General features: G+C 45.4%; 2 protein-coding genes across 3 annotated transcripts; one reads left to right on the top strand and one right to left on the bottom strand.

Moving 5' to 3' along the window:
* Positions 1 to 37,103: 37,103 nt before the first annotated feature.
* On the top strand, positions 37,104 to 40,466 carry LOC140468523 (uncharacterized). Its single transcript, XM_072564609.1, has 2 exons — positions 37,104 to 37,216; positions 39,623 to 40,466. Exons 1-2 carry the CDS (start codon positions 37,131 to 37,133, stop codon positions 40,152 to 40,154), a joined length of 618 nt encoding a protein of 205 aa, XP_072420710.1. The 5' UTR covers positions 37,104 to 37,130; the 3' UTR covers positions 40,155 to 40,466.
* Positions 40,467 to 49,854: 9,388 nt separating this feature from the next.
* Positions 49,855 to 126,217, bottom strand: LOC140468522 (uncharacterized). 2 transcript variants are annotated; one of them, XM_072564607.1, is made up of 13 exons: positions 125,695 to 126,217; positions 117,072 to 117,436; positions 101,679 to 101,710; positions 97,326 to 97,883; positions 90,897 to 91,229; positions 85,667 to 85,724; positions 84,876 to 84,968; positions 83,589 to 83,675; positions 80,532 to 80,582; positions 80,222 to 80,300; positions 60,999 to 61,113; positions 57,531 to 57,630; positions 49,855 to 51,622 (listed from the first exon to the last, which is right to left on the bottom strand). In XM_072564607.1, the coding sequence occupies exons 1-13, from the start codon at positions 126,178 to 126,180 to the stop codon at positions 51,391 to 51,393; spliced, it is 2,589 nt and encodes an 862-aa protein (XP_072420708.1). In that variant the 5' UTR covers positions 126,181 to 126,217; the 3' UTR covers positions 49,855 to 51,390. The 2 variants fall into 2 exon arrangements, with proteins under 2 accessions (XP_072420708.1, XP_072420709.1); XM_072564608.1 differs by lacking the exon at positions 97,326 to 97,883 and having other exon boundaries at positions 125,695 to 126,216.
* Positions 126,218 to 144,179: the final 17,962 nt, after the last annotated feature.

Here is a 144,179-nt window from a genome sequence, read left to right as displayed (position 1 = left end):
GGATTGATGAGGGCAGAGCGGTTGATGTGATCTATATGAACTTCAGTAAGGCATTTGACAAGGTTCCCCATGGGAAACTGAAAGGAAAGTTAGATCTCACGGAATAATGGGAGAACTAGCCATTTGGTTATACAACTGGCTCAAAGGTAGAAGACAGAGAGAGGTGGTGGAGGGTTGTTTTTCAGACTGGAAGCCTGTGACCAGTGGAGTGCCACAAGGATTGGTGCTCGGTCCTCTACGTTTTGTCAGTTACATAAATGATTTGGATGTGAGCATGAGAGGCACAGTTAGTATGTTTGCAGATGACACCAAAATTGGAGATGTAGTGGACAGCAAAGTGGGTTACCTCAGATTACAACATGATATTGATCAGATGGGCCAATGGGCAGAGAAGTGGCAGATGGAGTTTAATTTAGATAAATGCGAGGTGCTGCCGTTTTGGAAAGCAAATCTTAGCAGGACTGATACACTTAATGATAAGGTCCTAGGGAGAGTTGCTAAACAAAATATACCTTGGAGTCCAGGTTCACAGCTACTTTAAAGTGGAGTCGCAGGTCAATAGGATAGTGAAGAATACGTTTGGTATGCTTTCCTTTATTGGTCAGAGTATTGAGTACAGGAGTTGGAAGGTCATGTTGCATCTGTACAGCTCATTGGTTAACCCACTGTTGGAATATTGCGTGCAATTCTGGTCTCCTTCCTATTGGAAAGATGTTGTGAAACTTGAAAGGGTTCAGAAAAGATTTACAAGGATGTTCCCAGGGTACGAAGATCTGAGCTATCAGGAGATGATGAACAGGCTGGAGCTGTTTTACCTGGAGCGTCGGAGGCTGAGGGGTGACCTTATAGATGTTTAATAATTATGAGGGGCATGGTAAGGCAAACAGACAAAGTCTTTTCCCTGAGCTGGGGGAGTCCAGAACTAGAGGGCATAGCTTTAGGGTGAGAGGGGAAAGATACAAAAGCCACCTAAGGGGCAACTGTTTCACACAGAGGTTGCTACTTCTATGGAATGAGCTGCCAGAGAAGTGGTGGAGATTGTTAAAATTGCAACATTTAAGAGGCATTTGCATGGGTATACGAATGGGAAGGGTTTGGAAGAATATGATCCGCGTGCTGGCAGTTTGAGACATCTGTCCGGTATGGACAGGTTGGACTGAAGGGTCTGTTTCCATGCTGTACATCTCTCTGACTCTTTGCCTCTATGAGAGCTGTTCCAAAAAGGTGCGATTCAAAAATGGTCGCCAAAGCTTCACCAATTCCAAAACTTAAAATCCAGATTGACAGATTTCACTGATCGAAGTGACTGAGGGAAATGGGGCAAAGCCAGGTACATTGAGTTCAATCAGAGATCAGCCGTAGATGCTCTGGGATTGGAAGTACACACGTGACGATAATACACTAACCACATTTAATGGCTCTCCCTAGGTGGTCAGGATTGGGAACTAAATCTACCATGTATTAGATTTACAGGATAGACCCGGGAAGAGGAAGTGGAAGAGCATCGTTGATTGAAATCAAAATTGATTGAATGGTGAGGGAGAATAGAATAAGGTGAAAGCATTTGGTGGGGACCGTGTATATGGGACTGAGGAACAGAAAGTGATCAAAAGTTATAATAAGTGTTGTGTTGAGATCCTCTAGTAGTAGCTCGGAAGTGCTAGGTTGCATAAATGCAAAAATTAGGTAAATTCGTTGCATAGCCATGTTTTATTAACAGTGCATGTTAACTTTAACATCATTTGAGAGAGGCAGAGAAGCACCTGCCGAAAAGCTAGTGAATTTCAGGAGTGTGTCCAGGATATGTACTGAGTACAAACATCCATCTTCATATTTCTCCTGCCCTTCATTCTTAAAACCTTCAAACTATCATTTCAGGTTGCACTCTGCCTCCTTGCTACCTGTCTTCTCCTTACCCATGTACGTAAATGTTATTGTCCTCTGGTCCAAGGAAATTCTGTGAGGTTTGAGCAGGATGCAGAAGTCAGTTCTGTCGCCGATCTGCTGATGTTACAAGCAGCTTTTATCCTTTCACGATTCCGAAAGAATGTCATTCTGATTCCAAATTAATCGCGAATGAGTGCAGGCAGCTCTGATTGATCAGAGAACCAAAGGCTCCATTATGATCTTTGTTGAAGATTTTAGTGAATGCGGGTAGGATATTGTGTTTGTATTCGGCTCCAATAGCCAAGAGGGAGACTGCTTGAATATCTAAATCAGAGGTCACATAGCACCAGGTTATAACTCAACTGAGTGAGAAAATGCTTGAAAATCTCAGCATGTCTGGCAGCATCTGTAAGAAGAGAAAAGAGCTGACTTTTCGTGTCTAACTGATCCTTTGCCAAAGCTTTGACAAAGGGTCAGTTAGACTCGAAACGTCAGTTCTTTTCTGTCCTTACAGACGCTGCCAGACCTGCTGAGATTTTCCTGCATTTTCTCTTTTGGTTTCAGATGCCAGCATCTGCAGTAATTTGCTTTTATGATTCAACTGGTTTATTTGGAAGTACTAGCTTTTGGACTGCTTCTCCTTCGTCAGGTAGTTTGTACTGTTAAATAAACCTGTTGAATGATACAGCATAGAATATTATAGCGCAATACAGGCCCTTCAGTCCTCGATGGTGCACCGACCTGTTAAACCAATCTGAAGGCTATCGAAGGTACAAAATTCCATTTTCGGCCATATGCCTATCCAATTAATATTTAAACGCCCTTTAAGTTGGCGAGTCGACTAATTTTACAAGCAGTGCGTACCATGCCCCTACTACTCTCCGAGTAAAGAAACTACCTGACATCTGTCCTGTATATATCACCCCTCAATTTAAAGTTATGACCCCTCGAGTTAGCCATCGCCATCCGAGGAAATAGCATCTCACTGTCCACCCTATTTAACTCTCTGATTATCGTTTCTGTCTCAATTAAATCACTTCTCATCTTTATTCTCTCAAACAAAAACATTCTCAAGTCCCTCAGCCCCATAGCTTTAACGTAGTCCACCTTATTCCAACACCAGCACATCCGCACCATAACCCAGAGGTGACTGGGTATGAGTGTGATACATTCCCAATCGACCTGGCCCAGAAAATAGACTCCCAAAGCAGCCACCACCTCTCTGAGGTTTTTAATGCAAGGTTCAACTTCCAGATTCCCAAAGTATTGTAGCAAAATCAGCAGCATTAAAAGTTGGAGAGCATTTTAACTTCATTGCCACTTTAGAACATAGAACATAGAACAATACAGCACAGAACAGGCCCTTTGGCCCACGATGTTGTGCCGAACTTCTAACCTAGATTAAGCACCCATCCATGTACCTATCCAAATGCCGCTTAAAGGTCGCCAATGATTCTGACTCTACCACCCCCACGGGCAGCGTATTCCATGCCCCCACCACTCTCTGGGTAAAGAACCCACCCCTGACATCTCCCCTATACCTTCCACCCTTCACCTTAAATTTATGTCCCCTTGTAACACTCTATTGTACCCGGGGAAAAGGTTTCTGACTGTCTACTCTATCTATTCCTCTGATCATCTTATAAACCTCTATCAAGTCACCCCTCATCCTTCGCCGTTCCAACGAGAAAAGGCCGAGAACTCTCAACCTATCCTCGTACGACCTACTCTCCATTCCAGGCAACATCCTGGTAAATCTTCTCTGCACCCTCTCCAAAGCTTCCACATCTTTCCTAAAGTGAGGCGACCAGAACTGCACACAGTACTCCAACTGTGGCCTAACCAAAGTCCTGTACAGCTGCAACATCACTTCACGACTCTTGAATTCAATCCCTCTGCTAATGAACGATAATACTCCATAGGCCTTCTTACAAACTCTATCCACCTGAGTGGCAACCTTCAAAGATCTATGTACATAGACCCCAAGATCCCTCTGTTCCTCTACCTGACTAAGAACCCTACCATTAACCCTGTATTCTGCATTCTTATTTGTTCTTCCAAAATGGACAACCTCCCACTTGACAGGGTTGAACTCCATCTGCCACTCCTCAGCCCAGCTCTGCATCATATCTAAGTCCCTCTGCAGCCGACAAATGCCCTCCTCACTGTCCACAACTCCACCAATCTTCGTATCATCTGCAAATTTACTGACCCACCCTTCGACTCCCTCATCTAAGTCATTAATAAAAATTACAAACAGCAGAGGACCCAGAACTGAACCCTGCGGAACTCTACTTGTAACTGGGCTCCAGGCTGAATATTTACCATCTACCACCACTCTCTGCCTTCGACCGGTTAGCCAGTTTTCTATCCAATTGGCCAAATTTCCCTCTATCCCATGCCTCCTGACTTTCCGCATAAGCCGACCATGGGGAACCTTATCAAATGCCTTACTAAAATCCATGTACACTACATCCACTGCTCTACCCTCAGCCACATGCTTGGTCACCTCCTCGAAGAATTCAATAAGACTTGTAAGGCAAGACCTACCCTTCACAAATCCGTGCTGGCTGTCCCTAATCAAGCAGTGTCTTTCCAGATACTCGTAAATCCTATCCCTCAGTACCCTTTCCATTACTTTGCCTACCACAGAAGTAAGACTAACTGGCCTGTAATTCCCGGGGTTATCCCTATTCCCTTTTTTGAACAAATGCACAACATTCGCTACTCTCCAGTCCCCTGGTACCACACCCGTTGCCAGTGAAGACGAGAAGATCATTGCCAACGGTACTGCAATTTCCTCTCTTGCTTCCCACATAATCCTAGGATATATCCCGTCAGGCCCGGGGGACTTGTCTATCCTCAAGTTGTTCAAAATGTCCAACACATCTTCCTTCCTAACAAGTATCTCTTCTAGCTTAACAGTCCGTTTCACACTCTCCTCTTCAACAATACGGTCCCTCTCGTTCGTAAATACTGAAGAGAAGTACTTGTTCAAGACCTCTCCTATCTCTTCCGACTCAATACACAGTCTCCCACTACTGTCCTTGATCGGACCTACCCTCGTTCTCTTCATTCTCAGGTTTCTCACATACGCATAAAATGCCTTGGGGTTATCCTCGATCCTATCCGCCAAGGATTTTTCATGCCCTCTCTTAGCTCTCCTAATCCCTTTCTTCAGGTCCCTTCTGGCTATGCTGTATCCCTCCACTGCTCTGTCTGAACCTTGTTTCCTCAACCTTATGTAAGCCTCCTTCTTCCTCTTTACTAGACATTCAACCTCCCTCCTCAACCAAGGCTCCCTCACATGACCATTTCTTTCCTGCCTGATCGGTACATACATATCAAGGACACGTCGTATCTGCTCCTTGAAATAGTTCCACATTTCCACCACATCCTTCCCTGACAGCCTATGCTCCCAACGTATGCTCCTCAAATCCTGTCTTACAGCATTGTAATTTCCCTTCCCCCAATTGTAAAATCTACCTTGTTGTGTGCACCTATCTCTCTCCATAACCAAGGTGAAAGTCACAGAATTGTGGTCACCATCACCAAAATGTTCACCCACTAACAAGCCCACCACTTGTCCCGGTTCATTACCGAGTACCAAATCCAATATGGCCTCCCCTCTGGTTGGACACTCTACATACTGCGTTAGAAAAGCTTCCTGGACACACTGCACAAACACCGCCCCATCCAATCTACTTGATCTAAAGAGCTTCCAATCAATATTTGGGAAGTTGAAGTCGCCCATGACTACGACCCTGTGGCTTCTGCACCTTTCCAAAATCTGTTTCCCAATCTGTTTCTCCACATCTCTGCTGCTATTGGGGGGCCTATAATAAACACCCAAAAGGTGACTGCACCTTTCCTATTTCTGACTTCAGCCCATACTACCTCCAGAGGCAGATTCCCCTCAAACTTCCTTTCTGCAGCCGTTATACCATTTCTAATTAGCAATGCCACCCCCCCTCCTTTTTTACTACCCTCCCTAATCTTACTGAAACATCTGTAACCAGGAACCTCCAACAGCCATTCCTGTCCCTCATCTATCCATGTTTCCGTGATGGCCACAACATCGTAGTCCCAGGTACCGATCCACGCCTTAAGTTCACCCACCTTATTTCTGATACTCCTTGCGTTGAAGTATACGCACTTGAGCCCATCTCTGTGTCCGCAAGTAGTCCCTGTCAGTGGTACCTTCTCCACAGCCTCCCTACAGTCTTGGGCATCCTGACACACAGCTAGCTTACTTGCTGGACTACAAGTCCGGATCCCATCCCCCTGCCGAATTAGTTTAAACCCCCCCGAAGAGTGCTAGCAAACCTACCCCCCAGGATATTGGTGCCCTTCTGGTTCAGGTGCAACCCGTCCACTCCTGTGTGTAGTGTTTTATTCCAGAAAACACTTAAAACAGACAACTCGTTTCCTATTCCCTTAACCTTCTTCAAAAAAATCTGGAGGTCTGTAACTAAGGGAGACGTGCATTAGGAATAGTTCTTCATGAATATGACTTTTCTTTTGATTCTGGATATATTGAGATTTTACGAAAACACTTTACAGACCAGGACACTGAGAATGCTTCATTTGTAACTTGCAATTTTTCTGCATTGCCTTTCTTTTACAGTTAATTTAGTGGCAATTATGATACTTTCCAGGGAAAAATGTGGACTCTCTACTTGCACCACCCATTACCTGGTGGCTATGGCAGTGGCAGATCTACTGGTTATTATCACTGATGTAATACTCTGGCGGGTCAGTTATTACTATTTCCCGGATTCGTTTCTGAATATCACTCCTGTGTGTAGTGCTATCGATGTCCTGAGTGGTGCATCTACAGACTGTTCTGTTTGGTTCACAGTTGCTTTCTCCTTTGATCGATTTGTTGCCATTTGTTGCCAGAAATTGAAAATGAAATACTGCACTGAGAGAGTGGCGACTGGAATTCTTGTGACAACCTGTATTCTGCTCTGTTTGAAAAACATTCCTTTCTTTCTTACTTTTGAACCCGGAGAGATAATCAACAACATATCATGGTTCTGTAACGTAAAGCCAAAATTTTATAGTGATCCAGCATGGGTGGCTTTTGACTGGATTGATATGATTGTAACGCCATGGCTTCCCTTTGCTTTGATTTTGTTGCTCAACGCTCTAACAGTCAGACATATTTTAGTAACAAGCCAAGTCCGAAAGAGACTGAAAGATCAGAAAAAGGCAGAGATACACAGTGACCCAGAATTGGAGAGTAGGAGAAAGTCTATAATTCTACTCTTCACCATATCCAGCAGTTTCATTCTATTATGGTTGACACATGTTGTAGAATTCCTGTATTACAATATTGCAGGAATGGAGCCCACTGATTACAACTATTCTCTATACACATTTGCTGAAGTTGGATTTATGCTTCGAAGTTTAAATTGCTGCACAAACACATTCATTTATGCGGTGACTCAGTCCAAATTCAGAGAGCAGCTCAAAAACGCAGTAGCTATCATATTACGATAATTAGACCTTAAGACCATAAAACATAGGAGCAGCAATTAGGCCATTCAGCCCATCGAGTCTGCACCAGCATTAAACCATGGCTGATACGTTTCTTAACTGGATTTACCGACTTTCTTGATCTCCTTGATACTCAATAACTTATCTATTTCAGTTTTAACTGCACTTAATAACTTCTTTAAGTTATTGTGGAGGCCAGGTCATTATTCAATCCATCGATAATTTAAAAAATTCTAATTTCGAGGTGTTTCCAATCCTAAGCCCCACACGATCATCTAATAAATTTTGCAAAGAGCTAGCAATCATCTGAAAGTAAAACTCGCAGATAGACAAATATATTGTTCTGAGCCATGATAAATGTACAAAGATATATCTGCTTCACCATCGATTTGGCATAAGGATACTTGAGAGCACAAGTGATAGATAGTTCAAAGGAAGCTTTAAAATCATTGGTAACAGCAGTGATTGTGCAAATTGTACAAATACGTGCCAGTAATCATGCGAGTGCAGTGGACAGACTGTTCAAAGAAGATATGGAAGCAATGACTTAGAAACAGCCAGAATGAATCAGTCTATGGTACACGGTTTCACTATTTACACCTTAATTAGGAAACCAGCGTGCTCCAGAACATGATTGAAACAAAACCTGTAGAGGAAAAATGACGAGCAACAGAAAAGCAATGCCTGACATCCCAATATGGAAAATAAGGAAAAGACTTTGACTTGACCCAATACTGCATCATCATAAGTTGGTCGCTTCCTTGAAATGAACCTCTCCCTTGATTTAGCTGAAATTAAAACAGGCAGAAATCTATGATATTCCAAATGTCATCTCATAAAAATGGGGGCGAGAAAATGTAGTGAGTTTGCAATGAGTTTGAACTGATATCCAGTACATGGCAAGAATGGAGAGAATAAATGTCACTCCAAAACACTTTGGAATAGGGTCACAAATCTGAACAAATTCCTGTTCACCAGTGAATAAGTCCCCTGTGAAAAATGGGTTCTATTCACACAGTGACTGAACTATGAGAAAAATGATTACATTTGTGCCACACAGTACTGAGACCAAGCAGGTAGGAGAAAGTTGAGAAACAACAAAGATCAAAAATTAATTAGATGGAAGGATTTCCAAAGTGAGTTTTTTAAATAAATACTATGAGTCTGTGAATAAATTTGAATTTGCTAAGTGCTGTAAAAAAATCTTGTTGTGAAAGAGATGTCTGAAATGTTCCATGTTGAAGAAAACGTTAACAATTGAAATTTATCCAATTTATACTATTTTCTAGGGCAAAAATAAATTGTGATCACACTTTTACAATGGACCTCTTCAATCTTAGCATTTAATGCTCTCTTTGCACCTTGTCAGCAACATTATATTACGCAATCTGTTCTGCTACTCTGATGCAACTGCTTGTAAAGCACATAAGGCAACACTTTTCACTGTCCCTTGGTAACCTGACAGTAATAAATCAAATCAAATGAAAACAAAATTGTACACGACATATATGAGGGAGATATATCTAAAATAACAGTATATTTTGTCCCTACTCAAAACAAGACAAAGTTAAACGGTTCTGCTCACAGCTTTTGAAATAATTTCTCAGTGACTAGATGTGCGATTTTGGCCAGGACCCTGCTTGGAATTCTGACTTCCCAGATTTGGTTGGACATCAACCCACTGAGTTACAACCAGTGTTGTGAAGCTTTCTTTTTGCAGATATTGCCCTGGCCAGCCTGGCCATTTTAAGAGTCATGGAGATGGACAGCACAGAAAGAGACCCTTCGGTCCAAAAGGTCCATGCCACCCGGATATCCGAAATTAGACTATTCACATTTGCCAGCACTTTGTCCATATCCCTCTGAACACTTCCTGTTCATATACCGGTCCAGATACCTTTTAAATATTGTAATTGTACCAAGCTCCACCATTTCCTCCGGCAGCTCATTCTATACACCGACCGTCTTCTGCGTGAAAATTTTGTAAGGTCCTTTTCATATCTTTCACCTCTCACCCTAAACCTATGCCGTCTTGTTCTGGACTCTCCCACTACAGGGAAGACTTTGTCTATTTAACCTATCCATGCCCCTCACGAAATTATTAACCTCTATAAAGTCACCCTTCAGCGCCTCCAACCCTCCAGCCTATTCAGCCTCTCCGTGTAGCTCTCTCTTAAGGTACAGCACATGCCTACACCGTCATAAAATATGATGTTATGAAACAGCCGCACCCTATTCAGCATCTCCCTCTAGCTCAAATCCTCTAACCCGGGCAACATCCTTCTAAATGGTTTCAGAACTCTTTCAAGTTTCACATCATTCTGTATGAAGGAGTAGGTGTGTACTGTACTTTTAAGAGAGAGAGGGGAATCTGGCTAGGATTGACAGAAAGCACAGAGTGTGCTGAACAACTTGAAAATGTAACATCTGTTTGAAATAAGTAACTGGAATTGAGTCGAACTAAAACGATTTCAGATTTGTCGAATCATTTGAAATTATGAGCCAGATATCAAAATCCAGTCGAAATTGAATTTTACCGTTTGGGATGACATCAAACCAATGAAATAACCTTACATTTTGGTGCATAAAACCGGACATTTTGAATAGTTCGGAGAGAACTGCAAAAGAGCACCACCAAGTACAGACTGCAAGCCGAATAGGTCTCTGAAAGGTACCTATCTGAAGAAACGTTGTGCAGTGAAAGACTGAAGAAAAGACAGCCCAGGAAAATATAGAGGAAAATCTACAAAGTAGAAATGACAAAGATGGTTGATTTCTGAAATGTGATTTTTTAATTGTAAATCTTATTTTTTTTTAAATCGGATCAGTATTGTTGAGTGGGATGTAAAAAATAGCTTTAAGCAAAAGGAGTTGTAAATAATTGTTTAATGTTCTCTTTCAGACTTAAAGAATAAAATTGTCAATGTTTTTCTTTGCATAGAACATAGAACAACACAGCACAGAACAGGCCCTTCGGCCCACGATGTTGTGTCGAACATTTGTCCTAGCTTAAGCACCCATCCATATACCTATCCAATTGCAGCTTAAAGGTCACCAATGATTCTGACTCTGCCACACCCACAGGCAGCGCATTCCATGCCCCCACCACTCTCTGGGTAAAGAACCTACCCCTGACATCCCACCTATACCTTCCACCCTTCACCTTAAACTTATGTCCCCTTGTAACACTCTGTTGTACCCGGGCAAAAAAGTTTCTGACTGTCTACTCTATCTATTCCTCTGATCATCTTATAAACCTCTATCAAGTCACCCCTCATCCATCGCCGTTCCAATGAGAAAAGGCCTCGCACTCTCAACCTATCCTCGTACGACCTATTCTCCATTCCAGGCAACATCCTGGTAAATCTTCTTCTCTGCACCCTCTCCAAAGCTTCTACATCTTTCCTAAAGTGAGGCGACCAGAACTGTACACAGTACTCCAAATGTGGCCTAACCAAGGTCCTGTACAGCTGCAACATCACTTCACGACTCTTGAATTCAATCCCTCTGCTAATGAACGCTAATACACCATAGGCCTTCTTACAAGCTCTATCCACCTGAGTGGCAACTTTCAAAGATCTATGAACGTAGACCCCAAGATCCCTCTGCTTCTCCACCTTACTAAGAAGCCTACCGTTAACCCTGTATTCCACAGTCTTACTTTCCTTCCAAAAGGGACAACCTCACACTTGACAGGGTTGAACTCCATCTGCCACTCCTCAGCCCAGCTCTGCATCATATCTATGTCCCTTTGCAGCCAACAACAGCCCTCCTCACTATCCACAACTCCACCAATCTTCGTATCATCTGCAAACTTACTGACCTACCGTTCGACTCCCTCTTTTTCTACCAATCTTCGTATCATCTGCAAACACCTGCTTGGAAAGTTCCGGATCATAGAAGCTGAATGAAACTGTGAACCTAACAGCCACTGGCAACACTGTCCTCCCCCTTGTATGAAGCTGTAGGTCATGTTGAATGAGGTGACACAATTCTGTTACCAGATACATGTTCAATGAGAATCTCCTCACATTCTGCTCCTGGGTTAAGTGGAGCTTGGGAAGGTATTCCTGGAAAACCCGGGATGGATATAACAGATCCCTTTCCCAACACACACAGTGTTGTTTCAGAGCTTCCCCTCTCTGCAGCCTCTGCTCCATTTGTTGTTCATGTTGCAGACCCACATGTTGTAACTACAGTCCCATGCTCCATCCAGAGTTGGGTCACCAAATCCTCAGGTCTCCCTGAATGTCTGAGGGAGCTCACAGTATAACCTCCAGCAAACCATCCCCAGCCCCTTCACTAACTTTTCAATAACAGGAGTCAGTCAGAAACCCATCGGCTACAAGTGTTGTGGACCAGACCAGATCCCCGCAAAATATATTAAGAAGGCTGCTTAGACCCAAACCTTTCCTTATTTTAAATATAGATATGAAGTGTGCGTTTCAGATATGTTGTGACTGATTAAACCACTCGGCATTAAGCAAAATATAATCTATTCAAATGCTTTATTTAAAATACAATCAAAGAAAAGAATATTTTTGGGTGAGCTTATATATTGGAACACTTATGGAAACAATAGATACCATACCTCTTGGTATAACTGCTTTGGACAAAGATAAATACAAATACAGATGCTTACAGCAGTTTTCCAATCCAGGAGGAAACAACATCAACAGAGATCTCAGAGAAAAGCAGCTAGGGATCATGTATTGAAACTTCTAACCCTTCTGGGATCCCCAGCTGCTTCTGAATGCTGCAGCTAAAAACAAAACGAGAAAACCTGGTCTGGGAGTGCTGGCCACTGCCCCTCCTTTGTTACCACTCTTTTAATAAAATCTAAAGGCTTTCTCAGTTATTTACTTAAACTGTTTTCAGACAGCAGTTCTGCATCTCTGCCTTGAAAACCTCTCTTCAAATAAAAACAAGAGAAAATAACCTTTTTACAGTGATAGTATCTTCACGACTCCACCTTCAATAAAATGATCCATCAATATACAAAGATGGATTCACTTTAGACCTGATAATCTTCCACTATTAGTAGACTGAAATGCATATATATTACATTGACTCTGAGCGTACAAATGCTCACAACTAGATTCGATTTCAGTCATTTGACTCCTGCCACAGAATGCCTTTGTCTTTCTTCATCCAAGTCTCCACAACGTGTCAAAACTTAGGTTTTCTCGCCCCGTCACCTGTATAATTTCAAATTGATTGTGTGATGGTTCTTCGCCTCATGAAATCTAACAGATTATGGCACAAGGTGAGCTTCTCGGTGTGTCGGGTTTAAATTAACAGAGGGGGTTTACCCCGTGTCATAACAGTTTGGGGGCTGTCGTCCGTGATTTAAACAATTTTAGACAGATCCAGTCTAAGATTTGGACAGATTTGAAAGGATTTGGCACACTAAAAATGGAGAGAGAAAAAAAATGAGAGAAAGAGAAGGAAGGTTCTTAGCTGAGCAAAAACAGAGAATTTGAACTTGATAAGTTGTGAATTAGTCAGCAAAGTCAATTTTACAGGATGGAGATTAAAAAAGAAGGCAGTGATATATACCAAAATGTCAAAACTCTGCCACGTTTTGATGACAAATATATTGAAGCTTTCTTGATTTCATTTGAAAAATTAACTAGGCAGAGGCTGTGGCCCAAGGATTTGTGGGTAATGGTAGTTCAGACTAAGCTGGTAGGCAGAGCTAGTGAGGTACTTTCTGCACTGTCAGATGATGTGTCGAGAGATAATGAAGGGGTCAAACAGGCCATTCTAAGTACCAGTAACGTATAGACAGTCGTTTAGAAACATAAAGTAGGAACCAGGTCAGACTTCCGTTAAGTTTGAAAGCATTAAACATAGTCGTTTTGATAGATGAGTGTTAGCCTTAAAGAGAAGTAAGATCTATGAGGGTCTTGTTATGCACCATGCCGGACCACTCAAAACATTCTTAAGCAGCAGCCCAGACCATAACTTTGCAATTTGTTTCGGTAAGTGTACAATGAAAAGTTAGTGAGGTTGACTACCAGGTTAAAAACAGACAAAATATATTCACAAGATTACACCATGAAACACAAAGAACAGAATATCGAACACCTACAGAACCCAAACCATCCAAACTAGATTTAATCATGCTGTTCCGAATATACACTACAGTCCCAATAAGCAAACTCCTTTTAAAAGCCAGTACAAATGGAGCACATGCTTATAGGTTGAAGTTAGGAGAGAGAGAGAGAGTTTCCACACATCTTACTGTTGAAGTCCCAAACAGTTCTACGCTGAATTGAACTGCTCAGCTCAGTTAGAGAGCTGACCACTCCCCTTTCTTTATACAGGTCACTTCTAAAACATGACCACTTTGGCCTGAAGTCTTATCTGTTTACATATGAACAAAAAAGCCACTCAATCCCTTTTAATCTCTGAACCAAACCAGACTAATCAGAGTCTGATCTGTTTTATTAATCCTCTGGAAAAAAAATCAAGGACAGAGGTATCCTCGAGCTTTTGGTGATGGAGGTGGGAAAGACCAGCTTTGTGACACTCTAAGAGGGGTTATTCTGCTGTAGAAGTTTAAAAGCCCATTTCCAGAGATGATAAGAATTCACTTGGAGGAACAACAAGTTAATGAAGTAAGAAGGGTAGCAGCGTTAGCAGATGAATTCATGCTGGTGAATAAGACAAGCTTCCGGCTGCAATTTCATCCTGTTTGGGACGCAAGTTGGGAGAACCGGAGATTCTAGGCTATGTAACAAAGTGTAGAACACACTGGTAAGAGTTTACCAGAGGTTAAAACAAAAACAAGCCCAAGAGGGTGGAAAGGAGGTGAAAGGCCTCAGGTATTTCCACTGTGGTAAAGTGGGACACGTAAAATCACAGTGCCAGTTGTTAAAGGAAGGCACTGTGGGAAAAGACGTGGTAAATGAAGCTAAGCCAGTAGCATTAGTGAGAGGAGTAAAGGAAACCCCAAGAAGAGCCGAGTTGCTGCCAGAGAGTGCACAGCTTCGGCAGGGGCTGTGAGTGAAGTTAGTACTTGAACTCCATAAAGAATTCGCCTCTGTGGATAAAGTTTACTCAGAAAGAGCAGGGGAGAAAGGAAAGTAGTTATAATTTTGAGAAGTACGGGATCTAACCAGTGCCTAATAGTGAGAGAGGAGCGAATTTGCACTTTTTCTGATCTGATACCCTAGATGGTGGTAATTTCTGGGATTTTGGGGACAGATATTTAGTGTTCCCCTGTGTAAGATTAAATTGGAGTGTCAACTCAAAAGTGTGGAAGTAACAATGGGAGTGCTTAGCAGAGTGTCAGTTCCAGGAATCCAGTTTGTTCTTGTGAATGACTTTGTAGTGTGCAAGATGGGAGAGACACTCTTTGTTGTGGAGAAGCACAAGGAAGACCAAGAAACTGAGGAGTTAAAAGAAAAAAACATCCTGGTATTTTCCCAGACTGTGCACTAACAAGATCTCACTATCATAAGCCACAGCATGAAGCAAAAACTAAAGAGAAAATTGAAGGAGTTGAGGTTCAGTTAGTGGTCACCCTGCTTGATGTAATTGTGCAGGAAAACCCTGAATAGGCAGAGAATCAGAGAGAAGTGCTTAGTCCTGAAAGGTTGGGGGACTTACAACAGGAGGACGAGACAATAAAAAAAATGTGGATGTGCACTCCGAAAAGGAGGCAAAGAATATTCCTGAGGGTTATTATCTGAAAGATAGAATCCTAAGACAAAAATGGTTAGTGCACAGGTGAAATGGGCCGGAGTCCACCAGATGTGTTGTCAGTAGCACACAGAGAGTATTGTGGGTAGCACATGAACTACCTGCAGGAGGTCACCCAGGTGTATGAAGGACTTCAGGTTAAGGTAGAAAGACCTGGAATGCATAAGGATGTGTTTAACTTTTCCCTTAAATGTCATATGTGCAATTGGTCAGAAAGCTGCAGGCTGTAATAAAACCAGCACCTTTGTTATGAATTCATGCATTCAAACAACCATTCACGGGGGTTGTAATTGATTGTGTCGGTCACCTCCCGAGATCTAAAAGTGGGAACCACAACTTGTAAACCAAATGGATGTGTCTACCAGATTTCTGAAGGCAATTCCATTATGGAGTATTAAGCAAAAATAGGTAGAGGAGTCAGCACCTTTGTTCATGCAGTATGGGCTACCCAGAGAGTTTCAATTGGAACAAGGGTCTGACTTTACTTCTAGGCTGTTGATACAAGTCGTGGATAACTTAAGTATGCAGCACTTTAAATCAAGTACATACTGTCCTGAATCCCAGCGAGCTTTAGAAAGGTGGCATCAGACCTTGAAGACAATGTTGAGTGCATACTGTCAGGATTACCCAAATGATTGGGATAAAGGTATCCTATTCATATTATTTGCCATTAGAGATACCTCAAATTAATCTATTCAGTGTACTCCCTTCGAGTTAATATTCCGGCATGAAGTCAGAGGCCCTTTGAAATTAACTAAAGAGAAATTGCCAGGACCAAAGTGGAAGATTCTATACTTAGATTAAAAGTATTGGTGGTGCGGGAGAGATTAAGTCGAGTAGGTGAGTTAGCTGAACAGCACCTAAAGAGGGCACAGCATTAAATGAAGTAGGTGGAAATGAAACCACTGAGACTCAGGTTTTCCAGAAGGGATGATGCGTTCGTACTGTTACTGGTGATAGGAGATACATTGAAAGCCAGGTTTCGTGGTCCCTATGAAATTGAGAAGAAGTTGAGTCAGGTGAACTATCTCCTAAAGATGCCAGATAGAAAGAAAAAACCTGTATCCGGTATGTCATGTGAACGTGCTGCAGCCATATTATACTAGAGAGGAAGAACTGGAGAAATGGGTTAGTTATGACCCAGCAAAGTGAGGAACAAATCCAGATGTTGTAGATTTTGATGTGCCTCAAAATTTGTTTAACAATGAAGAAGTCGTTGAGGAGTGGGATAGGTTACTAAACTATCTGTCTCAAGTTGAAAGGTTTGTTGCTGCAGTTTGAGGACATATGTAGGAATCAAATGGGGAGGCCTAATGCCATTTTACATGAAATAGATGTAGGGAATACCGTTCTGATAAAACAACACCCCTATCAGCTTAATCGTTTCAAAGCCAGAGAAGTCCAAAGGTGATAGACGCCATGCTCAATGAGGGTACCAAAGTTCTGAGTCATAGCAAGTGGAGTTCGCTGATTGCCTTAGTTCCCAAATCTGATGGGATTCAACATTTTTGCATGGATTATCAGAAGGTCAACACTGTTAAAAATGGGACTCATATCCAAGACTGGAGGACTGTATCGAGAAAGCTGAACAAGCCAGTTACATCACCAAGTTGGACTTACTGCATGGTTATTAGCAGGTACTTTAATCAGAGTCGGTGAAAGAGGTTTCTGTGTCTGTACCCCCAAATGGGCTATATCGATTCAAAGTGATGCTGCCCTTTGGAATGAAGAATGCACCCGACACTTTCCAAAGACTTCTGAGCAGAGTTATGGCTGGGTAAACAAACTGTACAACATATTTGGATGATACAGTGATCTTTAGTCATTCCTGGAAAGATCACATGGTACAGTTGTCAGAGCTCTTTGAATGACGACAAGCAAAATTGTTAATAAACTCAAACAAATTTGCATTTGCAAAAGCAGTGGTGACATTCTTAGGACATAATATCAGTAATGGAAGGTTGACCCCATGGAATGCAAAGGCGAAGGCCCTCAAGCAATTTCCATGACCAACCTCAAAGAAGGAAGTGCTTCGACTTTTTGGACTAAGCAGAATCTATCAGAAGTTTGCCCCAAACTTCAGCAGTGTAGTGGCACCGTTAACTGATTTGATGAATAACACTACAAAGTTTTGGTTGGACAGAACAATGCCAGGAGGCATTCGACCATTTAAAAGCAATATTAACCACCGTACCAGTTTTACCTGCACCAAACCTTTTGAAACTCCTTAAAGTTGCCATTGATGCTAGTGACATGGGAATTGGAGCTATACTGCTACAGGAAAATTATGATGGGATTGAACTGCCAGTTGGTTACTTTTCAAAGAAACTCAACATCCACCACTGGAAATACTCCATGAACGAAAAAGAACTGTTGACGTTGGTACTGCCCTTACAACAGTTTAATGTGTGCGACATGAACAATGCACTGGAGATGGTTATGTACACAGATTACAATCCTCTGACGTTCCTACATGCTTTGAAGACAAGACTATGAGATTATTTCATTGGAGTCTAGTGTTGCAGACTTTTAATTTACAAATCGTACATGTTGTGTTTCGTAAGAATGTAATTGCAGAGGTGTTATTGTGGATTTAACTGAAAAAAACAGTCACTGCATCCAAAGTCTGATCAGAATTCCTTTGTGTGAAAGCGATGGGACCAGATGGAATAGCAGGCCGTACACTCAAGGCATGTGCAGATCAACTGGCAGAGGTCTTCCCGACATCTTCAATGTCTGCCTGCAACAGGCCCTGTCCCTACCTGTTTCAAGAGGGCCAACATCATCCCTGTGCCCTAAGAAGGTTCATGCAGCATGACTCAATAACTACCACCCAGTGGCCCTAACTTTGATGATCATGAAGTGCTTTGAAAGGCTGGATGTGCCATTTATTCCTTCTCATTACTGTTGACCCATGCCAATTTGCCCATCTGACCAACCGATCCATGTCAGATACCATATCACTTGCCCTTCACTTCTCCCTAGAACATCTTGACACTAAGAATAGCTATGTAAGAATCCTACTCATTGACGACATTTCAGCCTTCAACAGTATTAGCCCCTCGAGACTGATTACTAAACTTTGCAATCTCAGACTAAGCCCTGCTCTCAGCAACTGGATCTTCAGTTTCCTGACCCACAGGCCACAATCAGTGAGGATTGGGGACAATATTTCATCGTCACTAACATGCAACAATGGAGCCCTCTAGGGATGCGTACTCAGCCCCCTACTGTACTCATTTTTATACCCATGACTGCGTCACCAAATACCAGACTAATACCAGACTAAGTTTATTAATGACACCACCATAGTCGGTTGAACCTCAAATGGCTATGAAACACACTACAGATGGGAGGTGGAAGACCTGGTAAAATGGTGCACTGCAAAAAACCTAGTTCTCAATGCCAGCAAAACCAAAGAACTGCTCATTGACTTTCGGTGTTATACATGCCCCTGTACACATGAACAACACAGATGTGGAACCAGTGGAGAGTGTCAAATTCCTGGGTTTGGTTAAAACTTTCTTGGACTCTATGTGGATGCACTGGTTACAAAGGCCCAAAAACATCTCTTCTTCCTCAAAAAGCTGAGAAAATTTGGCATGATGACGAATTACCTTGCCACCTTTTATTGGCCCGCCATCGAGAGCATTCTGTCTAGATGTATTACTACCTGGTATAACAACTGTACCATTCAAGATCAGAGACGGTTAGAGAGAGTGGTAAATTCGGACTGGACAATCACAAAGGCCAAACTCAAATCTGTAGATTCCATCTACCAGGTCCGCTGTCAGAAAAAGGCCACCAGTATTCTCAAAGATCCATCTCACCCTGGCAATGCTTTCTAACAATGTCTAGCATTGGGGAGAAGGTACACAAGTCTGAACACAGTTTCAAAACAGTTTCTCCCCTACTGTTGTTAGAATACTGAATGGACATACAGGCTCTTAGCATTGACCTGTACCTATGTTTTGGTTTTAACTGCTGTTTACCTATTAGTTACTTATCTATGCTATTTAACTATGCGATCTGCTTGTATTGCTCACAAGGCAAAGCGTTTCACTGTGTCTTAGTACATGTGACAATAAATTCAGTTCAATTCAATACAATTCACTTAAATAAAATATAGATAATATTTCTACACTTCTATATATACGTATATATAGGAAGAAGTTAAGGAGTAGTGGAAAAAAAAGAGTCCATCTTTTCATTATGATGGATCTTTTTTTTCTGAAGGGTGTTAGGAACTTGTAAGTGTGCACTGCATGTTTAAGATAGAGAGGAAGCTGGCTAGGACTGAAGGAAAGAACAGAGTATGTTGAACAGTTTAAAAATGTAATTGCTGGAGTCGTGTTGCAATGGAACTAACACAAATTAAAATTCGGCCAATTCAATTTAAATTATCCCCCAGATATAAAAATTGAATCAAATTTGAATTTTACTGTTGGGATGACATCAAACTATTGAAATGGGATGTTTTGGTCGATTATGGGGAGAACTGCAAAGGACACCATCAATTATAGGCTGGTGCCTATAACAAACAGATTTCTGAAATGTACCCACCCATAAGGAAGTGTGCACAGCGGAAGACGGGAGAAAATACAACACAAAATTACAGCAGAAAATCTACAATTGGAAATCTACAAAGAATCAACAAAGCTGGCTGGTTTTGAAACGTGATTTAGTATAAATGTTAACTGCTTATTTTGTTTATTCAGACCAGTATTGTAGAGTGGGAGGTAAAAGATAGGTTTAAGGGAAATGAGTTGTAAATAGTTGTTTAATATTAGATTTTGGGTTTAAAAAATAAAATTGTCATTTTTGTATTTTAATTAGGGAGCTCTTGGATGGTTCTTTACCTCTCGAAATTTAACAGATTACAACATGAAGTGAGGTTCTCTATGTGTCGGGTTTATCCCTGAGACAGAACTTTTGAGAATGAACGAAAGTTGAACTGACTCTCTCTACTTGCCTCGCCTACGTTCTGACATACCTTTCATTAAGCCTGACCAAACTGCTCAGGAATGTACCACATACTGCTGGCGTAGCTGGGAATTGAACCCAGATCTCCCAGCGCAGAGAAAGTGGCTTTACCTCTTTGCCACCAGAGAACCTAGTGGCGCTTGAGTAAAATCTTGGTTTAACTTTATTGAATGCGGTCATAATTGTTCCTGAAATTTGATTCAATATAACAATTTTGTTTAATTTCTATAAAAAGTGGGGAAGTCTGTGAACAAAGCAACCAACCATTCAAAAATGTTATTGACCGATTTGAATTTGGGATAATTTTAAAAGAAAATAAAGTCAAACATGATATATCAAGTTACTTTTTGGAAAAGCCTTATGAACATTTTGTGTTAAAAAGAACAGACGAGCAGAACACAGTAATGCTTGGCACTGCATTGTAATGTTTCATTTTGCTATTATAAATATTATGAAAATATTTTGTTTTTAAATTGGACATTGAGATTTCTCTAGAGCTCCTTAGTCAGAATGATAACAAGAAGGATAGCCCACTTTTTTTAAAAAAAGGTTGGACAGGACATTGGTGAGGCCTTTTCTGGAGTACAGTGTGCTGTTCACTTCTCCCTGGCCGAGGAAGGATACTATTAAGATGGAGAGCGTTCAGAAAAGAAAATTACTAGCATGTTGCTGGCAATCAATGATTTGAGTAATAAACATGGATTGGAAAGAGGGAACTTTTTTTCACTGGAGATTTGGGTGTTGAGGAGTGACTGCGTTGACATTTACAAAATATTGAGGGGTACAGATAAGGTGAATGAGAAGCGAATGAGAAGGGAGGGGAGCTCAAAGCCCGGGGGCATATTTTGTCAGGTGAGAGGAAGACGATTTGAAAGCATTAGCTTTCAGACCACTTTGGAGGCTGTTGGAGTATAACCTGCTACGTGATTTTTAACTTTGTGCACTACAGTCCAACACCGGCACCTCGAAATCAAGATTTAAAAGGTCATGTGGAGCAATCTTTTTAAACATTGGGTGATTTGTGTGTAAACTGGACTTCCAGAGCAAATGGTGGTTGCAGGTAAGGTTACAACATCTAAAAATCATTGGTATAAGTTCATTAACGGGAAAGAATTGGAGGTATCTGGGCCAAGAGCAAGCAGGTGGGACTAGTTTAGTTTGGCAACAGAGTTGGCAAGAATGGTTGGACTGAAGCATCTATTTCCATTCTGTATGATTATAAGATAATGATAGGAAAATATTGTAATACCGCATAAGAATAACTCAAGTTTATGTAAATGAAATTGAAAGTTAAGTGTGAATAAAATGCAATAAACTTTAAGAGTAAAAGAATCAATTAAGTACAGCAACTTAAACAGTCAAAGTGCTTTCCAGCATGTCTTCTGAATTGTCTGCCCCTCAATCTCAGGCGATCTCCCCAATTCTAGAATTGCAAACCAGTGGAAACAGTTTATCTTTATCTACCCTGTCTTTTCCTGTTAATATCTAGAATACTTTAATCAGACTCCAGCCCTTAACCTTCTAAATTCTAAAGAAAACCTTCTGCTGAGTTCATAGGCACCATGAGAACCTTTTTCCACTTATGGAGTCAGCTATTACGAGGGGGCATAGCTTTAAATTAAGGGGTGGTAGGTATAGGACAGATGTTAGGGGTAGATTCTTTACTCAGCGAGTCGTGAGTTCATGGCATGCCTTGCCAGTAGCAGTGGTGGACTCTCCCTCTTTATGGGCATTAAAACGGGCATTGGATAGGCATATGGAGGATAGTGAGCTAGTGTAGGTTAGGTGGGCTTGGATCGGCGCAACATCGAGGGCCAAAGGGCCTGTACTGCGCTGTATTGTTCTATGTTCAACGTAATGCAGCATTGAATTTGATTTTACAGATCCTGATCATGGAAAGTTACAGCAAAGTTCAGATTTGGTTGTTCAATTGATTAATTTCAGGAAGTGAGGACAGCACCGCCTGCACGTTCCCCCTTTGAGTGAGTTACCATCTTGACTTAGAATTTTATCGCCTTTCCTTCACTGTGTCTGGGTCAAAATCTTGGAATTCCCTCCCTAGTGGAGTGGGTGTACCTTTCTGACAGATATAAATAGGAGAGTCCAGGATTCAGTTCACTCTGAGAGAGCTGGATCAGTGTGTGTGCAAGGATTCTGCTCCTTGACTGTGTCTGAGAGGAAGGGCACTGTCCCTGGACCAGCTGCTCCACATCCAGAGAGCTCTGAGAAGAAGGAAGGAAGAAGAAGAAGAAAGAAGAGGAGGGAGAAGAGGAAGGAGGAGGAGGCAGAAGGAGGTGAGAGCAGAGTGCTGGGCCTGCTTTTGGAGCTGCAGCCTGGGCCTCACCCAGGTCAAGGGAGTGTTGCTGCTGACCTGGGGCCTACTCCCACTGCTGGTCTCTGGGACCCCACCGGGAGCTGCCTCAGCTGCTACTGCTTGGGGCCTGCCTCACTGCTGCTGCATGGGTCTCGCCTTGGCCCCTCCCAGGACCTCCACCGCTGCTGCCCGGGACTAACTTTTGGGGCTGCCTGGGACTCCCTTGGGGACGCCCTCCCAACAGGTCTGTCCCCACCGCTGTGACTAGGGGGGCCTGTCTGGGACTCGCCTTGGGACCCTCCCAGGACCTCCACCACTGCTACTGCTGGAGGCACACCTCCACTGCTGCTACCTGGGATTTACCTTGGGGACCCTCCCCCCCCCAACAGGCCTGCCCCCACTGCCGTGACCAGGGACCTACCTAGGACTCACTCTGGTGCTGCCTGGGACTTGCCTGAGGCCTGCTTCCACCGCTGCTGTTGCCTGAGGCCTGCCTCTATCACTGCTGCCTGGAACTCGATTTGGTGCTGCCTGTGACTCACCTTGGGCCCCTCCCCAGGACCTCCACCACCGCTGCAATTTGAGGCCTGCCTCCAACTGCTGCTGCCACTGCCTGAGACCTCACCTGGACTCAACAACACAGCTGGTTTCTGGGGCCTACTACCATTCAGCAGCACGGAGATGGAAGCGAGGAAGCTTCCCCTCTCTGAGGCTATGGTGGGACATGGGCAAGGCTCACGTTCACATTTTCTGTCAAGTGTACGCGAGGGGGTCGACAAAGAGATGGATATCCAGGATCGGGGAGTTGGAGAGGGAGATGCTCGACCTGGAGTCATCTCGGTCAGCCCGACACGGACCTGGCCCTGTCCGGGGTGTACGAAGAGAAGAAGGCCATGCTCCGGGACCTGCAGCTCGTCAGGGCTCGGGGCACATACGTGAGGTCATGGATCCAGCTCCTCCAGGACCTGGACCGCGGCTCCCCCTTCTATTCGCTTAGAAAAAAGGCGTAGCACCCGTCTCGGATCTAGAGGGTATCAGGGCCCACATCTGAAACTATTACACGGCTCTGTTCTCTCCGGATCCATCCAGCGAGGATGCTCGCAGAGTTCTGTTGGAGGACCTGCTGCAGCTCAGCCCGGAGGACATAGGAAGAGTCGACACTCCCGTCACCTTAGAGGAGCTGACCGGCACCCTCGACTGGCTCTCGAGGGCCAAGTCCCCGGGGCTGGATGAGCTGACTATGGAGTTCTTCAGGGCGTTCTGGGACGTCCTGGGGAGTGACTACGCACAGGTCCTGGGGGAGTGTCTTAATGCCGGAGAGATGTCCGGTCTCCCTCCTCAGCACGGACTACAAAATCTTCCCCATTGTGTTGTCTTCCCGCCTGGCTTCCGTGCTGGCCCACGTGATTCACCCAGACCAGTCCTACACGGTCCCAGGCTGGAGGATACATGACAACATCCACCTGGTCCCGGATCTGATTCATTTCTGTTGACGGGCTGGTCTGCCAAGCGCCTTCCCGTCTCTCGACCAGGAGAAGGCATTCAACAGGGCTGATCATGAGTACCGGCTCGAGACTCTGCGGGCATTCTGGTTCGGGACGCAGTTCGTCACCTGGATCCAACTTTCATCCGCCGCCGCAGAGTGTCTGATTAAAGTTAATGGGTCCCTGACGGTGCCGCTTCGGGAGAGGAGTGCATCAAGGCTGCCCCCGTCCGGCCAGCTGTATTCCCTGTGTGTGAAGGTTTCCTGTGCCTCTTGTGGAGGAGGTTGTCGGGGCTGGTTCAGCGTGGTGTGGGCATGGGGTGGTCCTCTCGGCCTACACTGATGACGTGCTCCTCACTTTTTAGCGACCTGGGGAGGATGCGCGAGTGCTAGGCCGTGTACTCGGCAGCATCTTCCGCCAGGATCAACTGGGCCAAATGTTCCAGACTACTGGTCGGTCAGTGGTGGGTGGACCCTCTGCCGGAAGAGTTATAGGGGTTCAGCTGGAGTACCACCCATCTCCTCTACCTGGGGGTCTACCTCAGCCCCGTGAACTTGCAGGAGCTGGATGCCAAAGTCTCGGCTCGCCTTGGCTGCTGGACAGGACTGCTCCGAGTGCTGTCTTTCAGGAGTTGAGTGCTGGTCATAAACCAGCTGGTGGCTGCCATGCTGTGGTACTGGCTGGCTACTTTGGTCCCTCCTCCTGGTCAACTTCTTCTGGGACAAAACGATGCACTGGGTCGCTGTGCAGGTTCTGAATCTCTCTACTTAAGAGGGCGGTCAGTCGCCGGTGTGCATCCACACCCAGGTCACGATGTTCCAGCTCTAGATCTTGCAGTGATACCTTTATGTCGAGCCTCCTCCTAGGTGGTGCGCCCTGGTGATTGTATTTTTTCTGCCAGATGCATAATCTCAATTACGACACGCAGCTCCTGTTCGGCGACCGTGATGGTTTGGAGGTCGCCCTTGACGCTGCCTGTCTTTTACCAGGACCGGATCCATGTCTGGAATATGGTCGAATTGCGTCACGCCTACCCTCTGGCAGGAATAGCGGCTGTCGTCAGGGAGTCATTGCTCAGGAATCTGCACCTCCGTACTTGCGGGTTCGAGTGGCTGTTGGAGGGGACGGCTGTGGCAGCGAGGGTGACCAGGGTCGGGGACGGGCTGTGTGCCGGGGGCCTGGGCTGGATGTTGCCGTAGGACATAGTCCGGTCCGTGGCCACCACCATCCAATGCCTTAAAACGGCAGTGCTCGGACCCGACGTAGTGCACCAGTTGGAGGACGCTCACGTGTGTGGTGGGATCCTGTCCACACTCACCCCAGCCCGGACGGAATTTCACATTGGCCCTAAGGTCCTGTACTTCCCACGGGAGCCTGTTCCCCACAACCTGAGCCACCTCCGGAATTTTAATTTTGTCCGTTTTTTAAAGAAGTAAAAAGGCGGGCCCTGTATCGGCTGCTGCACACCATCCACCTCTTCTCCCTCATACACCACCTAAACATGCCTTGGCGTGCCCATTTGCTACCGGGCTGTGGGGATCCCCAGTGGAGGGCTCTCTACGTGGGAGACCTCCCCCTTTCTCTCAGGCATCTGTGATGGAGAGTGCTGCACGCAGATTGTGGTGGTTCACTGACTCCCATCTCAATTGTTTGTTCTGTGTCGCTGTGGAGTCGATGGACCACGTGTATGTTGGGTGTGGATGCTTGCACTCCTTTTTGATTTTCTTTAACACCTCCTCCTCTACTTTTCGTTGCACTTCAGTCCCACACTCCTGATCTTCAGGCACCCCAGCACGCAGGAGGGGAGGCATGTCTGAAGACCTCCTCGTGGGTCTGCTCCTGGGCCTGGCCAAACTGGCCATAAACAGGTCCAGGCAGCGGGTCGTGGAGAGGGTCGTTAGGGCCGAGGGCATGCCCCTCTTCCCCGGTTTCGTTAAAGCCCGAGTGTCCTTGGAGAAGGAGCACGTGGTCTCCACTGACACCCTGGAGTTGTTCAGTGAGAGGTGGGAGCTGCAGGAAGTGGAGTGCATTATTTCCCCCTCCACCTCTATTTTGATTTAATCCCTGCCCTCCCCTTCACTGTTTGATCACACAACATTGCCCTTTGATGTGAAGGGCACTGCTTGTCACTGGCCACTCGGGTGTTTCCTTTCTTCCTGGTGGTGGAAATTGAACAAAGATTCGTACACCTGTGTCTCTGACTGTGTCTCACACCTGCACACACACACACCATGGGTGCTGCGGAAAAAATAAGCACTACCGCAGTTAGGCGGTAGAGTGGGGGTTAAAAGAAGAAGAAAAAGCAGGAGTGTCAGAGGTTCTAAAGATTAAAAAAAAAGGAGGGTCAGGATACAGTTCACTCCGAGAGCTGGCTCTGAGGGAGCTACATCAGTGTGAAGTACTACGTATATGCAAATAAATGGTGACTTGGTGATGCGATACCAACATCTCAGGAGTTAGTTCAGTGATAACAAAAAATGGGATCAATGATATAACCATGCAAAAACGCTTACTAGCTGAAGCCCAGGCTTACTAGACTTCAACCAACACTGCGTCATTGGAAAATGTGATAAATGGGGCATATCATTTATAGTGTATGCCAATTGAAGCGGACAATCATGCCAGGCCAACTGAGCCGGTGTGTGTGTGTGTGGGGGGGGGGGGGGGTGGAACACCATTTGACTGAAGGAGCAAATGATCTACAAGTCAGCCCACACCAAAATCCAAAACAAAGCCAAACCTCGGCCAAGCCATTAACATTTTCTTTAGGATTGGAGCTGGCAAGCCATTGTCGTTGCTGCCGGTATGTGAGCTCAAGACATTGAAAGAGTCCTACTAAGCCTGAAGTGAATAAGAAAACTCATAGCCTGGTTTTCAGGTGAGTGCAAAGCCCACCTACAGATGGCTTGGAACATTTACATTGCTTAGCAAATCCATAACAGAATCAAGCTCAGTAAATGTCTGATTAAATGGTCACTTGCTTCTAATGGAGGTGGATATTAGCAACAGCTGTATCAGTGACTGCAGAACCAATCTTTCACAAGATTCGCTGGGGACTCCAACTCTTAAATTGGTGGAAGAACTCGGCTGGACTGAGAACCTCTCCTGGTGAACCTTTACACATTAAGGGGACGACTTCTGTTTTGGGCTTGTATGAGAAACAGCTGGTTCAGTTTCCACTGATTGTAGCAAAAGACTCAGCCCAAGGCTAATGGGGGCATATTTTTTTTTCTCTTTTATTATTTAACCCCTACACTACCGCAATGATGGGGGCATATTGCCTGAGGAAAGTTCAACTTGATTGGCTGATCATTTTTTGCATATGAAATTGTTGCCCGAGTGAAGTCCGATTGAAATACCCAGCGTTTTTCAGGAAGGTCCAGGGATTCCTAAAGGAGCAAAGGGCACCTTGAATGTTGACCAGGATGCAATTTCCCGATTCTGCAAATCCTGCGCAGTGCCTTTTGCCTTGTGTGAAAAAGCAGAGGCAGAAATCAGGACGCAGGAAAGGGAAGGAATCATCAACCCATTACAGTTTGCAGTCTGGGCAACACTGGTGAAACCTGACGGGTGGGTTTGCCACTGGGGGGCTTTTAAACAAACAGGAAACAAATTCTCACAGCTGGGCAAATACCCAATCCTTCACATACAGGACTCCTACACTAACCTGGCAGGAGACTGCCTTTCAGGAAGTTGGACAGCAGCCATGCGTACCTGCAATTGTGGTTAGATGATGATTCCCAGAGATATACCACATTGAAAACCCGTAAGGGTTTGTACCTTGTGGGCTGTCGTCAGCCTGTACCATTTTCCTCTGGACCATGGAGAACATTTTACAAAATGTATCCCAGTCACTATTTATCTGCATGATTTGCTTATAACCTGGAAGAGCAACAAAGAGCTCTTGGAGAATTTCAACACAGTGCTTAGACAGTTCTCCAAGGTGAATGCATGCCATAGAGGGAACGATAAGTGGTCCAGGCACCCCAAATGAACTACTTGGATTAGAGAGTTTACAAGACTGGGTTACAACTGTTGGAAGCTAAGGGTGTCCCTGCTCCTATGTATGCTCTGGAGCTTGGTACTTTTCTTGGGCTGCTGAGTTACTCGGGAAAGTTCACACATGCTGAAAATGTGTTGCTGAAAAAGCGCAGCAGGTCAGGCAGCATCCAAGGAACAGGAGAATCGACATTTCGGGCGGCTTATGCCCGAAACGTCAATTCTCCTGTTCCTTGGATGCTACCTGACCTGCGGCACTTTTCCGGCAACACATTTTCAGCTCTGGTCTCCAACATCTGCAGTCCTCACTTTCTCCTCAAAGTTCACACATGACCAGGCCACCAGTCTGGCAACCTTCCATCTTCTGTTGAGAAATGGATAGCGTTAGAAATGGTCTCATAAGAAAAATGTAGTCTTTAGGGAAGTGAAGAAACTACTATCATTGACTAAGGTGTTAAGCGAGATCTGGTGTTGACATGCAATGCCTGCGGGGTATAGTGTCAAGAAAAGTATAGTTTCACAGAGAGAGCTCAATGGAGATGAACGCCCAATAGCATACACTTCCTGTACTTTGGCTGTTGAGAGTGCAAATACGTGCAGACAGGGAAGGATGGTTTGGTGGTCTTCCTTGTGAGAAAATTCCACCAAAACCTTTACGGATGTAAAGTTGTAAGAGCAACAGAACACGACCCCTCATGAGGGCTACTTAAAGGGAACAGAGCTGTGCCATCCATAGCTTCAGGTCGAATTCAGCAGTGGACTCTCATTCTGAGTGTGTCCAATCACAAGTTGGAACACCGTCCGTGAGGTCAAGTAGCAAATCTGGATGTCTCGAGCCAAATCCAGCTCGTAGATAAACTACCGGTTGCACCTTCTCTGGAAGAGTCCTTTTTAGGTTTAAACTTTCTGGACACCATTCCACTCACCACTGACAATATCCAATTGTGGGCACAAAATGACCCCGTCCTGGCAAAAGTATAAGAGCTGGTGGTGTTGGGGGAAACAGAATGGTCATTACACTGAGGATTGAAACCTTTCTGCACCCGGTGAGACCAGATCACTGTAGAGAACAGCATATTATTGTGGGGAGCAAGAGGAATTGGCCCGAGTAAATATAGTGGCTGAGCTCAGTCAGGTGCTTCCAAAATGAACATGTTGGTGAGATGCTATGTCCGGTGGCCAGGATTGGATGCCAACATAGCTGTGTTGGTGGGGCAGTGCCCAGAATGCCAACAAGGACAAAAGTTACCATCAGCAGCTACCCAGCTTGGTAGGAATGGCCGGATAAATCTGCTTCATGTTGACTATATCGGCCCTTTTGTGGGTTAATATGTCTCGTCACGCAGACACCCAAACAAAGTGGTGGGATGTACATGGGATTCATTCATCAAAAATTTTGAACAATGACAGGAAAGCAGCGAGCATCTTTTGCACTACCAGGCTAGAAGAAGTGTTGATCACAGACAACAGGCCATCTTTTCCAAGCCAGAAGTTGGAGCATTTCCTAAAGTCAGGTGGCATTCGGCATATAAAGACAGAACCATTCCAGCCATCGTCCAATGGTCTGGCGAAAAGAACAGTTTAACTTTGAAAGCAGGTTTAAAGAAACAGCCAGCAGCTTCACTCAATACCAATTGTCCCGGTTCCTGTTTGATTATAAGACCAACCTTGACACAACAACAGGGACAGTTGATGGGGAGAAGACTCAGAACCAGTTTAATACTGATCTTCCTGGACTTGGATGTGGAGAGGTGAGGATAAATCGACAATGGGAACGCTAAGGCCGGACACAAGACTCATCTAAGCAAGCGAGGTTTACTTCAGGGGTCGGGGTTTGATGTTGTAACCACAGGAATGGCCCTGCATGGGGGAACGAAGCCTGGTCAGTGCAAGGTCAGGTCCTGTGATGTTGAAGGCTCTGGTATATGCTGAAGAAGTAAGTGGACCACATGAAGGTAAAAATGGGGAAGGAGCAAAACACGCCTGTCTGCTCCATCTAGCCTCGAAAGAGACTCTGAGTCTGAGATGGCACGGGGCATGTCGCATTCTCGATGAGGGGGATGAACTTCTTCCAAGATATTCTAGATACAAGTGGCAGGTTACACTCTAGAACATGCTGCCCGCATGCGAGATGGTGTCAGAGGTACAGGACCCAACGTGAAAATGCCTCAGGAGAGGCTGCAATAGGCTAATGTCCCTGGACTGGGTAGGAGGAGGAATGAAGTGAATGCAATGAGGTCAGGCAAGTAGACTCACAGAATTTGAGTTCCCTGATTGTGGCTGTTTACCAGGTCCCACTCAGGGAGCCCTGGCTGACAGATATAAACAGTAGGGTCAGGTGTTTTGTTCACTCTGACAGCTGGCTCTGAAGGAGCTGAACGACTCTCAAGTACTATCCATGTGTAGATAAAGGGTGACTTGATAGTGGGATGCAGGCCATTGGGGAGGTATGTCAATACCAATCAGAGGAAAGTAACTAACTAAGCCAGACCGAACTCCTTCAGAGTAGATTTTCTGTAGAAATTGCAGTTTCAGCTGTTGAAAGTATCAGTAAGTATAATTGAAGATGTTTGACTGTTACAGTCATCAAATGTTGTGGAAGTGGAAGCAAAGCATAATATCCTTTTTTAAGCAGCAAAGTACAAGTTCAAACTCATCTGAACCTTAGTTCTCATCATCTTTACAGAATCTCTGCAGTGTGGAAACAGGCCATTCGGCCCAACAAGTCCACACCGACCCATCAAAGAGCTTCCGATACAAACCTGTCTCCCTACTTGTAACCCAACAACTCCCATGGCTAACACATCTAATGTACACATCCCTGAACACATTGGGCAATTTAGTATGGCCAATTCACTTAACCTGTACAACTTTGGACTGTCTTATCTTACATTATCGCAAAGAAGACTCTGATCTTTTCCTTCCAAGCATGCGGGAAGGCTGAGATCTGAAGTGAGAATTGGATGCCGCATCACACATGAAGGTCAAAGCATGCTCATTTTTCAACCTTACGGCCTCTCTCAACATTTGCAGTCCAATTAATTTCAGGAGTGGCATGAATTCGGGAAAGAAAGGAAGGAAACACCACAACCAAGGAAGGTGCTGGGAATATGGTTCAGAGGAGGCTGGGCAGCCGCAAAGACTTGAGAGGAAAATATGGCCAAAGGGGAGGCAGGAAGTTGTCTTTTGGGAGTACTGCTCCCTTTCCATTCACCAGGTCATCAGGTGTGAGGCACTCTCTCTGTTGTTGTACATGGCCTATTCCCAGAAACTGTGTTGTTGCAGTCACCCAAGCTAACTTCTGCTTCATTTGGAGCTCAAAGGTGTACCTTGTCTGCAGGAATACTGTGTGCAAAGCTCTGACCTGGGATGTGGGGGTGGGGAAGAAACATATGCAATGGCACTCTCATCCTGACAGCCACCTTTATGTGCGGCTGCGTCAAGCTGTGCACAGACCCCATCTCCACAAACACCAAGGCTCACCATGTACTGAAGTTCTACCGGCCCCAGTGTTGCGAAGGATGGGTCTGGCCTGTTGCAATAGAACACGCAAAGTAGTTGGAATGTTACATATATAGTGTCCTTTGTGGAGAAGTTTGCAAAGAAAAATATCTTTGACCACCAGTCCATCAGGAATTGCTCAGCACAGAGCATCCCTGAGACCCTGCGGGAAAGGAATGGATGGATCCTGTCACGTGTTCCCTGAGCACATGGCTTTGTGGCAAGAATTACCAGAATGTTCCAACAAGCACCAAGACAAGTAAGCCTGGTCTCTGCACGGCATCAATTTGGAGTGGCTGTCGGCGAATCGGTAGAGTAGTTGGAGACAAGGAGTGGTGTGGACCAACTGAGGGTTGGAGAGTAGCGAGGTGGAGGCCTGGAGTGACTGACAACTGGGGGGGGGGGGGGGGGGGGAGTGGTCTGGAAGTATGGAGGGAGAGGGTACGGTTTGTGGTGTGTTATGGGTAATCAGTGTTTTCTGAAGTCGGTCACTCTGCATGTGGAAGCCCCTGCACTCATATACTGCAATATAATGTTTATTGGTAATCTCTTTATCTGACTGCGAAGGCTCATCCTTTTAGCTGTGTCTTATTTCTAACCTATACAATGTATCACTGTAAGGTAACCCCACTTCTTTCTTCTTTCTATCTCTTTTTGCATTTAATATTTGTACATAGATTCTTTGTACCTAAGATGGCACCAAGAGAGGCGACATTGTGAGCTTTGCACTGTACTTCTGCACTTGAGTACACATGATGATTTGACCTAATTCTCATTGAAACATCTCCAGTTGGGATGTGCCTTTGGAAAGGAAGTCTGAAGAAGGGTGGACTGGAATTTGTCAAAGTTCGTCCTGAACAGGTCCAATATGCAGAACTCTGTGCTTTGCGGTCTTTTCCCCTGAATATGCTCCAAGACGAGCCTCAACTATGCCTGCAGGACCATCAACTCAGTGAAAGGTGCTCTTTGGTCTGCCCAAAACTTGTTGGTCTCCCAGAGCAAGGGGCTGACCCCGACCTAGTGTTGCTGCTTGACACATTCCAAGGTGCAGGACTACGTACTGAGGGTTCCACTAATGCTTGGGGCAGCTGCCGCCAAGGTAGAGTGGGGAAAGGCCAATGTCACAGGTCTTTCCGCTGAAGTTAAATGGCGGGTCTGGTCAGTTATCAGACAGCACCAACCCGCCCTCATCCTACTTCAGGGTCGCAAATCCAATGTATAAGAAAGACTTCCTTGTTGGATAGATGCCAATGTTTGCTTCTCCATATGCTACTGTATGGAACAGAGCTGCTTTAGTGAGTGCGTATGTATAAAAATTTTTTTAATGAATAAAGTATTTTTAAAAACTCTCTGCGGGATTCCTGGCATCGAACTTACTTTTGTAGCCATTTGGTGTATGTGGATGGTCCAGTCCAGTTCCTGATGACTCCACCTCAACAACAGTGGACTATTTGGTGACTGTAATGGCACTGAGTGTCAAGGGACAATGGTTGGAGATGGAAATTGACGGACACGTTGTCGGCACCACCTGTCCGCAAACCTGCGTGTGGTCCCGATCCTGCCGCATTTGCACACAGGCTGCGTCAGTCACTGGGGAGTAACAAATGGTGTTGAACGTTGTGAAATCATCAACAAGCATTCCCACCCCTGACGTCGTGGTGGAGTTGAGTTAGTTGGTGAAGCAGTTGAAGATTTCTTCGCGGAGGGACACACACCCCTGCCGACCTCTCACGGGGCTTTTATGGCGAAGTGGTCATGTCCTCACCTCAAGGTCCAGCAACTACAACAATTGTTATTTGTGCCAGGTATGAGACTTGCCAGTGGAGTGGTTTCCCCATTCACTCCACTTCTGTGCAGGATTCCTTGACGCCAAGACTGGTCTAACGTAGTCAAGGACAGTAACTGCCACCTTCCATGGTGGATGCACAACTTCATGTGTCCATTGTGGCACAGGCTAACTTGCTGACAACAACAAATGCATTACATTGGATTTTGCTCCATCAGTAAGCATACAGAATATCAGATTTATGAGTCCTGAAAACGTTCTGCAGTGAGGAAACATTGCCATACCATAATTGGGGACAAATTGTTGTCCTGAACTCTGTTTTTTAAAGAGTTTGCGACTCACATTCACCAATTATTCAAGTTTCACATTTTCATTGACACTTATTCTTTCCTGATGCAAGATTGTCAGGGTTCCCTGTGTTGTCAGGTCATGCAACTGCAAATTGAAATTGCGGCAGAAAAATGGTTTTAATTCTGATTTTCTTTTACACTCAATTTGACGATTACATGAAAGTATTCAACATCAATTCATAGTCATGGAGTCGTGGAGCTGTCCAGTGTGGAAACGGACCCATCAGTCCAACTCGTCCATGCTGACCAGATATCCTAAATTAATCCATTTGCCAGCACTTGATGCATATCCCTCTAAACCTTTCCTCTTCATCTACCCATTCAGATGCCTTTCACATGTTGTAGTTGTACCAGCCTCTACCACTTCCTCTGGGAGCTCATTCTATAAATGCACCACCCTCTGCATGAAAAGATTGCCCATTAATTCCCTTTTAAATCTTTCCCTTCTCACCCTAATCTTATAGTCTGTATTTTTGGACTCCACAATTTTCTAAAAATTTCGCACATGGAACCATAGTCATTCTTTTTTACGAGGTTCTGCACCACCAGTGATGCATTTCATATGTAATTTCCAATTCCAAAATATAGCATTGGGAAAGTCAATGCCTGCAGCCAAAGTAGCGGCACATCAAAGGCTGGTACGTCCAAATAAATCTGTTGGACTATAACCTGTTGTTGTGTGATTTTTAACTCAATCATTTAAATCAGCAGTGAGTACTTCATTTCATTATCCAGCTCACCTTTAAATTTTCTCTGGATCACACTATGAATACATGAGTTGGTGCAAGTGTTCATCAGTGTAAGCGTAATCCCAGCAGTTTTCAGATCACTGTTTACTTTTCACTGAGTGTTTGCAGCATGTAGAAATAGAAAAGATGCAGCTTGTTTTCCATCATAAGTAATCCTTTCTTGGCCTATTCCCTTACTCTCTCTCTTTTTTTTCTCTCTCTCTCTCTCTCTCTCCCTCCTAGCACTGTTTCCATGTATTCTATCCAATCCCACACCCACTTCCACACCAACCGTTATCAGCAAATGTATTACATTATCTAGCTACTTTGAGTTCTGATGAATGGCAACAAAAGTCCAGATTACGAGGAAAGCAGCGGAGTTGGATTCACACACAAGACAATCACAAAATGTCAGTTTTCAGATCAAGCAAGGAATTAAGAAAGGTAATAGACTGTTAGCATTTATCAGGAATGAGATTAACAGCAAAAGTATCTTCCAATCATCAAGGCCACTGCTGAGACAACATTAGCAATTCTATATGGTATTGATCACATTATTTTCAGGAAGGATGGAACTGTGCTGGGTGCACTTCAGGGAGGTTTTACTGGACCAATACCAAGAAGGTGAGGAATATCTTAAGGGGGAAGACACGATCATTAAAGATTGTATCCACTGTAGTATGGAAGGGTGAGAGAGGTGAGTTGATTGAAACATATGAGAACCAGAATTGTTTTAAATGTATGAGAATGAATTAATAAAGAAGCAAAGCTTTGGAAAAATCATAATCTAATAAAGCAAAGTCAGCTTGGCTTCATGAAAGAGACATCAGGTCTAATTAAGTTATTTGAGCATATCAAGGAAGTCTCAAGCAGAATGAATAGAGACGAACCAGTGGTTTTGTTGTATTTGAAGATCCAGAAAGTGTTTGGCAAGGTACTTTCCAAAAGAAGGTTTTGGAGGCCAGGTCAATGAGTATGTTTAAAACAGAGACCACTGAGTTCTTGATTGCCAAAGGGATCAAAAGATACCGGGCAAAATCAGGAAAATGGCTTTGAAAAACCTATCAGTCATGACTGAATGGCAGAGCAGACTCGATAGGCTGAATGACCTAATTTCTGCTCCTGTGCCTTACGGTCTTATAGCTCAGTGGTTAGCACTGCTGCCTCACCACCAGGTACCTGGGTTTGACACCAGCCTCAGGCAACTGTCTGTTTGGAGTTTGCATTTTCTCCCATGGCTGTCTGTGGATTTCCTACAGGTGTTCCAGTTTCATCCAACAGTCCAATGATGTGTAGATTAGGAGATTGGCCATACTAAGTTTTTACAGTGTCCAGGGACATACAGGCTATTTAGGTTAACTATGGGAAATGTGGGGTTACAGGCATTGCTTCATGGGTGCATTGGGATGGGTTTTGTTGGGGTGCTCATTAGGGGATCGGTGTGGACACGATGGGCTGAATAGACTTCTTTCACGTTGTAGGGATTTCATGAAAAGGTTAAGTCATAAGATAAGAGCTCATGGAGCTAAAGGTATGGTTAGAGAATTAGCTAATGCGCAGGAACCACCAAGTGGCGCTAAGGCTGATTTTATCACGTTGCTGAGTGTGGTTCCACAGGGGTCAGTTTACAAACGTGTATGAATGACTTGGAGGAAGGATTCTAAAGTACTGTTGCCAAATTTGAGGTGACATGAAAATGAGTGGAAAGGCAGGCTGCATGGGAGGTGCAAACAATTTACAGAGAGATATTAATGGATACTTAATTGGGAAAAAAGAAGTTGTTGAATGGAGTCTGAGTGAAAATAATTTGCTCACTTTGGAAGAAAGAAAGTCACACAGTACAGGTAGCCCCTACTTTTGGAACGTTTGCTTTCTGCCACTTAGCTTTTATGAAAGACTTACATTAGTACCTGTTATCGCTAACTGGAAAAATATCTGAATATGCTTTTTGCTCTTACAAAAAAAGGCAAAGTTTTTCCTATATGCATTAATGCTTCTTAGCTTTACACCATTTTGGCTGATGAAAGGTTTCATAGGAATGCTCTACTTCTGAAAAGTGGGGGATACATGTACTATTTAATTAACGAAAAACTGCAAAGTTGTTGGAATAGAATAGTAGGCACATCTTAACTGGAGTTTAGAAAAATGAGATTAGATTTTTCTTTCCAAATCTTTGCGCCCTTAATGCTGGAAAACAAGTTGCATATTTTTTATTTCTAAATGATGCAAACGTTAAGCAATATGGAATGGGTGACGTTGAAGCTGCAGGGATAATGTTTAAATTGGTGAACACTCACACTGGCTTGTGTACTTATACTGTGACACAGTCAAAATTAATTGAATAATAACAGCATAGGGTCAGTGCAAAAGGGTCATGACCCACATTGGACAGGCCTGGAGATCAGGGCAGGGGGCGGAGTCACAACCAGGGGCGGGGTCAAACCGCAAGGGGGCGGGGTCACAGTCAGGTGGCGGGCCGACACAATAAGGGGCGGGATCAAAGCAAGTGGGCGGGGTCAGACAATCAGGAGGCGGCACTACACGGTTAGGGGCGGGGTCAGCGCCAGGAGGCGGGGTCACAGTCGGGTGGCGGAGCGGGATCACAGCAAGTGGGCGGGGTCAATGGGAAAGGGGTGGGGATTTTGCCTTGAATGGGCGGGGTCAGTGAGGGGGGGCTGGGTCAGCGGGCGCTGGGCGTGTCGGCGAGTGAAGGGGCGGGGTCCGCGCCGAAGGGGGCGGGACCAGCCAAGGGGCGGGGTCTGTGAGGTGGAGGGGCGTGCTCAGCGGAGCCTTGTTGACTTGGGAGGTGGGCAGAATGGTCAGTGTTGAAAGGGGGGGGGCGGGGCGACGTGAGCCGGAAGCGGAAGCTCGGCTCCCTGCGGAAAGATGGCGGCGCTAGTGGCGGATTACAGCTCGTCCGAGAGCGAGGGGGAGACTGAGCGCGGCAGCGGGAGCGGAGAGAGGGCGGCCAGGTACCGGAGGGGGCACGAAGAGGGAGGAGTGGGGGTCGGTGTGTGGGGGGAACAGAGAGGAAAGGGGAGGAGGGTGTGAGGGGGGGGGGGAGGAGGGTGTGAGGGGGGGGGGGAGGAGGGTGTGAGGGGGGGGGGGAGGAGGGTGTGGGGTCAGAGGGGCCAGTGCTCGGGAACTGAGGGGAGGTTGACGACGCGGGGGTTGGGGAGGGGGTGGTGTCTGGTGCAGAGGAGATGGGTGGGGGGGCGTGCAGCGAGCCGGAGACGGTTTGGGGGAAGTGTAGGAGTTTAGGGTGAGCAGGGAGAGGAGGAGGAGAAAGAGGAGGAGGAAAGGGGAGATGCATTGTTGAAGGACAGGAGGTTTGGGTGAAAATAGGACTGGGACGATTGGGATGTTTGAATGGGAGAAAGCAGTGAGGTGTGCGAAGTTTAGGGCGGTGAGACGCAAGGCAAGAGACAAGTGGGAGTGAAAAGGGTAACTGGATTGAGCTGTGGGGTGGGGAGGGGTGGGGAGAGAGGGTGCGCTGTGGGACACAAGGGGAGAGCGAGTGGTCGGGGGAAGAAGTGTGAGTGCAGGGATGGAGAGAGAAGCCGATGGAGTGGGACGGAAGTGGGATTGCGTTGCTGGGGAAAGAGGTGGGTTGATGGGGGCGGACTTGCAGGGATAGGAGTGTGGAAGAGTGGCAGTCACAGGGAGACAGCAGCTTGCTGGGATAGGAGCTTGTTAAACAGACAATCTTGAGTAGAGAGTGAGGAGTATGAGGCTGGATAAACGCAGGAGGTGTTGAACATAACTATTGCATTTTCAATCGTCTTGATTATTAAGTTAGAATGTATGTGAAAATTGAATGTTGTTTTCCAAATTTAATTTTAATTTTGGTGTTGGCAGAGAGCTTCAGCAGTGAAATAGTCAATGTAATTTATCTGCATTTTCAAATGGCTTTGATATTGTGTTCATAATCGACTAATAAGTTTAGTGAATATAGTACTGGGGCAAGTAACAATGGATACCTCATTGATTTCGGACAGAAAGCTAAGAACACAATTCGATGCTAGTTATTCGGAATGGCAGAGGCAGGAAATGGTGTTCACAGAAATCAGAATGACTTACACTGGAATCAAAAACACAACTTTCTAAATTGTGATGATGCCAAATTGGGATGGAACGTCAGCACTGATAGCTGTAATGCAGTAGTGAACATTAATGAATGTACAGAAAGGGCAGATAATTGTCTGATGAATTTCAGTGCAGATAAAGATTAAATTACTTACACAGTGTGCAAACAGACCCTTCGGCCCAACATGTCCACACAGACCCACCGAAGCACAACCCACCCATACATTTACCCCTTACCTAACACTACGGGCAATTTACCATAGCCAATTCATCTGACCTGCACATCTTTGGACTGTGGGAGGAAACCAGAGCACCCGGAGGAAACCCACGCAGACACGGGGAGAATGTGCAAACTCCACACAGTCAGTCGCCTGAGGCGGGAATTGAACCTGGGTCTCTGGCATTGTGAGGCAGCAGTACTAACCACTGTGTCACCGTGCTGCACACGGTTTCAGCAGTTTCCTCATTTCCCCTCCCCTACCTTTTCCCAGATCCGAACCTCCAACTTGCAACCACCCTCTTGATATGTCCTACTTATCCATCTTCTGTTCTATGTATCCACTCCAACATCAGCTCCAATCTATCACCATCACACCGACCCGCCGAAGCGTAACCCACCCAGATCCATTCCCCTACATTTACCCCTTCACCTAACAGTACGGGCAATTTAGCATGGCCAATTTGCCTAACCTGCACATTTTTTGGATTGTGGGAGGAAACCCACGCAGACACTGGGATAATATGCAAACTCCACACAGTCAGTCGCCTGAGGTGGGAATTGAACCCAGGTCTCAGGCGCTGTGAAGCAACAGTGCTAATCACTGTGCCACCGTGCCGCCCACATAAATATGCAGGAGTACATTCTGTTGTCGGCATGGATGCATTGTACCGAAGGGTCTGTTTCCGCGTTTTACATCTCTCTATTTCACTCTTGACAGGAATGTCATTTATTACCTGCATATGTCACATTTAATCCTGAGATTAAATTCCAGTGTGGGAATGGACACCAGTCTGGGTATCTTTTCCCTGCTTAAAACAACATGTATCACATGAAGATATGGGAAGAGAGTGCTGAGTTGGCAGTTCACCTCTATTAGAACATTGATGTATTTGCAGCATTTCCTTTATAGTGTTTTTATTGTTATCATTCAGAAGGAATGTTAGTTGGTAGTAATGTTGAGAATTCGTCTGTACCTGAGTTGAAGCTGGATCTGGCCACTAAAGGGCTGTGCATGCTGGAAAGGTTGGAGTACGTTCTGTGACTGACCCCTTTGCTCTGTGTTTATCTTCAGTCTCAGGACTGGGAGCACCGAGTCCGGACTTGAGGCTCCACCGGCTGAAGAATCTGGGACAGAGGAGCGATGCAGTGATGGTGGTGGGTCCCAGGAGCGAGCAGAGGAGGGGACCTCGAATACCATGAAGCTCCCACCACCGGAGCTGGAGGGAGGCCTGAGCCAGACGCCTGGAGTCTTTGCTAATCCCTTCGCCCAGGAGCGGCGCCAGCGCCTGAGTCTGCTGGAGAAGCACGTGAGGCTGACAGCTGGCGTGCGCACGGAGGAAGCGGGTGGGGGCAGCAAGATCTGCCTGGCCTACCGCAAGGATGGCCGCTGCCGCTACGGCAGCAACTGCAAGTTCGCCCACGACAGTGACCTGCCAGACTACCGGCCTGGCCCCGCAGGCTCCCCACCCCAGGAGAACGGTGAGGTGCCTTTGGGCAAGAGTGGCAGAAAGAGGCCAGGTCTGAGTGCAACTCCCACCCCTCCCAAGAGGATCGTGAAGAATTACTGGATCCAACACGCCAAGGAGGGGCCTGGCTTACTGTAGTCAGCTCAGCAGCAGAGAAAGTCTGAGCTCGTGGAACAGGCCCAATGTCAAGAGGGGCCTGGTCAACTGTAACAGGCTGAGCAGCAGAGAAAGCCTGAGTTCATGGAACAGGCTGAGGCCTTCCGTAACAGATCCAAAACCAGTAGGGACGTTTCCGACTGGAATGAGGCTCAGAGAAAGTGTTGTGACCCAGTCTCTGGTAAAAGGGCTGGTTGTCAGGAAATGTTAGCATGCTACAGGATGGCTCGAAGGACAGGACAGCCCACTGTTACCAAAACCATCCCTACCAGCCAGTACATTGGGGGGGGGGGGGGGGGGGGCTGCACTTGAGGTTGATCGCAGGAGCTAGCGATTGCCAAGGAGAGTATGGAACACTTCCAACTTCCAACCACGACTGGTTTGGTCTTGTGGTATCCAAGCTTTGATAGTCTTTCCACTCACTATTAAGGCTGGCCGTGAGGTTACATCCCTGCTCTCTGTTTTGTGTGAATCTAGAATTCAGTCATGTGGGTAGGTAGGAACTCCTGTCAGGCCTCATAGTGCATGCCGGGCCCTGCTTCCTGTCCTCCGAGCCTTGGGGGAAACTGGGGGTCAGGATCCGAGAGACCAGTGATTACTCCATCACTTCTGCCAACTTCTCCCTGCTCTGGCCACAAGGCTGTTCAGGGTGGAACAAACTTCATATCTAGGCTGGTGTGAAGATTGGCCATCAAGTTATAATGTTTCTGAACTTGTCCCAGCCCCACGAAAGCAGCGTGACTTCTCAGTTCACCTGTTTGATTGAGACTTCTCCTCACACGTAAGGGCCTTTACCCCTGTACAATTTACGTAGTTCTCATTTTGTGACTGAATAAAATGATTGATTCCATTGGCCTTAAACTTTGTCTGCCTCTTCCTTTCTATCATTCCGCTCTTTCTTTGTGTCCTTTTCTCTGTCCCTCTCTCTCTCTCCCCTGCTCCCCAGCTCTTTACTAGTGTCCTATATTTTCCCTCCCTCAGTCTCTTCCCTGCCTCCCAGCTCTTTCCTAGTGTCCTTTTCTCCCTTCCCCCTCTTCTCCCTCCCTCAACTTCCTTTTTCTCCCTCCCTGTCTTCCTCCCACTTCCCTTCTCTCTCTCACTCTCTCCCTCCCTCTGTCACATCCCCCCTGCCCCCAGCCACTTCATCAGACATGCCTCATTCCATTTGACTGTATATTCCTGTCTCTTCCCACTGCCTTATGTGTCAGAATGAGAGAGTAGAAACACAACAACATCAGTGCAGATTAGCAAGAGCATAGAACATGGAACAATACAGCGTAGAACAGGCCCTTCAGCCCTTGATGTTGTGCTGATCTGTGTGCTAATCTAAGCCCATCTCCCTACACTATCCCATCATCATCCATATGCTTATCCAAGGATTGTTTAAATCTCCCTAATGTTGGCTGAGTTAACTACATTGGCAGGTAGGGCATTCATCACCCTTTCCACTCTGAGTAAAGAACCTGCCTCTGACATCTGTCTTAAATGTATCACCCCTCAATTTGCAGCTGTGCATCCTTGTACAAGGCAATGTCATCATCCGAGGAAACAGACTCTCACTGTTCACCCTATCTAATCCTCTGATCATCTTGTATCTCTTGAGTAAATCTCCTATTAGCCTTCTCTCTAATGAGAACAGACCCAAATCCCTCAGGTTTTTCTCATAAGACCTTCGTTCCAGACCAGACAATATCCTGGTCAATCTCCAATGAACCTTTTCCAATGCTTCCACATCCTTCCTGTTATGAGGCGACCAAAACTGTATGCCATCTTCCAAGTGAGGCCACACTAGCATTTTGTACAGTTGCAGCATGACATCTTGGCTCTGGAACTCAGTCCCTCTACCAATAAAGCATAACACACCATATGTCTTTTTAACAGCATTATCAACCTGGGTGACGACTTTCAGCGATCTATGTACATGGACACCAAGATCTCTGCCCACATCCAGAATACCAAGAATCTTTCCATTGACCCAGTATTCTGCCTTCCTGTTATTCTTCCCAAAGTGAATTATCTCCCATTTATCAGCATTGAATTTAATTTGCCAACTCTCAGCCCAATTCTGCAGTTTATCCAAGTCCCCCTGCAACATTCTTCCACACTGTCTACCACTCCACCAACTTTAGTGTCATCTGCAAACTTACTAACCCATCCATTGATGCCTGCATCCAAGTCATTTATAAACATGACAAACAGCGGTCCCAAAACAGATCGTTGTGTGACATCACCAGTAACTGGAGTCCAGACTGAATATTTTCCATCAATCACCACTCGCTGCCTTCTTAGAGAAAGCCTTAAAGTCTCTTAAAGTCCATCCAAACGAAGCCGTAACTCTCCATCATCTCATCTGAACCATCTCGTCTCAACCTCACATAAGCCTCCCTCTTCTGCTTAACATGAGGTACAATTTCTTAAGTAAACCACAGTTCCCTTACCTGATCACTTCCTCCCTGCCTGATAGTGTGTGTCCTTGATAGGTATGTCCCTATCTGTTCCTTAAACCAGCTCCACAATTTGATAGTCCCCATCCCCTGCATTTTGCTACCTCATTTTATGCCATGAGGGATAAGGGTGTGGAATGCCCTGCATACCAATGTAGTTAACTCAGCCAATGTTAGGGGCATTTAAGCAGTCCTTTGATAAGCATATGGATGATGATGGAGTGCAATGGAGGCCAGGACTTTCAATGTCTTCAAGGCAGATATTGATAAATTCTTAATCTCGAAAGGAATTAAGGGATACGGGGAGAGTGCAGGTTAAGATGGTGTTGAAATGCCCATCAGCCATGATTGAATGGCGGAGTGGGCCGATGGGACGAGTGGCCTTACTTCCACTCCTATGTTTTATGGTCTTATCCAGGTGACTTTTCAATGTTGTAATTGCATAAGCCTCCACCATTTCCTCTGGCAGCTCATCCAATACATGCGTCACCTGCATGAAAACATTGCACCTCAGTTCCCTTTTAAATCATTCCCTTCTCTCCTTAAACCTATGCCGTCTAGTTTTTGGACTCCCTTACCTTGGGGAAAAGAAGATACCTTGGCTATTTACACTCTTCGTGCCCTTCATGATTTTATAAACCTATATAAAGTCACCTCTCAGCCTCCAATACTCTAGAGAAAAGAGCCCCAGCCTATTCAGCCTCTCCATAGAGGTCAAACTCTCCAACTCCAGCAAGATCCTTGCCAATCGTTCTTTAACTCTTTCAAGTCTAACAGCTTTCCTAAAGCAGGGAGACCAGAATTGAACACAGTATTCCAAAAGTGGCCTAACCCATATCCTGTACAGCAACAATATAACTCTCCAACTCCTATACTCCTATACCAAATGCTGCCTTTACTAGGAGAGAGTGAGGACTGGAGATCAGAGCTGAAAATATGTTGCTGGAAAAGCGCAGCAGGTCAGGCAGCATCCAAGGAACAGGAGAATCGACGTTTCAGGCATAAGCCCTTCTTCAGGAATGAGGAAAGTGTGTCCAGCAGGCTAAGATCAAAGGTAGGGAGGAGGGATTTGGGGAGGGGTGTTGGAAATGTGATAGGTGGAATGAGGTCAAGGTGAGGGTGATAGGCCAGAGTGGGGTGGGGGCGGAGAGGTCAGGAAGAAGATTGCAGGTTAGGAAGGTGGTGCTGAGTTCGAGGGATTTGACTGAGACAAGGTGTGTGTGTGTGGGGGGGGGGGGGGGGGTGTGAGGGGAAATGAGGAAACTGGAGAAATCTGAGTTCATCCCTTGTGGTTGGAGGGTTCCCAAGCGGAAGATGAGGCCCTCTTCCTCCAACTGTCATGTTGCTATGGTCTGGCGATGGAGGAGTCCATGGACCTGCATGTCCTTGGTGAAGTGGGAGGGGGAGTTGAAGTGTTGAGCCACGGGGTGGTTGGGTTGGTTGGTCCGGGTGTCCCAGAGGTGGTCTCTGAAATGTTCCGCAAGTAGGCGGCCTGTCTCCCTGATATAGAGGAGGCCACATCGGGTGCAGCGGATGCAATAAATGATGTGTGTGGAGGTGCAGGTGAATTTGTGGCGGATATGGAAGTATCCCTTGGGGCCTTGGAGGGAAGTAAGGGGGGGGAGGTGTGGGCGCATGTTTTGCATTTCTTGCGGTTGCAGGAGAAGGTGCCGGGAGTGGAGGTTGGGTTGGTGGGGGGTGTGGACCTGACGAGGGAGTCACGGAGGGAATGGTCTTTTCGGAACGCTGATAGGGGAGGGGAGGGAAATATATCCCTGGTGGTGGGGTCCGTTTGGAGGTGGCGGAAATCACGGCGGATGATACGCTGTATATGGAGGTTGGTGGGGTGGTAGGTGAGGAGCAGTGGGTTCTGTCCTGGTGGCGGTTGGAGGGGCGGGGCTCAAGGGCGGAGGAGATGAGATGGAGAGCAGGTCGACCACATCTGGGGGGAAATTGCGGTCTTTGAAGAAGGAGGCCATCTGGGTTGTACGGTTTTTTTTAGATTAGATTAGATTACATTACATTACATTACATTACAGTGTGGAAACAGGCACTTCGGCCCAACAAGTCCACACCGCCCCGCCGAAGCGCAACCCACCCATACCCCTACATCTACCCCTTATCTAACACTACGGGCAATTTAGCATGGCCAATTCACCTGACCTGCCCATCTTTGGACTGTGGGAAGAAACCGGAGCACCCGGAGGAAACCCACACAGACACGGGGAGAACGTGCAAACTCCACACAGTCAGTCGCCTGAGGCGGGAATTGAACCCGGGGTCTCTGGCACTGTGAGGCAGCAGTGCTAACCACTGTGCCACCGTGCTGCACACTATGCCACCCACAATTGGAACTGGTCCTCCTGGGAGCAGATGTTGCGGAGACGAAGGAATTGGGAATATGGGATGGCATTTTTACAGGGGGCAGGGTGGGAGTAGGTGTGGTCTTGGTAGCTGTGGGAGTCAGTCGGTTTATAGTATACCTGAAGAAGGGCTGATACCCGAAACGTCGATTCTCCTGTTCCTTGGATGCTGCCTGACCTGCTACGCTTTTCCAGCAACACATTTTCAGCCCTGATCTGACATGGTTTACTTTAAGCAACCATACATTAATTCACCATACATTATCCCATCTAGTGTTTTTCCTTCCCTGACTTATCAACGAATCCCTTTTGTTCCTCTCTGGGCTCCATCCCTATCTATCAGCTCACTCCATTCCACCCCTTGTCATTGAGGCAAATACCACTTTTTTTGCCCCAGACACAATCCATTCTGAAGACAGCTCACTTAATTTGAATCGTTAATATTGTTTTCTCCCAACAGATGGTGCCTGTCCTGCTGAGCTCCTTCAGCAACTTGATTCTGTTTCATTCTTGTTCAAAAGAGGAGGATTAGAAACTAACTTTTTCCAGCTCTCTCATATTGTATTAAATAGAAATAATAAGTTTGTGTTTTAAGGTCTCCATGATCTAGGACTTCCCAAAGGCAAAGAACTGCTGAAATTCAGTCTATTGTTGAAACGTAGGAAAAGGTGCAGCCAAATTATGAACAGCGTGACTCCACAAGCAGGACTTAGGCTGGATTTGACAACACCTCCGTTCCAGTAATGAAATACTGCTGTGGGATCTTTTGCAGCCAATGAAAAGAGCAGAATAGGCTCTGGCTTAGCATATCATCAGAAAAGTAGTTGCTATTAAGATACAGTTTTGAAATCTATTTTTAAAAAGTCCACACGCATACGCTCTCACCTCCTAGAATTCTGTAATTTTCTTCACAAACAGTTCAACAGTTGGATACTTGAAAGTAGTTGAATATGCACTCAAAGGGTTACTGGTGCTGCTTCTCGATCCAAACTCCCAAGGTTTAGTGAGATATCCTTAACACACTCAATCCAAACCTGCTCCGTGTCTCACTCTTTTCTCATTCAAAGCCGCATGAGCCAACTTGGGTTACGTAGGGGGGCACTTGGATGGTTCCTCACACTGAGTAAATCAAGGGTTCTGGAGGCAACGGGCTACACATACGGTAGAAGCAGTAAAAGTGAAGTGAGAACCTAACAGGGGGGATGGACCAGGAAGGTTGTGCTGACAGTAGCATCCTGTGGGACTCCAGTTATCCAATCTTCAAAACAAAAAACATGCAAACATCTGCCAGTATCTTTCAATTTCAAATAGAAGCACAGACAGCACTGCAGCCTTTGTCTGTATACTGAAAGTTCCTAACATGGAAAATACGATGTGCATTATTTTTGCATGTAAGTAACTATGTTCCGTTTACTCGAAGAACACTTGGAACACGTGGAGACTTGCCAGGTAAACAAAAAAAGAATAGACACATACAAAAGATTACAGGAGGGAAATAGGAAGTGTGGACACTTCATGATAAAATAGCATCCGGAACACAGACAGGGAGTGGAAGCAGGACGTAAGGAAATGTAGACTCGCTCCATGCTCTCAAAATGATGACCTGAAGGGAGAACAGGAGGAAGTGAGGACTGCAGGTGCTGGAAGGTCGGAGTCAAAAGGTGTGATGCTGGAAAAGCATAGCCAATCAAGCACCAGAAGAGCAGGAGAATCTGCATTTCGAGCATAAGCTCTTCATCAGGAATGTGGGGGAGGCCCAAGGGGACAGAGATAAATGGGAGGGGGGGATAGGACTGGGGGCGGGGGAATGAGATAGGTAGATGGACGGAGGAGGTGATTTTGGAGTGAATACATAGAACAGAAGATGGATAAGTAGGACATATCAAGAGGGTGGTTTCAAGTTGGAGAGTTCGGATCTGGGATAAGGTAGGGGAGGGGAAATGAGGAAACTCCTGAAACCGTGGGCGGCACGGTAGCACAGTGGTTAGCACTGCTGCCTCACAGCGCCAGAGACCCGGGTTCAATTCCCGCCTCATGCGACTGACTGTGTGGAGTTTGCACATTCTCCCCGTGTCTGTGTGGGTTTCCTCCAGGTGCTCCGGTTTCCTCCCACAGTCCAAAGATATGCAGGTTAGGTGAATTGGCTATGCTAAATCAGCCATGATCATATTGAATGGCAGTGCAGGCTCGAAGGGCAGAATGGCCTACTCCTGCATCTATTGTCTATTGTCATAAATTGCCCGTAGTGTTAGGTAAGGGGTAAACGTATGGGTGGGTTGCGCTTCAGTGGGTCGGTATGGACTTGTTGGGCCGAAGGGCCTGTTTCTGCAGTGTAAGTAATCTAATCTAATCTAAACATTGATTTCATGTGGTTGGGGGCTTTCTTCCTTCAGGCATCAGATGGCTAAAATCTGGTGGTGGAAGTGGCTCAGGACTTGCACGGCTTTGGTGGAGTGGCAGGGGGAGTTAAAGTGTTCGGCCACAAGGTAGTGCATCTCCCAGAGATGTTCTCTGAAACATTCCGCAAGTGGGTGTCCTGTCTCTCCAATGTAGAGGAGACCAGATCAGAAGCAACGGACACAGTAGATGATACGTATGGAGGTGCAGGAAAATCTCTGCCAAATGTGGAAGGATCATAGGATCCCCATAGTGCAGAAACAGGCCATTTGGCCCAACACGTCCACACTGATTCTCTGAAGAGTATTCAACCAGATCCATTCCTCAACCCTATTACTCTACATTTTCCTCTGACTAATGTACCTGAACTACACATTGTGGGTAATTTCATCATGGCCAATTCATCTAACCTGAACAACTTTGGATGTGGGAGGAAACTGGACACCCAAAGGAAACCCACACAGACATAGACACAATGTGCAAACTCCACACAGACGCCCAAGGCTGGAATCGAACCTGGGTCCTTGGCACTGTGAGGCAGCTATGCTAACCACTGAGTTACTGTGCTGATCCTCTGGGGCCTTAGATTGAGGTGAGGGGGGGAGGTGTGTGTGCAGGTTTTACACTTCCTGCAGTGGCAAGGTCCCAGGAGGAGAGGGTGGGTTGGTGGGGGCATGGACCAAACAGGCGAGTCTTGGACAGTATGGTCTCTGCAGAATGCAGATTGGTTGGGGAGGGAAATATATTTCTGGTGGTGGGATGTTTGTAGGTGGTGGAAATGGCACAAAATGTGTTGTATCCGGAGGTTAGTGGGGTGAAAGGTGTGGACCAGGTGGTTCTGTCATTATTGCGATTGGAGGGGTGGGGAATCAAGGGCGAAGGTGCAGGGAGTGGAGAAGATACGCTGGAGGGCATCATTGACTGCATGGGAGGGGAAGTTGTGGTCCTTGAAGGAGCCGGCCATCCAGGATATTCTACGGTGGAATGGGTCCTCCTAGGAGCAGATGCAGCGGAGTCAGAGGAATAGGGAGTAAGCCCCCCATCAATCCACCCTCCACACCTGGCAGCTTCCCTTGCCACCGCCGGAACTGTATAACCTGTCCTCACACCTCCCTCCAAGGCCCCAAAGGATCCTTCTACATCCGGCAGAGATTTTCCTGCACCTGCGCACACATCATCTACTGTTTCTGTTGCTCCCAATGTGGTCTCCTCTACGTTGGAGAGACAGGATGCCAACTTGCAGAATGTTTCAGAGAACATGCCTGAGACACACACACTAAACAACACCACCACCCTGTGGCCGAACACTTCAATTCCCCCTTCCACTCCGCCAAGGACATGCAAGTCCTGGGCCTCCTCCACAGCCAGATTCGAGCAACCTGGTGCCTGGAAAACGCTTCATCTTGCACCTTTGGTCCCTCCAAACACAGGGGATCAACACTGATTTCACTAGTTTCCACATCTCCCCTACACCCACCTTATCCCAGATCCAACCCTCCAACACAGCACAGCCCTTTTGATCCGTCCTGTCCATCATCTTTCCCACCTGTCCACTCCACCCTAAGCTCCGAGCTATCACCATCACCACCTCCAAACAACTATCGCATTCCCAGCTAACTTCCCCCCAACCCCAGCTCTCAGCCCCCTCGTGCCTCCCCTATATTCCTGAAGAGCTTATGTTCGAAATGTCAACTCTCCTGCTCCTTGGACGGTGTCTGACCGGCTGTGCTTTTCCAGCACCCCACTTTTTTGACAACAGTGAGAAATGGACAGACATGCAGAGAATACAGACTCAAAGAATATATACATGCAGAAAGCACAAGCAGACACTCAAATGCAGTATGCAGAAGTTACAGATAAAAGTAAGCAGCACAGCTGGACAAAACATATTGAGGATACAGGCAGACACACTGTCTGAACAGCTGCACTTTTCCAGCGCCACACTTTTTGACTCTGATGGGAGAACAAGACAGATAACGAAAAATGGACTGGTACCACAGTAAGGGAGAGAACATGGTCACATACAGAATAGCAACACTATAACAGCGCGCACAAAAAATTCCAACAAACAGGGAATACAGACACATGCACACAGTACATGCAATAGTCTGGCAGTAACTGCGAAGAGAAATTGACCCGAAATTTAACTCTAATTTCTCTCCACAGATGCTGTGAGGCCTGCTGAGATTTTCCAGCAACTTCTGTTTTTATTTGATTTACAGCATCCACAGTTCTTTCAGTTTATTTTTCACTTACAATGGGCTGTTAGAGCAAGTATAAGCAGATGGAAAAACAGCAGACAAAAACATTGTGGAGAGCACAAACAGAGATGAATACAGTTGGACCTGAAGAATGTGGGCATGTAGTGTCTATAATCAGTGATCCAAGGGAGACAGATGTACAGAACACACAAATGGAATATGCATATGCAGAGTACAGACATGCACATAGAGCAGGACCCGTAAAAAGACAACACAATGGAAGAAAATACTGTGTTTATTGCTCTTTTTTAATAGTTAATTATACAGATTTATTTCTACTAAACAGTGCTCACAGTGGAGTCTAATGGTTTCATCTATGCAATCCATAACGTGAAACAGTAACAAAAACCCCCGCGATTTCCAGCTCAGTATAAATCCAACTACAGCCATCAACTCCTTCCAATAGGGTCTGACTACAGGCCCACTTCACTACAGGTATTTACACCATCAGGAGCAGAGAGACCTCCGATCCAGCACGCACGCACGCACACACACACACACAAACATGCACGAACAGGCTCACCGTTGTGTATGCTTTTACACGTGCACACTCATACACACCTTTTCACATTCTCTCAATTACACAACCTCTTGCAGCAATTCTCAATAACCGTCTGGTACGAGCTTGTTACCCACCGCAGCCACGCCTCAGGACTCACCAGCATTCAGCGGTGCTCTCACCCCATCACCTCTTGTGCAGCACATGTTTATATGAACATGTGTACATACCCAGACCCGACTTCGTTGGGACTCACCATCGTGCTCAGACACCTTTCACTCTGTGTACAGACACTCAGCTCTCCCCCCAACCCCCGCCACAGCCAACATGTCTTTCTCTAAATGCTCTCCCTCTCATTGTCTCAGTGGCGACATCACTACTTTCTGATGGGGGTACAATATGGGATGCCTGTCTTTCAATCCTCTCGACCAATGGCCAACCCAGCCTCTGAGGGCCTCAGATCCCATAGCACTGAACCAACAGTATTGGCGGCTTGGGAGAATGCCTTTCCCATGCCATGTTGGAGCTGCTTCCTCAGCAACCTGCCCTTTCATTGGAAAGGCGAGCACTCAGAACCCCAAGCCCCTCCTCAAACATGAGCTGAGAGACCCCGGCCCATTTCTTGTTTCTGGCCAATCCAGTGATCAGGAGCAGAACCCTTATCTCATTCCCACACACCCTCTCACCCAGTGAGATCACCTAACAGCAATGAGTAAAGGCAAAAAAACCTTGGTTTGGACTTCCCATCTCCCTACGCTGAATCCATTTTGATCCTATGCAAGATGCCTCATCTCCTTGAAGTACAAGATACACACGTGTCTGCACGCACACACACCGTGACGTGCTCCGGATTCACACTAGTGACACTTCAGGCAGTTGATAAGCTGCCTTGCGCACGCAGTGGTAAACTTCAAGCCGGGTCCATCTATCTCTGCTGCAGCTTGCCCAGGAGAACGATCCAGGCGTTGGGAGGGGGCTCCAACAGGACTCAGGGCTATGGCTGGAGGTCTCTCCACGGCTCTGGGGGAGGGCTGTTGGGGATGCAGTCCGAGCAACGGGTTGGGCCAGGAGAGGGGAGGGTGTCTGGGTTTGAATAAAGATGCCCCTCTTCCGATCCACACATGTACACCGGTTAAGTTGAATTGAGGAGAGTCTCCCTCCTCCTCTGTGTCTGTCTGTCTCTCTGGTACCCGCCCCTTCCTCTGTCACATCGAGGGGAAGGGGTGGGCAGGTTCCGAATGGCACGAGTCTGTCTCAGGGCGCACTGCAAGGGTCCAGAACGGTACACTCCGCACTCTCCGCCAGAGCCTCGGCGATAACCAACTCTGGGTGGCTTTTGCTCTTGTGAGCCACCACGCTGTCCTTCTTCTCGAATTTCTTCCCACACATGTTGCAGGAGAACTGGTAGTTAGCGTCCGCGTCATGTTTCTTCATGTGCCAGTTCAACGAGGCCTTCTGTCGGCAGGTGAAGCCACAGATCTCACACCTGGGAGGGAGGGACGGACAGGACAGAGGGGTTGGTTAGCTGGGTAATCCAAGATGGAGGAAGGGAAAAAATTCTGGTTGTAAGAGCTGCTCCTTTTTTTTTTTTGAGGTATTTTAGGTGCTGGAGGTGATTCCCTCAAATTCCAGGAGCAGCAATTACTGTTTTATATGCTGTTGCATTGTTCTGGAACTTTGGGAAAAAAAGTCAAAACAACAACAGTTTTAAAAGGGAGAAGAACAGACAAAGGAAGCGCATGGTGAGGTCATTGCAGGGGGGGAGAGAGAGAGAGAGAACCTGCACAGTTACTGCCTTTGCCATTTGAATTCATGTATCGCTGGACATCGGAGTGCATCTGGGAAAATTAGCAAACAGTGAAATTCCCAACTAATCTTGGGAGAATCTGTTGGGTAAAGTTCACAGCACAGAATCAAATAAGTTAACCGTTGTTTTAAATGTGGTCTACAGAGAATCTGCAGTAGTGAGTGGAGTGGGTTCTTTCTTGGTTATGTGTTTTTGGAGATATGTCTCTTGATTAAACTTAAAATATAAGCCATAACTAATAATTTAACCTAGGGCAGTGTTTGTAAATGAATAAGACGGGGTTAATTTCTGGAACTGTAGATTGTGAAAGAGCAAAAATGGACTTTAATAGAGGGATATGTACTTCTTGTCAGATGTGGGAATTTAAAGAGAGTTTAAGGGTTACTGCGGATTATATCTGCCATAACTGCTGTTGGCTGTGAATCTTATCAGATCAAATGGATCAGTTGGAGAGACAGTTAGAAGCAATGAGGAATTTGCAACAGCAACAGTATGTGATGGATGGCAGATAAGTCACATAGAAGGGTCAACTCCAGGAAGGGTAAGAGAGGTAGGCAGCTAGTGCAGGAGTCTTTTTTGGATATACCCATTTCAAACAGGTATGCCAGTTTGGAAAATGTAGGGGTGATGGATTCTCAGGGGAACGTAGCACGAACAGCCAAGTTTCTGGTATTGAGACTGACTCTAATGCAACAAGTGATATGTCGGTTTCCAAGGGATCAATTGTGTTAGGGGACTCTCTAGTCCGAGGTACACACAGGCGTTTCTGTGGCCAGCAGCGAAAAAGCAGAATGGTGTGTTGCTTCCCTGATGCCAGGAGGAGAGAGGGTGCAGAATGTTCTCATAGGGGAGAGGGGCCAGCAAGAGGTCATTGTCCACATTGGAACTAACAACATGGGAAGAGAAAAGGTCGAGATTCTGAAGAGAGATTACAGAGAGGTGGGCAGGAATTTAAAAAGGAGGTCCTCGAGAGTAGTAATATCTGGATTACTCGGGGTGCTACGAGCTAGTGAGGGCAGAAACAGGAGGATAGAGCAGATGAATGCCTGGCTGACGGGCTGGTGTATTGGAGAAGGTTTCACACTTTTGGATGATTGGAATCTCTTTTGGGGGAGAAGTGACCTGTACAAGAAGGACGGATTGCACCTAAATTGGAAGGGGACTAATATACTAGCAGGGAAATTTGCTAGAACTGCTCAGCAGGATTTAAACTAGTAAGGGGAGGGGGGGGGACCCAGGGAGGTAGTGAGGAAAGAGAGATCAATTGGAGACTGGTACAGTTGAGAACAGAAGCGAGTCACAGTCAGGGCAGTTAGGGACAAGGTAGGATTAATAAATTAAACTGCATTTATTTCAATGCAAGGGGCCTAACAGGGAAGGCAGATGAACTCAGGGCATGGTTAGGAACATGGCACTGGGATATCATAGAAATTACGGAAACATGGCTCAGGGCAGGAATGGCAGCTGAATTTTCCAGGATACAAATGCTACAGGAAGGATAGAAAGGGAGGCAAGAGAGGAGGGGAACTGGCGTTTTTGATAAGGGATAGCATTACAGCTGTGCTGAGGGAGGATATTCCTGGAAATACATCCAGGGAAGTTATTTGGGTGGAAGTGAGAAATAAGAAAGGGATGATCACCTTATTGGGATTGTATTATAGACCTTCTAATAGTCAGAGGGAAATTGAGAAACAAACTTGTAAGGAGATCTCAGCTATCTGAAAGAATAATAGGGTGATTATGGTCGGGGATTTTAACTTTCCAAACATTGACTGGGACTGCCATACTGTTAAGGATTTAGATGGAGAGGAATTTGTTAAGTGTGTACAAGACAATTTTCTGATTCAGTATGTGGATGTACCTACTAGAGAAGGTGCAAAACTTGACTTACTCTTGGGAAATAAGGCAGGGCAGGTGACTGAGGTGTCAGTGGGGGAGCACTTTGGTGCCAGTGACCATAATTCTATTAGATTTAAAATGGTGATGGAAAAGGATAGACCAAATCTAAAAGATGAAGTTCTAAATTGGAGAAAGGCCAATATTGATGGCATTAGGCAAGAACTTTCAAAAGCTGATTGGGGGCAGATGTTCGCAGGTACAGGGCCGGCTGGAAAATGGGAAGCCTTCAGAAATGAGATAAGGAAAGGCCAGAGGATGTATCTTCCTGTTAGGGTGAAAGGAAAGGCTGGGTAGGTGTAGGGACTGCTGGATAACTAAAGAATTTTGAGTGTTTGGTTAAGAAAAAGGAAGCATATGTAATGTATAGACAGGAAAGATCGAGTGAATCCTCAGAAGAATATAAAGGAAGTTGGAGTATACTTAAGAGGGAAATCAGGAGGACAAAAAGGGGACATGAGATAGCTTTGGCAAATAGAATAAAAGAGAATCCAAAGAGTTTTTACAAATACATTACGCAAAAAGGGTAACGAGGGAGAGAATAGGGTACCTCAAACATCTGCAAGGCGGCCTTTGTGTGGAGCCGCAAAAAATGGGGGAGATACTAAATGAGTATTTTGCATCAGTATTTACTGTGGAAAAGGATATGGAAGATATAGACTGCAGGGCAATAGATGGTGACATCTTGCAAAATGTCCATACTGCAGAGGAGGAAGTGCTGGATGTCTTGAAACAGGTAAAGGTGGATAAATCTCCAGGACCTGATCAGGTGCACCCGAGAACTCTGTGGGAAGCTGGAGAAGTGATTGCTGGGCCTCTTGCTGAGATATTTGTATCATCGATAGTCACAGTGAGGTGCAGGAAAACAGGAGGTTGATTAACGTGGTGCCACTGTTTAAGAAGGACAGGCCAGGGAACTATAGACCAGTGAGCCTGATGTCGGTGGTGCGCAAGTTGTTGGAGGGAATCCTGAGGGACAGGATGTACACATATTTGGAAAGGCAAGGACTGATTAGGGACAGTCAACATGGCTTTGTGCGTGGGAAATCATGTCTCACAAACTTGATTGAGTTTTTTGAGGAAGCAAGAGATGATTGATGAGGGCAGAGCGGTAGATGTGATCTACATGGACTTCAGTAAGGCGTTCGACAAGGTTCCCCATGGGAGACTGGTTAGCAAGGTTAGATCTCATGGAATACAGGGAGAACTAGCCATTTGGATACACAATTGGCTCAAGGATAGAAGACAAAGAGTGGTGATGGAGGGTTGTTTTCAGACTGAAGGCCTGTGACCAGTGAAGTGCCACAAGGATCGGTGCTGGGTCCTCTACTTTTTGTCATTTACATAAATGATTTGGATGTGAGCATAAGAGGTACAGTTAGTAAGTTTGCAGATGACACCAAAATTGGAGGTGTAGTGGAAAATGAAGAAGGTTACTTCAGATTACAACAGGATCTTGACCAGATGGGCCAATGGGCTGAGATGTGGCAGATGGAGTTTAATTCAGATTAATGCGAGGTGCTGCATTTTGGGAAAGCAAATCTTACAGGACTTATACACTTAATGGTGAGGTCCTAGGGAGTGTTGCTGAATAAAGAGATCTTGGAGTGCAGGTTCATAGCTCCTTGAAAGTGCAGTCGCAGGTAGATAGGATAGTGAAGGCGACGTTTGGTATGCTTTTCTTTATTTGTCAGAGTATTGAGTCCAGGGGTTGGGAGGCCATGTTGCGGCCTACAGGACATTGGTTAGGCCACTGTTGGAATATTGCAATTCTGGTCTCCTTCCAATCGGAAACATGTTGTGAAACTTGAAAGGGTTCAGAAAAGATTTACAAGGATGTTGCCAGGGTTGGAGGGTTTGGGCTATAGGGAGAGGCTGAACAGGCTGGGGCAGTTTTCCCTGGAGCATTGGAGGCTAAGGGGTGACCTTATAGAGATTTATAAAATTATGAGGGGCATGTATAGGGTAAATAGGCAAAGACTTTTCCCTGGGGTCGGTGAGTTCCGAACTAGAGGGCATAGGTTTAGGGTGAGAGGGAAAAGATAAGAAAGAAACCTAATGGGCAACCTTTTCACACAGAAGGTAGTACGTGAGTGGAATGAGCTGCCAGAGGATGTGGAGGAGGCTGGTACAATTGCAACAGTTGGATGGGTATATGAATAGGAAAGGTTTAGAGGGATGTGGGCCAGGTGCTGGCAGGTGAGACTAGATTGGGTTGGGATGGACGGGTTGGACCTAAGGGTCTGTTTCCGTGCTGTACGTCTCTATGACTCTATACACTCGAGATACGGAGGAGAGAAGGGGGCAGGAAGCCAATCAGAGTCATACAGCACAGAAAAAAAGGCCCTTCGTCCCGCAATTTGGCCATACCCACCAGGTTTCCTAAACTGATTTAGTTTGGTCCATATCCCTCTACCCTTTACTTTTCACATTTCTGTCCAAATGTCTGCCAAGTGTTGCAACTGTAACCTACCTCTACCACTGCCTCTGGCAGCTCATTGCATATGTGCATCACCCTCTGCGTGCAAAAAGTTGCCCCTTAGGTTCCTTTTAAATGTTCCCCCTCTCACCTTACAACCTACACCCTTTACCCTACCCTTGGGGAAATATTGCCTATTCACCTCATGATTTTGTAAACCTCTGTAAGGTCATTCCTCAGCCTGCTATGCCCTACCGAAAAAAAAAAGACCAAGGCAAAAGTGAGGACTGCTGGAAATCAGTGTCTAGAGTAGAGTGGCGTTGGAAAAGCAGAGCAGGTCAGGCAGCATTCGAAGAGCAGGAAAAATCGACGTTTTGGGTAATAGCCCTTCATCAAGAATGAAGGCAGGGAGCGTCCAGGGTGGAGAGATAAATTGGAGGGGGGGTGGGGCTGGGGGGGAAGGTAGCAAAGAGTACAATGTGTGGATAGGGTTGGGGATGAAGGTGATAGGTCAGAGAGGAGGGTGAAGTGGAGAGATGGGAAGGAAGATAGGCAGGTAGGACAGGTCATGAGGATGGTGCTGAGCTGGAAGGGTGGAACTGGGGTAAGGTGGGGGGAGGGGAAATGAGGAAACTGGTGAAGTCCACATTGACGCCCTGGGGCTGAAGTGTTCCGAGGCGGAAGATGACGCGTTCTTCCTCCAGGCAGCGGGTGGTGAGGGAGCGGCAGTGGAGGAGGTCCAGGACCTGCATGTCCTCGGCAGAGTGGGAGGGGGGAGTTGAAATGTTGAGCCATGGGGCAATGGGGTAATCGGTACAGGTGTCCGAGAGATGTTCCCCCAGCCTCTCCCTATAACTCAAACCCCCCCAAACCCCAGTAAAATCCTTGTAAGTCTTTTGCACCCGTTCCAGCTTAATAACACCCCTCCTGTTATGGTCAGGTTATTGTAGAAGGTGGGGTCGGGGGGGGGGGGGGGGGGGAAAGAGTTGGTTACACAGGCAGAATGCTGAGCTACAGAGGAGCGTGAGGAGCTGAAAAGCGAAAGGGGTTGGCGCAGACTGGGCAACAGTGGTGACCAGAAGGGAAAGGAGGTGCAAAGCAGGGAGAACATGGTGACAGAGGGGGAACTTACAAGAGAGTCGGAAGGAGAGAGTACATGGGAATTAACAGGGTTGAATGAAAATTGGCAGCAGGCTCAGGAACAGAGTGGGAGGGTGGGGGCAGGGGAGGGAAACTGAGCTCTGGAATTCTGCACAAGTCTTTGGTACTTACTGCAGCGGCTTCTCTCCTGTGTGGATCATTCTATGAACGGCCAAATTATGAGAACTCTTAAAGGCACGGGCACAATACTCGCAGATATAATCCCGCTGATCTGTCAGACACAAACAGAATGATCAAGGACAACAGGCCAGGGACAGAGAGAATATCATGTCAGACAAGCAGCAGAAATGGTTGCAGCAACACAGAATGACGATTAGTCATGCAGAGGGAAACAAAGTCAATTTCAAGTCTGAATGATGCAACTGATGAAGTTTCAACACTGGGGCGCAGCTAATTCCATTCCACGTTAGCTGGTGAAACAAGGATGGGTGGGGATATCGGCGCAGAGGAGGGGACAAAAGGAAAGAACAGCTCAAGTTCAGACTAGTCTGGCGAGAGAAACTGCTCTATGTGTTCATGAACGTGCCGGTGTAGCGAGGAGTCAGGAAGGGAAGATCCAAGAAAAGACATCAGGTTTCTGTGACAGCAAGGATTTTAGGAGGAGTCAAGGTCGATCATCCACTCTACTGTTCTGGTGGATGATGGTTACACTGGTCCTGGAGTCCATCGAACAAGAATGGGAGCCTGGAGATGAAAATTTTCTATTAGCACTCATGTCTGGATGTGGCAGGACTGGAGAGTCCTGAACCGACCTGTTCACTTGCCTGACATTAGCGTACGATCGAGTTTAGATAGTGGAGTAGACAATAGACAATAGACAATAGATGCAGGAGTAGGCCATTCTGCCCTTCGAGCCTGCACCGCCATTCAATATGATCATGGCTGATCATTCCTAATCAGTATCCTGTTCCAGCCTTATCTCCATACCCCTTGACTCCACTATCTTTAAGAGCTCTATCCAATTCTTTCTTAAATGAATCCAGAGACTGGGCCTCTGAGTAGTCACAGTGTCACTGAACCACTAAAACAGCGAATGTTCCAGGGAAATGGGTTCAAACCACAGCAACTGGTGGAATTTCAAGTCAATCGATAAATCTGGAATTAGAAGCTCAGTAATAATGACCATGACAAGATCACTGACTACTGCCAAACTGCATCTGATTCACCAATGGCCTTCAAAAGGACGAAAGCCACCATCCTTACTGGTCTAGCATAGATGTAGGTACAGATCTGCAGCAATGTGACTGACTCTCAACTGTGAAACTGCCCAGCAACCCACTTGATACCAGGATAATTGGGGATATAAATCAGATGCCAGTGTTAACAGCAACACCCATTCTCCACTGAGAGTGGGAGTGGGAGAGAGAGAGTGTGAGAAAATGGGCAGGGGGGGAGAAGAGGAAGGGGGAAAGTGGAGTAGATGGGGGGAAATAAGGGATGGAGAGAAAGAGAGAGGGGTCAGAGAGAGGGAGGGGGGGCGGAGAGAGGGAAGGGGGGCAGGAGAGGGGGAGTGGGAGGGGGGCAGAGAGAGAGGGAAGGGGGGGGGCAGAGAAAGGGAAGGGGGGGGCAGAGAGAGGGAAGGGGAGCAGGCGGAGAGAGGGAGGGGAGAAAGGGAAAGTGGGAGATTGAGACAGAGAAACAGGGAGGGGGAGAAAGAAAGAAAGAAATGCTGCTTCTATTGTTTAGCTGACATGTAGTCCTGTGTTGTACCTTCATCAGATTAGCAGCTCATTCTTCAACTCTGCCTGATACTACAGATGGGACCTTTCACACACTTGCCTGAATTAGGATTGATCCCCGCCACCCCCCTCCCACCACCATTTGATGGTGATATGGAATGAAGGATGTGCCAAAGCCAGAAACTTATGGACTGTGGAGGTAACCTTTCTGTTGCTCATACTTCACTGTGGCTGCTGAGCTTAGAGATGCACCATCTGTTATATCCTATTTAAAGTGTTGGCAGTGCCACACAATATGAAGGACCGAGCCCTCAGTGTAAAGACAGGACTACTTGTCCACAAGCACAGGCTCCGAACAATTCCATCATTAGAATTACCTGCAAGTAGTAGTTTGTTGGGAACAAGCTCATCTGCGTTTTCTCTCATTTTGGCTCTCTCATGATCCAATGCGACAGATAGATCCTTCAGGATTCAGCCAGGTCACTCAGTATTGGTGCCACTGAACCACTCTTGCAATGAAGTACCCATGCTCAGAACACATTTGGTTCCTGCTACCCTCCACTCTTCGTCCAAGTACTGTTCAACATGGAGGAGTGCTGAGCCAGTAATAGGGGAGAGAGGGTGGAAGAGGAGGAATTGGGCTTCCCTGCCCACATTTTACCTCATGTTTAGAGTCATAGAGCTGTACAATACAGAAACAGACCCTTCAGTCATACCTGTCCATGCCAACCCAATATCCTAAATTAATCTAGCCCCATTTGCCAGCACTTGGCCCATATCCCTCTGAATCCTTCCTTTTCATAAACCCACCCAGATTCCTTGAAAATGTTGTAATTGTACCAACCACCACCACTTCCTCTGATGGCTCATTTCGTACACTTACCACACTCTGCGTGAAAAAGTTACCCCTTGGGTCTCTTTTACTATCTTTCCCCCCCCCCCCCTCACCTTAAATCTGTGCCCTCTAGTTGCTGACTGCCCCAAAACTGGGGGAAAGACCTTGTCTGTTTACCATGTGCATGCCCCTCATGATTTTATAAACCTCTGTAAGGTCACCCCTCAGCCTCCTGACTATGTGGGTCTGCAGTGAGGACATTCCCAGGGATGACGCAGGCGCCAAGGATTTTGGCTGGAAGGCATGTCTCAGTAGGTTTGACTGATCTGCAGACCAACAGCTCCTGAGACTGACACAAAACCCCCCCCAGAATGTGAGGGCAACTTGAACGAATCGCTAGGGTTAGGCATTCCTTTCTCAGTTCTGATACCAGTGCCTAGATTAATGTTGAGCGCTGTAGTCTTCTGCAGGGATTGTACAACTGAGTGGTTTGCTGGCCTATTCCAGAGGGCAGCCAAGAGCAACCACACTGCTGTGGTCTGGAATCACATGGAAGTCCAACTGAGTAAAAACAGCAGATACTCTCCCCTCACATTAATTAGGTAAATGTGCTTTTATCTCAATCCACTGTCATCATTACTGGTCCTAGATTTTTCTCCTGAATTTATTTATTGAACTGAAATTAACAAATTTCTTCAGCCGTGATTTATCGAGATCATTAGTCTACTGGATGGCTAGTTCAGTTACATAACACGATCCTACCACACTGGCTGTGGCGTTGAGTTCATTGCTGATTAAGTTCATTTTGACTTGGACTGAAATGACTGAATGGGTTAGAATGTGGTATAATTAAGTATAATCCCAATGATGTCTGTGCAACTTCTGCCTTGGTTGCTTAGCTTCTGAATAATGCAGGATCCAGAATATGAACCTGAAAACAGAGCGTCTAGCAGTCTGCAAAACAGGGTTCCATACAGACTCAGGCCTTAACACTTGGCAACGACACTCCCCCCTCACACTAGCCAACCATAGAGTCCGTGCCCACCCGTGATTGCTGGTACATACCCGAGTGGTGCTTTGTGTGCCGTAGCAGCTGTTTCTGAAGTCGGAAAAGCCGGCCACAGGATGGATGTGGACACACGTACTTCTTCTTCAGCATGTGCTGATACCTCATGTGATGCTGAAAGAGGTTGACACACATTAGCACCATCCCGACGTACAGGGTTAACACGACAAATCCATTAGACAAGACCACAATGCAACATCCCATGCACAGCTGAAACAGTAACTCACTGTCACACGAGGAAGGGACATGCACAACGAGCAACTATAACGGCAACTAACAACAACACGCTGCAGCAACACACTGCAGCAATGCCAACACACACTGAGACGATAGTTTAACAGCAAGTCACTACCACAGAAGGATGGACGTATATAACCACATTCACAAAAGACTATATGAACTCATTTACCAGCAGAGTGACACTGTACTGCTAGTCTAGATTCTACATCAATCTTACAGCATGTACTTTAACCCTGTGTGCAATGTGCTGGAAGCACCACTTGGTATGTGTGTCTGTTCGTGTCCGTGTCTGCCTTCGCATCTCTGCCTGCATCTGTCTCTGCCAGTGTCTCGACCTGTGTGTGCCTGCGTGTCTCTGCCTACACCTGTGTGGGTGTGTGTTTTTGCGTGTGTGCGTGCTTGTGTTTTTGTGTGCGCGTGTGTGTTTGTTCGCACGCGTGCTTGTGTGCAATCCACAACTTGAACAGATAACTTGTCCAATATTTAGGTAGGGACACTCATCCTGGTTTCAGAGCTTTTTACTTTTGAATCACACCTTAAACAAGAGGGAAAGTGAACTTTCAGATTTCTGGGGAAGCAAACACAGCTTGAAACATTAAAAAGACCAGTACTTGAATTATACAGGGATGGTGGGTGACTTTGCCCAGGGAATACTGTCCCAACTAAACACCCAATAATCAGTTATGGAAGGGTTTTTTTTTGGGGGGGGGTGGCGGTGTGTGGAGGGTGGAGGGGGAGGAGGAGGAGGAAGAGGTTGGTGGGAGAAATGGGGAGAGACAACCAGAGAATGATTGCCCCTGGATTTGAGACAGACAAAACATGCAGTGACCCTGCTTCTCCCCAGCTCCCCCCAATCACTGGCTCCCTCTCCATCACGGTGAAGCAGCAATTTCGATTGGTTCCACAATGTCATGGAGACCTAACCGAAAGGGAGGGGAAGGTAAATGGGTGCAGCTACTGGGGCCCAAATTTCCACTATGATTGGGCAGGGCTTATCGTTTTACTGGTCATCCTGGCACCACTTAATTCTGTTTCGGTATTTTGACTTGTCGCTCGAGGGTTGAGTGAGTACGTATTTGGTTTGCCGCCTATATCTACCACAAAGTCAAGGGCGAGCTTGAAGATTGCGCACCGAAAAAGGACTTTCAACTACATTTATACTGATTACATTCTCCATCGGCAACTTGTCTCATTTCAACAACAAATCTCTTTCACAAAGTTCCTTTTATATTGTTACTTAAAATCGGATTCTCTTAATCCTGAACTTCATTTAGTTTTGTTCATTCCTGTTAATTGACTTTGTGCAAAGTAGTTAGAATTCTCAGTTTGGAAGCAAGTATGGAGACTTACTGGTAGTAAATTAACATATGTATCTTATTTACAGATATTTAGTTGATATTCATACATTTAGTATGTATGCATACATCTTTGGTTATTATGCTGAAGATGAAAAGTCTAAAACAATACAAAGTCATGTCACTGGTATGACTACACAATTTGATAAACAGTAGTGAGAATGAAAGTGAGAAGGAGCTCTTGGGGGGAAAATTGCAAGGAAAGTAAAGAAGACAGAACCTTGTAAAAGACACAGAAGCATCTCAACTCGGATCACGGTGTGAAATACTGCAGGTGGGCTACAGGAAATAAATCCCAGAGTGCAGCTCTTTCTGTGCCTTCAAAGTAATTGACTGACTAAACAGTGCACAGGGTTGTCCCCAGAGTTTGGAAAAAGTTGTAGCTGGAGGATCCAAGCCATCAAGAGCTGAGCTGGGCTGCTTCTGGAGAAGTCGCCATCTTGGTGAAAACCATGGTCCTCTCAGGATGGTTGGGAGCACCCATCCGCTTGGAATTACAGCTAAATTCTTGAACAAGAAAGGAGCTAGAATTCTGAGGAAGTTTAAACCCTAAGGCTTAACATAAGTTGGCCATTTAGCATTTTGAGGGCTCCTCTGCCATTCAATGGGATCATGGTTGATCTGATAATCCTCAACTCCACTGTTTTGCTTTTTCCCAATAACCCTTTGTTCCCTTACTGAAAAATTGATCTCAGCTTTGAACACACTGAAAGACCGAGCCTCAGCCAGCTTCTGTGGTAACGAGTTCCACAGATTTAATATCCTCAGCAAGTAAATTCCTTATCTGTCTCTTCAGTGAGAGACCATTTATTCAGAGACTATGATCTCTGGTCTTAGACACTCCCACAAGGGGAGCCAACTTATCTGTAACTACCCTGTCAAGTTTCCTACGAACTTTGCATGGTTCTGTAAGGTCACTTCTTAAACTTCAATCAAATTTCTTTAAGACAGTCCCTCCATACCAGATATCAGCCAAATAGCCAGCATCCAATGCCAGTTGAATATTCAGTTCTCCATTTGAATAATAGTCAACTTATTTATTCTTCCTGCCAAAGTACATAAACTCACATTTCCCCACATTACTCCCTATCTACCAAGTTTTTTCCCCCACTCACTTAACCTGTTCACATCCATACTTTAAATCATCCTCATCGCTGGCCTCCCAAACTGATTTTTTTTTTCAGGCCATTCACAAACTCAGGAAGAGTACATTCACTTTTCTCATTCAAGTCATTTCTATTTATTCTAAGTGAGTGTGGCGCGAGCACTGATTCTTGTGGTAGTCCACTAGTTCGATCTTTATGTCTTCATTGTCTACACGAAGGGTGCCAAAAGACTGGAGGATAGTAAATGTTGTCCTCTTGTTCAAGGAGAGTAGAGACAACCCTGGTAATTATAGACCATTGAGCCTTACTGCAGTTGTGGGTAAAGAGATAGGATTTAATCATCACCTAAAGAGAAATAAGTTGATTAGGAGCAGTCAACAAGGTTTTGTGAAGGGTAGGTCGTGCTTCACAAGCTTTATTGAGATCTTTGAGATGGTGACCAAACAGGTGGATGAGGGTAAAGCGGTTGATGTAGTGTATTTGGATTTCAGTAAGGCATTTGAGAAGGTTCACCATGGTAAGCTATTGTACGAAATACAGGGACACAGGATTGACGGTGATTTAGCGGTTTGGTTCAGAACTTGGATAGCTGAAAGAAGACAGAGGGTAGTGGCTAATGGGAAATATTCATCCTTGAGTTCAGTTACTACTGGTGTACAGCAAGGATCTGTTTTGGGGCCACTGCTGTTTGTCATTTTTATACATGATCCAGATGAGGGCATCGAAGGATGTGTTAGTAAATTTGCAGATGACACGAAGGTCAGTGGAGTTGTGGATAGTGCAGAAGAATGTTGCAGGTTACAGAGGGACATAGATATGCTGCAGAGCTGGGCTGAGAGGTGGCAAATAGAGCTTAATGCGGGAAAGTGAGGGGTGATTCTTCGGAAAGAGCAACAGCAATAAGAGTCTGGGCTAATGGTAAGATTCTTGGCACTGTAGATGAGCAGAGAGATCTTGGTGTCCTTGTACATAGATCGTGAAAGTTGCCACTCAAGTTGATAGGGCTGTTAAGAAGGCAGTGTGTTCACTTTTATTGGTAGAGGGATCGAGTTTTGGAACCAAAAAGTCATGCTGCAGCTGTACAAAACTCAGGTGCGGCCGCATTTGGATTATTGCATATAGTTCTGGTCACCGCATTACAGGAAGGATGTGGAAGCTTTGGAAAGGGTTCAGAGGAGACTTACTTGGATGTTGCCTGGTTTATGAAGAAAAGCTGAAGGACTTGAGGCTGTTTTCAATAGAGAGAAGGTTGAGAGGTGACTCAATTGCAACATACAAGATAATCAGAGGGTTAGATCGGATGGACAGTGAAAGCTTTTTTTCCACTGGATGGTGATGGCTAGCACAAGGGGACATAGTTTTAAATTAAGGGGTGATAAATATAGGACAGATGTCAGAAGTAGTTTCTTTAGTCAGAGTAGTAGGGGCGTGGAACACACTGCCTGCAACAGTAGTAGACTCACCGACTTCAATGGCATTTATATGATGACTGGATAAACATGTGGATAACAATGGAATAGTGTAGGATAGATGGGCTTCAGATTAGTTCCACAGGTTGACACAACATCGAGGACCGAAGGGTCTATACTGCGCTGTCATGTTCTATGTAGTTATAGGTTGCTTTCTGAGATGACTTGCCCTGCTTATCCCAACTCTATGTCTTCCATTATTAAGCCAATCCTCTCTCCACACTATGTGCTATCTCCAACACACTTACTAATGAAGAAGCCAAAGGTGTGGTACTTTATTAAACACCTTTTGAAAATCCAAGTGCATTTCATCCACTGCTTCCCTGTATCTCTCCTGCTAGTTACCTTGTTCAAGAATTCTAATAAATTAGTCAGGCATCATTTCTCTTGCAAGAAGCCACACTCACCCTGCTTGATTATACAAATATGCACTTCTAAATGCTGTAATATCACATCCTTTATGTTTTAACATTTTGCCTATAACAGACATTGAGCTAAGTGGCCCACAATTACCTGTGTTTTGCCTGCTTTGCTCATTGAACAGAAATGGCAGCTTTCTAATCCTTTGGGACTTTCCAAGAATCAAAGGATTCCTGAAAGCTTAATACCAGTGCATCGACTATCTTGGTAGCGAATTCCTTCAATATCTTAAAAATGTATCCTACCAGGTTCCATGGAACTTATCAGCCTTTAGCCCCATTAGTTTCCTTCCCACGTTTTCTCTAATATTTGTCATTGTATTTATCTCCTCTCCTCCTTTTGCCTGTTGATTACTTAGAAATTTTGGAATGCGATTCACATCTCCTACTATGAAGACTAATGCAAAGTATTTATTCCACTTATCTGCTATTCCCTACTCCCCATTATTTCCCCAACCTTGTTCTTTAAAGGGCCTATGTTCACTTTAGATTGCTGCCTACAAAGAACAAAGAAAACTTACAGCCCAGTATCAGGCCCTTCAGCCTTCCAAGCCTGAGCCGCTCCAAATCTACTGTCTAAACCCGTCGCCCAATTCCTAAGCAGCTGTATCCCTCTGCTCCCCACCGACTCATGCATCTGTCCAGCTCACACTTGTCTGGATTGAACTCCATCTGCCACTTTTCCGCCTAACTCTCCAGTCTATTTATGTCTTCCTGTATTCTCTGACACTCCCTTATGCTTTCTGCTACTCCACCAATCTTCGTGTCATCTGCAAACTTGCTGATCATACCAACAGTGCCCTCTTCCAGATCATTTATGCATATCACAAACCACAGTGGCCCCAGCACTGACCCCTGTGGGACACCACTGGTCATGAATCTACCGGGCCTGCCTCTACCACCTCTGCCGGTAACGCATTCCAAACACCCACCACCCTCTGTGTGTAAAGTACTTGCCGTGTGTATCCCCCTTAAACTTTTCACCAATCACCTTGAAAACGTGACCTCTCGTTAATGAATTCTTCACCCTGGGAAAAAGCTTATCTCTTCATGATTTTGTAAACCTCAAACAGGTCCCCCCTCAATCTCCTTTTTTCTAATGAAAACCAACCTAACCTATTCAACCTCTCTCCATAGCTAGCACCTTTCGTAAACCGTCTCTGCACCCTCTCCAAAGCATCCACAACCTTTTGGTAATGTGGTGACCAGAACTGTACACAGTATTCTAAATGCAGCCGCACCAATATCTTTGTACAATTTTAACATGACCTGTCAGCTCTTATACTCAATACACCGTCCAATGAAAGCAAGCATACTATATGTCTTCTTGACCACTCTATCCACCTATGCAACCTTCAGGGTACAATGGACCTGAACTCCCAGATTTCTCTGTTCATCAACTTTTCCCAAGGCTCTTCTGTTCATTGTATAATTTGCTCTAGAATTAGGCTTGCCCAAATGCATCACCTCACACTTGTCTGAACTGAACTACAGCTGCCACTTTTCTGCCTAACTCTCCAGACTATTTATGTTCTCCTGTATTCTCTGACAGTCCCTTATGCTTTCTGCTACTCTACCAATCCTCGTGTCATCTGCAAACTTGCTGATCATACTAACAGTGCTCTCTTCCAGATCATTTATGTGTATCAGAAACAACAGTGGCCCCAGCACTGACCCCTGTGGAACACCACTGGTCACCTTTCTCCATTTCAAGAAACTCTTTTCAACTACTACTGTCTCCTGTTGCTCATCCAGTTCTTTATCCACCTAGCTAGAACGCCCTACACACCATGTGACTTCACTTTCTCTATTATTTTACCATGGGGAACCTTATCAAACACCTTACTAAAGTCCACGTATACAACATCAACAGCGCTTCATCTATCAACTTGGTCACTTCCTCAAATAACTCTACTAAGTTGGTAAGGCACGATCTCCCCAGCACAAAACCATGTTGCCTATCACTGATAATCCCATTCTTTTCTAAATAAGATAGATCCTATCCCTCAGTACCTTCTCCAGCAACTTTCCCACCACTGACGTCAGGCTCACTGGTCTGTAGTTACCCGGAATATCCCCACTACCCTTCTTGTACAGGGGGACAATATGAGCAACCTTCCAGTCCTTCCAGTAAAATCAAACCTGTTTTGATTTTACTGACAGGTTTACCCTAAAAGTCCATCTTCTCCCTTTTTTTTGCTGCTTCTTAAAACTTTCCCAACACTCCAGCTTACTACTATGTTTTCCTTCTCAACTTGATGCTATTCTTAACTTTGCTGGTTAACCGCAGTTGGGTTACCACTTTGCTAGAATACTTCCTCCTCATTGGGACAAATCTTTGCTGTGAACTAAATTCTTGAATGTCTACCACTGTTCCTCAACGTCTTTGCTGCGTAACTCCTTTCCCAATCCACTCCGGCTATCGCTGCCTTCATTCTCTCACAGTTATTTGTATTTTAGCTCAGCACAGTTGTATCCAGCGAAGGTTCGTCCCTTTCAAACTAAATCCCATGCCCTACCCGGTTATGACGTGGAGGTGCCGGTGTTGGGCTGTGGTGGACAAAGTTTAAAATCACACAACATTGGATTATAGTCCAACAGGTGTATTTGGAAGTACACACTTTCAGACGCTGCTCCCTCATCAGGTAACTAGTGGACCTGACCATAAGACACAGAATTTATAGCAAAAGATCAATGTTGTGCAATTAAAATGATATATTGAACAAACGGAGATTGCTGTTAAGTCTTTCATCGCTTGAATTGCCTGACACTGTGATCTTTTGCTAGAAATTCTGTGTCTTATCATCTTGCCCCACTCGATACCTGATGAAGGAGCAGCGCTCTGCAAGCTAGTACTTCCAAATAAACCTGTTGGACTATAACCTGGTGTTGCGTGATTTTCAACTTCGACTATGTTAGAAGTTACACTGTTTCTTCGGGCAATCTTTTGCTCTGACATCATTTATCAAACCTGCCTCATCACACACCAACAGATCCAAAACAGCCTGATCCCTGGTCAGATCCACAACATCTTATAATCTAAAATCCACTCCAATGAGTCTTCCTTGTGGCCACCTCTGCCAATTAGCCTATCCTAATCTACATGACGACTATGATGCTTTTTTTTTTAAATGCCCTCATTAGTTCCTTGATTTATTTTTTGTCCCACTGTATAGCTATTGTTCGGGGACCTGTACATTATTTCTACCAGTATGCAGACCCCTTTTTACTTACCTCGACTTCAATGGATTTTACTTAAACTATGACAAGGTGGTCACCAGAGATTACTATCTTGAAGCTTTCTAATTTAGCTCCTACTCTTCAAATTCCTTCCCTTCTAGCCCTATCAATGTAATTGGTACTGACACGAACAACGACTGGATCCTTCCCAGTTTCAAGATGTCCTGAACCCTCATCCTGGGCAGTCAACTCAGCTAGTGGGTTTTGAGAAGATCTGTAGCTCAGGTTGAGGTTCTGGATGTAGGTTTGCTTGCTGAGCTTCAAGGTTCATTTTCGGACGTTTCATCAGTGAGCCTCCAGATGAAGCTTTGTCCAGAGGCTCACTGAAGATGTTACCCAGTATGGTGACAAAACATCTGAAAATGAACCTTCCAGTTCAGCGAGTAAATCTACATCCAGTCAACTCAGCCTTTGGGACACCCATTCATGTCTGCAGAGAACAGTATCTACCACAAATACATTATTGTTTACTTTCCCCAATTGAATGGCTGTGTGTACTACATTGCCGCTCTAAGTTTGCTTGTCCTCCCTGCCGGCAAGATTTGCAAGAATAGAATCATTGAGCACACAAACAGACCCTTCGGCCAACTGTCCAAGCTGTTCAGGTTTCCCAAACTACACTCGTCCCAACTTGCCTGTGTTTGGTCCATACCCTCTGAACCTTTCCTATCCAGATACCCCTCCGGATGCCTTTTAAATGCTGGAATTGTACCCACCTCTTCTGACAGCTCATTCCACATAAGCACCAGCCTCTGCATGAAACAGTTTTGCTCAGGCCCCTTTTAAATCTTTCTCTCTCAGCTTAAACCTGCATCCTCTAGTTTTGGATTCCCTTACCCTTGGAAAAAGACACCAGCTACTCGCCCTATCCATGCCCCTCATGATTTTATCAAGCTTTCTAAGGTCACCCCTCAGCCTCCGACTCTCCAAAGGAAAAAAACGGCCCAGCCTATTCAGCCTCACCTTATAACTCAAACCATCCAGTCCCAGCAACATCCTTGTAAACGTTTTCTACACCTGTTCTAGTTTAACAACGTCCTTCTGATAGTAGGGTGATCAGAACTGAACGCTGTATTCGTGAAGTACTTCACCAATGTCTCTTACAGCAGAAACATGGTGTCCCAACTCCTTTGGTCAATGCTCTGACCAACGAAGGCAATTGTTGGACAATTGCAAGGGCTGAGGCTTCTTGATTATAACCCCGGGGTGCTCAGGTGTGCCTCAAGGAGCTGAGGAGCCTCAGCCCTTGATCTTTGTTCAACAGGTATGAGATTCTTGCTCCCTGTATGGATGAGGAAAAAGGGCTGTGGACAGGATGAGCCAGCTGAACACGGCACCATGATGCAGAAGGCCATGCAAGGTGGGGGGTGGGGTGGGGGGGGTGGGGAAGAGGGGGGGAGCAAAAAGACAACTAGTTGGGGATTCTATAGTTTGGGAGACAGATAGTATTCTTTGTGATCCGGAATGGGAGTCCTGCATGGGTGTGCTGCCTGCCCGGTGCAAGGGTGCAGGACAACTCCGAACAGCTTGAAAGGATATTTGAGCGGGAGGGAGGCATCCAGGTGTTGTGGTCCACATTGGCACAAACAACAAAGGGAATGCTAGGAAGGAGGACCTGTTTGGGGAGCATCAAGCACTAGGAAGGAAATTGAAGAACAGGTCCTCGACGGTCATAATCTCTGGATTACTGCCCGAGCCACATGCTAATTGGCATAGGGATAAGAAAATTAGGGAAGTGAACACGTGGCTAAGAGATTGGTGTGGCAAAGAGGGATTCCATTTCATGGGACATTGGCATTACTTTTGGAATCGGGAGATCTGTAACAATGAGACGGTTTCCACCTGAACTGATCCAGAACCAGTGTTCTGACGAAAAGGATAAATAGGGTGGTCACTAGGACTTCAAACTTGTGAGTTGGGGGGGTGAAGGGAAAAGAAAAGCAACGAGGAGTGTGTAGTCAACAGAAAGATAAGCAGCAGGTAAGCATGTGTGCAGGTTTTAGGTTTGAGGCAGACTAGGAATAAAGCAAAAATGAAGGATAACTTAGGATATACAACGAGAGGTAATGGAAATAATGAGGATTAGAAAATTACCATTAAGTTGTTTTACCTGAATGCATTTGTAACAAAGTAGATGAATTAACAGCAGAAATCATCATGAATGATTATGTGGTAGGCATCACAGGGACATGGTTGCAGGGGGTTCAGGACTGGCAGTTAAACATTCAAAGATTTACAACTTATCGGAAAGACAGGGAGGTGGGCAGAGGGGGTGAGGATGCTTTGTTAGTTAAGAATGAAATGAAATCTATGGCACTGAATGACATAAGGTCAGAGGATGTGGAGTCCGTGTGGGTGGAGTTGAGGAATCACAAAGGCAAAAAAACCATAATGGGAGTTATGTACAGACCTCCCAACAGTGATCAGAACGAGGGGCACAATATGTACCAGGAAATAACAGAGCATGTCAGAAAGGCAAGATCACGGCGATCATGGGGGGCTTAAATATGCAAATTGAATGGGTGAATGATATTGCCGGTGCATCCAAAGAAAGGGAATTCATGGAATGCTTACAGGATGGCTTTTTGGAACAGCTTGTGATGGAGCCAACAAAGGAGCAGGCTATTCTGGATTAGTGCTATGCAATGAGTCAGATGTCATAAAAGATCTTAAAGTAAGAGAACACTTAGGAGGCAGCGATGATAATATGGTAGAGTTCAGTCTGCAGTTTGAAAGAGAGAAGGCAAAATCGGATGTAACGGTGTTAAAGTTAAATAAAGGTAATTATAGGGGCACGAGAGAGGAACTGACGAAAATCGACCAGAAGCAGAGCCTAGTGGGGAAGACAGTAGAGCAACAATGGCAGGAGTTTCTGGGTGTAATTGAGGACATAATACAGAGGTTCATCCCAAAGAAAAGAAAGATTATCCAGGGGAGGGAGAGGAGACAACCATGGCTGACAAAGGAAGTCAGGAAATGTACCACAGAAAAAGAGAGAGCCTATAAAGTGTCTAAGAGCACTTGGAAATCAGAAGATTGGGAAGACTACAAAAACAAACAGAGAATAATAAAGAGAAATAAGAAAGGATGGGATCAACTACGAAGGTAAGTGAGCCAGTAATATTAGAAGTGGTAGTAAAAGTTTATTTCAATACATGAGAAACAAACGAGGGGCAAAAGCAGAAATTGGGTTGCTCCAAATTGATGCAGGAAGGCTAGTGACGGGAGGTAAGGAAATAGCTGAAGAACTTAATAAATATTTTGTGTCAGCGTTCACAGTGGAAGACAGGAGTAATATCCCAAGAATTAAGAAATATCAAGAGGCAGAGTTGAGTATGGTAGCCATTACAAAAGAGAAAGTGTTAGAAAAGCTGAAAGGTCTAAAAACTGATAAATCTTCTGACCCTGATGGGCTACATCCTAGAGTTCTGAGGGAGGTGGCTGAGGAAATAGCGGAGGCGTTGGTTATAATCTTTCAAAAATCACTGGAGTCAGGGCAAGTCCCAGATGATTAGAAAATCACTGTTTTAACCCTCTTGTTCAAGAAAGGATCAAGACAAAAGATGAAAAATTACAGGTTGAATAGTCTAACCTCAGTCATCGGTAAAATTCCAGAATCCATTGTTAAGGATGAGATTTTTAAATTCTTGGAAGTGCAGGGTCAGATTATAACAAGTCTGCATGGATTTAATAAGGGGAGATTGTGCCTGACAAACCTGTTTGAATTCTTTGAAGAGGTAACAAGCAGGTTAGACCAGGGAAACCCAGTGGATGTTATCTACCTCGACTTTAAAAAAGCCTTTGGTAAGGTGCCTCATGGGAGGCTGTTGAGTAAGGCGAGGGCCCATGGTGTCCGAGGTGAGCTACTGGCATGGATTGAGGATTGGCTGTCTGACAGAAGGCAGAGAGTTAGGATACAATGTTCTTTTTCAGAGTGACAACTAGTGACAAGTGGTATCCCGCAGGGTTCAGTGTTGGGCATAGCTGTTCGCATTATATATGAATAATTGGGATGAAGGGGGCATTCTGGCGAAGTTTGCTGATGATACGAAGTTAGGTGGTCAGGCCGGTAGTTCTGAAGTGGTGGGGAGGCTGCAGAAAGATTCTGACAGTTTAGGAGAGTGGTCCAAGAAATGGCTGACGAAATTTAACGTGAGCAAATGCAGGGTCTTGTACTTTGGAGAAAAAAGAACACAGGCATGGACTATTTCCTAAACGATGAGTAAATTCCTAAAGCCAAAGTACAAAGGGATCTGAGAGTGCTAGTCCAAGGTCGACTTGCAGGTTGAGTCCGTGATTAAGAAAGCAAATGTAATGCTGTCATTTACCTCAGGAGTGTTGGAATGTAAAAGCAGCGATGTGCAACTGGGACTTCATAAAGCTCGAGTTAGGCCCTATTTAGAATAGTGTGCCCAGTTTTGGGCCCCACACCTCAGGAAGGACACACTGACACTGGAGCATGTTCAGCGGAGATTCACACGGATGATCCCTGGAATGGTAGACCTAACATACAATGAACGGCTAAGGATCCTGGGATTGTATTCATTAGAGTTGAGAAGGTTGAAGACAGATTAATAGAAGCTTACAAGATAATGCATGGCTTACAAAGGGTGGGTGCTGGGAATTTGTTTCTGTCAGGATCCTTGGGCACAGCCTTAGAATTAGAGGGGGTCAATTTAAAACGGAAATGAGGAGACATTTCATCAACCACATAGTGGTGGGTCTGTGGAATTCATTGCCACGGAGCGCAGTGGAAGCCGGGACATTAAACGCCTTCAAGGCAGAGATTGAAAAATTCTTAATCTCGGAAGGAAGTAAGGGATCCAGGGAGAGTGTGGGTAAGTTGCATTGAAATGCCCATCAGCCATGATTGAATGGCGGAGTGGACTCGATGGGCTGAATGGCCTTACTTCTACTGCTATGTCTTTTGGTCTGATGGCCTCATCTGCATTCACACCCTCCTGACCCTGATCATCAGCCAATTTTGAATTATGTCATCTAATTGTATAACTGCTCTGTGAAACAAAGTATTCAGGTAACTCTCCCCCTCCCTGATGCTGAATGATGTCTACAGCTCCTCAAATTGGATCCAAAGTTAATCAAGCTGCAAATACTTACTCCAGTTGTGTTTGCTCTGGATCACATCGGTGTCCAACAGGCCCGACATGTTGCACCAGAACACATCAGTGTCAGGTCACCACAATCATATGGGATTTATTTTGGAAATTACTTACTCTAGTTTATTCACCTTTTACATTTTACCCTAACGAAATTTTGCTTTTGTACAATAAAACCCTTGAAAATCACCAGTTATCAAACCAGACCATTGACTAAACTTATGGCTGAAACGAGTCCGACAGACTGAGCAGACTGTCGTACAAATTGCAGAAACTTGATATTATCTTGCAGTGGATACTGGGCTATCTGCTTCTTAAATGTGTAATTTATAACATCTTGATGGTAATTCAGTGTTCTTGTTGGCTTTGTTTGACTGGTAAAGCAAAATTTCGAAGTGAAATCTTACCCACTAGTCTTTTTCTTTCCTCAACTGGCTCTGAAAAGTTCTTCATCTGAAACATCCACTCTGTCTCACTCTCCACAATTGCTGTCAGACCTGCTGAGTATTTCCAATGTGCTTCAGCCAGGTGATCTTGAGCTTAAGCTACAAAGAGGAGCTGAATAAGCTCGGGCTGGTTTTTGTTTTGGAGCAGAGAAGGTTGAAGGGGGACGTAATTGAGATGTGTAAGATTTGCTTAAAGATTTGTAGCATGGCTATGGTTGTGGGTATATTCGCCGAGCTGGGAAGGTGATTTGCAGATGTTTCGTCCCCTGTCTTGGCGACATCATCAGTGCTTCGGAGCCCCTTGTGAAGCACGCCATACTGTCTCTTCTGGAATTTATCTGGCTCCGTTCCACCTGCTTCCGGTTGTTCATTGTCATTGCTGGTATATTGGGTCTGGGTTAATGGAGTCTGTGGATGAGTACCATGCTTCTAGAAATTCTCTGGCTGTCCTCTGCTTATCTTGTCCTATGCTTGTTGTGTTGTCCAGTCGAACATTTGGTCCTTGTCATCTGTGTGTATGGCTATTAGGGACAGCTGGTTGTGGAGTTTAGTGGATGGTTGGTGTTCATGGATGTGGATTGCTAGTTGTCTGCCTGTTTGCCCCAGGTAGTGTTTCATGCAGTGTTTGCATGAACTTTTCTGAAGAACATTTATCTTGTAAATGAAGGGCACAGGGTCTTTTGTTCTGGTGAGTTCTTATCTGAGTGTGACTGCCTTTTTAGGGGCTGGCATGAATCAGAGTGATCGGAGAAGTCCGGATGTCAGTTCAGAGACTTATTTTTAATATAAGGTAGCGTGGCTAGTGTGCTGGGCTGTGGCAAGTCCTCGTCACATTATCTGTCTGTTTCGGCATCTCCAGATGAAGTTGCAGGGATATCCGTTCTTGGCAAATACTTTGTAGAGGTGTTCTTCTTCTCTTCGCAGGTCGGGAGTACTACAGCATTGTAACCCTTTTGATGAAGCCACTAAAACAACCTCTCTTCTCTGTGTTTGGATGGTTGCTGTTGTCGTAGTGATGGCAGAAAGAAACAGAATGGTGAATGCACTACAAAGGTGTGCAGAAAAGCCACACATGGAGCAGATCCTGAACTACAGCAGCAACCACCCAAACACACACAGGAGAAGCTGTAGAATTCACACAGAGGGTGATGTGTGTATGGAATGAGCTGCCAGAGGAAGTGGTGGAGGCTGGTACAATTGCAACATTTAAAAGGCATTTGGATGGGTATATGAATAGGAAGGGTTTGGAGGGATATGGAACGAGATTGGGTTGGGATATCTGGTCGGCATGGACGGGTTGGACCGAAGGGTCTGTTTCCATGTTGTACATCTCTATGACTCTCAAAGAGGGCTACAACACACTGCAGCACCCCCAACCTGCAAAGAGAAGGAGAAACCTCTACAGAGTCTTCACCAAGAACGGATATCCCCGCAACTTTATCCGTAGATGCCGAACAGACAAACAGCGAGGACATGCCACGACCCAACTCACTAACCATGCTACCTTACATAAAAAACGCCTCGGAACTGACTTCCCCGACCATTCAGGATCATGAGAGCCCATAAACTGACCACCGCCTCAGACGACAACTCAACAGGACAAAAGACTCTATATCCATCACTTGCAAGATTAATGTAATTTACAAGATTCCATGCAAAGACTGCACAAAACACTATATAGGACAAACAGGCAGGCAACTAGCAGTCGGCATCCATCAACGCCAACTAGCCACGAAACGCCATCCATACACACAGATGACAAGGACCACAAATTCGACTGGGACAACACAACGATCTAAGGACAAGCTAAAAAGAGGACAGCCAGAGAACTTCTCAAGGCATGACACTCATCCACAGACTCCATCAACAAGCACGTCGATCTGGACCCAATATACCGGCCATTACAATGAACAGCTGGAACCAGCAATCAGAAGCAGTAGGAACAGAACCGAATAGACTCCAGAAGACACAGCACAGCAGCGCTTCACAGGAGGCTCCAAAGCAACGTCTGCAAATAAATATCCCAGCGAACATACCAACAACCATGACAGAGATGTATAAGATTGAGGGACATGGACAGGATGAATAGAAAGCAGTTAATCCCCTTTGTTGAACAGTCAGTAACAAGAGGTATAATATTAAGGTGAGAGGCAAGAAGCTTAGAGGGGGCTTGAGGATTTGTTTCACGCATAGGGTGGCAGGGGTTTGGAATGGACTGCTTGGGAGAGGAGTTGAGGTGGCAAACGTCACAACATTTATAAAAGAAACTTGGATGAGCACTTTAAGTGTTCTAATATTCAAGGCCATGGGCCTGGTGCTGGAAGTGAGAACGAGTGTAGCTTTGGCAGTGCAGACTTGATGGGCTGAAGGACCTCTTTTGTACTGTTATGATTCTATGCAGTTTTTAATCACGCAGTTTATACCTTTCCTACGTGCGTGACTTTGCAGTTTAACGTTAATTCCTTGACTTTTCAAAAATCTGTCTTTGCCTTAAAAATGTTTACCGAGGTAGCCTCGATTGCTTCACTGGGCAGCAAATTCCACAGATTCGCAAACCTGAGCTTAAAGCATTTCCTCCTCAACTCAGTCCGAAATCTGCTGCCCCTCAGTTTGAGGCCTTGCCTCAGAGTGTAGTTTCACCCACCAACCTCCCTGCTCAATCTTATTTATTCCCTTCATAATCTAGTGCGTTTCTATAAGATCCCTCCCATCATTCTTCTAAATTCCAAAGAGCATAGAACAATACAGCACAGAACAGGCCCTTCGGCCCACGATGTTGTGCCGAACATTTGTCCTAGCTTAAGCACTCATCCATGTACCTATCCAATTGCCGCTTAAAGGTCACCAATGATTCTGACTCTGCCACTCCCACAGGCAGCGCTTTCCATGCCCCCACCACTCTCTGGGTAAAGAACCTACCCCTGACATCCCCCCTATACCTTCCACCCTTCACCTTAAATTTATGTCCCCTTGTAACACTCTGTTGTACCTGGGCAAAAAAGTTTCTGACTGTCTACTCAATCTATTCCTCTGATCATCTTATAAACCTCTATCAAGTCACCCCTCATCCTTCGCCGTTCCAATGAGAAAAGGCCTAGCACTCTCAACCTATCCTTGTACCACCTATTCTCCATTCCAGGCAACATCCTGGTAAATCTTCTCTGCACCCTCTCCAAAGCTTCCACATCTTTCCTAAAGTGAGGTGACCAGAACTACATACAGTACTCCAAATGTGGCCTAACCAAGGTCCTGTACAGCTGCAACATCACTTCACAACTCTTGAATTCAATCCCTCTGATAATGAATGCTAATACACCATAGGCCTTCTTACAAGCTCTATCCACCTGAGTGGCAACTTTCAAAGAGCTATGAACATAGACCCCAAGATCCCTCTGCTCCTCCACCTTACTAAGAACCCTACCGTTAACCCTGTATTCCGCATTCTTATTTGTCCTTCCAAAATGGACCACCTCACACTTGACAGGGTTGAACTCCATCTGCTATTCCTCAGCCCAGCTCTGCATCATATCTAAGTCCCTTTGCAGCCAACAACAGCCCTCCTCACTATCCACAACTCCACCAATCTTCGTATCATCTGCAAATTTACTGACCCACCCTTCGACTCCCTCTTCCAAGTCATTAATAAAAGTTACCAACAGCAGAGGACCCAGAACTGATCCCTGCGGAACTCCACTTGTAACTGGGCTCCAGGCTGAATATTTACCATCTACCACCACTCTCTGACTTCGACTGGTTAGCCAGTTTTCTATCCAACTGGCCAAATTTCCCTCTATCCCATGCCTCCTGACTTTCCGCATAAGCCTACCATGGGGAACCTTATCAAATGCCTTACTAAAATCCATGTACACTACATCCACTGCTCTACCCTCATCCACGTCCTTGGTCACCTCCTCGAAGAATTCAATAAGACTTGTAAGGCAAGACCTACCCTTCACAAATCCGTGCTGGCTGTCCCTAATCAAGCAGTGTCTTTCCAGATACTCATAAATCCTAGCCCTCAGTACCCTTTCCATTACTTTGCCTACCGCTGAAGAAAGACTAACTGGCCTGTAATTCCCGGGGTTATCCCTATTCCCGTTTTTGAACGGGGGCACAACAGTTTCTTCAGTTATTGTGTAATTCACACCTGAATTTGATCTTCCAAAATGCATCACCTCACTTTTATCTGGATTAAACTCCATCTGCCATTTTTCTGCCTAAATCTGCAATCGATCTACATCCCACTGTATCCTTTAACAACTCTCCTCACTATCTGCTATTTTGCTTCTGATTTGCAGCATCCGCAGTTTTTTTTTTGTTTAGCTTTAATAGCTTTTACTTTGCAAGAAGCACAATCTTCGTAATGGACATTTTGTTATTCGAGTAGATCAGAACCCCAAAGTACTTACAGACAACTGTTGATTTCTAATTCCATAATATGTTTTTTTTTTAAAAAGAGACCTGCTACAGAATAAAGTAAACCACAGTTGTAAGTTCAGTCTCAGTGTGGCAGAGTCTTATGTGAAGCCCATGAAATGTGTACTTGTAAAGTGTCAGGGGAACTTCAAACAGGCAGATATCACAAAAGAGATAATGAGGGGGCTGATTCTCAGCAGAAAGTCACCACTTGAAAATAAGTTCCAAGCATGAAGAAAAAAGGTGTTAAAAAGCTGACTGCAACACTAGTCTCTGTGTGCCATTGGCCAAATCTCCTAGAATATGGACTAGAATACTGTGAGGGCCAAACCCTTGCACTGCAGGTTAAACAAAGGGTAAGGCGCTCTCTCACTCCGAATGCTGGAATTCAGTCTCTGTCAAAAGGATCATAACATTCGAATTTCTATCAATCTGCAAAATCGTGGAATACAACTGCACAACGATCAATGTTTGTGCAAACATTTCCATTCAAATAACAGCCGCTACCTCATCTTACCTGCTCTTCATTAACAATTCAGAGAATGATATTGAAACAATAATTCCACAGAGGCCTGCATCCAGTCACCAAGTCACCTTTTATTTACATGTGGGAAGTCTCTGATCCATTCCTCAGAGTCAGCTCTTCGAGTGAACAGGATATCTGATACTCCTGTTTATATCTCTCAGCCAGAGCACCCTAAATGGGCCTGGTTAACAGCCCCAACAAGGAACTCATATTCTATGAGGTCCACATGGCTAAGACCCAGTCTACTCGATCTCTCCTCAAATGCCAATCCTCTCAACTCTGGAATCAACCTAGCGATATTTTGTTCTGTAAAATAGAACCTTTAAAAGTCGCCAGTGCCAATCCAGACCTTTGACTGACTTTAGGGCTGAAGTGAGTCCTGCAGGCTTAGTAGACGGCCTTAGAAATTTCACAAACTTGGTAATAGCTTGCAACAGATACTCGTCTATCTGCTTCTGAATGCGTAATGTCGAAAACATTGATTGTAATTCACTGTTGACTCATATTTAATATTTCTTGATTTTGTTTTGAGTGGTAAACCAGAACTACGAAGTGAAATCTTGCCTATTGGTTTTCGCGTTCCTCAACAGCTCTGAACAGAAACCCTTTGCCTGAAACAGCCACTCTCTCTCTCAGACCTGCAGAGCATTTCCAATGTTCTTCAGCCAGGTAAGCCGATTCTAAATCCTGGTTACGTTGCACACTGTAATCCTCCTACTACTGCTTCTTAGCTTAATCCCATTCTAGATCCGAACAGCACAACTGTGTTCTAGACCAAGGCTGAACGATATTGACATTCAGCCTCTGCAGATGAAGACATCTGAAAGAAAGCTGCTTTTTGCAAAAAGAAAACATGGTGTATGCCAATCAGATTAAGTTTGCACTGACCTGCAAATACCTTGGATTGGCGAGGATGGTTCCACAACCTTCCATCTCACAGCGCACGTACTGAATAGGAGGCTTCTTCCTGAGGCAGAGGAAAGAGCAGTTTGACCAGGACATTCAGTTACACCCTTTGCAGGAAAACCTAGACTTCTCTTCCTCTTGCATTCTCCCCAACCTTCCCAGCCACTGTAATGAGATCAAGCAGGTCTGTGGTACATTTCCATAAGTCTTGCTGCTCCCCCCCATGGTAAAAACGCACCTAGCCCAGTGATACACCAGTCACTGTCCCCACCCTCCCTGGCAACAGACTTACCGCTTCTTGGGTGGACGAGGTCCTCTATCTTCTTTGGATCTTCGTGGCCTCCTGACAAGGAAGAAAGGAAGGTGTTAGCCTTGCAAATTAAATAACATCACGGCAATGTGACAGTACAGGAGCTTATTCAATCCACTGATGGTGCTGCCCAACTTAGGCACACTCACAACCTTACAAATCAGTCTGTTATGGACCAGACCAGACCCCCTCAAAACATTTCAAGAAAGTAGCCCAGACCCTAACTTAGCTTGCTGCTTTAAGAAGATGTGGAGCAGATTATCCAGGAGTGATGCAGCTGGCCCAATCACTTAGGTTTAAACAAAACAGAACTCATTTACAAGATTATCGAATGAAACACGAACAAAAGAGAACAGAATACAGAATAACTCAACCTGCCTGAAAACCCAACAGATCATCGCATCTGATGCTGTTCCAAATACTTGCGACAATCCCCCATAAACACCCCTTGACAAAAAAGGTACAATCAAATACAGAGTCATACAGGGCAGAGAGAGAGAGAGAGAGAGAGAGAGATGGAGAGGGAGAGATGGAGAGATGGAGAGAGATGGCAAAGAGATTCAGCATGGAACACTTTCTGTCCATGGAGCTCCTCCTTTGACCAGCAGCGTCAAACAAACTGACTGCTTGCTCTAAACAGGCAGACTGCTAAAACCCAAACCAGAGGCGAGCTGAGTTGGGAGAACTGGCCACTCCCCTTTCATTGTACAAGTGCTTTTGTTTAAAAAACTTAAAAGCTTCTTCAAGTCAATCAACCCCAGACATTTTAGAACCTGTGTCATCAAGTATTTTTGGAAAAAAACACTGACAACACAACCTTGTTAAAGAGCATAGTCTCGAATCCAAGTGATTCCCGCAGCATTCTAGGCCTTAATGTGTCGTGCAGCTAATGTTCTTCTCTCTCTGCTTACTTTACCAGTTATTTAACACTGATGAGCCTCTTGCCAGACTAAATCATTTCTCATTTACTACAAAACTCCTCACAACTTTGCTCACTTCCAATAAGACCCCACTAGCCACCTTTGCTCAAAAGAGAACAAACTCATTATGGCCCACCAATCCACCATCAACGTCCCCCATTCCTATTCAGTGTCGAGAATTATGAAGGCAGAGGTATTGCCATACTATTGTACAGGGGTATAGCAAACAAGAGAGAACATTTGGCTGCTTAAGATCTAAGCAGTGAAGTCCCAGGAGAACACTGGGGATATGCAGGAAACATGGGAGGAATACCATATCATAGAATGCCCAGTGTGGAAGGAGGCCATTTGGCCCATTGGGTCCACACCTCTGAACAGTATCCCATTCAGACCCACACCCCTACCCTATTCCTGCAACCTCACATTCCCCATGGCTAAACCACCTAGCCTGCACATCCCTGGATGCTACGGGTTATTTAGCATGGCCAAACTACCTAACCTGCACATCTCAAGACTGTGAAAGGAAACTGGAGCACCCAGAGGAAATCCACACGGGAGAACGTGGAAACTTCACACAGACAGTGGCCCGAGGCTGGAATCAAACCCGGGTCCCTGGTGCTGAGAGGCAGCAGGGACAACCACTGAGTCACCATGTCACCAGTAAGTGATAAGAACGTAAACAGGAAAGAACAGCTAATCATAGGCCAATAATTAGATAAAACATTGCGCAGAAAGCAAGGTGAGAGAATGGATAGCAGACGTCCAAGAAAAGATAAATAGTTTTGAGCTCACTTCAAGAACAGATATGATAAAGCAGCTTTTGCAGCTTAATACAAAGTTTGACACAATACCCGTTCGAGATGTAATTAAGCAGGCAAATTTGGGACAGGGAATTGATTTGGACTTAATAAGGTACCGCTCAGGGGTTTTCTCCCAAATTGGCAGGCTGTGACAAGTGGTGTCCTTAAGCAGCTTTGTAAACAGAGAAGTTACAATAGAGCCACAAAATTCATACTTCTGGAGTTGATTATCACGCACAATTCTGGGGACCACTTTCAGAAAGTGTGGTGAGGACTTGTCAGCAGAAATGGGGAGCTCTGGTATATGAAGAAGCCTTTCAGCAGAGAAGGTTAAAAAACTTGGGCTTTCCAAAATGAGGGGTATTGGCACGAGAGGCAGTCACCAGACCATTTTAACCTCCCGAGCTCTTTTCTTAATCATTCACAGGATGTGGGCATCACTGGCCAGGCTAATGCTTACTGCCCAGAGGACAGATAAGCTGGCACTGCCATAGGTCTGGAATCACTTGTGGCCAGACCAGGCCAGGATGACAGATTTCCAAAAAGGATTTCACCCTTGAGGACATTAGTGAAGCAGTTGCCTATTTTTGCACCAATTAACAATAGTCACCATTAGACCCTTCATCCCAAATTTTTACTGAATTCAAATTCTGCCTTCTGTCGTAGTGAGATTCAAACCCAAGTCCCCACGGTCTCTAGATTAATAATCCAATGATAACAACATCATATCAACTCCACAAATGGCTCTGGAAACTCCGTCTAACTCAAGCCCAACTATCTTCGATGTAAACTTTGTTTTGCAGCCTCAACAGGGCCTTGACGAACATTAACCAAGGTGCACACACGTGAGTCGGTGTAGTGCAACAAACAGGCAGGCCACTCATCGCAGAGAAAAACACGGGGGGGAGGGGTAAACATCCACTTTCACAACTTGCACACGGTGCACAGTATGACACAATACCCGTTTGAGAGCTGAAGGGTTTGCAAAGATTGAGCATATTTTTCTGCCTGCTTTTCCATTCAACATTGCTGCATGTGCACAGCCGCGCACATTTCTATAAGAAAACGTCTGACCACAACTTGTCCCTTTGCCAACTTGTGAATGCACATCCCATGACTGTCAGTTTTTGCCTTCCATGCATCAGTCATATCAGTGCTCTCGACATCTGCACACTCAGTTGACAGGTGAATGGAATGGGGATAAGGAAGGTTACATGAGAGAGGAGGGGGACACCACTAGAACCAAGTGCAGGAGGTGGGATCACTCTGGAGCAATACAAGGCAACACTGCACACTCGATGAGGGCGGTGGTGGCTAACCTTTGACTCTTAGGAGGCTCCACCTGCTCCACTGTCTCCACTTTCTCCTTCTCTTTCCGTGGTTTCCGCCTCGGCTTCCCACGCTCCCTGTGAATTGGAACAAATCGAAAGTTGAGTGCTCTGAGAGAGAGTTAGGCTCGTCGATTCACAATCTGCTTACACTGCCAACAACGAGATAAAAACACTGCGCAGGGGGCAAGGTGAAGGGACAGATAGGAGAGGCGGATGATGTGAACGGCACAAAGTAGGAAAATGTGACAAGATGTGCCTTGAAGAAGGATTTGTGCTGTCCTGTTTCTCTTGAAGAGGAGCGAGTGAATTTGCTGTTAGGGTGTCTACTCCACGGAAAGCAAAGGAAATAACTTTGGGCCTTTTCTTTACATTAGTCAAAAGCAGCATGAGGGGGTCGAGTCAGGCTCACAGAGATCCAGGGTTTTAGCTTTTACTTTCAGCTATTGAGGTTCAGGTTTTGGACTTGAAGCTGTAAAATGCTTGGGGTTTCTCTCTGCTGCTAGATTCATTCTTTCTTTCGGTCTTTCCTCTGGCCCGGGTTGGAAAAGAAAACAAGTGAGGAAAATCTGTTTTGCTGAATTTGCCTTGGCCAAGGGTGTGTTTATGGGATGCAGCTATGTCGGGCAGTTGATGAGTAGTAGTGAAATAATATTATTTTGTCAAGTCTTTTAACAGAGCTCAAGTTCTGACAATTATTTTGTCTTTTGTTTGTATTTTAGCCATCGAGTAATGTGTCGCATAAAGCCTAGTAGGTTTGACCAATCGTATCACATCTGGAAGGCAGCATCTTGGACTTGCCTTCAAGTAAGGTAAAAGTTAGGGTTTAGGCTGTTCCCTTGGTACGTTTTGAGAGGGTTTGATCTGGTCCAGAACAAAAAACATGGAGTGGAGAGACAGAAGGGTTGCTGGTAAGGGAAGCTGTTTACAGAAGGCAGAACAGCTGCTGACCTGGGCAGCATTGAAGGCAAGGCTGGCAGAAAGATAGGCAGGAGAGAGGATGACAGCAGAGATGGGGGCAGAAGGGACAGCACAGAGATCACAGTGCCAGGACTGCAGCCGAGCCTGGGGCAAGCGACGGTCCAAGACAAGTGCGATGAATCACAAACTCGGGCAAGGAGAGAAAAGGTGGAGAGAGACAAACCAGTCAAGCCCCTCAGCTGTGGTTACGTAAAGTGTGTTGGGATTCAAGGCCAAAAGACAGAAGGAACAGGATGGGTGGAGCAGGTCAGGGAATGGGCAGTCCAAAGGGATGTGCTTTGCCCTCCAGCTAGTTACCTGTGTGGTGACGGCTCATACATTTCATCTTTGGGATCATCGTGGAATGGGATGTCATCGTCAGTCTCCACCAACTCTGGTTCCTCTTCCTCACTAACAAAGCAAGAGGAGCGACCAGTCAGAGGTAAGAACAACACTCACGGCACTCTCTAACTCAGTAATGACATCTTTCAATCTCCATCGACACTCACTAAAAGCAAAAGTTCATCACCCAACAGCGTCACCCCCTCCCCCCACCAGTCAAACCCTCGCATCACCCTTACATCCCGGGTCTGACTCCTGCTTCACCCTCATGGTCTGGATCTGAGCTCACAGTCCCCAATCCAATCGGTCTCCAGTCAAAGCCCTGTGTCACCCCATGCCCATGATTTAATGCTCAAATCAGCATTCTGTCCGCAATTCATGCTGTCCCAGTTATCATCGCCGCATGTGGCCATATCCCTGGAGTAAGCCGTCCACTCTCCCCCTAACATACTGTGAAATGATACCCCACTTCACCACCACAGTATCTGGAACCAAACCTCTCAGAACGGCAGACAAGAGAATCAACCCAACGCCACGCAACCTTTGTTATACACCATACCCCACCCCACCGAGCCCCCAGTTTCTGCACCCCAAAATTCCCCTAAGCACAACACGGACAATGGACCAAGTCTCCAGCACCCCTGCGCGGGGGGGTGGGGGGGGGACAGGTTCTATCACATTGCTATATTTAAGGACAACTGGTTGGAAAGTGCTAAATGGTCAGGGAGAGGAATGACTGAGGCGGCAGGGCAGGGGCTGTCTCCTACCTGTTTTCCAATTCTGGCTCTCTGACGGAATTAGGGAGACCAGCGGCAGCAGCTAATCCTGGGAAGAGGAAAGAGGAGAAAAGTCAACTGGGGAGAAAGGGAAATAGGAAGACGCTGGGTAACACGGAAGTTACTTCCATTGTTCTCGTGCCAAGGGAACATTATGTCTTATCTTGGGCACTCACATCTGGACCTCAAGTCTGATGAAAAGCAGCAGTTGTATCAGTGCTCCCACTGAAAAACTGCACTGCTAACTCCTCTCAATCCCACCAACTCAAACTCATCTTAAATAGCTCTCTCTGAAGGGGAGTCTGATACATGCAGCCACAGAGTGATTCAGCCATAGGGCTTTAATGTCTTGCACGGCAATGCAATTTCATTCTTCACTAATAGGTGAATGAGAGAGGATTAATTTTCACATTGGAAACTGCAAAGCAGCACTGTTTCGATAAAACTTTTGGCTCTGTTTGGCACTAGAGCTTGTGCAGGTTCTACCGTCCAAGTTGACCATTCTTGTTTCCTTGTTTGTCAACTAAAAGAACTGAATGCTAGACATCAGAGACAGATTCCAACATTACAAGTGACCCAAAAATATGACGACTTGAAGAGAAAAATACACTTTATAAAATTACAGTTTCATGGGATTAGGACAGCACTGGCTGGCCAGTATTCAATGCCCACCAATAATTGTGTCCCAGGTGGTGCGAGAAACATTGGTTTAACATCACTGTTAAACATGGGTTTGAGGACACTCACAGTGCTGTCAGGAGGGGACTTCCTGACTCTTGACCCAGTGACCATTTGATGTAGAGGCTGCAAGTTTGGAAGATATAGTCAAAGGAGCTTCAGAGGGGGAATTACTGTAGCGAAAATTGTCAATGGCACACAATGCAGCCACTACACAGTCCAAAGATGTGTAGGTTTGGTGAAGTGGTCATGTTAAATTGCATCAGTCAGAGGGAAATGGGTCTGGGTGGGTTACTCTTCGGAGGGTTGGTGTGGACTGGTTGGGCCGAAGGGCCTGTTTCCACACTGGAGGGAATCTAGTCGAGTCGAACTTTGTAAACTTTATTCACAGGATGTAGCTGTCACAGGTTGGCTGGCATTGATTGTCTATCCCCACTTACCCAGAGGGTAACTGCTCTCGTTCTGGAGTGTCTCTCTCTCTTTCACACACACGCAGACTGACAGATACACACACCCGTTACGTCAGGTAACGGTGGCAGTTTCCTTCCCCAAAAGGCATTAGTGATCCAGATTTTTCTTTTTCCCTGCCAATCAACAATGGTTTAATGGCCATCATTTGACTGTTGATTCCTGATTCTTTTACCAAAATCAAATTCCACCATCTGCCACCCATTAACTGGGTCTCTGGATTAATTGGACTGGAATACTGTCACTACACCATTGCCTTCCCTGTGCCATCTTTCATCATTTCACGAGAGTTTGTGCTCTGAAGACATCCAGCATCCACCACCAACACCCCAACATGTAATTGAGAAAAAGGAGGCTCCTGGTTTGTCTTCAAACGTGGCTCACTGGTCCAACAGACAATGGTGATTATACTTCACAACTCGGGGGGGGGGGGGGGGGGCCCATTTACAAAGGTTAAAAGTCTCCAAGACATGGCTGGTTTGATCAACTAGCCCAAACCCCCAACCCTGGGGGAATATTCAGTCTGTTGGCAAGTGGTTTCCCTCAACTTTGTGATCGACCTGCTACGAGTTGCAGATGTGGGGTCATAAAGCCTTTTATCCAGTCTTGGCTTTGTACGGATTTATTATCCTCAGTCTCAGGGCTGTACGGACCACAATTATTATTTTGGACTGCGGACCAAAATGTGAAAAGGATAGTCTTAAACCAAGGGCTGTGGAAGCTGAAATTTGAAAAAAAGATCAAGCTACTGGAATTCACTCAGAACTGTATTTTCACAATTGATTTGCTCAGGTAGTAGGGGTGGACAATATCTAAGAACCAATGGATGAACATGAGTGCAAAGCAAACATTGTCCAGCCACAGACTGGTGACTGGTTTGTGCAATTGGGGAGGCGAGGGATGTCACAGCATGACAACACAAACCGAAGTCTCCAGACAGGAACAGGGAAAGTCTCTCCCTCTCTATGCAGCGAAGTGACAAAAACCTTGAAGACACGGAGGGAGGCAAGAAGCAGATAACGATACACCAATTAGCTCAACATGTATTGCTGGAAAAGGTTTGGAGTCAATTAAGTAAAGAACAACATTTGGAAAACCATAACTCAATCAAGTGTATTCAGTTGTGAAAAGAAAATCAGTCAATCTAACTTAGTAGACATGTTGGAGGAGATCTCAAACAGAGGGAAGAGAGAGAAACCAGTAGATTTATTTGGACTTGCAGAAGGTATTTAACAAGGTATTTCACATAAGGTTAAGTCATAAGATAAGAACCCACTGTTCGAGGTAGTATTATGGCGCGGATAGATAAATTGGCTAATGGGCAGGGAACATGTGGTGGCAAGGGCTCTTTATCAGGTCAGCGATCTGTAACCAGCATTCTGTTTCCACAGGGATCAGTGCTGGGACTAAGTGCTTATAGTATATATTAATGACTTGGAGGGAGGAAACAAATGTACTCCACCCACATTGGCAAACAACACAAAATTAGGTGGCGAGGTATTCTACAAGAGAGATGCAAAGAATTTCCAGAGCTCTTGACAGGTTGAGTGAGGTACAAGCTCTCTGAGAGCAGCTCTTGCCAGTTAATTACGCTGGTTTCTCCACTTGAGCAAAGTTGAAGAATTGATTTTTTTAAAAATGCGATGCGGCTCTTGTGGTACTGTCCCTTCTTCTCGGCCAGAAAGTCAGAATTCAACTCTCACCCTCACCAGTATTGTGTGTCAGAACATGTCTAAACAGGGCCAGTTGAAAATTCTTATAAATACAGGGACTTCTCAGTGATTGTTCAGTGTGAAGCTGAGAGTTAGGTGAGGAGTGGAACTGCAAATTAATAATAAAAAAACACAATTAGTGGAATAAAGTTGGCACTTGAGGTGAAGTGTCATGAGCACAGCACTTGGGAGATCCAGGATACCACAGCAATCCACGATGACCACATCAGTACTGTATCCACAAGAAATGACTCAAGAAGCTTCAGTTCAGAGATTTTCATAGGGAGGCAGAGCTGCACACAGTATGTTACATCAGGAAGGGGACGAGTCACCCGGTCACTGCATTCCAGAAGGACGTTAACACCATTTTCGGTTAGCATCGTCTCATCTGGTCCCTGATCAAGGTCATGAGGGTGTGACAGTAGAGGGACCAACAGATTAGGTCTCAGCCCTAGCAGCTGTTCAGCAGCTTGCCTGATGAGTGAGGGGGATTGGAATGCGGCGCAGCAGACTGACCGTGGCACCGTGGTACAGGAAACAATTTAAGTGGGTTGGATGAAGAGAAACGTGGTGACGGGAGACAGAGGTGATCGACACCAATCAAAACGCGCGAATCCATAAAGCTCGACTGCCCGCCAATTCCAAGGTTCATGAATATCTACTCATGGCTGGAGTGGGACTTGTATTGGGAGAGCAAGCATCCAATCATAATGATCCAAGCAGGTACCAAAGACAAATGAAAACGTTGCAGCTTAGGCAGCCTGGCAGTGAATTAACAATATTGACAAGCAAAATGAAAAGTAATCATCTCCCTGAGGTAGATGGCGATAAAGCAATGCAGTGTGACTGAACCAGTATGTGTAAGTCACAAACTAATGTTCCAGGGCCAATCCATGACAGTCATCAATCGAATTACAATTTTTCAGATTCATTTTCACGTGATGAGGGCTTTGGTGGCGAGGCCAAGATTTATTGCCCATTCCTAATTGCCCCAGAGCGCAGTTAAGAGATGCCACTGGGACTCCAAGGTGGGATTGGACTCTGACTTCTCACACGTGCTCTTGGCCCGCCGTCATCCTCAGCCCATTGCTGTGGGTCTGGAGTCACATATAGGCTAGACCAGACCAGGCAAGGGTGGCAGTTCCCTTCCCTAAAGGGCATGATTGAGCCAGATGGGTCTTTCTGACGATGGACAGTGGATTCGTAGTCATCATTAGAATTTTAACACCAGATTGTTTTAAAAGGTGAATTAAAATTCCACCATTGGCCATGGCACGATTTGAACACGGATCCCCAGAAAGTTACCTAGGTTTCTGGATCAACAATCCAGTGATAACACCACTAAGCCATTGCCTCCTCGTTAATTGATAAATCTGGAAATAGAAAGGTAGAACCAGTAATGGTAACGATGAAACCATCAGTGTACAAACTCATGAGTCACTAATGATCTCTGAAGAATCTGCTATCCATACCTGTCTAGCCACGCGACTCCAGAATCACAGCAATTCTAAACTGCTGAGATTCACAGATTTCTCCATATCCAAAACAACTGCCTGGACAGCGCAAGATAATGGTGAAGATCAGCCATGATCATATTGCACGGCAGAGTGGGCCCAAAAGGCTGAACTCCTCTTTTCCTATTTACAATGAAGCAAATGTCTGCTATTCTGCACTCCTCCATGTGAGGGCCCCCACGCTCTGGTCTATTACATACATAAGTCACACAGCACAGAAAGAGACTCTTTAGTCCAACTGATCCATGCCTTCCAGGTTTTCCAAATTACACCAGTCCCATTTGCCTGCGTTGGCCCATAACCCTTGAAACCTTTCCTATTCACACATCTGCCCAGATGTCTTTCAAATGTTGTTATTGTACCCGCCTCTACCACTCCCTTTAGCGGCTCAAGCGATGTACACACTAACCTCTGTGAAAACATTGCCCTTTCAGGTCCTTTTTAAATCGTTCCCCTCTCACCTCAAAATCTACGCCCTCTAGTTTTGAACTCCCCTACCCTTGGTAAGGTAGCTTGGCTATTCATCCTTTCCAGGGCCCTCAAGATTTCATAAACCTCAATAAAAGGTCATCCCTCAACCTCCTATGCTCCGCTGAAAGAAGTCTCAGCCTCGCCATTTAACTGAAACCTAACAGTCCCGGCAACACCCTTGCCATTTGTTTCTGCACAACCTCTCCAATTTAATAATATCCTTCCAATAGCAGGGTGACCCAGAATTGGACACAGGATTCCAAAGGTGGTCTCACCAACATCCCACACACCGTATCACAGACACACCAACTCCATCAGTCGGAGCACCGAGTTCAGAAGGCAAGCATGCCAAATGCTAACTTTTCTAGCTGCACTCACCCGCCAGGGAAATACTCTCATCCTTCTGGTCAGAGTCTGGCACCGACTCGCAAATTAGCTGCATTGTCTCGGTCTCTGCGGCCGGCTGTGTATCAGCAGGATGTTCTCTGGACAGCTCCGGACTGTTGACCACGTGCGTGTGAATTTCTGGAACAGCGTACGCAGACGGTGACGCCTTCTCCCAGTACTGAGACTCCCACTGGGGCTCCAAGGTGGGATCAGACTCTGGCTCCTCACACGTGCTCTTGGCCCGCCATCGTCCTCGGCCCAATTTAGTCTTCATCAAAACCACAGGGGCCGTCTTCAGCACTGGAAGCTCTGGCACAGGTTCTACTGCAATGAGTGAGAGAACGAGACAGGTGGTCAGAGAATAGGAGACGGCAGAGGGTGAGAAGACAAAAAAAACAGTAACAGGGAGATGGAGGGAGAACATGGGGGAAACTGAGAGGAAGAGACAGCAGAGAAAGTGGAAGAAAGTGAGAGGGAAAGAATTTGAGAAGAGAAAGATGGAAAATGACAAACCAGAAGAGGGGGTGATCAAAAACACCAAAGTGAGAGAGAGGGAGAGCACAAGGGGCGGGTGCCGGGAGGGTGGCGCAACAGGGCAGGGGGGGCATGCGGGAGGGAGCGAGACAGAAGAGGGGGGCGCGCAGGACGGAGGAAGAGAGGGGAAGAGAGGGAAAGAGGGGGCACGCCATAGAGGGGGGGGGGGGGCGAGCAAGAGAGGGAGCGTGAGAGGGGGGAGGCGCGAGCCGGAGAGTGGAGGCACAAGCGATGAGGCGAGCCAGAGAGGGGGGTATGCGCAGGGGGAGTGAGCCAGAGAGGGAGCGTGCGCACGAAGTGGTGGGGGGGGGGGGGGGGTCATGGTGCGCCAGAGAGAGGGGGTGCGTGGCGGCGGGGGGGGGGAAGCACCAGAGAGGGGAGAGGGGGAGCATGAGGGGGCGGGCGAGTGAGGGGGGTGAGCCAGAGAGGGGTGCACTTGGGGGGGGGGGGGGGGGGCGCGCACGAGGGGTTGGGGGTGTGGCGTGCCAGACAGGGGGGCATGCCAAAGGGAGAGGGCATTCCAGAGAGAGAGGGCGCGTGAGGGATTGCGGGTGCGAAAGACGGGGTGGGAGCAAGAGAAAGTGGGAGGGCACACGAGAGCTGGACTTTGGCAAACCAAGACTGTGAAGACGTTGGAAAGACAGCAGTCAAACGGGGGCATGGAGGGAGATCGAATGATGAGCAACAGGAGGAAGACAGCGGAATCTGCTTCACTGAGAGCACGATGATGAGTGAGAACGTGATAGTGGAGTGGGGGAAGGGGAAGAGAAAGAGAGCAGACAGAGAACGACAAGCGAAAAAATAACTTGACTGGGCCTCGCGATGCCTTTCACAACTAAAGAAGATCTGTAATGTCGGAAACATGCTCAACAAGTTTCCACAAATACCAACCCGTTAATGGTCTGATACTCTTTTTTCAAATCATAATCCAGGGAGATATATTGCCTCAGATACTGGGGATAATGATGCTTTTCTTTGAATTAGTGGCAAGTTATCTTATATCCAGCCCAACTGGCAGACCAGGACTCAGCTTACTGACTCAAATGCAGTGCATTTCTTAAGTGTCAAAACTCATTTTTATGCTCAAGGTCTGGAGTTGGGATTTGACCACGAAACCACATACTCAGGAGGTGAGTGCACTGACAACTGAGCCATGGCTGATCCATCCGGAGGGAAGGGGAGAGAGAAGGTAGATCGATGGGTAAATTATGCAGGAATGTGGGAAGCGCAGGAGCGCACAACAGTCAGAAACGGAAGGTATCGCAAGGGGAGGAAAGATTGCTAGCCAGGGAGTGGGAGAGGGAAATAGAATGGAGTATTTGACATTGTGAATGAGCAAGAGAATGCCAGAGAGTCCACGGGGAACCACAGAGAACCAGAGTGCAGACAGAGTCAAGGCAAAAGGTGAGATAGGGCAAAATAAATGGGTAGTTCTTCAGGGTTGGATCACTTTGCAGCGAGACTTGGCTGTTTACTGAGCTATAAGTTTTGATAAATATTACATCAGCTGTGAAGTGCAGGCACTTGCACTGAACTGCTGACAATGCTGCAATATCTGCCCCAGTACTGCTGTTACCAGCTTCTAAAGTCCTCAGTGAACACGGCAGCAGTCCTGTGTGCCCTGCATGCAGAACAGCAGTTCACCATGCGTCACAGAAGGTAAACCAACAGAAATTGTACCATCCTCTGGCCATAGCACCAAGTGCTGGCAGACCGAGTTTCTTTTAAGAGAAAGATGTCCATTGTCTCTCGCGTTTTGTTCTTGGCCCTCTGCACCAGTTCAGGTGGTGATACAGGTGTACAATCCTTTATCCGAAATTCCAAAATCTTTTTCGTGGAGCGCGAGTGTCATTTTGGTGTGTGAACAGGTGACCCAACTCCACACCCACTCGAAGCACATCAGTCATCTGTGACGTGGCAGTGTGGCCCAACACCGACAGGCATCAACTACGTCTCAGCACTTGCACTACTCACACTTGCATCTGCTGTTAGCTAATAGTTTTTAATTTCAGTTCCGAATTCCAAAAAGGCCCCAAGGACCCTGTAGTAGGGAGCTAAGCAAGATATGAGCAAACATTCAGAAATAGATGGTGCCGGCCATTCACCCTCTAGACTGTAACGTAAAATCTGCATTCTCGCCTCTCCCTTACAACCCGCCATCCCGTTGCTAATTGAAGTATGTCTACCACTGTCTTAAATATATTCGCCACCTCTTCAGGAAAGCAGCTCCAAAGACTCAAGACTTTCAACAACATTGCCCATTTAAACAGAAACAAGGCAATATCTGATTTTTAAACAGTGACTCCTCCCTCCAGATCTTCCCAGAAGAGGAAGCATCCATCTACATTGTCAAGAACACATGATTTTGTAGAATTATAGGATAGAATCCCACAACTGCAGCAGCAGGTCATTCGGCCCATTGAGACCACACTGACCCTCCGAACAGCATCCCACCCAGACCCAGACCCACTCCCCTACCCTTTCCCTCTAACTCTCCATTCCCATGGTTAATCCACCTAGCCTATGCACCCCTAGACACGATGGGCAATTTCGCAAGGCCAGTTCACTTCACCTGCACATTTTTGGACTGTGGGAGGAAGCCAGAGTACATGGAGGAAACCCACATAGACAGGGAGAACATGTAAACTCCACCGAGATACTCACCCAAGGCTGCAAGTTTTGGATACTTCCATCAAGTCACTTCCAATTTTTCCCTAATAAGACAATTCCAGGTATTGGTTTGGCAACCCTGCTCTGAACTGTACATTCACGTTTACATTATTCCTTAATTAAAGGGACTGAAGCTGCACATAGTATTCAGGTTGTGGTCTCAGCAGTGCCCTGTTTCACAAGGAATATCATTCCCACTTCTGCATTCAATTCTACTGGTTTTCCTAATTACTTACTGTACCTGCACACTAATCATTTGTAATTTGTATAGGAGAACATCCAGATTCCTTTGCATCTTAGGGCTCTGATCTCTCTCACCATTTATATGTTTTTTTATTCTTTTTGCCAACTGGACTATCACATTTTCCCACATTACACTCCATTTGCCACAGCTTTGCCCACTCATCTAACACATGTAAAACATTTTAGAGACTTATGCACTCTGCACAACTTACTTTCCAATCTATGTTTGTCTCATCAGCATTGGACAATCACACCTTCTGCCCCTCATTTTAAATCACTGATACAAATTGTGAGTGCTTGAGATCCAAGAACACATCCCTGTGACACACATTATATCGTGCCATTTTGTGCTAGCCAGGCTGCATTCCATGGTAATATCCTCCCCACTAACACTGTTTTTTTTTAAAACCACAATAACCACTGAACATAGAACAGTACAGCACAGGAACATACATTTTGGCCCACCAGGTCTGTGACAACCATGATGGCATTCCAAACTAATCTCAGCTGCCTGCACATGGTCCATATCCATCTATTCCCTGCCAGTTCATGCTGACCAGATATCTTTAGATTCTCTACGATGCGGAAATAGGCCCTTCGGCCCAACCAGTCCACCCAGACCCATTTCCGTCTGACTAATGCACCTAACACTACGGGCAATTTACCATGGCCAATTCACCTGCACATCTTTGGACTGTGGGAGCACCTGGAGGTAACACACACAGACACAGGGAGAATGTGCAAATGCCACACAGTCGCCCGAGGCTGGAATTGAACCTGGGACCTTGGTGCTGTGAGGCAGCAGTGCTAACTACTGAACCACCCCTTAAATTAATCTCGTCCCATTCGTCAGCATTTGGCCCATACCCTCTAAACCCTTGGTACTCATATACCTATCCAGATGCCTTTTATGTGTTGTAATTGTACCAGCCTCCACCACTTCCTCTGGAAGCTCATTCCATACTGTACCACCCTCTGTGTGAAAAAATTCCCTCCGATGTCCCTTTTAAATTTTCCCTTCTCACCCTAACCTACGCCCTCCAGATCTGGACTCCCTCACCCCAGGGAAAAGATCTTGTCTATTTACCTTATCCATGTCCCTCATGGCTTTATAAATCTACACAAGCACCATTCACCCAGCTTCCTCCTTTCGAGAGTAAATCCCTCTGAATTCCTCAATTCAACCCACCCCTAACAGGCTCAAAACCATTTGCTGCATGACAAAGTTTTCACACGTCCACTGCACCATTTGCCAATGACCTTAAAGTCAGTGCCCCCTGATCTTCCATTCTTCCACTCACAGGAATAGTTTTTCCCTTTCTACTCTGTCCAGACCACTAATGATTTCGAAGGCCTCTGTCAAACCTCTTCTTAGCCATTTATTCTTGAAGAAGAACAGTCCTAACTCCTCCGATCAATGTGTGAGACCGAAGTTCTTCACGTCTGAAATAGTTCTTGTGAATGCCTTCGGCACCCTCCCTAAAGCCCAGCCAAGAACTGGATGCAGTACTGCAAACAAAATCAAACTGTTGTTTTACATTGGTTGAGCATAAATTCCTTGCTTTTGGACTGCAGTCAGTAGCAACTGTCTGAACACTTTCAACGATTTATGCATATATAAGCTGCATCCCCCATTAGAACCTTGACATTGCATCTTGTTTCTTGCAAAATGAATGGCTTTGCAATTCCACGTATTGAACTTAAGCTGACGTTTTTCTTCTTATGCAATCAAGCTATCTCCATCCTCCCAAATTTAGACCAGAAGACATGAGCAGAAGTAGACCATTCAGCCCATTGATTCTGCTCTGCTGTTCAGTGAGATCATGGCTGACCTGAAAACCCTCAACTCCACTTTCTTGCCTTATTCCCTTTACTGCGAGTGGTGAAAGTGTGAGAGTTCGATGACTATCGCCGCTCACTAACATTCAATAGGTAAGGTTATCAGGACTGAACAATTCTGCTATGTATTTTATTTGAAGGAAGTGGCTAACCCGACTTTGAAAATGAATTGACATCGTATTAGGAGATTCCCAAAATTCAAGTGACTAATCTTGCTCATTCACAAAAGCCAAAATAGCCGCCCGAGTAATGTGTCCCCCTCAGAATCATTCACAAAGAAAAATAGTTAAAATTTAATTAATAAATTGGACATGGAAATGAGACAACTCAAAGTTTCTGAAGAGGATGAAGGCAGGCTGTAAGGACACCCAAATCAAAAACTGTTGGAAAAACTCAGCAGATCTGGAAGCATCTGTGGAGGGAAAGCAGAGTTAACGTTTTGGGTCCAGTGATCACTCTTCAGAAATTCTGGCTAACTGACAGAAGGCAGGTAAAGGGGTCATTGTCCATGGTGAAGCAACTGATTATGGATTGTTGTGCTGAACCAGGCTTCATGAAGAACAACCCCGCAGTGCTGTAACAGCAAAATACAGGGACCCCCTTCCCAGAACCTGTCCTGCTCAGACCAGATGTGGGAGAAACCTCAAATTATTGCATTGCAAAAGCCATTGCAGCTTGAAGTTTTTAAAAATCTTCTCCCTGGCAGGAGAAATCTTCGAGTAAGTCAGGCCTGCAACCATAACAGATCTCACACGTCTGTCTTTAAATGTAGCTCTGATCTGTACTTACTCTGAAGCTTGGTAAGTGTACTTTGAGTTAATAAATTATCACTTCTCCCTTAGCAACTGCATTCGGTAGCTATGCAGTAAACTAACCTTTGATCTTGTGTAAGACAAAAGCTTTGCTGTTGACAATTTTAAAACTGGACTCCTCAAAAGAACTAAAACGGGAGCTAAACAGGGCCAGAGTACCAGCCGTTTGAAACAAAAAAGCAAGGTGGTGGTGGGAAAGGGATTCCAAACTCTCGAATAAATTGTGATTCGGTCTGCGCTGGGGTCAGTGGGTTTGGGATGGGGGGGGGGGGGGGGGGAGGCGGGAGTGATGGCGATGGGGACAACTGAGCGGGAAACGTACTTGGATCAAGTCCATCATCGGGCAGCTCTTCGTCCGAGCACTCGTCCTTGCACGGGATCACCTTCCAGCCAGGCCGGGCTCCCCTGCCGCCCGGCCCCTGCTCCTCCAGCTCGCACTCCACGATCCGCAGGGAGGCGACGGAGTGGGACGGGTGGCCCTCGTTGCTCTCTCCTCCCGCCTCCTCAGAGTCCGAGCCGCGCGCCGACTCCAGTTCCGGGTTTGGCCCACTGCCTCCCTCCTCCTCCTGGTTATCGGGTGTGGTGGCGGCGGTCGTGGCCAACGTGGGGGATCCCCCAGCCTCGGCGTTTCGCCGCCGGTGCCTTCGCTGCTGCCCTCTCCGTCTCAAGTGGTGCCCCGCCGCTCGCCAGCGGTAGGTATGGCCAGCCTGGCAGGCCCAGACGGCCACGGCAGGAGTGGCGCCGCCGCCGGCCGGCAGGTACCTCAGGCCGGGCGGGTGGGGACAGCCCCGGCAGTGGCTGTGCGCCCAGCCCACCAGCTCCCCCAGGGCCTCGCCGCAGGTATGCAGGTCCAGCCAGCACGCGGGGCCCTCGCCGTTTTCTGCGGAGGAGAACAAGAACTCGAGGTCACCGTGCCGGCACTCTTGGAGGGTGGGGTGGTGGGGGCAGAGCACAACCCCACACATACTGGCCCTCTCTCTCTCTCTCTCTACCCCCCTCCCTCCCCACCACCACCACCAGGCAATGCCTGCTTCCTGAAGTGGGCAGCATCCTGCGTTACACCATCAATCCTGGTAAGGCCGCCTCCGGTCGGCACAGGTGAAACTCAACGTCCAGAGCCTCGACCAACGGGCTCCACGAGAACCCAGGCAAAAACCCAACAAAGGGACCTACCAACGTCCCTCCCTCCCCCCCCCCGCTGCCGTGTAAAGAATACACCGAGTCCTCAAACCCTTTGACATGCGCTCTTTCTGTTCATACGCAAAACTCAGGGATTCTCTCAGCAAATCTCTCTAACTTTATTTGGGACACATCTTAAGACCACATGCTTTAACTGGACTTACTGCTTGGGCCCCGATCTGGGTGGGTCTGTCAGTTTTCATTTTGTCTGATTATAACGCTCCCGTCAGGCCTCACAACAGGACCGGAGCCCCCCCCCGGGGTGGGGCCTCGCGGCAGGACTCGAGCCCCCGACATTACGGCAGCTCTGGGTTTCCCTTTACGACATGACGGGAGCCCTTAGTGGGGCTACACGACATTCCCGGAGCTCTCAGTGGGGATTTGTGACAAGGCTGGAAATGAGGTGCTTTCGACATTACGGGGCCTCTCAGTGGTGCTGCAGCAATTGCCGCTCCAGCAACACACATACACACACCTTCCCTATCCAATGGCTGGATCCTTTGGCAGCCAAGCACCCGTTCACTACCCGGAAAACCTGACCTGACCCAAGGGCTCCTGCTGTGCACATTATACCCACACTCGCTGTGGGCCCCTGTTGTTGCTATCCCGCCCCGAATACCCCACACATTCTCCCTCCTGCCCCACTTTGTTTCCACACTATTCTGCTGTGTACCCCACGTCAGGCGGGTTTCCTGACCCAGGACTCTTCCCCTGTGACTGTTGCTCCAGCTATACACACTTCAGTTCCTGGGAACCGTGCTTTACCATGAGAGCTCCAGCCCCCGAACGGATTCACCTGGCAGTGATGAGCAGATTTTCCCAGCTCTGGGAAACTTGCTTCAAGTTGCTTACTCGATTTTCCCAGCTCTGCCCAGCTACAGACTACAATTAAGGGTAGAAGCAACGCTGGGCTGACCCAGGGCACACGAGTCCAGGATGTCAGCCCACTGACCCTTTCCAGTGGTGGGAAGACTCTGGGATTGCCCTCAAGCTTCAGGATTGATGGTATTGCACCAACTCACACGTTGGCAGCGAGCGGATACCCAGAGACCCACTCCCTCTGTCCCTCCCGAGGAACGAAAGTGAATCGGGGAGCTCTGCCAAGCTCATGTCACAGAACTGCCACGCTCCTTGATTCTGGAACCCGGCTCAGGCTTGAGAGTGCAGAGAATGGACACAGAAGCAATATTTCTATATTTCCCATGTTGAGGACAGAGATGGAAGACATGGGGAACTGTCAGAAGGCTGGTAAAATGAATTACAACACATGACAGAGAATGGGGGGGCAGTGCTGTGTTACAAAATACCAAGCACCAATTTAAACAAAAAGGGCTGGGCACGAGGGATCATTTCCAAACGTTCCAGCGCAACTTTAAATAAAGCAAGGTGAATAAGATGCTCAGGTATTTACTCTGGAAGCACAATTGGGACTGAACCGGGTTCCATTCCCCAGCACTACCATCCATCACCTCTAAAGGACAACTGAAGCTGTATTGAAGTGTGCGCAGGTTGGGTGCAGACACCAAATTCCTGATCTGGGTCCACGTTGAGGAGCCCTGAGCCTCCCCCCCGCCCCCCACAAAATCCTGAGCTCGAGACCCACGCACACTTTGAGCCAGATTCAAGCTGTCCTTGAACGAGCACAATGACCAACGACTGCAAAACACAAGACGGAACACAACAACCAACCAGTGCCCGCAGGATGGCACTCGCTCTCAGAGTGGGTGTGCCAGCCGGCGGTGACAATGTCAACAGCGGGATGAGGTGAACGAGCGATGGATGGGGGTTGGAAGACGAGCTCTCCGGGCCTCAACACCAGAGCCAACCGATAGCAGCCATAAAGGACAAAATATTCCCCACCACTGACATCCTCCACCCGCCCCCACCCACACCCCCCACAGCAAAACACTGGTAGCAAGAGGCTGGGGCCACACAGGTCTCATGGCAATTGCCTGACACTACCCTCCCCGCAGAAATTCACTCTCCCACTATGCCGGTCAGTCATCTCACGTCTGCAACTCTCATCAACCCATCACTATGTTCCCAAAGGTCAAACGCATTTAGGCCCTAAGGATTTGGAGTTGAACAAGCAGAAGAAATTGAGAGCTGAGAGGTGAAAATGGTTTAAGAGCAGCACTGGCTTTCAGGTGTATAGGCTGCTCAGTGCTTGGGCTGGTGCCACGAAAGACATGTCAATTGAGCCCCGAATGCTGTCCCTCCATTCTGGCCCTGTGTATTTTTCTCTTGAATATTCATCCAAGTCCCTCTAGAAAAGAGACTCCAGTCTGCTTCGTGTAGCCTTTAAAGTGCGCAATTCAACTCACTAATTGGATTGTTAACTTAAACAGCCATCTCCCTATCTATTATTCTAGTCAATGGCTTTCCATCTGCATCCACTCTCCTGCTGGTGGAAATGGCTTCTCGCTATTGACTCATTGAGAGCCCCCCAACATTGACAATGTCCAGAATCAAAGGCAAAGAACTCAGCTTCTCCAGTCTCTCCCAACAACTGAAACACACCCCTTCACCCCAATTCTGGTTCCGTTCTTTGAATTCTTTTGCCAGGGTTTTGATGTCTCTCAAGTCCCAGGTCAAGAAGGATGATGGGAGATCTATCCAATTACTCATATCGGCTTAGGGCAGCTTCCTTCTCCTTGCGCTCCACGTCCAAGACTCTGCTCATCTTACCCGCACAGCTTCTTCAACTCTACGTCCTTTGATGGAAATTGGGTTCCAATTGGCGACGCTGCTAGTTCTGAAATGTTCGAGAAGACGAACGCGAGCCACCATCGGGAACGCAGTGACCCGCCCAGGTCATTTCAGAAGCCAGGCAACAGTCAACCATGGGTCTGGAGTCTCATGCAGGCAAGATCAGGGAAGGAAAGATGCCTCAGTGTTAGCTGCCCAAATTTTATTTTTAAATGATAAGGGCTTTCTTACCACGAGCTGCCACAGCAGTGACCCTGGGGCCTGTGGACTGTGCAATTCAGCAGCTTTGCCCTGGCACTACCATGTATCTGCTCAGCCTGCCTTTCACCTTTAATGATTAGTCTATGAGAGCCCTCAGAGTTCTCTGTCCCTCCCTCCCCCACCACCGTCTTTTACATTTTACTGTTTAGGTTAAACTGCCTTATCTTCTTGCACATTCCAAGTCACATTGTGCACACTCACACTGGCAGTGCTGGCCGACGCAGTCTCGGAGCTCAAATGATGGAACAATTCCACACAAATCCAACAGATCAGTGCAACTTACTGGAGCACCATCCAACACATCCCTCTCTCCACAGCAGTTTGGGGGCTTTATGTAGCTCTACCAGGTTCAGCACGACAAGCCAAATTAAATGCCCAATTGGACCTGCTCCTCTAACATAACATTAAGATGACAAGGGGTTGCAGCCTGGGAGCTCTGCAAACAATGTATCGACTGACACCAACATCCCGTGATCGCAGGAGCTGGCGGGTAAGGGGTAATGAATGGAACATGAAATCCGCTTACCTCTGTGAGCAGTACCAAATCGCTGCAGATCTCTGTAACAAGAACAAAGAACAAAGGAGTGACAGCTGGTGGGGCAACCATCAGGCATCATTCACAACAAAAGGAGAAAAAGAAACATGGCAGGATGTTGGAAACCCGAAATGAACAACAAAATGCTGGAAATAATCAGATCAGGCAGGGCATCTGTGGCAGGATTACAGAGGAGAAGAGAAAGTAACATGGAAACAGACAGAGGGAGAGAGAGAGAGAGAGAAAAAGAGAGAGAAAAAAAAGGGGAGAGAGAGAGAGAGAAAGGGGAGGGAGAAGGAGAGAGGAGGGAGAGGGAAGAAGGAGAAAGCAGAGAGAGAAGGAAAGAACGAAAAGAAAGAAAAAGGTCGGGAGGGGGAAGAGAAGAGAGAAAGAGAAAAAGAAAGAGAGAGAGAGAGAGAGAGATGGACAAAGAGAGAAAGAAAGAGAAACACAGAGTTCACGTTTCCAGTCAATAGCCTAACAAGTTCTGATGAAAGGTTACTAACCTGAAACGTTAACTTGGTTTCTCTCTCCATTGGAGCTGCCAGACCTGCTGACTATTTCCAGCATTTTCTGTGACAATAAATAACTTGCATTTACATAGCGCCCTTTGACATTTTTTTTTAAAAAAAACGCCTCAAGGCGCTTAACAACGCAAAGTTTTGCTAAAAACATTTCGACATTGAGCCACAGCAGCAAAAATGAATTCAGGCAAAAGAAAAGCTTCAAAGCAATAAGTGTTAAGACACACAACGAGAAGATAAAGGGATTCTGTTCATTGTTTTACCACCCGTCGTCATTTGACACCCCCACAATCTGTCTGTCTTGCTTTTCCCATTCCCACAGCTCTGCATTTATTCTCTCTTGGATATATCTAACTGCACTTGAGACTTGACATTGAATTTGCTGCCACCACTTATCCACAAAGCCCATTTCAAATCACAACACCTTGAGTGACAAAGACAACTCTTCCTCCCCCCCCATAATTCTGTCACTGAGCTTCAATCACTGATGGAACAAGTCGCTTTTATCTGCTTTTTTTTCAAAATACATGCTCCATCATTTTGAGCACGTTGAAGAGATTTCACAATTTTCTGTGTTCTCTCAGGGAATTTTAAAAGTTGGGAGCACAAGTGGCAGTAGTAGAAGTTAACTCTACAAGTCCTAAAAAAAATGCTGCCTTCTAATAAGATTACCACTGAACTGCAAATTTGGATCCACCTGATCCCTTTACCATCTTAAGTTTAAAAATCTATAAACTGGGAAGCTCTTTCTACCACCTCTGCATCAGGAGACTATTGCTCAAGTCCCTCCTGCTCCAGAGTTGTTTTATAACATCTCTCATGAAGCTGATGGGAAATATATGTTTAAAAACCTCGATAAATGCCAGAGAAGTGAGCCCTAAGAGTTTTTCGTGGTGAAGAATTCCAATGATTCAGCAACTTTTAAGTGGTGCAGTTCCTATTAATCTTTGAGACCATGAGAACTGCAGAGTCAGAGCGGATTATCAGTGGAGCTGGAAAAAGCACAGCAGAGAAGGCGAATTGATGTTTCAGGTCAGAACCTGTCAACTCCCATTCTCCTCTAATGCTGCTTCACTTGCTGTGGTTTTCCCAGCTCCACTCGACTCATCTTTGCCCTATCAGGCACACCCTGTTTCCCATATTTCTCACTGCAGCCCAAGGAACACACCCCTCAGCATCTATGTTGTGAAAACTCTCTCTGCTTCGCTGGGATCAACCAGTGCATTCTCACCTCTCAGAGCTGCAACGTCTCACCGCTCGCACTACTGAAGTGAAGCCCTCTGCACGCTTTGAGGCAGAATCAATGACTTGCAAGGGTTTAGTGTCATCCTTGATTTGCTGTGAGGTAAGGACGATCCTACTGGATGCCCCCCCCCCCATACTTGGCTTGCTGCCCTTAAATACGCATGCAGAGACATCACTGGTCCTGGAGCCATCTTAGGAGTCCTATCTTTAAACTTGTATGGCTGCTTGCCATTTTGCCTGGCACAGGGTATCACTTCATGGTTCTCAAAATTAAAATTTCATCAGACTGCTCCATCTTTGCTCTCTCCTGGACATCCTTCCCACCCGTTTGATGCATTCGGAAGCTTGAAGATATTTGCAAACTCATATTCTGTCTTGCACACCCACAACCAGGTTGTCGGTGTACAGCAAACTTTGTTTTAACTGGCACCTTAACAATCAGCATTCTTGATAAACTGCCAACTTGATAAACAGGCAAAAGTTATATACCTCAAATACCACAACCTACCACGATGCCCAAGTATTTGTGTTGTAAGTAAATTATGACAGTGATGTGTGTATCCCCTGCATTACATTTATAAAACTTACTGTGTGTTTTTACATGTATTTTATGTATTGTGTTGGTGTTTTCACACAATTTGTTTTGAGGGATGTTGGCATTTTGAAGGTTTATTGCGGTTATGCGTACCTCTTGATTATCCAGAGAATTTAATCAACAAGCATTCCTGGTTCCTCAAGTGCTGGTTAACCAAAAGTCTGCCAAACCTCTGAGAATCTGCTGGGAGATACCACTTCACTTCCGTCTGAAAAGCAACCACCAAGACTAAAACAAAACAAAGAACTGTGGATGTTGGGCACTTCATCAGATTGGTCGATGGACCCAAATGTGTAACTCTGCTTTCTTACCACAGAGCTGCCAGACCTGCTGAGTTTCCTCCACAATTTCAGTTTTTTAGTTTCAACCATCCATTTTTTTGTCCATTTGAATCCATGGATTCCCAGCTCCTCGAATTATGTGAGCTTATAGTTTGCCAACAAATTGGAGAAGTGGCACTTTTTAAAGGACACAGATGTCACTTCAGTCACCCTACCCTTATCAACGCTTTATTTTAGTGTGCTTCTCTGTCCAATGAGACCCTTCACCACATGCTCTAGGTTCTCAACACTTGGCTCTGCAAACAGGACCAATCCCTGGTTTTGTGCATGGATCACAATAACATAACTTGGCCAAATGGCGGGCTGCTGATTCAACCACAAATTGAATTTAGATTTCACCTTTATTCGACTGCAACGTCACAGGAATATGCACCATCAAAAATAAAATGCAAAAATTAAAGATTGGCCTGTTTTGAGGATGAGGAGAAAGACTACTTAAGGAGGTGTCCCTATAAACAGTGGATACAATGATAATTACCATTCAAGATCGCAGAGGCTGATACAGTTCCTGAGGATTGGAGGGATTCGAATGCAGCCCCACAATTTATGAAGAAGGTAAACAGGGAATTATCGACTGGTTAGCCTGACATCAGCACTACAGTAAATGTTTTTGAGCAGCAGCTAAAACATATCTCCAAAGTGATTCAGGCTATGGGAAGAAAGCAGAAATGGTGCATAGAGTCAATGATCAGCATTGAATGGCAGAATAGGTCTGAAGGGACAAATGACCTACTTCAGCTTCTATTTTCTGTTCCTGTCGGAGGGTGGGTTATTACAGAATATATTAGCATGAGTTTAGGACCCGAGCAGTTCAAAGTTCAATCAAGGATGATGGGTTATAAAAATCAGGGACAAACACGAGGTTCGAACCATGGGGCTCAACATGTGAGAGGCAAGTGGACTGCACGAGTTAAAGAGTGCAGCTCACCACCACCTTAAGGGCAACTCGGGATGGTCAATAAATGCTGGCCCAGACAGTGACACCCACATTCCCTAAAACAATTTTAAAAGAATCCAGGGACAGATTTGAAAACAAAGACAAGAACTTTTAAAGTCAAGGTGCGGCTGGAGTCAGAACCAATGTAGTTAAGTGACCACAGGGTGGCTGGGTTGTGTTGCCAGGTAGGGTAAAGGCAATGGATTTTGCCAAGCTCAAGTACACAGACCTAAACTTACCGATCCATTTTCTCTCCATCCAGCCAAAATATTGAGCTCCCAGACCAGACAAACAAGTGCTCCCTTTGATCTCCTTTGTACAATGGTTATTTAAGGAACACTAGCACTTTTGTTATACCATGCAGGATCCCATTACTATCTGGAGGCAGAACCTTTGGTTCTCCTTTAAAGGAACAGTGCTCCTATTGTCAGTTGACTGGATGGAGATTGCTGCTTCCTGACACTGTTTTTTGGGTTTCCTTTAACAAGCTGTCTGTTGTTTATTCCAAGTCCTGCAGCTCACTATTGCATTTAAAGACACAATCATCTTCTTCACAGTGGTTCAGCCCCAGCTCCTTAGTTTGGGAGCTCTCCTGGAAACATACTGCAAAAGGGACCACTCAGTCCATCGGGCATGTGCTAGCTTCTTGAAAGAGCTACCCAACAACACCTGCTCCCCTTCTGCTCACATCTAATTCAATTTACAGGATGCTAAATACCTACAAGTTAAAGGAAAGTAAAACAGATTTCCTGAAAGCACAGTGGTCATGTCCCTATCTATGTCTGAGCTTTTGTCCCACTAACGACAGAGTTGTGCCATAACACAGCCTTTTCCTATGATTATAATGAGTGAACCAAATTAGATGAAGGTGAACACTTTTGACTGAAGCTGCTTTTCTTTTAGCCTTATTTTTACTGCAGTGCTAGACTCCATCGTTTATTTGTAAAGCCTGCTTTTTCATTGAGGTATTTTTTAAAAATTATTTATCACCATTCAAGACTGGATGTACAAGGAATGTAGAACTTTGATTTGATCCATTCTTGGGAAAATCACTTAGCTGCCTATCTTGCCACACAGGGTAAAGAGCATGTGACAGTTTTGTCTTACATCTTGACCAGGACGATGCCTCATGTTTACAGGTGCCTGGTCCAGTTGCTGACATGCTCTCCTGCACTTTTGGTTGATGCAGGGTTGATCCATGAGCTTGGTGATACTGCTCAAGTGGGATTACATACTAAGCCATGAGGTGACAGACTGTGGTTAAATAAAATTCTACTGACCGCCCATAGTACCTCATGATGCAGCACCTCAAATTGTTAGCATGAAACATACATACATTTAAGAGTTTGGAACCAGTGGCATGCGCCTTTTGCCCAAATGTGAAGGGGTTTCAAAATTAGCTCATCATGCTTTCTGGTGCCGTACTCTTTTCTTTTTGTCAAATTCAAAAATTGAGACACCCTGGAGTGCAACAAGGTTTTGGTTTTGTTGGGAGTTTTCACAGTCGAAAAAAAATAAAATGAAGTGCTTTCGGTTTTCAGTTAAAGCATCAGTTTTGTTTGGCTGAGGTTAAACTCTCAGATCCCAAAGCCGTTTGGTTTCAATTTCCAGACATTTTGGTGGGCATTCGATGTGAAAAACAGTTTCGTATGAAGAAACAATGGTTCAGAAATGTTTAGAAATAGGCTGTCTCAGTGTAAGGAGTTCAATTTGAAAAATCTAAACAAGATGTGTTTAGTTCTTGATGTTTGATTCCCTCTCCCTGTTACTGATGCAGTCTACCAGCTGTGTCCTTTGGGACTCCTTCAATTTGGTCAACAGCGCTGCTGAACCACTTTTAGTGACTGACATTGGAGGTTCTTTCCCTTGGTGTTCATTCTGTGGGCTTGCCTCCCCACCCAACCTACCCAACACGGCGCTTCCTTGAAGTAAGGTTGAACACAGAGAAGCACCATTTTTAGCATGAGAATTCATTGGCCCCAGAGTCAATGTGGATGATTCCCAGGGCACGCAGAGCATTCACCGCTGTGCCACCACCACTGCACTGATCACGCCTAGGGACGGTGATGGTGTTGCTTGGGACTTGGTAAGATATAACTCTGTGGGAATGACTGTGTCGGGCACTTGCTTGACCCGCCTGTGGGTCTGCAACTGCAATTTTGGTGGAAGTCCCCACATGTCAGCAAGGATGACCTTGCAGAGGCAACAGGACAACAAGCACCACAGTAGTTTTGTTTGGCAGACTTTGTTGATGCTGGGAAGTCCATCTGGTTTCACTCCTTTAATCACCCTTGCAGCACTTAGACACAATTGAGTGGCCTGTTCGACCATTTCAAAGTCAATTAAATTGCTATAAATCAGGAATCATACGTTGGCTGGACCAGATAAAGACAGCAGACTTCCTTCCCTCATGGAAATATATATGGCAATGCACGTGACTCTTAGTTCAAGGATAATTGGGGATGGGCAACACAGCAGCAATACGCATATCCCAAAGAAAGAATAATAAAAGAGAACCCTGGAAAGAACTCCACTACTGTGATAACAGAATAACACAAAAATGTACAACACATGAAAAAATCAACAAGGTTCCTTATACTGCTTCAGCACAACTTGCTAACATGGCATAAATCTTTATCATTCCCCATGGTGAACAAACAGATAGTTAGTGTCTCTAGGCATAGCATCATTTATTGCCCATTCCACATTGCTCCAAACAAGGAGGGGGTGAGCTGCAGCCACCTCGAACAGGAATCAACCCACAATGCAGGGAAGGAGGGAGCTCCAGGACTTTGATGCAGCACAATTCAAATAACAGTCTTAAAAGGAATAAAGGGGTTTAAAATGTGAGTGCAAGAGCTCCAGGTCAATGGGAAATGAGATTTTATCTCTCCACCCTTCAGAGTCTCTGCCTGTATTCCTGGTGAAGGGCTTTTGCCCGAAACGTCGATTTTACTACTCCTCGGATGCTGCCTGAACTGCTGTGCTTTTCCAGCGCCACTCTCATCTAGACAATGGGAAATGAAGATGATCAGGAATGCAATAGAGGCCAGAAGTCAAGGCATGGCACAAACAGTTCACAGGACTGGAGAAGATTACAAACAGGGGTTTGAATATAAGGAAGAGTAGTTTAGAAACAAAATTGCATCCAATAAATATTGCTGAACGAAGAAACAAGAATTAGGGAACAGGAGGCAAAGATTTGATTAGGCTCGAGATTGGCCTGAAAAACTATCAAGGGTGAACTGACAAGTGGCAAATAACATTGTGTTACCCAGGTACCGAGCAATGACCATCTCCATCAAATCACTGACCCCTTACATTAAATGGCACTTTTTAAAAAATGAATTCACCAGATGAGATAATCAATGGGTTCGACAGTGTTTATTATCCATTCCTTAATGCCCAGTGGGTTACGAGTCAGCCAAATCGCTGTGGGTCTGGAGTATATATTGGCCAGACGAGGTGAGGATGACAGCTTTCTTCCCTAAAGGATGTTAGTGAACCAGATGATTTCTTTTCCCAACAAATGACACTTGTTTCATGGTCATCACTGGTCTCTTAAAGACAAGATTCTTATTGAATTCAAACTTCACCACCTGCCATGGGGTGAGATTTGAACCCTGGTCACCAGAACAATACCTGTGTCTCTAGGTTAACAGTCTAATATTAATTATTACAAGGCCATTGCCTCACCATCATTTAATCCCTCAAACCACATCCCAGGGATTGACCAGAAACAAAACTAAATTCATTATATAACTACTGGAGCTACAAGAGCAAGTCACAAACTAGAAATCTTGCAAAAAGAACCTTATCTCTGCCCCCATCTACAAGGCGCAAGAACAGCAATCTGGTGGAATATGCCCCAATTTCCTTTATGAGTGCAGCTCCAACAACACAAGAAGCTTGACACCATCCAGGACAAAGCAGCTCACTTGAATGACACAGACAATCACTCCCTCCACCAGTGACACTCAATAGCAGTAATGGGTGCCATCTCCAAGTTGCATGGCAGGAATTGAGAGGTTTCTGAAACAACCTCCAAACCCACAACCACCACCACCACCATCATCTAGGAGGACATTGAAATATTCCAGATTGCCCTTCCTACGGGCCCTCCAAACCTACAACTGAACAGCAGCACTTAAAAGAGTCATCTCAACGTGCCTTCACCAGTGCAGTTAGGGATGGGTAATAAACACTGGCACAGCCAGCAAAGACATCATCCCATGAATGATAACAAAGTCAGATGAAAGGTGATAAGAACCATAAACATTTGTCAAAAACATCACGCAAAAGTGAGGAGCTCCATGCTTACGCATTCAAAAGTAAAGTGCTTTGGGACCTCCAGAGGTCAGGAAAATGCTTTAAGAGTCATACAGACGCTTTGGTCCAACTCGTCCCTGCCAATCAGGTTTCCCAGACTAAACTAGTCCAAATTGCCTGGGCCTGGCTCACATCCCTATGTGCATACCTGCCCAAATGTCTTCAATTTTTTTTAAAAACTATACCTGCATCAAACATTTGCTCTGGCAGTTCACCTCACACATGAACCATCCTGGTCCCTTCAAAAGCCCCCTTAAACCTTTCTCCTCTCACCTTAAAATTTTGACCTCTGGTCTTGAACTCCCCTACCATAGGTAAACAACCATTGCTGTTCACCTTACCTATGCACTTCATGACTTTGCAGACCTTTATAAGGTCATCCCTCAACCTTGTTGCTCCAGTAAAAAGAACTCCCAGCCTATCTAGCCTCTCCTCAGAGCTCAAACCCTCCAGTCCCTGTAATATCCTTTTCTGCACCGTGTAATCAACTACAAGGGCAAGCAGAACCTGTGCGCAGTACTCCAAAAGTGGCCTAACCAACATCCTGTCCAATCACAACATGACATCCCAAGTCCTATACTTAATGGTCTGAGCAGTGAAAGCAAGCACACCAAGTGCATTTCTTTACTACCCTGTCTACCTGTGGAGGAACGTTCAAGGAACTCAATGCCGAGGGGTTGAGGTGCCTTTGTTCAACAACTCTGTTCATGGCCCGAGCATCAACTGTGTAAGTCCTACCTTCATTCACCATACCAAAATGCAACATCTCGCATTTACCTTAACTCAACTTAATCTCAATTAAAATCAGTGGGCCAATCCTGGACCCATTGGTCCAATTGATCAAGATCCCTTTGTAGTCTGAGATAACCTTCTTCACCAATTTTGGTGTCATCCACAAACTGGTAATTAAGCCTCCGGCATTCTCATTCAAACAGTTTATATAAATGACAAACAATAGCGGACCCAGTACCAATCCCTGCAGAATACATCTGGTTACAGAACCCCCAGTCCAAAAAATAACCTTCCACTGCAACCTTTTGACTCGTATCATCAAGTTAATTTTGAATACAATTGGCAAACTCTCCCCGAATTCAGTGCGATGTAACTTTGCTCACCAGTCTACCATGCGAAATGTTGCCAATGGTTTTACCTTGCTAAAGTTCAAACAGACAAGGTCTACCACTTTGCCCTCACCTATCTTACTGGTCACATTCTCAAAAAATTCAATCAAGTTTGTGAGACACGATTTCTCAAGCACAAAGCCATGCTCAATATCCTTAATTAGTCCTTGCCTCTCCAAATACACATGAGTCCTGTCTCTCAGAATCCCCTCCAAAAACTTACCCACCACTGACTTCAGACTCACCAGTTTACAGTTCCCAGGCTTTTGCTTTTTAACAGGAGATAAATTAGCTACTGAAGAACAGCCACATATTTCTGAAAGTCAAGAAGTGATTGATTCTTCGAATAGAGGAATATATTGAAAAAAAAACTACAATGAATGTGTGCACACAGCTACTGAAAAACAGAAATCGCAGTCATGATTACTGGTCATTACCTAAAGGATGATGGCATCACTGACAGAAATATAGAAATGTTGAAGAATGAAGGAAGAGTATGCCATTCATCCCAGCTCCTTCATTCAGTATAATCAGATGGATCCACTGTCCCAATGCTGTACTACTATTTTCACCTCACATTTTGATTTTATCATGTCTGACTCCTGGAAGAGGAGTGCACAGCTGTAACATTTGATCACACAATCAGGGTACGTGGTCTTCTAAGAAGGGGAGGCCAAACTTCAGGTTTGATATAAAGTTCCCTCTACAAGGTCTATCAAACACAGATATTGTGTGGGGTTGACTCCAAGTGTATCTAAGCCTACAAACACAAAAAAAACCCACAGGTGCAGGAAAAGGTCATAAGGCCACTCAAGGTCCTCCATCCTTCAATAGAGGCTCCCAAGCGCTAAGGATGTCACCTGGACAGGGGACGAAACGTTTGCAACACAAATTCCCAGCTCGGCGAAAAGAACCACAACGAGCACCCGAGCTACAAATCTTCTCCCAAACTTTGAACACCTATGGGCGAGAGACGCTAAGACAAGCCAGGAAATGGGAATCCTGTGCCAACCACCTAAGCGCCACATACAAACAACTCCGGTTCCTGCATGAATGCCGAAAGAATCGAATCCTTCCATCATGTGTCAGATACAAACCACCAGTCAACAACCCATAAGCCAGGGAAACAGCCAGACAGAACGGACTCAGGATGACCCAAGTAATGATTACAGATACTCACAACAGACTACACAAATACAGACAAGAAATTGCGCGCCAAAAATCGGACCATAGAACAGGCCGTCACCATAGGACAGAACAGGACCACACACTGCAAAAAAAAAGCATTAAAAGAAAAAATGGCCAAACTAACACACAACGAAGAGGACACCACAACACACACCTGGGTTAAAAACCTCTCCCACAGACACGGAAAGAACAATACTGGCCAAGGGACTCAACTACAATCACAGGGACGCCAAGACAGCAGACTTCCTAGCAGCACTAAAATGCACACTCAGGAATAATGGACTGACAGAAGAGACACAACGAACAGTGAGACAAAGTATCGCACCTCTGATAACAAGCAAAAGACAAATACATAACCTCAACACCAAGGAGAGAGAAGTACTAAAATCACTAAGAAACTATAAGAACATAATCATACTACCAGCAGACAAAGGCAGAATGACGGTCATCCTGGACAAAGCAGAGTACATCCAAAAAGCACAACTACTTGCAGATACCAACACCTACCAAAAGAGGGAGTTTGACCCCACCCCATAGCTCACCAACAGGATAAACTACACACTCAGGAACCTACAAAAACACGGACATATAACCAGGTCTGACCTACAAAGAATGAAACCTGAAAGCAACAACACCCCCAGATTCTATGGACTACAGAAAGTGCACAAACCAGACATCACACTCAGACCCATAGTATCACTACCAGGGACACCATCACACAAACTGGCTAAAGAATTACAGCAGAAACTGAAACACCTGATCAGCAGATCCAGACATCTACACAATCAACACAGGAATTCTTGGACATCATCAGAAATGTACACATAGACAAGGAAGAAACTATGGTCTCATTCGATGTACCAGCACTATTCACCTCCATCGACAAAACCCTAGCCAGAGAAACAACAGCCAACCTGCTGGAAATACAGAACAGACAACAGGACGTTGAACCTATCAACAAAGACGGCATACTTAAACTACTGGACCTATGCCTCACAACACACTTCACATTCAAAAACCAGATATATGAACAAATCAACGGAACACCCATGGGCTCACCGATCTCTGGACTCAAAGCAGAAGCAGTAATGCAAAGGTTAGAACAAACAGTCTTACCGCAAATTCAACCCAAACTCTGGGTCAGATATGTGGATGACACTTTTGTAATCACTAAAAACACAGAAATAGAGAACACACACCGGATCATCAACGCCACACTCACAGGAATCCGATTCACGAGAGAGGAAGAAAAGGATAACCAACTCCCATTCCTAGACATGTGGGACAATGCTACTATTATAGGACAAGCCAAACAGAGAACAACCAGGGAATTCCTAGAGGCATGGCACTCATCCACAGATTCTATCAACAAACACATCGACCTGGACCCAATATACCGGCCACTGCAGCAGACAGCTGGAACTGACAACCGGAAGCAGCAGAGACAAGCCATTATAAATGCCGGAGGAAACATCACAGAAGCGCTTCACAGGAGGGCCCAAGCACTGAGGATGTCACCTAGACAGGGGACGAAATGTTTGCAACACAAATTCCCAGCTCGGCGAACAGAACCACAACAACGAGCACCCGAGCTACAAATCTTCTCCCAAACTTTGAAAATCCTTCAACAGAGTAAGGTAGATATCTTACATCTACTCCACTTTCCTGCCCAATCTTCAAATCTCTTGATTCCCCTGCAACTCCAAAGATCGATGAGTCTCAGTCTTGAAAATACTTGACAACTGAGCAAAAATCGTCTGGGGTGAAAATTTGGAGATTCAAAACTCTCAGATACAGCGTAGCAAAGCAATGCACCCTCGACATTGTCTCCGCCAAACACTTGTAGGGGCAGGAAAAACATGGGGTCAGATGGAGACTTTGCTCTCTTTTGCACGACTGGGACTTACACTCCAAATTAGGCACAACAAATTGAACACAGAAATACTACCCCAAAAGCCTTCACAGAGGTGCTTTGTTTCACGAAAATGAGGGTTTGGTGCAATGTCATAGGGCTTTAAGGAGACTAGAAGGAGTACAGTCTACTAGCTTTTTTTTTATTCCAAAGGAAAGATATACTTATCTTAAAAGTGATGAAACAGATTCATTTGATGTATTTGGAAAGGCAAGGACTGATTAGGGATAGTCAACATGGCTTTGTGTGTGGGAAACCGTGTGTCACAAATTTGATTGAGTTTTTTGAAGAAGTAACAAAGTGGATTGATGAGGGCAGAACAGTAGATGTGATCTATATGGACTTCAGTAAGGTGTTCGACAAGGTTCCCCATGGGAGACTGGTGAGCAAGGTTAGATCTCATGAAATACAGGGAGAATTAGTCATTTGGATACAGAACTGGCTCAAAGGTAGGAGACAGAGGGTGGTGGTGGAGGGTTGTTTGTCAGACTGGAGGTCTGTGACCAGTGGAGTGCCACAAGGATCGGTGCTAGGTCCACTACTTTATATCATTTACATCAATGATTTGGATGTGAGCATAAGAGGTACAATTAGTAAGTTTGCAGATGACACCAAAATTGGAGGTGTAGTGGACAGCAAAGAAGGTTACCTCAGATTACAATGGGATCTTGACCAGATGGGTCAGTGGGCTGAGAAGTGGCAGATGGAGTTTAATTCAGATAAATACGAGGTGCTGCATTTTGGGAAAGCAAATCTTAGCTGGACTTATGCACTTAATGCTAAGGTCCCAGGGAGTGTTGCTGAACAAAGAGACTTTAGAGTGCAGGTTCATAGCTCCTTGAAAGTGGAGTCACAGGTAGATAGAATAGTGAAGGCGGCGTTTGGTATGCTTTTCTTTATTTGTCAGAGTATTGAGTACAGGAGTTGGGAGGTCATGTTGCAGCTGTACAGGACATTGGTTAGGCCACTGTTGGAATATTGTGTGCAATTCTGGTCTCCTTCCTATCGGAAAGATGTTGTGAAACTTGAAAGGGCTGAGAAAAGATTTGCAAGGATGTTGCCAGGGTTGGAGGATTTGAGCTATAGGGAGAGGCTGAACAGGCTGAACAGGCTGGGGCTGTTTTCCCTGGAGTGTCAGAAGCTGAGGGGTGACCTTATAGAGGTTTACAAAATTGAGAGGCATGGATAGGGTAAACAGACAAAGTCTTTTCCCTGGGGTCGGGGAGTCCAGAACTGGAGGGCACAGGTTTAGGGTGAGAGGGGAAAGATATAAAAGAGACCTAAGGGGCAACTATTTCACACAGAGGATGGTACGTGCATGGAATGAGCTGCCAGAGGAAGTGGTGAGGGCTGGTACAATTGCAACATTGAAGAGGCATTTGGGTGGGTATATGAATAGGAAGGGTTTGGAGAGATATGGGCTGGGTGCTGGTAGGTGGGACTAGATGGAGCTGGGATATCTGGTCGGCATGGACGGGTTGGACTGAAGGGTCTGTTTCCATGCGGTACATCTCTATGACTTGATTCCTGGAAGGAATGCTCAGTCTTATAAGGAGAGGTCAGTTAGAATGGGTCCATATTCACTAATGTAAAAACAATGACTGCAGATGCTGAAAACCAAATACTGGATTAGTGGTGCTGGAAGAGCACAGCAGTTCAGGCAGCATCCAACGAGCAGCGAAATCGACGTTTCGGGCAAAAGCCCTTCATCAGGAATCTAAGTTTGGGAGGCTGAGCAGCTACCTTGCTGAAAAGTAGAAAGTAATGGAATGGTGCAACGGTAGTTGCTGTTTAAGTTTGTTTCTCTCGAGCTAAGATTTACAGAGCCCCAGCTTAACAAACTGTCTGTCGGGAGAGAGGTAATGAGAAACTTCTACACACTGATGTCATGGCTGCTTGGTCATAGACTGTAACCAGCACTGAGATCATCACTATTGGGCTGTTATTACAATAAGTCATCTGAAGTGGGGTCAGGACTGCATACCATGTTTCCCCATTCGCATTGCTTTCTTTGGAGAGAAAGTGGCCGAGTGGAGATTTGATAAAGGATTTTCAAAATGATGGATAGAAGAGATGAGCTGTTCCTGCTTATAGAGGAGACAAGAAAGGGAGGGGGCATAGATTTGGAGCAGCCTATAAACCTAGGAAGGATGATGATGGTAAAAAAAAATACAAGCAGTGCATTCTAGATTTCAAGCATACAGGTCCACCAAGTGCAAAAGTAAACGTTTCACGTGTCACTGATGAGTCATTGGCTAATAACCTTAAATTACAGCCTTCACACCAACGAGAATAAGTTGATCTCGGGCGACTCTGTCCAAACCCTTCAACTCTGACTGTTTCCAGCAAAGTTTGCTTCAACAATCTCCATGTAAAGTAGCCCTGACTTCTCAATCCTCTCCACTTGGAACTAAAACTTGGATTTGCACTTGTATTGTCAACTTGACATATTTCAGTACTCTTCCTTTTTCTACTTCACCTTAAGTTCTTGCTGTCTCAGTGCTCTGTACTTGGCTGCCCTATCTTGGGCACATGAACCATTTCCTCATTAAAAAACAGCCAATTGTTCTTTTTTTCACAATTTTGCTTAGGACAGCTTGCCCTCCAAATGTAGAATTTGGCCTACCTCCAATGTGGTTATTTTAGACAGCATTGGAAACATTAGGTTAGCGCTGATTACTGACCCCCCCAAAGTTCCCTACCACCTGATCGACCGGATTCAGAGCATTCCCAACCAACCAGAATCCTTCCTCTGTCAGCCAGAATAGGCACATTAAAAATAGTCTCCCAAATACGTGCAATAAATACTTTCTAACACGATTTGCCCCTGTTCCACATTCAGAAAACTGAAGTCGTCCGTTATCACGAAACTGTAGTTTCTGCATCTCTTCAGAGTTTCCCTGCAGATCTGATCTTGAATATCTTTCCCACCAGTTGAGGCTGAGTACCCTCATGCAGCTCAGGTGTGCATGGCAAAGGATAGAGCTCCTTCTGGTTTGTTTGATAGTCAATCCCTCTTCAAAACAGGTCATTCCCATGAGTCTGAAAGGAACACTCACGCCTTCATCATCAATCTCTCCGCTTCTGGGCACACTTCCCCAACTCCCCCAAACATCAGTCATCCCTTTCCAAAGCACAGAAGGCCCTAGACACCGGGTGACTCACCCACCTCCACACGTGCTCTCCACTCACCGGATCTCCACCGGTTCCTCGCCTTCTTCAGGATGGCCTGTGCTCAGCTCCGCCCCACCGAACGTGAACGAGATGCAGCTCCGCCGGCGGGGATATTCCGACTTGCGCCTTCGCTGGGCTGGGGAGGAACCCGGTCTATCGCGGGGCAGGCTCTGCAATGTTGTCGGCGGGTGCTGCTCTTGGCCTCGCACACCGGCCACCGACACCAGCACCTTCCCTGGCTCGTCTGCGTCCTGGCCCCAGGCCTCCACACGCTGCCACACCAGCCCGCTGGCCTGCCTGTCGGTACGGTCCCACTCAACTTCCTGGCACAGCACGGCCTCCTCTACCCGCTGCCGTTGTTCATCTATGATCAGAATCCTCCGCTTCTCACCAAATGTGAGAGAGAGAGAGAGAGAGAGAGAGACAGACAGACAGACAGAGAGAGAGAGAGAGAGGAAGGGGAGAGAGATACACAACGTTAGTATCTGAATGGGTACCACATTAACACATCAAAAACCAGTGGTCTCATCAGCAAAACAAGTCACTGTGACTGGTACTTAGAGGTGCATCCTGAACTACAGTAATGGGAGTGCTATCTATCTTTATTTATTCAGGATCTCAATGGAGTCTGGACACTGAGTCAATACTCAAGATTACACACACTATTCTTTTTCCTGACTCTCCCCTGGATGTGCCTGCCATTGATAAGGCCAACATCTGCTTGCCTTCCTTGAGGGACTGGCTGGGTGATTTTATTTTTCACAGAGAAATTAAGAGCCAACCACAACACTGTGAATCTCGGGACACAGGTTGATTAGACTTAGGAAGGATGGCAGATACCCCTCAAAGAGGACAAGAATGAACCAGATCCTTTAAATTGATTATGACCGTCATAATGTCAAGCAGGGATGGGTAACCAGCAAAGTCCACAACTCATGAACAAGTGAATAAATAATTAAAATTACAAGAAAACAGAAATTGCCTTGGTTACCATTTCCGAGAAATTCTAGACTTTAATGGAATGAATTTCAATATCATCAACACCATGAAGGAATGCATCCACGTTCCCAAAAGCCGGACCTTTGGATCAACAAATTAGCATCAAGGGATCCCATTCCATTATTTTGAGTCGTCGGGAAGTTAATCCAGTACGCCTTGTCAATGCGAATCTTCAGACCATTACCAATAATTCAGTTATCTTTTATCATTAGCAGGTTGGTGGAGCGCTCCTCTACACAAACTGGTTGTCCCGTCTGTAAAAAGCCCTCAAAGTCAATACCCACACATTATGCCACTCTGCTACCTCAACTTCCACAGATCTACATACTCGAATTCTTTTCAGGATGTATGGGAGACTCAATCAAGCGCATGGTCTCGTAGGAGTGCTAAATTCAAACAACAGTTTGCCAAAAGCCTATGAGGGACCAAGACACTGCACAACAGCCCCGGGACCTACCATACAGCAGTCTATCCTCATGGATCAGACATTCACACTGCATAATGATGCCCTATTCACGGCTGAGACCTGCAATGTTCTGACAGTCCATCAGTTTTACACTGTACATGGAGAGCTCACATTCAAATCCACAGTGGTATTTTGCACTGGACTAATAATCCAGAGATCTGGCTAATGCACTGGTTGGCATGGGTTTAATCTCACCATGACAGCTGGTGCTATTTAATTAGTTATAATCTGGAATCGATAGCATCTGTAATAGAATCAGCAAAGCTGTATATTTCGAAAACCCAGTGGGTTGATTTATGTTCCTTATGTTGGGGAAGGAAATCTGCCATGCTTGCATGGTCTGGTGTACATGCGACTCCAGACTTGCAATGAAGTGCTTGCATCTGAACAGCCCTCAGTTTACTACAGAGGGAAAGCAGGAGGGCAAAAAGGGGACATGCTTTGCAAATAGAATTAAAGAGAATCCGACGGGCTTTTACAAATACAATTAAGGACAAAAGGGTAACAAGGGAGAGAATAGGGCCCCGCAAAGATCAGCAAGGCAGCCTTTGTGCGGAGCCACAGAAAATGGGGGACGATGGTACTTTGCATCAATGTTGACTGTGGAAAAGAACATGGAAGATATAGAATGGAGAGAAATAAATGGTGACATCTTGAAAAATGTCCATATTACAGAGGAGGAAGTGCTGGATGTCTTGGAACGGTTAAAGGTGGATAAATCTCCAGGGCCTGATCAGGTGTACCCGAGATCTCTGTGGGAAGCTAGAGAAGTGATTGCTGGGCCTTTTGCTGAGATATTTGTATCATCAATAAGCACACGTGACGTACCGAAAGACTGGAGGTTGGCTAACATGGTGCCACTGTTTAAGAAGGGTGGTAAGGACAAGCCACTACAGTCCAGTGAGCCTGACATCGGTGGTGGTCAAGTTGTTGGAGGGAATCCTGAGGGATAGGATGTACGTGTATTTGGAAAGGCAAGGACTTATTTGCGATAGTCAGCATGGCTTTGTGCATGGGAAATCTTGTCTCACAAACTTGATTGAGTTTTTTGAAGTAACAGAGGACTGATGAAGGCAGAGCAGTAGATGTGATCTATATAGATTTTTGTAAGGCATTCGACAAGGTTTGGAGGGATATGGGCCGGGTGCTGGCAGGTGGGACTAAATTGGGTTGGGCTATTTATCGGTATGGATGGGTTGGACTGAAGGGTCTGTTTCCGTGCTGTACGCCTCTATGACTCTAAATGGCCTCGGAAAACATGCAAAGTCAATTAAAATTGGCCAATCTCATCAGCGACATCTGTATTTCAAGGAAGAATTCTGTAAAGTTTCTCTGCTGTCCCAAGACACACGTACTGTATGACAATACTCCCCTCACAGCTTAAAACGCTCACAATGCACTCCTCCACAACCATAAACACAGCCCAGGACTCACAATGTATGAAATGCACAAAGACTTGACCCTTGCAGCCTACACACCCTCATCGCAGCCCAGTGGCCAACAGAACTCAAAAACACAGACCTCATTTCTGCCCTGACGCTCTCAGAGTACAACAGCTCCTTCAAAGTCCCACAGTCTTTAAACAATAGCCAGAAACCCTTGCACTGTAACCCAACACAACCCGACAAACTCATGAAGCACGAACGCCTCATGACACAACCCCTGTAACCATCACACTGGAAGACAAACCCCTCCAATCACAGCCTCAGGACCTCTGTGCTGCACACCAGCATGAACCACCGCCCCTGGATTCTCACACTTTTGATTCCTTCCTCCATATTACTGATCTTATCTCACCTCTTGAAACTATCAATGCTTTGTTACTTAACTACTGACAGTATTCGACCAGATACAGGTCACATGAAATACTTTCATAAAACGTCGCTGCAGTTTCATCAGACGGCGAAATACGAAAAAGCTGATGAAATGTCAGGTGATGTCTCAAAAGGTACAGAATGACAAGAGGCAATAAAAGCCCAGAGTAGGGCAGGGTTGTGGTTCTCCCACATATTATGGGCTCAGAGCAGTTACAAGGCACATTACAGGAGGACGAAGTCTGAGGAAATACGAACATGAACAAAAGTGGTTAGTTACAATCCAGGCAATGGGGACAAAGGTGTGCTTTTCTGATTGAGGGATGGGGCTAGATATAAAGTAGACTGAGCTATACCATCATGCAATACCTTCAGCATTGAAACAGGCCCATGCTTGTCCAGAAACAACTCCTGTAAGCCACTTCCTACTCCCACCAACAAATCTTTTCCTTGTTTTCTCTCCTCGAAATCACACAATGGGGCAATTCAGCATGGCTAATCCACTTAACCTGCACATCTTTGGACTTCGAGAAGAAACTGGAGAACCTGGTGGAAACCTACAAAGACACAGAGAGAACATGTATACTCCACACGGATGGTCACCCAAGGTGGGAATCAAACCCAGATCCCTGGCATTGAGTGTAGAGGTAGCAGATTTCAATCAATGCTATTGGAAGTAAACATGTAACAGTGGATATTTTCATTGCTCTGAATCCAAGATGGGAAGGTGCTGACTGTTCATTTGGTTGGGCAGCCAGAAAAGGTCAACAGCATGGGTCTCAATGCCCGTTTGGTCAACGTGAACTTGGGGCCTGCCTCTTTCCTCCGCACATGGTGAAGGTCATAACTGATGTTTGCATGAACAAACAAGAGATGCAATGCATTGCTTGAAGAGGGCTTACGACCAACAAGGTCACAGGAATTTAAAAACACTTCACAAAAAATGTAAATTGCAGCATGACAGAGAATGAGCAAGGGAGTGGAGTGAATAATTCTTACAATAACCTGGCACAGGCTGAATGGTCTTCTCCTGAGATTGCGTTCCTTACTTTGCGACTGGCATGTACTGTAATTTATACACAGATCACTGTACTGATGGTCAAGAGTACAATGATGGAACAGTAATTGACTGGGTTGCAATTGCTCTTGCCTTTCGGTAGAGGATATGCCTGGGCAATTTTGCACACTGTAAAGTAGATGCACTGCTTGGCTAGTAGCACAGCAAGAACTGGAGCATACATCTTCAGTGCTATTGGCAGTATGTTGTCAGAATCACTGGCATGTGCAGTAGAAAAAGCTTTCAATAACGGCTAATTAATGTGGCTGTGCCTTTTTTTTATTTATCCTATTTTTCTAATCAGCCTATGCAGAAATGTTATTCCTGTACATACCTCTGGAGCATGAGAGACTTGAACCCAGACCTCCTGGTCCAATGGTTAACTAGTGGCTCCTGCTCTGATATCTAGCCTTTCTTGATATCACACAATTAATCAACTCAGCTAGAGACGGTCATGTGAAATGCTAGGGCCCTCTGTAGAAGGCCAAAATGGATTCAGAACCTGGGATCACAGTCTCAGCAAACATCATAGACAGTTTAGGAGCGAGACAAGGAAATACTTCTTTGGGTCACAGCGTGGTCAATCTGTGGAAATCATTACCACAGAAGGTTGTGGAGGCGAAGTCAGAATACATTCAAAAAGAATTTGGTAAATCTTTAAATATTAAAAGCATGAAGAGGCACGGAGAGTTAAAAGAGAATATGGCATTGAGACAGAGGATCCACTGTCATCATAATGAATGCACAGCAGGCTCAAAAAGCCAAGTCATCTATTGCCGGTTTCAGTGAACTTCTGGTTTAAGATTACTGCAAATGCTTCAGCCTTCTCTTTTGCACTGATTTGCTAGACTCACATTTGAAGGATATTTGTAGAGCCGCATACTCCACTGAGTTGTTTGAGAGAGTAAGTGTTAACATCACGTCCCTCTTCAACCCAGTATGACCTCTGTGGGTAACAGGTAAGCTTATTTCCTCATGCCACTCATGCAGAGTAGAACAGACAGTATTAACACCCATGCCCCTCAGATTAAATCTCACCAAGTCCCCAGTCCTGCAGAAAGTCACTGACAGAATTAATCGCTCAGTCTCTTATTCGTAATCTCACCATACTTCCCTCATTCTGTGTATCAGTATCAACGTCACATGTCCCACACAAAACATGACATCATTAACCATCATATCCCTCACACAGACTGACAGTAATAAGCCCCACACTTTTCACACTGAGGATAACAATATCAATCATCCCAAGGGCTCTCACATGGAGAAACAGATAGTATTCATCCCAAGTGGAGTATAACTAACATTAATCCCTGAAATTCATCATATTGAGGGGAACAGATAGTATGAAGCCCTTAGAATCTCTCAGAGGATAACCAACAGCATTAATCTCTGCTGTCCTCAGACTAATTCCCCCATCTGCCAGACACTGAGGGTGACTTACATATCACACGTGCTATTCCTCATACAGAGAGTAGATGACAGTATTAAGCACAATGACAGTATCCAAGAGTATTAATCTCAGTACACTTTAGAGCAAACGTAACTGACAATACAAATTACCCCTCAAGTTCCCTTTCATTACAAGTAAAAGATGGCATTATTCCTCTAAGTCCCTAACAAAGATACACAGAATATTAAATCCCACCCTATCCATCACACTGTTGACAGCAATAAACCATTTATGTGTTTGTCTCCAAATATAAGAGAGAACATTAATCCAACATGGAATCGCAAAATACAGAAGAGACCCTCTAGTCCTTGGTACTGTACCATCAGAAATACACCAGTACTTACATGAGTCCTACTTTCTTTCACTAGGCTCATGTTATGACAATTCAAGTACTCATCCAAGATCTTTTTAAAGGTTGTGAGGTTTCCTCTGTTGCTTATAAGTAATGGACAGTATTAATTAACTCATCTTTCAGAATAAACAGACTGTATTAATCTGATGCCATTCAGAACACGCGACAGTATTATTCAGCACATCACACCCTGAGAATAAGACAATGTTGATTGCCAAGATCCCAAGTGCAACTAAGATTTAATCACCCTCAGTTCCGTATCCTAATCTTCCCACTTTCTTCATGCTGAAGTAACAGTGTTATTCACCGCAATACCCACAAATAGTAACACTAATAATTCCCCGTAATTTCTGTAACACTGAATGACTTATTAACCATCCCAGATACCTCACATTGAGAAAAACAGGCAGTATTAATTTCTAAGATCCATGAAGTCTAAACACTATTCATACACACACAACTCTTATGCTGAAAGTGAAAGGCAGTACTCACCCCCACGTTTCTCACAGTGACAAACAATATTAACCCTCGCATGTCTATCATATGGTGAGAAATGGGCAGTACTAATCTTGCATCCCTCACAATGAGAGAGATTATTAATCCAGGTATCTCTCAATAAGAATAATGGACAGTATTAATCCCCAGGTCCCTCACAAACTGACAAAATTACATCACCCAGCCCCTCATTCTGAGACTAAAGGATAATATTATCCACCCTCAGAGAAATAGCATTAATACTCTGATAGGTAAAAACAATGACTGCAGATGCTGAAAACCAAATACTGGATTAGTGGTGCTGGAAGAGCACAGCAATTCAGGCAGCATCCAACGAACAGCGAAATCAACGTTTCGGGCAAAAGCCCTTCAACTGCCTTTATTCCTGATGAAGGGCTTTTGCCCGAAACGTTGATTTTGCTGCTCGTTGGATGCTGCCTGAACTGCTGTGCTCTTCCAGCACCACTAATCCAGTATTAATACTCTGATAGTCAACACTGAGCAAAGCAGACAGTACTAATCAGCTAACGTACCACATGCTGAGAGAAACATTCAATCTCATGCCTGTCACTTGCACATGAAAAACAGTTTTAATCTAGACTGATGCCACACTGTGGGTAGTGTTAGGATTACTCACCATGTCACTCAGAGTAGGAGTGACAGTACTAATCTCCATATCACTGAAATGGATTAGCAGATAGTATTAATCGACCTGTTACACCAGGAAGACAAATGTTCATGCTTTCATCTCTCATCTGAAGAGTGTTAGTAAAAACCCTATGCCCTTTGCACAGTAACTCAATATAAATCCTGTGTCTCTCACACCTAGTAATAACCCTTACTAATTTTCATACCAATAATGAGACAGTATTAGTTCATGTATCTCAGAGTAACAGACAGCATCAATTCCCCAAAGTCCCTCACATTGTGCGTAACAGACAGTACTAACACCTCCATGTCCCTCAACAAGTGTAACAGGTAGTATTAACCCCCATGTGCCTCACACAGAGAGAAACAGAAAGCATCAGTTTCCTACATCACCCCCACCATGCCCTGGCAGTAATAATCTGACAGTATCACCTGCCCTGATGTTAATCATCCAACAGTATCATCTGCCCTGCGGTAATAAGGGTCAATGGGCTGAGAAGTGGCAGATGGAGTTTAATTCAGATAAACGTGAGGTGCTGCATTTTCGGAAAGCAAATCTTAATGGTAAGGTCCCAGGGAGTGTTGCTGAACAAAGAAACCTTGGAGTGCATGTTCATAGGTCCTTGAAAGTGGAGTCGCGGGTATGTAAGATAGTGAAGGTGACGTTTGGTATGTTTTCTTTTATTGGTCAGAGTATTGAGTACAGGAGTTGGGAGGTCATGTTGCGGCTGTACAGGACATTAGTTAGGCCACTGTTGGAATATTGCATGCAATTCTGGTCTCCTTCCTATCGGAAAGATGTTGTGAAACTTGAAAGTGCTCAGAAAAGATTTGCAAGGATGTTGCCAAGGCTTTGAACTATAGGGAGAGGCTGAACAGGCTGGGGCTGTTTTCCCTGGAACGTCGGAGGCTGAGGGGTGACCTTATAGAGGTTTACAAAATTACGAGGGGCATGGGTAGGATAAATAGTCAAGGTCTTTTCCCTGAGGTGGGGGATCCAGAACTAGAGGGCATAGGTTTAGGGGGAGAGGGGGAAAGATATAAAAGAGACCTATGGGGCAACTGTATCACACAGAAGCTGGTACGTGTATGGAATGAGCTGCCAGAGGATGTGGTGGAGGCTGGTACAATTGCAACATTGATGAGGCATTTGGATGGGTTTATGGATAGGAAGGGTTTGGAGGGATATGGGCCGGGTGCTGGCGGGTGGGACTAGATTGGGTTGGGCTATCTGGGACAGCATGGACGGGCTGGACCGAAGGGTCTGTTTCCGCGCTGTACCGTCTCTAATGACCTGACAGTGTCACCTGCTCCCTGACAGTAACAACCAGTGTGAATCCGGCTGACTGCCGCTGACCTGCTGCTGCTCCCTGGCCGAGGCCTCGCTCTGCTCCTGGCCCGCCGGGTAAAGCGAGCAGTCCGTCCGTCCGGCGGCAAGGCCCGTTTCCTCAGGCTCGGCCTCCACCTTCACCATGCCGCCGCCGCCGCCGCCTCCTCCGTCCTCCTCCTCCTCCTCCTCCTCCTCCCCGTCCTCCTGCTGCTGCTGCTGCTGCTGCTCCTCCAGCCCCAGCTCCTGTTTGACGGTGCAGGGTGCGGCCAGGCCTAGCTCCGCGCGGCCTTGTGTTTCAGGCTCAGGTCGCCCCCTGACCCTGCTCCTCCCCCGGTGTCTCTCCTCCTCCTCCTCTTTCTCCTTCTCCTCCTCCTCCTCCTCTTCCTCTTCTTCTTCCTCCTCCTCCTGTCCTTCACCTTCAGGCTGCTGCTGCTGCCGCCGCTCCACACCCCCGGGACCCGGGCCTGCCCGATGACAATGAACAGAGGCCCCGCTCCGGTTCTCCGCCGCCATGTTGCTCACACTCTCCGAGGAGGGAGGGAATACGTCACTGCGCGCGCGGGGACGTACGGCGCGTGCGCGTCCGCCCGCCCTCGCTCCTTCCCTCCCCGCAAGGGCTTCGCCTTACGACAAACGACGCCAAGCGTGGCGGTGCACCCGGTGACGGACAGCTCCTGTCCCCGCCCCCTTTCACCCCCCGGCCCCACCCCGGGGTGTGACTAACTCGGCCAAACCGCGCATGCGTCGCGGGATCCCAAGGGCGGAGCGAGCTTCATTGACCCCGCCCCGATATCCTGAGCAAGTCCCTCCCGCGGACTTGGTGAACGGCGCATGCGAGGTGGCGCGCCGCTGATGGACACCTCCTTTCCCCCCCCCCAAGCACCCCCTTCAATCACTTGAAGGCCAGCCCCCGGAAGCTTAAACCCGTCAAACAGCGCGTGCGTCCCGGCCTGACGCTGATGGACACATTCCTTCCCCGCCCCGTTTGCCTGTGAGCCCCGCCCCTGCGCTCCATTGCGCGCGCCCTCCATACAAACAGCGCATGCGTCGGGGCCAGGCGATGAATGACACTTATGTCCCCGCCCCCTTTCCACTGAAGACTTACATCGGGAGGGGACAGTCACAGTAGAGCAAGTGACAGCAAATAGTCTAAGAGTCACACATTCTGAAAGCGGCACAGTAGCTCAGTGTTTAGCACTGCTGGCTCACAGCACCAGGACCCAGGTGGAGTTTGCACAGTCCCCCTGTGTTCTGCGCTCCCACAGTCCAAAGATGTGCAGGCTAGGTGAATTGGTCATGCTAAATTGCCAATGTTGTTAGGTGCATTAGTTAGGGGGAACGGGTTACACTTCGGAGGGTCAGCGACTAGTTGGGCCGAAGAGCCTGTACCCACACTGTAGGGAATCTAATCAAATGCCTAAAGTCACAGCCACCGGGCCAGAGTCAGAGTGTGACAGAGACAGAGTCACATAGAGAGTCAGACGGTCACAGAATCAGACATTCGTAGACCCAGAGATGCACAGAGTTTTGAGAGTCAACTAGTCAGAGAGTCACTGAGTGACAGAGTCATAAAGAGTCAGAGGCACAAATTTACAGACTAAGGCAGTCGCAAAGTCTATGAGTCTATGAGTCACAAAGTAACAGAGTCACAAAGTTAGAGGCTCAAAGTCACAGAGGCAGAGTCACAGCTTCAGAATCTGAGAATTACTGAGTCATAGAGTCTCATTCACAGAGTGACTGACTCAGGGAGTCAGAATGTCACAGAATCTAAGAGTCACAGTCACAGCATCTGAGAGTCATACAGTCACAAAGTTACAGAGTTTAAGAGTCACAGATTCAGAGCAACACAGTCACAGAACGCGAGGTTCACAGACTCACAGAGTGAGTCTGAAAGTCAAAGTGTCTCAGGGTCACAGAATCACAGAGCCTGACTGATTGAGTCACAAAGTCAGTGACTCACAGAGTCATAGATTCAAGCAGTCATTGAGTGACACTGTCATAGAGTCACAGAGTTTGAGAGTGATAGTCACAGAATCTGAGATTCAAAGAGTCTGAGAGTCAAAGAATTAAACAGTCAGAGTCACAGAGTCAGAGACTCACAGATTAAGAGTCACAGAGTCACAAGTTTACAGAATAAGTCAGTCACTGAGTCAGAAAGACCCAGTTACAGTCAGAGAGTCACAGAGTAACAGACTCAGAGAGCCACAGACTCAGAGACTGGCATACTCTAAGAGTCAGAGTCACAGTGTCTGAGAGTCATACAGTCACAGAGTCTGAGAGTCTTACAGTCAAAGATTCACAGAGTCTGAGATTCATACGGTCACAGAGTCTGAGAATCATACAGTCACAGAGTCACGGTGTCTGAGAGTCATACGGTCACAAAGTTACACAGTGTGAGAGTCATACAGTCACAGAGTCACAGTCTGAGATTCATACAGTCACAGAGTCACTGTCTGAGAGTCACACAGTCACAGAGTCATAGCGTCTGAGAGTCATACAGTCACAGAGTCACAGTGTCACAGAGTCTGACAGTCATACAGTCACAGTGTCTGAGAGTCATACAGTTACAGAGTCACAGACTCTGAGAGTCATACAGTCACAGAGTCACAGAGTCACAGTGTCTGAGAGTCATACAGTCACAGAGTCACAGAATCTGAGACTCATACAATCACAGAGTCACAGAATCTGAGACTCATACAGTCACAGAGTCACAGTGTCACAGACTCGGAGAGTCATACAGTCACAGAGTCACAGTGTCTGAGAGTTATACAGTCACAGAGTCACAGAGTCTGAGAGTCATACAGTCATACAGTCACAGAGTCACAGAATCTGAGACTCATACAGTCACAGAGTCACAGTGTCTCAGAGTCACAAATTCAGAGCAATATGAGTCACAGAATATGAGATTCACCAAATCCAAGTGATAGAGTCTGACAGTCACAGTGTCAGAGAGTCACAAGATCACAGATACAGAATCATACAGCTACTGTGTCTGAGGATCACAGAGTCAGAGAGTCACCGAGTGACAGAGTCACACATTCACTGAGTCACAGAGTCACAAATTCAGATTCACACAGGCACAGGGTCTGAGGATCACAGAGGTACAGAGTCACAGAGTCTGAGAATCAGAGAGTCAAAATCACAGAGGCACAGGGTGACTGAGTCACAGAGTCAGTTACTCACAGATTCACAGAGTCAGTCAAAGTGATACTGTCATAAATTTACAAGTACAGAGTCTGTGAGTCACAGAGTCTGAGAGACACGGAGTTACAGAATCAGAGATTTACAGGGACAGAGATTCACAGATTAAGAGTCAGAATTAACAGATTCAGAGCCACACAATCACAGATTCTGAGGATCACAGTCACGGAGTCACTGAGTTACTGAGTCACAGAGCTAGAAGGACTGAGATTCACGAAGCCAGAGAGTCACAGAGAGATAGAGTCACAGACCACGATGTCAGAGAGTCACAGCGTCAGAAATTCAGAGAGTTAGAGAGTCACAGAATCAGAGATTCACAGAGCCAGAGAGGCAGGGAGTCACATAGTCAGAGACTCACTGTGTCACAGAATTACAGAATCACAGTGTCAGAGATTCAGAGACCATAGAGTGAGAGAGACACTGAGCCAGAGAGTCACAGAGACACAGAGACTGAGATTTACAGAGTCAGAGTCACACAGTCACAGAGACTGAGAATCACAATGTCTGAAGGCAGGTAGTAACAGAATCAGAGTGACACTGAGTCACAGACTCTGAGGTTCACAGTGTCACAGAGTAAGAGTCTCAGAGTCAGTGCGTCAGACTGTCAAAGTCACAGTCAAAAAGTCACAGATTCAGTGAGACACAGAGTCTGAGATTCACAGAGTCACGGATTCAAAGTGGCACAGACTCATATAGCTATGCAGTCAAAGAATCACAGAGTCTGAGAATCACAGAGCCAGATAATCAGAGTCACAGTGTCATAGAGTAAGACAGTCATAGTGTCTCAGCATTTGGTATGCTTTCCTCTATTGTCAGAGAATTGAGAATAGTGTTTGAGAGATCATGTTGCAGCTGTAGAGGACTTTGGTTAGGCAAGCTTTAGAATACTGTATGTATTTCTGGATGATGTCACAGTGAAAAGTGTGAAGGACAGGCATTACCTAAGCAGCAACACAGGGTTAAACTCAGTTTAAACAATCTGTGTCACACACAGACAAACACAGACACAAACAAAGACATAGTCCTGAACTCTCGACCGTGGTAAATCAGTGTCAATGTATCATTGGCTCAACATTCTCTCCAGGAACTGAACTCTTCCACAAATTCAGCACCAATATCTTTGTTTGATTCTCTGTTCTGTTGTCATTCTCTGCTCAATTCTGATTCTGAATATCCACAGGGGGTTCCATGGGCCATGTCCTGCTCCCAAACACAGCGTCTGATTTCATTCTGGTGTGTGATACAGGAACCCCTCAGTGCCAGGGAGAAGGTGAGTCTCTCTCATGTACAATCTCACTATCTCTCTCTCATACACAATCTCTCTCTCTCTCTCATACACCATTTCGCTATCTCTCTCCCTCTCTCTTTGATACACCATCTCACTATTGTTCACTTCCATACACAATCTCTGTCTCTCTCATACATAATCTTGGTTTTGTTTGATTAGGTTTGATTCCCTACAATGTGGGAACAGGCCATTTGGCCCAACAAGTCCAGACCTACCCTCCAAAGAGTAACTCACACAGACCCATTTCCCTACACTTACTCCCAACTAATGCACCTTACACTATGAGCAATTTAGCATGGCCAACTAACCTGACCTATCTAAGTGAGCCCAGGGATATGATGGGGAAGATGGGATTTCGAAATTGAAAATCGATGATCACACTCACTCTCTCACACTCCCACAATTTCTCTTGCACACACTCTCTCATAAGCGCACATGCCTGTGTGTGCGTATGTGAAAACATGTGTGAGAGTTACTCTGTGTGTCTGTATGTGTGTGTGTGTGTGCGCGCGCTTGTGTGTGTAATTGTGAAAGAGAGAGAGAGACGGATCATGTTTGTGTGGTATGACTGTGTGTGTGTGTGTGCGCGCGCACGCAAGTGACTGTGTCTGATTGTGTGTATGAGAAAAAGAGTAAGAGGAATCGTATGTGTCTGGTGTGACTGTGTGTGTGTGTGTGTGTATGCATGCAAGTGACTTTGTGTGTGTTTGTGAGAGAGGGAGTGAGAGTGAGAGTCGCTAAGGCTCCATATCATTTCGTCATTTGTATGTTTAATCTGGTATTTATATATTCTGAGGACACCAGATTATCTTCCAGTTATTCCCAGGGGATGGGACATAAGAAGTGAGGAAGTCGTACTGGGATTGTACAGAGGACATGGATACCATGAACCAATTCAAAAAAGCTCACAGATGGATGTGGGGATTGGCAGATATTCTGGGAGTGGAGAGAGAAACAGATGCACACACACTGACCAAGGGATAGGGGTTTGAGAGAAGAATATTTGGATGTAGAGAATGTAAGTGAGTGGGTCAAACATTGAAATCTAATCGAGCTGTTTGAAGTGTTTTTATATCAATAACAGATATCCGGGAGTGAGTTACAGACTGGAAGCTAACTGAGGGATGAGTGGTTTATATATGGAATAACAGCGAATGAGTTAAAGACTGGAATCCAATCGAGGGGTTTGAAGTGGCGCATATACATAGTCACGGATACGTGGGAGTGAGTTACACACTGGAATCCTAACAACTGGTTCGGGGCGGTTTGGATAGTGAGTCACAGATAGCTGTCTCGGTCTTTGTAAATTTGAGTCTCTCACATATTTGGAAAGTAAAGCAGATATTGCTGGAAAGTGACAGTGTCTCTCCGCATTCACTGTACACAGGTTCTGGAATTTGCATTTTAATCTCCTTCAAAGGATTGTCTCCATTTCCTACCTCTGCAAGGATCCATGAATGGAAATGACTTTTGACATATTCCCTCCTTGCCCTTGCTGACAGAATTCCAGACCCAAGTGACTCAGGCAGACATTTTAGATTTGTTCACAACCACCAACTAGCATAGCACTGACTGATGGAATAAATAGGAAATCGCAAGAGAGACTGGCAACACCAAAACAGTTTGAAAGTATTGAATATTGGTTCCACACCAAAATCTAAGATTCTCTGACACTCAACCCCCAACACAGAGGACTAGGAAGAACGTGGGGATAATTGCTGAACTTCCGCTCAGACTGTTCCTGCTCTCAGTGTGATTCTCACATGTAACTCTCTCTCTTCGACTAATATTTCAATAATTCCATCAAATGTGTCTATACTCCTGTGTGTGTGTGTGTGTGTATGTGTGTTTCTGACTGATTAAGCATATCTTTGTGAGCAAGACATTGTGCCTTTGTTTGTCGAGTTTCAGTGTGAATGATTCCTTGATGGAATGCCTAACTCTCTCTCACTCACATGCAAGCACGCACACACTGACTCTTGCTCATACATCACTCATGCATTCACTTAGGCCATCTCACTTTGGTTCTCACTCACTCTTCCACTCAATATGGGTTCAGAAGGTTTATGTATCAAATAACAGATACCCAAGTCTGAGTTACTGACTGGAATCTAATCCAGGATTCAGTGGGGATTGACATACAGAGTAACAGATACCAGGGATTGAGTTATAGACAGGTAACTATATATGAAACAACAGAGCGTCAGAAGAGAGTTATAGACAGGAATCTGATCAAGGTATTTGAGTGGTTTACCAGTAGACTAATAGCTAGCTGGGAGTGACTTACAGCCTGGAATATAATTGAGAGGTAGCGGATGGCTTATACAAAGAGTGACAGATGCCCAGATATGTGTTACACACTGGAATCTAATTGAGGAGTTCAAGGTTTTTTTATAATGTGGTACAACAGTTCCCTGGTAGTGGGTTTTTGAGATGATAGAAATTATAGAGCCATACAGCATGGAAACCAACCCTTTGACCCAACTGGTCCATGCTGACCAGTTTTCGAAAACTGAGCCAGTCCAATTTGTACTTTTCCTATCCTCACACCTATTCTGAGATCTTTTAAATGTTGGGATTGTACTTGCCTCTATCACTTCCTCTGGTAGCTCCTTCCATATACGCACCACGCATTGTGTTAAAAAGTTTCCCTTCAAGTGTTTTTTACATTTTTCTCCTCTGACCTTAAATTTATGCCCTCCGTGATGTTATATCCCTCAGTAAACTCATCACTCAGCCTCCTATGTTCCAGGGAAAAAGGTCCCAGCCTCTCCTGAGAAGTCAAGTCTTCATGTCTTGGTAACATCCTTGTAAATCTGTTTCATACCGTTTGCAGTTTAATATCATCCTTCCCATAGCAGGGTGAACAGGATGGTATGCAGAGCTCCAATGTGGCCTCACCAATGTCTTGTACAGTCCTAATATGACATCCCAACTCCTGGACTCATTGCTCTGACCAATGAATGCAAGCGTGCCAAAGGCCTTCTTCACCTCCCACCTGTGCCATCACTTTCGAGGAACTATGTCCCTGCATTCCTCATCCTCTCTGTTTGAAAACACTCCCAAGGGAACTACCATTAACTATGCAAATCCGGCTCTGGGTTAGAGATGCCGGTGTTGGACTAGGGTGTACAAAGTTATAAATCACACAACACCAGGTTATAGTCCAACAGGTTTAATTGGAAGCACACTAGCTTTTGGAGCGATGCTCCTTCATCAGATGGTTGTAGAGGACTCAATCCTAACACACAGGATTTATAGCAAAAATTTACAGTGTGATGTAACTGAAATTATACATTGAAAAATTGATTGTCTGTTAAGCCTTTCATCTGTTAGAATACAGTGATAGTTTCACTTCTTTCGTGTGTAAATCACAAAACCTTTTTTAAGAAAAAGTTGCATTCTCGGGTTAGCTGTTAACAATGGTGAAAGCTAGACAATATGTTGAAGGTGTTGGCCCCCTGTCTTCTCTGTCTATGCCATGATGTTTAGATTGATTCTAATCTAAAAAGTGAGATAATGGAGTTTTACATGAATTCATGCAGTTTTTGAGCTCAGAGTTCGACATGAATGCATGCAGTCTTTGAACAAATTACAATGTAACTCTGCAAATACAAATTCACCCCACAAAATATATGCCTGCCTGAGGGTCTTTATCTGTCTGTGTGTGTGTCTGTCTGTCTGGGTTGTGGTTTGTGAGTGTGAAAAAGTGTATGTGTGTGTAGTGAGTATAGAATGTCTTAAGTCTGTGAGGGGGTGCATGTGTGAGTGTGGGAGTGTGTGTGTCTGTAAGGGTGTGTGTGGGTGTCTGTGTGCGCGTCTGCATGTATGTGTGTCCGTGTGTATGTGTGTATAGGAGTGCCTGTGTGTGTGAGAGAGTGTGTGTGTGTAGGAGTGTCTGTGTGTGTGTGTATAGTGCAATGGTGGTCACCTGTAATGTGACATGAACCCAAGGTTCTGGTTGAGGCCCTCCCTATGGGTATCGGACTTAGCTATCAGCCTCTGAAGCACATACTATCACACACAAACACACAAAGGACCTCGCATACACACACGCTGTCTCACACGCACATGAACATACACCATCTCTCACAAACAAACATAAACACATACACACTCCCACAAGCAGAGACATACACATAAACATGGACACTCAGGCAAAAATACAAACAGACAGGCAGGCAGACACACACACACACACACAGTCTCATACAAAGTCTCCCACATACACAGACACACACAAAATCTCAAATACACAGTCTTTCCCACACACAGATATACTTACATGCACACATGTAGTGTCCCACACACAGACACACAGAGATATTCAGACACATGCAGTTGCATACAAACACAGTCTTGCACACAGACAGACAGATACTCACACTGTCTCACATACACACATACAGACACAATCTCACACAGAAACAGAAAGAGTCTTTCCCATACACAGACATACGCAAATGCAGACATGCAATCTCTTTCATACACAGAGATGCATGCACACACACACTCGCACACACTGTTTCTCTCACAGTCTCTCACACAAACCATCTTGCACACACACATAATCACACGCACAGTCTCTCGCACACAGTCTGTCTCTCTCTCACATACACACAGAGTCACAGTCACACACTCTCACACTTGCACTTTTCAAAACGGTAAAAATAATTTTAAAAATAGATCAGTCTCTGAACTGCTCCTGAAGAATTGAGCGGATGTTGAAATAGCACTTATTGGTAGTGTTGAGACAGGTCATTGAACTGTTGAGCTTTTTTTAGATTCTTGGTTTTACTGGAATTCCTGCTTCTCATTTTTTAAGCTGGTTAGCAGTAGTCAGACTAAGGGAGATTCTGGATGAGTGGTGCTGGAAGAGCACAGCAGTTCAGGCAGCATCCAAGGAGCTAAGGGAGGGTCTTCCTATTATCTGGCTGCGAGGTCGCTGACGTCAAGCAGAGTGAGAGAGGGCATGTGCCTGAAACACATGGGCACGTCGGGAACCATTCTTTAATCATGTCCATCACATCATTCTGACACAAATCCATCCTTAGGCTTAGCAGTCCCTCAGAGACCAGGACGATGCTCTTCCAATCTCTGTAGGTGGCTGCTCAGACCATTTCTGTTACAGCTGTGCTACAACATGAATAATACTGACTAATCAGAAAAATGATGGAAACATGTTAAGATAATTGCAGACCTGGAGGACAGGAGGATGGCTAAAATAGAACAGTCTGAATTAAATTTAGGTAATCGTAAGAGAGAGATGTTAGCCGATTGCAGCGTTTTACTTATTATGAACAGAGAGAGAAAAACATGTGGTTGGATTCAATTTCCCATTCACAGCAGTGCATATTATCTACAAGGTGCACGCCAAAATTCACCAAAGCTCCTCAGATGGCACCTTCCAGACAGACAACCGCTTCTATCTAGAAGGGGAAGGTTAACAAATACTTGGGGACACTAAGTTCCCCTCCAACTCACTTACAATTCTAACCTGGAAATATATTGCTGACCCTTTTGCTGTTGCTGGGACAAAATCCTGCAATTCCCTCCCTCAGGGCGTTGTGGTATACCTACAGCACATGGACTGCAGCAATTCGAGAAGGCAGCTCACCATCTCCTTCTCAAGGGGTAACCAGAGATGGGTAATGCATGTTGGTGCAGCCAGTGTTGCTGATGTCCAACAAGTGAATAAATACAGCGTAATTTTGTTTATGTGATCTTCAGCAAGAAAAGGAACTGCAGAGGTACAAGTCTTATTGATTGGAAGTGCCATTTCAACATTAGTAGGTGGGAATATAGAGAAAGGAACACATGAAGTCTGACTCTGATTCATACTCAATAATGGCATTTGAAATATATTGAATGCGGTTTGCCGATAGCAGTATTGAAGTGCCCGAATAAATTAAGAAAATCAAACAGAACATTTCATCATACACACGACTGAAATAAGTACTCTTTATCTTCCATGATACCTTGACAGTCGAAAGGGTCAGATTTGTTTTCTTATTCTGTGACAAAATTCAAGGGATATTTCTGAAGCAATATGCTCTGAAGACACTAGAGGGCAAACCGTTGTGAGAGTGACACTGAGCAGTCAACCAGACCTACTTCATTATGAAAGAGTAAGGAGGCTTCAGTCTGGCAGAGATCATAATACTGGATGAAATTATTGCTTTGTGAAGAAGAAGCAATACACAGTTACTACCATTTTATATTTTGATAAAGCAAGCTGTGGTGAGAAGGTAATTTCCCATCAGCAGCAGTGTGCACTACCTCCAAGATGCACCGCAGAAATTCACCAAGTTACATAAATCCCACCTTCCAAACCTACAAGCACTTGCATATGGAAGGACAAGGGTAGCAGATACACGGAAACACCACACCCTGCGAAATCCCCTCAAGTCATTGCTGCTGCGTTTGTATGGCTGGGTCAAAATTCTCCCTCCTGAAGCACTTTGTGGATCAACCACCAGCACAAATGTCAATGTAAATGAAATAAATAATGCAATGATCAGATTTATTTTCTCCTTTAATTCATTTGGGCACTTCAATACTACTATCAGGAAGTCTGTGATGTCTTATTATCTTCTGTTTATACAGATTCCCTTAGATTTCTTACCGTTTAAGAATCATGTCCTGGGGCATGATTTGTTTGAGTTTACAAGTGGTTCACATTGTGTTTGAATGTATAAAGAATGCTGAATTAAACTAATGTTCAATTGAAGATATCCTCTTTTTAACCTGTAATTATATCCAAATGCTATTTGGTTTTCATTGCTACTTATGGCTCTTTTTTCCTTCTCATTACAGTGCACTTCATCAAAATGTAAAGTTTTGGGAACTGTACACTACTTGTTGTCTTCAGTGCAAACATTGAATGCAATTTTATTCAGATCTCTGCCAAACTGCAACCCCTTGTCCTTTCATTGTGAAATGAGTACAATTTGAGTTTACATTAGTCTGTCCTTTCGTGGTGTCAGGACATATTGCTTCGGAATTTTCACTGGAATTTAATTAAAATTTATATTGAAGAAAGACTCATTCTGTTTCCAATTTATCATGGAAGCAAAGCACTATTTTCACCAACTTACCAAATGTGACGATCAGTTCCATTTTCGTGACCAACTCATTTGCAAAGCTCAGTACTACAACAGGAAGTCTGTACACCACTCCATTTTATTTCAAATTGCTTTCCTTTGTTGGACCAGGGTCAAAGTTAATTGTGCTCCCTTACCTTTACCCTCTCTTATTGTCCCAATATCCCTAGCTGCCCCCTTGAGAAAGTGGTAATGAGCTTTTCGCTCATGTCTGTCTGTTTTTCCCCTGGATCTGTCTCTCTTCCCCTGGTTTCTCTCGCTCTCTTTTCCCTATGTCTCCCTGTCTCCCCCCTCCACCCTCCATCCCCCATGTCTCTCAGTTTTTCTCTGTGTCTTTATCTTTTCGTTCGCATTTGCAGATGCATTATTTTCCTTTATTTGTAGACAACACACAACTTGAACACACAGCAGGTCAGTCTGGGATTTGATAAACAATTGATTCTGGGATAGAGCCTAACCACACAGGATTCTCAATCTGGCAGTTTCTGACCAAGTCTGCACATCTACAATTCAGTGGCTGAGCTGTTTCAGGTTATGTATATTTGAGTCTGTCAGATATTTGGAGCTCAGAAAGTAAGGCAGGCATTGCTGGAATGTGACATTGTCTCTATATAAACATGTTCTGGAATTTGCATTTTAATCACCTGCAAGAGTTGTCTCAATTTCATACATCTATGAATGCAAATAGCTTTTGACCCTTTTCCCCTTCTTCCTTGCTGACAGAATTCCATATCCAACTGAGTCTGGCAGACATTGTAGGTTTGTTGATGGCAGTCATTTTGTTAGCATAGCACTGACATTGACCTTATAAATAGGGAAAAGCTAGAGAGATTGTGACATCAATACAGTTTGAAAATATTGAACGTTGATCCCACAATAATTGTCTGACCATAACCCCCCTGACATAGAGGACTGGGCAGATCATGGGGATAATTGCTGAGGTTCTGTCTCAAATTTTCCTACTGTCAGTGTGACTCCCAGATATACCTCTGTCTCTATCATTCTTATTTTCCATATTTGCATTAAGTATGCCTGTATTCCTGTGTGCATATATGCGTGCAGGTGTGTGTGCGCGCGCATGTATGATTGTGTTTCTGACTGTGAACAGGAGAGACTGTGACTGTGTGTGTGTCCCCATTGTCCTGAGATTGTCCAATGAAGCGAAAAATCCCCTCAGCATTTATTCTGCCAAGCTCCTAAGAATCCGATACAGCTCAATTAGATCACCTTCAGATCTTCAGTCGTCTTGTAGGATTGTAAAATCAACAACTTTTACAAAATATGCTTTAAGATTGAACATAATCATTAGAAAAGGAAGAAAGCCAACTCAGTAACTGAGTACAATGATAAGTTCCTGTTCCTTTTGGTATGTGCCAATCATTTTCATTCTGTCATGTTATTCCATTTGTTCTCTTTAGTGGAAGGTATATCTGTTACTCAGCTGTGTCATTTCCTCATGGAAAAAGTCGGTGAAATGGAGCAGCTACAATCTCTTCAGAAAATACGACTATGATAATGTTGCATTATGTTTATTTTGTTCTCAACAGGAACACATTGCTCGATTAAAAAGTGAACATTCACTGCCCTCAGATACATTCAAAGTGAAGATCTCAATCTGTATACATTCCAGACGTTCTTCTGAAAATGGCACCACCAATAATTCTCCAGAGCAGGATAATTCATTACCTGATTTTTGCAGCCTTTGCCATTCCTGGCATGTCAATAACATGAAGGTGGCAGTGGAGATAGTTATTTGGTCTGGAGGCCTGTGACCAGTAGTGTGCTGCAAGGATCAGTTTTGGGTCCATTTCTATTTGTAAATTTATTTCAACAATTTGTATGAGAATATTGGAGATATGATTAGTAAATTTGCAGATGACACTAAAATTGGTAGTAGAGGGAAGAGTGAAGAAGTTTAAATAGGGCGGCATGCTGTCTCAGTGGTTAGCACTGCTGCCTCACAGCGCCAGGGACCAGGTTCAATTCCCTGTCTGTGTGGAGTTTGCACATTCTCCCAGTGTCTGTGTGGGTTTCCTCCAGGTGCTCTGCTTTCATCCTGCAATCCAAAGATGTGCAGTTCAGGAGAATGCTAAATTGCCCTTCGTGTTAGGTGTATCAGTCGGGGAAATGGGTCTGGGCGGGTTACTCCTCGGAGGGTCAGTGTAAACTTGTTGGACCGAAGGACCTGTTTCCATCCTGTAAGAAATCTAATCTAAATTCCAAAGAGGTTTTGAACTTGCTCACTGGGAAGAGAAGTGGCAAATGAAGGTTATTTAAGATAAATGCAAGGTGTTGCATTTTGGTAAGGCAAACCAGAGCAGGACATGTACAGTTAATGGTAGGAATATAGGAAGTCTTGTTGGATCGAGGGACTGAGGGATGCACATACATAGTTCCTTGAAAGAGATGTTGCACATGGACTAGATGGAGTCCAAAGCCATTTGTAACATTTGCCTTCACTGGGCAGAGCACTGAGTATAGGAGTTGGGTTGCCAAGTTTCAACTGTAGAAGGCATTGTTGATGCCACTTTTGAAATAATGTCCACAATTCTGCTCGCTCTGGTTGAGGAAGGGTGTTGTAAACTAAAAAGAGTGCATAGAAAAAAAATCAAGGACAGGGTTTGAGTGCAGGGTTTGAGTTATAAGAAGGATTTCGATAGGCTGGGCCTTTTTTCCCTGTTTGGTATGAGGCTGAGGGATCACGCTGTAGTGGTACATCATGTCATTAGGGCATTGATAATTTAAATAGCAAAGGTCTGTTTCCTTGTGGTAGGGGATTCCAACACTGGAGGATATAGGTTTAAAGTGAGTGTGGAAAGATTTAAAAGGCACTGACGGGCAACATTTTCACAAAGAGTGTGGTGCACGTCTGGTCTGAGCTGCCAGAGGAAGTGGTGGAGGAGGGTACAATTTTAACATTTCAATGACATTTGGACAAGTAAATGAATAGGAAAGGGTATGGAACAAACACAGCCAGAAGGGATGATCCAAAGCCAGTTTTGGATACTTTGTTGGCATGGACGTGTTGGTCCAAAGGTTGAATTTCCATGCTGTGTGATTCTGAATCTGTGGCTCCAATGACTGAACAGACACAGAGCAGAAAGGGATGTCTGAGATACCTTCTGTCAATGTGCTCAGTGAACAGGTACACATTTGGTAGAAACATAGAAAACAGGAGCAGGATGAGGCTATTCTGCCATTCATTTGGAAAGGAGAATCTCTGTTATCAGAATTATCTTGGCATGCATTGGACCCTTTTGGAAGTTGTCGGCATTCATCAATGTCATTAGAAACTAATAAAGGCACAATCCAATGTAGCTGTGATGTTGCAGTTTGTGGAAAACCCTGATGTAAACTGGCTGGTTTTAACTCACTTTTCATATTTTTAATTAATTTTAAATTATCAACTATTTAATTTGCTTGTTTGTCTTTGTGTGGAAGTTGGGGCTGGAACCAAAGAGGAATAGATGTAAATCTGAGCCAGTATTTTGATTACCTCACCTTTACTTTGAATTTTGCTCTGCTATAGTTACTGCCCAGTTAATAACTTGTTCAGAGTTACTTTTGAGTGGAAGATTTCTGATGTCAGTTAACTTAAACTCTTCACTAGCTGTTCAAATGTTTACTGCAGAAAGATTGTGGTCAAGTTTGGTGTTGATGGAATAACTTAACTTTACTGTGTTGGGAACATACAAACAGGAAGGTAGATGTGATTTGCCTTTTAGTCTGCACGCCATAAGGCATATGCCACAGTATACTTTGATCCACTTAATAGTTAAAAAAAACTTAACTAGAAGATGTTGCAATCAAGCCAAACTTTCTGTCTCTCTATCCAGTGTCCAATGTGCTGGTATAGCATAATCAAATTTTCAAAATACATGTGTATTTAAATAGTGCCATTGGGTAATTTTGTCACAAAACTTCGAGACATTTGCTGTCTGACTGATTCTGTGTTTTGTTATTATTCTTTACTTGACACACAGCCAACCTGCTGACAATAATAATTATTTCCAAGAGGAAGTGCTCCCTTTCTGATTCCAGTTCTGCCCACATTGTGGCCGTGGCAACAACGCCTCTTCTGATGATGATCGTCAATGTGCATCACATTTTCAGTTTTCATTTATTGCATGTTTACTTCGCCTACACTGGATTTTGTAAGTTCATTATCTACATGAGCGCTGCCAACCTATACATGGCAGTGTGCTTTACTGTCTTGTTCACAATTGATCGACACGTAGCTATATGTTTTAACAGGCTGAAAACAACATATTGTACATGGAGGAGAGCAGCTGTAACAATGTTGAGCACCGCTGCCCTGGTTTAACATATTGGTTTGCATATGAACCTGAACAAGTAATTGACCATATACAGTGGGGTTGTCACCGTAATTTGAATTTCTTCTTTTCTCCAGCAGGTGCGGCATTTTCTGGATGCAAAGTACCTTATCTGTTTGTCTTCCATTTTCTTTGACATTTCTGTTTAATTCCTTGACGGTCAGACATATTGTAGTCACCAACAGAGCGCGTAGGGCCATCCAGGGATGCAAAAGTGAGAGTCAAAAAGCTCCAAGGTGGACAGTCAAAGGACGTCCCTATCGAGCAGCTTTATACCTCTGTGGTTTACAGTAGCAGTGAACTTTTCATCTACAAGGATAGCAGACACTGCACGTCAACAACGTGAATATGCAGCTCCTGCTGACTTTGCCACTGAAACTGGCCTCATGCTCATGCATTTGAATTCATGTACAAAAATGTGCATTTATGCAGCCACACAATGTAAATTCAGGCAGGAAGTGAAGAAAGTGTTGCCATCTCCTTGGCCGTGTATTCTCAGATTAGCTAATCGAAATTAAAAATGGGAGGTATCATATTCTCTGTCTGCTTGCTTTGCCCTGTCTCAGGAAGTTCTCATGCAGATAACAAAATTTCTTACATTTCAATTTCCTCAATTCAAATCTGAATGCATGAACAAAGAGTGATGAAAACTGCATGTAATTATATGCCATTTTTCAGAAATTGTGTTGTATGTCTTAGTTCTGTCAAGTTACAATGGTGGAATATTTTCTCATTGTTTGGGCACCATCCAGAATGCAAGTGGAAGATCCTAATCCAATAAACTCAGAGCCGTTCGTGGTCAGACGAGGAATGAACGCACTTTACTAGATCTCTCTGCCATGCTGTGGATTAGGGATCTGTAATAGCTGCAAAGTGACTTATGAATTGATTTATTGCCATGTGTAACTCAGTACAGTGAAAGGCACCCTTTAGTAGCAGTGCAGACAGATCATAGTAAGCAAGGATAACAGGTCATAGTATGAAAAAGAATTTGGACAGAGGCGTATAGATTACATGAAAAGGACTGTCCGAGGCAATATCAACGTTTGCAAGTTCAGCATTACTTGATTTTAAAGAGTCCATTCATCAGCCTCATTAAAGAGGGAGTATGCAGTTCTTGAACCTGTTGGTGCCTGTGTTCAAGCTTCTGTACCTTCTGCCTGACGGGTAGGAGAGCATTACCAGGATGGGATGGATCTTTAATGATGTCAGGAGCCTTTCTGTGGCAAAAAAAAAGTGTAAATACTCTCCATTGCTGGAAGTTTCGCTTTTGCGATGGTCTGGGCTGTGCACGCAACCTTCTGTAGTCTCTTACGGTCTAGGGCAGAAACATAACAGGCCGAATTTCGCCTGACCTGCATATTTTTGGACTGATGGGAGGAAACCCACGCAGACACGGGGAGAATGTGCAAACTCCACACAGACAGTTGCATGAGGCGGGAATTGAACTGGGTTTCAGGTTCTGTGAGGCAGCAGTGCTAACTACTGTGCCGCCCATCAGCTGCTTTGACGCCGATGCAGGCGTGTTCCTCAGCCTTCTTTCTGAATTCAGTGACTAGTTCTTTAGTTTTTTTGCGAAGCTGAGAGAGATACTCTTCTAATCGTACCACGTAAAAATGGCTCGAAGTCCACTAAGAAAGAGGTATGTGGTGATGCTGTCACTTTAACATGGTATTTTTTCGAGTTGTTTTTCCTTGAAGAGAAGTTGTAGGGTAGAAGTGAAGTATTAGCTCCTGAAGATGAATGGTGTAAGTGACCTGTGAGGCTTTTCTTCTCTAATAGGCCAAATGTGTGCGGCTAGCTCTCACAGATCCAGATATCTGTGGTTTATGTTTTTCAGGAGCATCAGAAGCTCTTGGCGTGTCAATACAGTTTGAACCTATAATGAATTTCTCTGACTGCTAAACTTCTGAATTTTTCTTGATGATTTTTATTCTCCTAGAATTAAGATCTGTGTGTGCAAATCTATATCTAAATTGACCTTTCTGCCAAGGGATGTATTTATGGGATGTTACTAATTTGGAAGAGTTAATTAGTAATAGCTGCGGTATGTGTTGTTCTGTTAAGTTTTCCAAGCGTTAAGTTATTCTAGATTCCTATTTTTCTTTTTTGTGTGTGTGTTTTAACTATAGTGTTTAAATGCATTGTGTTTTGCTTAACGTGGAGTAGTATGGTTTGCAGCTGGAATACAGCACTTCGCATCTACATACAAAATAAGAAAATGTTACGGTCCAGACAGGCTTTATGAATTCAGGGGTTGGGGGTGTCGCTGGCTCGGCAGCATTTATTTCCTAACCCTAATTGTCCAGAGGATCGTTAAGAATCAGTGACATTGCTGAAGGTCTGAGGTCACAAGTATGCCAGACCAGGTGATGATGAATTTCCTTCCCTAAACGATGGGTAACCTTCGATATAAATTCTGTTTGTTTAAAATTACATGGTTTGACCAACTGCACCTCTCCTGGAATACCCAAGTTACACCTGCTTAAAAACATGAACAAAGTTAGGGTCTGGGCTACTTTCTTGAAATGTTTTGAGGGCGTCCGACCTGGCACATAATGAAGCAAAACACACTTTATTTTGACA

The sequence above is a fragment of the Chiloscyllium punctatum genome, chromosome 47 (assembly GCF_047496795.1).
Source record: "Chiloscyllium punctatum isolate Juve2018m chromosome 47, sChiPun1.3, whole genome shotgun sequence".
NCBI lineage: Eukaryota > Metazoa > Chordata > Chondrichthyes > Orectolobiformes > Hemiscylliidae > Chiloscyllium > Chiloscyllium punctatum.
Note: the sequence above shows the minus strand (reverse complement) of the source record. Positions and strands in the feature narration are given on the sequence as shown.

Coding starts and splice junctions, on each gene's coding strand:
- LOC140468523 (XM_072564609.1), top strand. CDS start 37,131: ATGGCGGCGCTAGTGGCGGATTACAGCTCGTCCGAGAGCGAGGGGGAG. Junction 37,217..39,622: donor AGCGGAGAGAGGGCGGCCAG/GTACCGGAGGGG, acceptor GTTTATCTTCAG/TCTCAGGACTGGGAGCACCG.
- LOC140468522 (XM_072564607.1), bottom strand. CDS start 126,180: ATGGCGGCGGAGAACCGGAGCGGGGCCTCTGTTCATTGTCATCGGGCA. Junction 117,437..125,694: donor CGGCCAGGGAGCAGCAGCAG/GTCAGCGGCAGT, acceptor TTTGGTGAGAAG/CGGAGGATTCTGATCATAGA. Junction 51,623..57,530: donor ACAGGAGAGAAGCCGCTGCA/GTAAGTACCAAA, acceptor CCTCCCTCCCAG/GTGTGAGATCTGTGGCTTCA.